The sequence below is a fragment of the Neovison vison genome, chromosome 2, assembly GCF_020171115.1.
Source record: "Neovison vison isolate M4711 chromosome 2, ASM_NN_V1, whole genome shotgun sequence".
NCBI classification, from domain to species: Eukaryota; Metazoa; Chordata; class Mammalia; order Carnivora; family Mustelidae; genus Neogale; species Neogale vison.
In genome coordinates, this window is record NC_058092.1 from 47,937,950 (window position 1) to 48,082,128 (window position 144,179).

The 144,179-nt window shown below is 45.6% G+C and overlaps 1 protein-coding gene, 2 long non-coding RNA genes and 1 other non-coding gene across 4 annotated transcripts; 3 read left to right on the forward strand and 1 right to left on the reverse strand.

The window, feature by feature from the left end:
• Positions 1-12,272: 12,272 nt before the first annotated feature.
• On the reverse strand, positions 12,273-14,962 carry JUN (Jun proto-oncogene, AP-1 transcription factor subunit). Its single transcript, XM_044238339.1, has one exon. It carries the CDS (start codon positions 13,978-13,980, stop codon positions 12,976-12,978), a length of 1,005 nt encoding a protein of 334 aa, XP_044094274.1. The 5' UTR covers positions 13,981-14,962; the 3' UTR covers positions 12,273-12,975.
• An 828-nt stretch (positions 14,963-15,790) lies between these two features.
• LOC122900026 lies at positions 15,791-22,650 on the forward strand. The gene is made up of 3 exons (XR_006383162.1): positions 15,791-15,815; positions 16,409-16,615; positions 22,548-22,650. It is a non-coding gene; the product is annotated as an uncharacterized LOC122900026 (long non-coding RNA).
• A 9,619-nt stretch (positions 22,651-32,269) lies between these two features.
• On the forward strand, positions 32,270-32,376 carry LOC122901537. The gene has a single exon (XR_006383548.1). It is a non-coding gene; the product is annotated as a U6 spliceosomal RNA (small nuclear RNA).
• A 7,258-nt stretch (positions 32,377-39,634) lies between these two features.
• On the forward strand, positions 39,635-85,394 carry LOC122900025. The gene is made up of 3 exons (XR_006383161.1): positions 39,635-39,852; positions 83,797-83,994; positions 85,246-85,394. It is a non-coding gene; the product is annotated as an uncharacterized LOC122900025 (long non-coding RNA).
• Positions 85,395-144,179: the final 58,785 nt, after the last annotated feature.

The window sequence follows — 144,179 nt, forward strand, 5'->3', positions numbered from 1 at the left end:
GGATCGTAACCCAGTTCTGGCCAACTCTAGCTCTGCCTATATTCCCCAGCGTACCCAGCCGGCCCCTCGGTGGAGGCAGATGGGTTTATTTTGACAATGCAAGGCTCCCTCATCTTATCCAGTGAGCTTCCTGAGCCCAGCCCTCCACAGTTCCATCTCAGCGTGGGCTTCTGGAAAATAGGTTCTTCTTCTCAAGGCCTTCCTACCTGCTGAGCCTTACTCTTCATTCTGAAATTAGAGTGGCCCTGTAAACAGTATCCGGCTCTCACTTCCTGGCCTCCGGCTGGTAGAGCAAGAACATTTCCAGCGCATATGTTTCCCTATTCCGTGGGAAAAAAAAAAAATGTTTTTATACTAGGTCCCCTCTGACGAGGGCGACGCCCAAGCTCTCGTCCCAGCCCAAGTTATTGGCTGGGCTTTTCCGAATCCTTCATCCTCCGAGAAGCCCGGAGCGCCGTGTCTGCCCTCTGGCGCCATCTACCGGCACTGCTCCAGCCTCTGACGGAGCCCCCAATTAACTGGGTGAATCTTGCCATATCATTAGCTGATTGTTTTTTGTTTTTCTGGTTTTTTGTCTTCCCGGACGAGAGGGTGACCAAGGAGTAAAGAAAGTAGATAGCAAATATACCCTACTTTAAAGAGACCAGAGCCTCCTTCCTCTCACTTTTCCTACTGCAGCAGTTGTGACATTCCTTCATCTCCAATTCTTTCTTCCTTTTAAAAATATTTATTTTGTTCTTATATAGAGATCCGGGCATGGGGCACAGAGCCACACACCTGGGCAAACAGAGGGGCTGGCTGGTGTGCTGGCATAATGAAAACCATTAGTTTTGAGCTCATTACTGTGATACCACAATGGGCACCAAATCCCACTTAAGACCCACTGAGGAAGTCTTCAAAGGGACACTGTTCCAGGTCTGTGCCTGGCGAGCGAGCTGCCTCTCTGAGTCTTTGCAAAGGAATAACCCATGGTTGGAGACCCAGGCCTGTCAGATCAAAACCAGGCCTGGCCTCCAGACCTTGAAACAAGTCGAAACAGTGAACCTTACTCATCCATTTTCAAAATGTGGCCTGTTCTCTACAAAATGGAGCGAAGCCTCTCTGACTGGCTCTGCCTGCCCTGTTTGATATACCAAGGAGAGTCGTGACTCTTTCCAGGTTTCTGCCAGTCTGTTTTAAATCCAAATGTCTTGGCCGAGAGTAGTTTTTGGTTATTTTTTTTTTTTTTCATTTGAAATGGAATTCAAAATAGCAGGGGCATAAAACCCAGATATGGACGGGAAAGAAAATTAAAAGATCACTGGAGTTCCCTCATTCACCTTTCACGGTAAGGAAAAGGAATTAGCATTTCTTGTAATCCTACTGTCTGCTGAAGTAACCTTCAGGGAGAGTCATGCTGCTGAGCCATTGAAATTTTCAAGATTTCTAAAGATGTGGATTTCTTTGGAGGAAGCTTGATGGGATGGTCAAAAGCTTGACTTTGGAACCAAACCCAGCTCCTGACTCTTACGGTCATGCCAACACAGCCATTTTCTAGGAGCAGTCTGATTCCAGCTTCCTGCCCGGGGAGCAAGCCTGTGAGAGCTCGGAGATAGGGCTGTTGTGAGGTTGAAACAAGGTAGCCCAGAAGGCAATCCCCCCCACCCCCGACCCAGCCCCCTTGTCTGGGCACATCTCAAGACCTTCACAAACAGCTAATGGCATGATCAGTCTCTGGCAACCAGGAATCAGAGCTTCTGCCCCTAACATGAGGTATGTGACTTTTAGAAAATGCTTCCATTCTTTTTTCTGTCATTTAAGTTCTCAGGTTGTTTGAGACTTGAGGGTCAAGGAACCATATTCAGATTTGCTACATTAAACTGAACACCATCTGGATCCACCTGCCCCATGGCCTCCGCCCCTTCCCATCCTCTCCCTTGATTCCTCTGGAGGGAACCTTACATTCTAACCACACTGGTGTTCTGGCTCCTTCTAACACGTGCTTTTGCCCAGGACAGCAATGCTCTCCCTACCCACTCTTGTATGCCTGACTAATTGATCAGATCTCAGTTTAAAGGTCGCTTCCTTGGAGAGGCCTTCCCTAATGACCAGACTGAGTCATGCTCCTCCCCACCCTTCCACTGAAGGCTCTGGGAGTGCACCCTTCACCGTATCTGCAAGAATACTGCTTGCACGTCTTTGCAGCACTTTGCAAAGCACTGGGGTTGATATGTCATTGTGACCATCTTTTTGATAATCTGTTAAATGTCTCTTTTCCTTGCCTAACAGTAAATGGCCAGAGACTTCATCCATTTTGTCCATGAACAGTTGATGCTTGACTGATGGGTCCCGAGTCCTGCTTACCTTAGTCCTTGATGTCCCCTTGCCCTGGAATGCCAGTACCCCATTTTTCTGTCAAGTTCCCACTCATCTCTTTGAAGATACAATTCCAAGTCAGCTTCTCGGTGAAGCCATTGCTCAATTCCCTTAGGTGGGGTATTGTTTCCAAGGTACATTGTATTTACCTCTGTTACAGCAATTAATATATTGGACGCCATCAGCTTTTTTTTTTTTTTTAAGATTTATTTATTTTTTCGAAAGAGAGAGAGAGAGAGAATCCTGAAGCAGACACCTCACTGATTGCAGAGCCCAATGTGGGGCTTAATCCCAGGACCCTGAGATCATGGCCTGAACTGAAATCAAGAGTCAGCTGCTTAACCAACTGAGCCACCCAGGCATCCCACCATCAGCTTTTGAGAGGAGGGTTGATGGCTTACGTAGCTTCTCACTTCTGGTGCTTAGTGGGTACCTAGCACAAAGGAGGTATTTGATAACCATTGGGTGAGTAAACACGGTAACACTACCTTCTGAGACAGTGGTGATCATTCAGTCTCATGTTAGTCTCTTAAGGTGGGAAGATTTTGATTATTAACGCTAAGAACTGGTCAGCATATTACCTCCTAGAAACCGCACAGTAAACTCATCAACCTTTCTTGGTATGTTGTACTTGCAACACTGGATTTATCTTTCATTTCTTATGATAATAACCAGTTCTAGAAATTTTCAGAGATTTTTCTCCTTCCTAGAATTCAATCACGATCACTGTCTTCTTCACTTTTTTCTGACTTTTGCTATGTCAGCAGTTGAACTGTGGAAATACTAGTGTAGCTACTGATACTGATACAGTTTAGGGGGCAAGACAGTAGAGAAAAATACAGACCAGAATAGATTAGTGGGATTCCTGACATTTCATAGCTTTGCCTAGAGTATATTTGACTCTATTTCAACTGGCTTGGATGAATAAATTTTTTACAATAAATTTCACAAAAGCAACTAATATTAGTAATTATTTTTTACAGAGTATTTTTACATGTTATACTGTTTAAGACAATCCTCTTGAACCTTTTCCATCCAGAGAAATATGTTTCGATGATGTATACTTGGAGCCCCCAACTTGTTATAAGAGATTGAAGAATGATTCATGAATCTTGACCCAGCTTTTGAAGGAAGCTAGCTGCCCCTCTACCCTGCCCTGTAAGATTTGATAATAGTAACAACAATAATCACAAAATAGATGGAGCGGCATCTACTCCTTTGTAGGTTCTGACATTGCTTTGACCATCTCCTCTTTCCTCTCTCTCTTCTCCTGCCATGTGGTTTGATGGGACTCACAAGCCCCAGTGTTGAAGGTTGACAATACCTAAGCCAATCAGTATGCCACATGCCACCCCTCAATCAGGGTGATTGGCTCAGAGATGGATATGAGACCCAATCAAATCAAGAGATACCATCCTGGGAGGGGGTGAGTAGCTACTGTTGCCCTCTTACTTATTCCTGTGGACATAGAGTGGGGTCTGCTGGATACTATCATATGGAGCCTGGGCATGAAGCTAACACTTCCGTTGCAAGCTGAGTGACGGAGGGAAATCAAAGCCTGATGATTCTTTTTGAGCCCAACATATAGCCAGGTCTAGGCTACTTCTTCTGATGCTTTTCAATGATTTATTCCAATAAATTGCTTTTGACTTAAATTGATTTAAAATATAAGTTGATTTAAAATTTTCTGTCACTTGCAACCATAGAATTCTAACGGGTGCATTTCTGATTTGCCAGCCCTAAGCTTAGCCCTTGTACATATATCAGCTTATTTCATCCTTAATGTTCTAGTTAGCACTAGGGTTCATGAAGGACTCAGTCACCATACTGTTCCCGGACATGGCTGGAGAATGGTTGTGTGTTCCTTCTCAAGGGCCTGCATACTGTCAGACACCATTCATTTTTCTCTCTCCCCTCTCCAGCACTCCTAACCTATTTGTTTTGCTCTCCTCCCCTTCTCCTTCATTCCCTTTCCAAAACTTGAGTTCAGGTCTCCAGGGAGATAAACATGAGCCCCTCAATCTAGCAAGCTCTGGGAGTCCGGCCGTAGTCATCCCGCTGCCCAGGACACGGGACTGGCTGAGATGAGCCTGGCGTAGCCCTGCTGGGCTGCTTTGCTCTGGGAGTCACAGCCCATCTCTGGGTGCCAGAGATTGCTTCTTCCTTTCGTGGCCCTGAGCCATCCTCAGAGGTTTCTTGGACAGCACCCAGGGTGACCCGGGCTGATAGGCTCCCTGCCTAGGTAAGGCATGTCGCTGCCTGGGCATTCGTGTACAGCTGGCTCTGTTGGAAATCTGGCCTCTCTCTGACTTCACTTCCTGAATGTGCTGACAGGCCTCTGAGCCAAGTCAAACAGGTTCCCGATGCTGTGCCTGCAGAGCATTCCCCTGTGAGTGCAGCTGGGGAAACAAAACTTGTCTCCAGCCCGTGGAGAGGACCTCCCGGCCCTTATATGACCAAGAAGCAGGCCCGGTGAGACCTTGTTGAATCTTACTGGGAAATGTTTGCATTTCAGGGATGGTGGTTTGTGCATGTGTGCGTGCACACACACCAGCTTGGAGCATGGCGTGGGGGAGTCCTGATTGCTTCTTCTTAAATGAACAAGTCTACAGTGAAAAGTGGCTAATTCTTGCTTGTCTGCTCCATACAAGGGCTGTACATACATGATCCTCCTGACTGGCTTCTGAGGGAGCTCTGGCTGGCCTCATTTTTACAAAGGAAGGGATTGAGGCTTAGCGATATTAGGGTACTCGCCCCTTGCTCCCCCAAATACAACTACAGAGCCTGGATTAATCTGTAGGCACTCAGTTCCAAAATCCATGTGCCTCCTCTAACTTGTAATACCTTGATTCTTCATGGAGTCGGAAGGATAGGGAGGAAGAGTGGAAAGGGGAGAGGCTCTGGGTAGAATGACAACGGGGTCTGTGGCAGGGAAATTGTAAAGTTTCGCTGAGATATGTGGCACCAGTACTCAGGAATAAGGATATATGTGTACAGCGCAAGCTCTCTGGCGTCAGAAAGACCTGGACTCAACTTGTGTTTCCACCAGCCACTTACCCCATGAACCTGAACAAGACCTGAACCTCCATTTTCTCACGTATAAAATACAGCCCTGTCATTTACTTGTGAGACCCAGTATAGTGCCTGCTACATAGTAGAAGTTTGGGAAATGAGATCTATCATGAATATTATACACGTGTTTTTATTACACTTGTAGAAGATGCAGTTGGTTTCTCCTGGAGTTGGGAAAGACTAGGTAATGTCATGGAAACAAGTAGCTCTCAAATCTCTGTGTCCTAAAACAACAAAGGTTTTGTTCTTGCTCGTGTTCAATGTCTATTGTAAATTTGCTGGGCCTGGAGAGGGACTTTGATCTACATCATTATTATTTAAAGACCCAGGTTAATGGACACCCCATTTCTATGCTTCCATATTTGCCAAAGCTGAAGCGTGTTGAATCTCTCTCAATTGCTCTTGGGCTTCCACTTGATTGTGAGAGATGTCACCCCTGCTCACATTGTATTGGCTGACACAAGTCACGTGGCTTCTTACCCACCTTCAAGGAGGTAGGAGATGGGAAAGTACTACCCTACCTTGTACCCAAGAGGAGAGCCAGAAATGTTTGGCATAGAGCATTAGTGACCCTCCACCAACCTAAAAGCCATCTTCCTTCTCACTTTCTTCTTGCTATCAGAGCCCTGAGTTTTTACTTATTTTAAAAATAACTTTGTGTGTTCACTTTCCCGTGTGGTTAGAAAAAGGGGATCCCAAAAGGCAAAGCATGACTGTCAGCCAATTATGGAGGCCTCATCCCCTGTTTGGGTATATGTATGTGACCAACTCCTAACCAAAGGGATCTGAGAGGAAGTCGACAGGGATGGAGGTGGGGAACATCTAGGAAAGGCTTCTTTTGCTAATAAAAAAAGAAAAATTAGAGTAAATGTCCTTGCATTGTGTTTACCTATGATGTCAGGAGTTGCCAAAGCTATCTTGAGGCCACGCAAGGATGTTCCTTGGCATACCAAGAATGGTGACACAGAACGATAGAAAGCCATTAAACCCATGATGATGTCCATGAATGAGCCCTGGACTTGGGTCATGCCTGGACCTCTTTAAATTGGGTCTTCTGTTACTGGTCCCTATAAGCATCCTAACTGTTAGTGTGGTCAATTACATAACAGCTCAGGTTCTTGCCCACCTTTTTCCAGGACTTGTGATAAGGCCAGGGAAAATTCCTCCCATTGAACATGAACCTAGATGAATCACCACTCTGGAAGAGATTAGCCAGCAGCAGAAGCTGATGCACTGACAGTCCTGAGGAGATCTGGGAAATACACAAATTCTGCGCAGGTAGCCACTGAGGAGCAGTAACCTGAGAAGGCAGTAACGTGGTGATCTGGGAATCCAGTGTTCTGAAGCAACAAGGAGGCAACCATCAGACACTATTTTTCGGTGGATGTACATGGGAGAAGTCTGTATGGCAAGAAAGTGCCGGAGATTCTTGGCACTAAGTGTTCTGGCCCCTCCAGAGAGGATGAGTTTGCAGCAGGACAAGGGGAGTTCAGCACTCGCTGCTGGGGCACGGATGGCATATCCCAGGAGACTATCTGATTACCTTTGCTCAGATGGTGTGCACATCAAAGAACTTTCTGATGACTAATTCAGTTCCTTGGGGTCCTTGATGTGGAAGCAGGGACGTGCCCTGGATAAGGAACCCAGGATCACCTGGGCAATCTGGTTCCTAGAACAACATAGGAGAAGAATATGGTTCTTGAAGCCTAACGGTGGCCCCATCAGCCAGTGGATGAGGAGAGCCTGAACAAAACTCTTAAGACTCACTGGGAGCAACAGTTGCTGAGTCAGTGAGATCCAGCTAGTACCAATGACATAGCCAGGGTAGAGGTACCAGTGGAAGGAGACAGAAGAGAGAAGAGCCCTGTGGAAATGACAGAGGTGTGAACTGGGGAGCGCACATCGCATTGCTCATCACACTTCCTTTGCTCACTCTACCAGCAAAGCAGGCTGTCTCTCAACCCCTGGGATGCCCAGAACTCTTCCCCAAGCTTTCCCTCCTGGGGCACCTGCAGCTGCTGCCCTTCTCATCTGCTCTTCCCCTGAGGAACTCTAGTCATGGAGGAAGTCTCGGTTTAGGTGTTTTTTTGCAGAAAGGCCTTTCCCCCTGGCCCTGCTCAGAAGATTTTTCTCTTTACTTTCCTTCTTTACTGTCTTTGTCGAGGTGCAGAGTCATACATTAATCGCTGTGTTTTCTATTTACCGGCATCTCTTACCAGAATAAAAACTCCATGAGGGGAGGCATCCTGTGGATTTCACTCCCTGTTGCCTTCCGAGTGCCTGGCACAAAATAGAAATTCAGTGTTGCTTGATAAATCAAACGAGTGTCATACGGATGCTAGGTGTTATGATTCAATTCTCCCAACCTAAGTAAAAACATCGGTCTCTTGGCTGACATCAGAAGGTTTGCATAGTTTGGGTCAATCAGTCCCACTGAGCTTAGTCAGTTCTGGCAGATGACGTAAAATTAGGTTTGGGTCCTGCAGTGGTGAGATCACAAGCCTTTTTTTCTTTTACATCTGTTTATTTGAGCATCTTGACACTGAGCAGGGAGACGCGACCATTTTATAAGATGACTTCCCTTCGGATGTCAAGTTGACACAGGAAAACTGAAGTTCGGGACAAGTTGTCGAGGCAGAGTGCGAACTTGCAGATTTCCCTCCTTAGGCCCAGCTTGCCAGGAAGTTGTGTAGGAAGAAATGTGGGATAATGGGGGCCCAGCCTAAGCCATCTTCTTCCCACTTCTCCCCCAACTCCAGGACAGCTTTGGAGACCTCAGGCATTCCAAATTAAACTAAATCCTGTCTTTGGTATCATCCTTCCTTCCTGGCATCTCCCCCACCAGTCCATCACCCAAACTGTTACCAGCATGAATCTCTCTCAAGTTGAGAGTCCGTTTCTCTGTGTCCTTCTACATTTCCCTATCACCTGCAAGATAACTACCAAACTCTTAGCATGGAACAGATCCTACTTCACAACCTCACCCCTAAACTTTCCTGCTTCCATTTCTCTTCTCATACCTTCATTCCCAGCTTCTCCAAGCAGCTCACAGCTCTCTGAATGCACCGTGCTCTCCTATACCACTGTGCCCTCGCATGCGAGTTCCTCTTCCAACCTTTCCTTCCTGGTGAGTCCCACTGGCTCAGCTTACATGTCACCTCTCCCATGAAGTCTCTCCTGATAATAGTTCCTCCTCCCCAGATCTGGCATCTCTTTGTGCTTTATCTGTATGCTCTTCCCCACCAGACTGTGAGCTCCTTGAGAATAGGGATTGTGTCTCGCTCATCACTGAATCCCCATGCTTAGTTTAGGTCCTCAATGAGACCCAGGCCCAGGGGCATGCCCTTCTCTGGGATGTCAGACGTCCAAAACCAAATAAATGGGGCCCGGTTCCAGAGTTAGGAAGAAAAGATTTCACTTTCTGGGGCCATCCCATATTCTAACATTTTCCAATTTTCCATGACCTTCCACTTGACCCATATAGAAGACCCATGGAGGCAAGAGTACGACAGAGTCTTTTTTGGAATTGTCTTTTTTGGTTAGTTCCACCAATGCACATCTTCTCTAACAATCAAAGGACATGGGGAATAGATACTTCAGCATGATCCTTATCTCTATCCAGAAGATGCTAAGCACTAACTTCTAGACTCCTGAGATATATTAACTTTATAAAAAGAAAGTCCTCTCTGCGATTACCAATGAAGTAGGTTTTTTTTTTTTTTAAGATTTTATTTATTTATTTGACAGAGATCACATGAAGGCAGAGAGGCAGGTGGGGGGGGGGAGCAGGCTCCCTGCCAAGCAGAGAGACCGATGCGGGGCTCGATCCCAGGATGCTGGGATCATGACCTGAGCCAAAGGCTTAAACCACAGAGCCACCCAGGTGCCCCAAAGTAGTTGTTTTTAATAAAGCGACATCTGGAACTATTTTTTATGCTTGCCTAATGGTCATACATTATCCTTGCCCATCCCCATTTCCAAGCCCAATCTTTCAGGCAGACCCATTTTATATAAGGAGGTGCCCACTTGCATTAGTGGAGGGGAGAAGGGACGCTGTATGGCTGGAAGAACGTGCTGGCAGCTTATTTTAAGAACACTCACTGAAAACTGGGCTTTAGAACACTCACTGAAAATTGACTAGGCTTGAATTTTCTTGGGGTCTTCAATCCATCTGGACTTGTATACCCGGAAATGGATGAAGTATACTTCACTGGAAGAAATTAAGACCTGAAGTTATTTTGGAGGAGGGTTTAAGTTCAATTGCTTCTTCAATCATCACACATTTTAATATCTCCTAGTGCCAGGCACTGTACTAGGAGTCTGGGGTCCACAGATGAGTAGGATAGGGTTCTAGCCAAGAGTCACAGAGGTTCACAATGATAATACTTTGATAAGTGCTACCATATTAGTTTTGATAAAATGTTATGCTCAATGGGAATGGTCATTCCTCCTGAAGACAGAGTTAGTAAAGAAGGCTTCATAGTGAAGGCGCTATGTATGCCAAGCCTTGAGGAATGGATGGGATTCATCCACGGGACCAGAAGGAAAGGCATTCCAGGTAAATGGATGAGCACAAATAGAAGCCTAGAAGGGGGGAAAGGCATGAGACTCAGATTCACACAAAAGCAAATTTCTCATAATGAGTGTGTAGCCATTAAGCTTGGGAATTATTAACCATTTTTGAGTCATGGAACTCTGTGAAAACCAAATAAAAGCTAATGATTTCTTTCCCCAGGGGAGCGTGTATGTGCCCGTGTATGCATGCACGTACACATACATAGAATTTTGTAGGCTTTTTCATTGAGTTCATGAACCCTCTGCCCCAATGGACACAAAGGGTTACAAATCTGTTTGAAATATTCATACATAACACAAATTAGAAGAGAATTAATGGTTTTATGTGGTACTAGCTTCATCTTCTCCAAATACTAGTGCTACCCAAGTAACTTATTGAATGGCAAAATAAAATTAACTTGTGTCTACAAAATTAGCTGATTTTCTGTGTCCCAAGGTCATTGGTTAATGTCCTCTACTACAATGACTTTTCTATTCCTTTTGTTAGAATGGTTAGAATTTCAGAGATATACATTTAGAATGTTAGTTGAAATAAACAAAAAGCAAACAAGAGTGGCAATAGGCCTGAGACTCAGGCTCTTTTTTTTTTTTTTTTAAACACTTGGAGTCTAAAGCAGGGGAGTGGTGTGGCTTTTTCTGTGCTGCTCTGTTGTCTGGCTTAGTCTACCTTTGCAGGTAATTAATTCCCCAGCCTGCTTATTTTTTCTAGTTGGCTCTTGTTTAGCTTCCATAGAGCCCCACCCCAAAGTGCTTTATTGTCCCTCTGCTGACTATTCCTACATATGGTCAAAATCAACTCACCTTCCGGGTTGCTGACATCGGCAAATTCACTGTTTGGCAAACTCTGCTCTACTCCCAGTAACCCTTTGTTAAAGAAGTGTTATTACAACGGAGTGGATCTGATAGCTAACAAGTCTGTCCAATCTCTTGCACTCTGAGATACACTCGGAAGGAGCAACTCTGTCTTTGGATTTACAGCCACAGGCAGGATATTAGCACTCTCAGACCTGTTGGGTACTAGAGCACTGCTAATGAGCAAACAGCCCTGCCTCAATTAGTGGTTTGTGAAATATTCCTGGATATCAAATTGCTTTTGCTGCTTGATAATCACACCGGCTCTTGGGATGAAAAGCAACCAAGCAAAAATTGTTCCCTTGTTGCATACTGCCTTGTTGATCTCCCAAGTTGTATCTGTAGACAGAATTTAAGTTTGCCATTTCCCCAGAGCTAAGGTTTGACTTACGTAGGTAATCACTGTGTTGGTGTTCATGGTTTCTCTTACGAATCTTTTTGGGTATATAGATTACCATCTTTTAAGGCTATTTCTGTAATAAGGACTTAAATAAGGCTGAATATTTTAGAAACAAATTAAGAAATCAACTGTAGAAAAATCCCAAATGGTAAACTGCTATTGTAGTAACTTGTCTAAGTATAGGTGTTTGTTTCAGAGAGAGAGAAAGAGAGAGAGAGAGAGAGAGAGAGAGAGAGGCAGTGGAGGAGAAAGAGTATTTATGAAACTGGGAGAATGTCTCATCCCGATTGCAAATCGTGTGGACTCTTCCTAAATTCTTAGCTTCTTAATTGCCCAGTAACTTCAGATGGCAGTAACGTTAACCCCAGCAACTGAAAAGAAAAGCTTCAGTGTAGAGCTTGGGAAGAGAAAAGTAGTAAAGGGAAAGGAATTCAAGATCTGTTATTGGTATTTGAATACGTTTATTGTGACAAGAATGCTGTTATAAATATTCATAAGCAAAGACCATCTTTTTTATTGAGGGATTGTTAAAGATTCCAAATTGGAAGGATACATCTTCTGTGAAAATCTGCCACTGTTCCTGATTTGAGAGTAAGCAACTACTCTTCAGTTTCTGCTAACATCACAAATGGTCACAGCACATGCCACTTCGTATAATCCAGATTTTAAAATGGACTTCCCAGGGGACTGCCTGTCCCTCTTCACCACAACCTCCCTTCCCTCAGTCTTCAGGAGGACCACACTATCCTCTGTAAGCAACCCTACAGATTGCTGGGGGAGGGAAGAGGGTAAGTTGACAAGGGCATCAGCTACAGTTATCTCAAATCCAGCAGAGAAGTTTTCACTGCTTGAGAGTAAGAAGCACTGAGAGTGAGGTTAGTTGACTCCCCACTCTTTCAACTTCACCTAGATAGGTAATCCATAGATGATGCAGAAAAGAGGTTGTGGGAGGGGTACTTTTCCAATATTTTATTGCATTTTCTTAAATATCCTTTCTGGAATTTTCAGGAACAAAACATAAAAAAATTATATACTTTATTACAAATGGTAAACTCAGAGTGCTCCAAATCTCTTATTTACAAACAACACTGGGCAGGATACCCAAACAAACAAACATGAAATAACTTACAAAGGCATGAAGCTGTTTATTGACAGTAATCAGCTTTCATCAAATTAAAAAATATATATATGTACATACACAGTTAAGGAAGGCAGGCCAGAAAGAGTTCATCTGCAGGCTCAGCCTCGCTCTCACAAACCTCCCTCCCGCCTCCCCTCCCCCAACCCCCGCCCCCCTTTGTGTTCTTAAGGAGTACTACAGAAGCAATCTACAGTCTCTATTGCAGTTTGGAACCCCCCCCCTCCCCCCCCTTTAATACTGAATGAGATCGAATGTTAGGTCCATGCAGTTCTTGGTCAATGTTAAAGAAAAGTCTAACGTTCTGTTCCTGCGGGGACAGCCCGTCCGCAAAGCGGGGCAGCCCGCAGGCAGCCGCTCCCTGGCCCCATGCCAAGGGAGGGCGCGCCAAGTCCTTCCCACTCGTGCACACTGGGGGCGCCGTCAGGACGCCGCCCAGTCCAACTTGGATACCCTTGGCTTTAGTCCTTGGACACTTCTTTTCTCTCTCTCTCTCGCTCTCTCAACTTGTCAAGTTCTCAAGTCTGTCTCTCTGTGTAATTTTTTTTTTCTCTGTTGTCCCTCAGCCCCCGACAGTCTCTCTTCAAAACGTTTGCAACTGCTGCGTTAGCATGAGTTGGCACCCACTGTTAACGTGGTTCATGACTTTCTGTTTAAGCTGTGCCACCTGTTCCCTGAGCATGTTGGCCGTGGACGCCAGCTCCGAGTTCTGCGCTTTCAAGGTTTTCACTTTTTCCTCCAGCCGGGCGATCCTCTCCAGCTTCCTTTTCCGGCACTTGGAGGCAGCTATGCGGTTCCTCATGCGCTTCCTCTCTGCCTTGATCCTCTCCTGCGACTCCATGTCGATGGGGGACAGGGGCGGCGTTTCCCCGGGCATCTCGGGCACCGTCTGCGGCTCCTCCTTCAAGGCCTGCAGCCGCGGGTGCTGCACGGGGAGCTGCTGGGGCAGGTGGTGCGGCGGCTGCGGGGGCTGCTGCTGCTGCTGGGGCTGCGCGGGAAAGGCCAGGCCGGCAGCGCCGTAGGAGGGCGCCCCGCCGCCGCTGCTCAGCGCGCCGGGGTTGAAGTTGCTGAGGTTGGCGTAGACCGGCGGCTCGCTGTGCAGGCTGGCACTGAAGCCGCCGCTGCCGCTGCCACCCGCCGCCGAAGCCACTGCCGGAGCCACCATGCCCGCCCCGCTGACCGGCTGCGCCGCCGACGTGACGCTGGGCAGCGTGTTCTGGCTGTGCAGTTCGGCCAGGGCGCGCACGAAACCCTCGGCGAAGCCCTCCTGCTCGTCTGTCACGTTTTTAGGGCACAAGAACTGCGTGGGGGTCGGCGTGGTGGTGATGTGCCCGTTGCTGGACTGGATTATCAGGCGCTCCAGCTCGGGCGAGGCCAGCTTGAGCAGCCCCACGTCGGGTGAGGTGAGGAGGTCCGAGTTCTTGGCCCGGAGGTGCGGCTTCAGGCTGCCCACCGGGTCGGCCAGGTTCAGGGTCATACTCTGTTTCAGGATCTTGGGGTTACTGTAGCCGTAGGCGCCGCTCTCAGACTGGAGGAACGAGGCATTCAGGGCATCGTCGTAGAAGGTCGTTTCCATCTTTGCAGTCATAGAACAGTCCGTCACTTCACGTGGGGTTAGTTTGGGCTGCGCGCAGAAGTTTCGGGGCCGCAACAGCGCGCTGGCGAGCGGGGGGCACCCGCGCCTCCCCGGGCCCTGGGCAAGGAAAGTTTCTCGAGAGGCGCGCGCACCCGCCGGCTGTCCTCCCCCCTGCGCCCTGCTCACCAGCTCGCTCCCCAGGCGCTCAGAGGTCAGGTGCCGCCCGCACTCTTGTCAGCTCGCGCGCGCAGCCCGGCTTTGAAAAGTCGCGGTCACTCACGAAGCGCTCTCGGGCGCAGCGGTTCCTGGGAGCCGGCGGACGAATGCGCTTCCCGGCGACAGCGGCCTTCCCGGCGGCAGCAGTCAGCGCCGATCCCGCTGTGGCCGGCCGGCGGCGGCTCTCCGCCGCCCCAACGCCGACGACTGTCCCCTCCTCCGCTGCGAGGGGGAGGCGGCGCCTGGCAGCCGCGGCTCGCGCTCGCCCAAGTTCAGCAACCGGTGCGAGAGAAGCTGAGCGCACGTCCCTCCTCGGTCTCCTCTCTCCGCCGCCTTCTCGTCTTCACCGCCGCCGCCACAGCTTCACGCGCAGCAAAGCTTTGCAAAAGTTCGCTCCGGGACCCGGGCCACTTGTCCCCTGTCCTCCTGGCCAGGAAAGTTCTTGGCCGCTGCAGCCGCTCTCCGGACTTCCCCGGACGGACTGCCGCCTCGCTCCGCGCTGTCAGCAGCTCCCGGGCAGCGGGGCTCTTCTCCTGGGGGCGGCTGGAGAAGGGGCTCTCCGGACGCTCCCCAAAACACCAGCCCCGGAGCCACAGGCGCTAGCTCTGGGCAGTTGGTGAGAAAGCAGAAAAGAAAACCGGATTTGCAGCTCGGACACCACTGCCGCCTTGCCTGCCTGTGTCTGCCTGTCTCCCTGAGTCCGCGAACCTCCACTCCCGCCTTGGTGGTTCAGCCACACTCCGTGCAACTCTGAGCCCTTATCCAGCCCGAGCTCAACACTTATCTGCTACCAGTCAACCCCTAAAAATAGCCCATGATGTCACCCCAAGGCCTTCCCATTGGCTCGCGTCGCTCTCAAGGGGGCGGGCCCGCCCGTCGCCATGGAGACCCCACCCTAGAAGATTCTTCTCTAGACCCGCGGAGGCTCACGGGATGAGGTAATGCTCCGCTGCCCTCCTACAGTTGGGCCCTTCTTTCTCCTCCTCTCCCCCTCCCCCTCCCGCGCGATTCGCGCCGGGCTCTTTCCCCTCCCCTCCCCGGCGCGTCTTTCCCGGCCCGCCCGGTGCATTGTGGGCTGACGTCTTGGGGTTTGACTGTCTAGTGACGGTGGCTACAGCGAGTCGGGTGGACGCGGGCTCTCGCAGCCTCCGACCGAGGCGGGCTCAAGTTCAGGGCTTGGGCGGGAATGCAGGGGACTCAGGCACCCGGAAGGCTCGGAAACCGAGCCAGGTGTCTGGGGCTGAGAGCGCTGGGTGTGGGGTATTTCCCCGCTTGGGGTGCTCGCTATTATCCACCGGCACTTCGCCGCCTTGCGGGGCAGGAGGCTGTTCGCTCGGGTGTGTGCCCTCCCCGCACTTCCGGGGGGCGGGAGCACCGCCCTTAAGGTGGCTCTGTTAAGTCCCCTGTGGGGGCGAGTGAAAGTGGGCTTAAGTTTAGGGGCGGTCTCGGGAGAGCGGGCCCCCCACGTTGAGAACGCTGCAAAGTTTGTCTCCTGGTCAAGTTCACGAGCGATCGTCCGCGCTGCTGTTTGGCTGAGCCCAGAAGCCAAGTGATTTGCATTGCTCGAAACTCGGTGCTCAGCGAAGTCTGCGTTGCACCCCCACTGCACCCTCCAGACCATGGGAGAAAGGGTGCGCGGGCTCAGTTTTGCCTTGATGGGGAAGTTTTTCTATAGGGGGTAGAATTAGGGGGCAACTCAGCTTCCAGTTGTGAATGCGCGTTTAGGGAATCCGAAACTTGGGGAACCCCGGTGATCGTCTGCTACCCGCCCCCGCACAACATGCAACCATAGTTCACAAACACACGCGCGGGCGCGCGCGCGCGCACACACACACACACACACACACACACCCCACACACACACACACACACACACGCCACACACCTCCCGTCCTGATTTGTTTACAGGAAAACAAGTCCGAGAGCGTCAGATAACTCAGGAAAAAGTCACGCAGCGAGTCAGGGGTAGTGACCAGGATTTAAGATCTCTCCGCTCCGGGCCAGGTGGTGGGCCCATATCCTGGGTAGCCTCTAGGAAGCGCTAGACACATATAAGTGGTTCCTTTTTCTGCGGTTATTTTCTCCTCCTCCTACCCCACAGCCCTTAGGGAGAAAAGTGTATGGCGGAAGGAATATCCAAATTGGGGATCGTGGGTTCTCGCGTGCCCAGCGCTGCCACGGTGTGAAGTGACCTAATTGCCGAACTTCTCTTGAATTCGTTCAGGTCTGCAAGTGGGGCCGGTGAGACCCAACACACTGGGCTGAGCTAGTGGGACATCGTCGCCTCCAGGGCCAGGAGGTGGTCGCCGAACAAACCCCTTTTCTACCCTCCTTCGGAGTTTCCCAGAACCTCGATGAAATGACGGAATATGAGTGTGACTTGGCTGAACCAGGTGTCCTTACCCCTGTGAGGAGCGGTGAGGAGAGGAAGGTGAGGGAGGAAAGGGTCAGAAGTAAGCACTTTCCCGGACCTCCTGTGGAGGACTGGGGTTTGAAGTCAGACTTGCTGCAATTTGTGTTCTCAGATTCTAATTTTGGCTTTTCAGCTTCTGAACTTAGGGGGAATTCAGCCTTGGGTTTATAGCCCAGAGCTTTACGGTATTTGTGGCTTTGAGAGTTCAGATTCAAGGGCCCAATAGCAGCTGGTGTCAGAAATCTTGACAACTTTTCTTCACCCCACGCACTCACCTCTCCTTCCCTCCTGCAGCAGAGGGAAACTGAGCAGCTCCTGTGAGCCAGGCACTGAGCTGCGGTAGGGGGATAGAGTGATGACAAGACCCAGTTATTTTCCTTGAGAAGGGAACATTCTCTATTCTGTTGCCCTGAATCATTTTCTTTTGTAATCACGGAGCTGACGTTCTTAATAATTTTTTATGTTAACGGTAATAAAAATAAATTTCATGTATTAAACACCTACCACCAGCCAGGCATTTACCTGAGCTATTTAAATATGCTGTTTCTCCTCACAACCATCTCTAGGTACGTTTATTTTTATTTGGATCTAGCATATGAGGAACTAGGTTCAGAGAGGTTAAGGCTCTTGCTTAGGTCACACAGCTGGAAATTAACCTCAGGTCTTTGTTCCATTCCCTTGGATCTATACTGCTCTGGAAGACTTTCTTGTTAAGTATTGGGTGTCTGTAGGGGAATGGCACTTGGACGGTGGGATAGAACTAATTACCATGTCTGATCCTCTGGAACTCCTTTCAGAGCTCCTGTATTTGGAAACTTTAAGACTTAGGACTTTGTGTGTGTAAGTATATATATACACACATCGTTTGCCCAAGGGTTCTGTGTGTTTCTCTCTGCCTTATATGGTTTAGTAGGCTTATTTTCTTCTTATGTTGAGAAATAGAATATTTTATCCAAAAAAATAGCAGATCTGTTCATGTTAACACCACTGCTTGGAAACCTTCATGGCTTTCCCTTATGACCAGGAAAGAGTTCAGAGACCTTGGCTCAAGAGAGGGGGCTCCTTTCCTACGCTCACTTCTGCTCTCCTGCCTCCTCTGTCACTTCCAGGATTAGTCAGGACAGGCTGGGCTATGCTGCTCTAATGAACAAGCCAGACATCTCAGTGGCTTACCCCAGGGGAAGTTTATTTCTTGTTCATGCTACATGTCCCCGCTCAAGGTCTGCAGGGGAGTTCTGCTCACCATGGACACTTGAGGACTTGGACTGAAGAAGGCTTCGTCTTGACAAGTACTTCTCATTACTCTCTTGGCTGGAGGAGACAAGGCAGCAGAGCATTCACTAGCTCTCGAAGCATCCACCTGAAAGTGACACACTGAGTTTTTGCTTGGGTATCACTGGTCAAAGCAAGTCATGTGGCTACCGCCTAATTTTAAATCTCTGCAATTCTGCCGAGTATCTTAAAGGGAGAGAGCCAGGACTATTTGGAGAACAACACTAATGACTCTAGCAGTCTCTTTTCTGCTCACCAAATGTTTGGCTTACTGTCTTCCCACAGACAGAATTTTCTCATTCTTTCCTCAGGGGGGACAATCCTAAAGATTTATCAAGTCACAGTGTGTCAAGCTCACTTTCCAGGTTTTGCGTGATTCGTAGTAGACTCTGTATCAGCTCCAGATGTGACCTTTTTTCTAAATGCAAGACGTCTCTCCTGTGTACCCTCAAGATGGACCAGTGGAACAGAGACAGGCTAACTGCCGTGGGCACGCTGTTTGGAAAATGAAGGAATGGGAAACCACGGTAGACACCAGTCCACTAAGCAGACATGTTGAGGATACCGCCCCTTCCACAATCCAACACCCTTATTAGACACTGATTCTATCCCCTTGGGGTAGCTGCCTTATCCACTGCTTTCTGTGACCTCTGGCTTTGCTCTCTGAGAAAGGCTTCCTTTTCTATATCTGAAGAGGGCATAGGGAAATATGTTTTAAAATATGCCTTTAAAAATTGGAGGAGGTACAGAGTGATATTAAGTCTTGAATAAGGTCTCCTTTAATCCAGGCTGATGTGCTTTTGGCAATATAACTCTCACAAAAATGTGGGCTTCTTATCTGTTCGATTCCAGGCGTTCCATGAGCTAATAACCACAGCTGATTCTTTCCCAGACCTACTTCCATGTTTTGCTGTATATCTTTGCTTTCTTGCTTTCTTGCCTGGTGGTATCTCTCTCTCATTCATTGTCCCTCACTTGTCCTCTCTCTCCTGACTTGGTTTTGTGCACTTTGGGTTTTCTGGACTTTGGTGGGAGAATGATACTTTTCCTCCCTTTTCCAAAGCCATTTTGTTCAATTGCAAACATATGCTGGGTAATATCTTCATTTATCCAGAAGTTATAACAATAGGTTTGAGGCCATACCCTTGACTTGAGACATACTTCAAGGCTGATTTTAATTAGCTTTTTTTTTTTTTTTTTTTTTTGCTGAAAGCATGCCATAATTTTATATTTTACTGGTTGAAACTGAGAAACAGTAACCTCTTTGAACCCGACAAATCTTTGAATTTATAGATTGTCCCTACTTGAATGTCTGTTTACAAACTGGACAAATCTTCTTTGAGCTCATCTCTTTTTTGTAATAAGTTTCCAAATGTATCCAACAGCCACCAACACAAGCTATTAACATTGTTTTATGGTCTCTTGGTTTATTCCTTAGGTTAATCATATGTCTTCTGCATTATCACAGGTAATATGCTCACCAAATAGATCACCAACCTTTTAGCTTCGAATAGGTGTTCTTAGTTATTGCCTTCTAAATGAATGTTTACTTTTATTTGTCGTTGTTATTACATGTCTGTGTATCTCGGTTCTAATTTTTAGATCAGTCAGGATGGGCTAGGTTTGCCACCATGTTGAACAATTCTAAAATCTCAGTGGTTTGGAGCACCTGGGTGGCTCAGTCAGTTAAGCCTCCAACTCTTGATTTCAGTTCAAGTCATGATCTCAGGGTTGGGAGATCAGGCCCCTGTGAGGTTGAGCCCTGTGTCAAGCCTGGTGTGAAGCCCCATGTGGAACCTCATGTTGAGTCTCATGTTGGGCTCCATGCTCAATGGGGAGTCTGGTTCTCTCCCTCTTTCTCTTTCTTCTTCTGCCCTTCCCTCTGATGGTGTTCTCTCTCTCTCAAAAAATAAATAAATAAACAAAATCTTTAAAATCTCAGTGGCTTAACAAAAAAACTTTGTTTCTGGCTCATACTCCATGTTTAAGGTCAGAAGCCTTCTGCTAAATGTACTCATTTAGAGGCTGAATCTGAAGAAGGTTTCTTCTTGATAAATGCCTCCACAATCCTCCCAATCACCTTAACAGAGGAAAGAAAGCATGATGATTTCACATTGGCAATGAAGGTCCCTCCCAGAAATGACACACATTATTTGCATGTCCATATTATTGGCCAAAAACAAGTCACGTGACCCTGTTTTACTTGAAGGGTGCAAGAAAATGCAATCCTACCATGTGTCTGGAAGTCAAGAGCTGGAAATGCACAACCACGTGTAGCCTAGGTTACGCTATGGTAGCAATCCAAAAATCTTACGGGATGACAACCAAATAATTATTTTTCATTCATACTGTGTGTGCATTATGAGTTGGCTGTGTCTCTGTTTCACATAATATCACCATTTCTCTAGGAAACTTTCTGAAACATTGCTGATCGTCATGGCAAAGAGAAAAGAGCCAGTACTTAAAGCTTCTGCTGAGAGCAGTTTGCATTGTCAAGCCTGACGTCAGTGGGGCTGGGCAGCAAGTATTTGCAAAGAGTAATTCAGTCTACCATACCCTGAACTACATGGGGTCTCAGCTACCCTAAACTTTTTCAATTCCTCTAATGTTTTTATGTCTTTCCATTTCATTTTATCCTTAATCAAAATGCCACCTAGCAAACTCCTACTTCCCCCTCAAGACCCTGCTCCAGTGATTGTTCCCTCTGAAGCTTTCTGTTACCCCCTCTCCCACCCTGCACTCAAATAGTTATTATTTTCTTTGGCTCTCACCCTACTGGGTACACCCCTGAAGCAGAGAATGTCTATCATGTAGATGTCTTCTTACATTCCTGACTCCAAATCCAGGAACTGTGTCTAATTCATTTAATAAAGTATTAAATTATTATTAATAAAGTATTAAATTAAATTATTGTTTTTTTTTTCTAAATCATTTTTGTATCTCTGATGCTTAATGCAGTGCCTGGCATGTGGGAGGTTAGGAGGTGCTCAATAAATGCGTATCAGTGAATTTTTTAAAAAGTAGCCTTTTCTATAATGGAATTAAGGGTGTATTTTAATAGATAGTAATAATACTTTGTTTTAATACATAAAAATTGAGACATATCAAACTCCCCTGCTGAAACCTCCTTAAATGCATCCTACTGGATTTGGGATGACATCCAAATTCTTAACCTTGCCTTTTAAGATCTCACCTTATCTGGGCTATACCACCTTTCCAACTATTTTGTAGCCATACTGGGTGTGATTTTATCAGTCAAGGTAGCCTGGGTTCTACTACAGTAAAAAAACAAACAAAAATCTTGGTGACTTAAGACAAATATATATATATATATATATATATATATATATATATATATATATATATTTCTTGCTCCTGCTCCATATCCATCAAGGGTTGGCAGGGCTTCTGATCACATTGCCTTTTCTGGGACCCAGCCTAATGTAGCACCTACTTTCAGGAACATTACAGATCTCGTGGTAGACAGAAAGAAGCTTTGAAGGGTCTTGGCCAGGCAGTTAAATTCCTTTGCCAGAGAATGTACCAGGTCGCTTCTCGAGATTCACTGGTTAAAACTAGTCTCGTGCCCACTCCCCCATCCCCCTTAACCCTCCACCCCTAGCCACTGGGAGACCAGGAAGTACAGTCCAATTGGCCTGGAAGGCAGAGAGCTATCCATACTTGGTGACCAGCCCTAATGAAAGCCGCACTGGACTTCTTCAGTTCCTCAAACAAGATAAACTATTTCTTGCCTAAGAACCTTTATATTAGCCCTCCCACTTCTTCCCTGTTGTTTGGTCAATTTCTATTTCCTTTGGATGTTGGCTTTAATGACACTTGAAGAGGCTTTCTTTCATACTGCGCCCTTCCCCCATCTAAATTACATTCCCCTCTTATACTTTCTCGTAAGTCTGTTTTTTCTTTATAGCGGTTGGGAACTCAGGAATGTAATAAATAACACTCTTTCCCTCTTGAGCTCAGAACCAGCTGGAAGTTAGATATAGGAGTCAGATGAATGGAGATCACAGTGTTATTCTGATAGAGGAGAGATCGCAGGGCTTGGCAGGCACAACGAGTTTCCCAGTGCTTTACTCAGAATTAAACTTATCTGCAGGTCCCTGGCGGAGGTGGGCACTTGAAAGCCACTTCCAGATAAACAGTGTGTGTACATTCTGTGGACAAATTCATTCTGAAAAGACAGAGCAGTGGCTGGGGTGGGCATTCTGGGTCTTTCTTCTGACTTCAGCAATCAGATAACCCACACCTTTCTCATGGGAAGGAAATAAGGGATGGAGAAAGTGGGTAAGAAATTACTCTAGCGAATATCCCCTCATGGAAAGCTGAAGCCAGGGAACCGGAGATTTCTTTGTAACAACAGAATTTACCTACATGGGTTATTCCATATTTCTTTATGTGTTATTTTAAGATCTGTTTTGCCTAAAAGAGGCAGGATAGGCATTCCTTGTCTTTACTGAACCCACAGCATTTAGTACAGTGCTTGGCACAGAGGGTGCTCATTAAGTCTTTGTCATATGTCAGAGCCCCTGTGGAAGTCCTTCTCTTGGATCAACTCTCCGCAAAATTCGTTCTTATGTGCTTGAGACTGATTTCCAATTTTGGAATATTTCACTCTCTTCCTCACCCTCCACCTGCTTTTTTTTTTTTTTTTTCTCCCCAGATTGTCAGCTTGCAAATATGCATTCATGTCACAATTGGAGTAAGGAGGCAGAAATGAAGAAAATTGAAATACAAGTAAGTGAACTGAGTCATTGGAGAGCATGCACAGACTAGGTTTTGATCAAGGAGGAATGAGTAATGGCTGTGTACACCGTCGTCCTTCTGGTGACTTAATTTCAGCATTCAGAACTTCCACAAAACTTTTGGGATCATAAAGTGGAAGTCATCCCTTTCCCAGTGCAGGAATCCCTTTGGCAGCATCTTCATTTGCTTACGTACTTCTGGTGATCTTCAGGGCTGGGCAGTGGTAATTCTGCTGAATGCTGGTCGTTGGACCTCATTGGGAGCACTGTGGGCATGAAACTGTGGAAGGCGCTTTTGGCCAAACAGTCAAATGGTGAGAAGCCCCAAGCTATGTCCCATGGAGAAGAGTTGAAGGAACGAAGCATATATATATATTTTTTAACCCGGGGTGGGGGGAGAATAAGTGACCTTGAGAGCATAATAGAGGTCTTCAAGTAGTTGTGCAAATGTCTCATGGGAAGGTTGACTTAGTCTGTAACTTTGTAGGTCAGAATGAGGGCAATGGTTAGAGATTAGAGAGGAAAACTCTCAATATTTAAAGGAGAAATTTCTGAAGTCATAGTTAATTATCAATGGGATAGTTGCCTTAAAAGTGGAATTAAAGGGGTGTCTGGGTGGTTCAGTGGGTTAAAGCCTCTACCTTTGGCTCGGGTCATGATCCCAGGATCCTGGAATCGAGCCCCGCATCAGACTCTCTGCTTAGCTGGGAGCCTGCTTCTTCCTCTCTCTCTGCCTGTCTCACTGCCTACTTGTGATCTCTGTCTGTCAAATAAATAAAATCTTAAAAAAAAAAAAAAGTGGAATCGAGGGCTATCCATTCAATACAAATTTGTTGTCTACTCTGTGCCAGATGCTATGCTGGCTTAGTTTATGATAATTCCTACAGAGCACATAGTAGCTTGTAGTAATCATCACTTTATTTTCAAGTTCATAAAAACTACCTCTAAGTATTCTCTTTAAGAATTTGGCCGGAAGTTGGTCACCAACATTAGTGGCTTTTCAGTTCTGGAATTGACCCTTTATTCGCTAAATCTGAAAGTCTAAGATGATGTTTTCTTAGGTCCGGTGGTAGTTAGATGGATAGTCTTCTGTCAAGACAACAAGAGTTTTCGGTATTCATAAACTAGAGTTATTTGCACTTGGGATCATTTAAAATACTCTCTGTAATCTGATGGGTGACAAACACTTGTGGCAGAAAAACTGCAAAGTATCCACCAAACTCCTTTTCCTCCTCTGCGCACAGCTGAACTACAGTTCCCGGCCTCCTTTGTGATTAGGAGCCGCCACATGGTTGAGTTTTAGCCGGTGCAGAGGGGGTGAAGGGAATGTGTGCTAGGTACAGGCCTGGCTCTGAAAACCATCTCTCCCCATCTCCTGGTTAAGTATAAGGGACTTACACTTAGAGAAGGACAGAGACACAGATGGAAGGAGCCTGGGTCTCTGAATGACCACATGGGAGATGGGACACTGACCAGGAGTATTTGCATTCAATTTGGCCTGAATGGGAAATCAACTGTATTGTGTCGAACCACCGAGATTCGAGAGGATATATGTTAAAGTTGCTAGCATCTTCTTCTGCCAACTGGTGCTGCAGGATCTGCTCGGTGGGAGAATAAACAGGAAACTGAAGTTAGGGACTTTGTTCTGCCCTTTCCTGTTTGAAGAGAATTAGTGAGGGAGGCAGAAGTAAAGGACTTAGCACTTAAATTACATACTGATGCTTCCTGTTGGTAATATTTTCTTCCCATATAATTTATAAACTTCACGAGACATGTGACCGTGTCCTACATCTTCTTCTATATTTAATCTTTTGCAGGATATTTATTGAGAAGTGCCAGGTAGCTTGGGGATTTCAGAAGAAATATAGGTAGCACATTTTGTTAACTGTGTTGTTTATTTATTCAACAATTGTTGAGCATTTACCATGGGCCAGGCAGTGGTAAACATTAACAATCAAAAGCGGCAGTATGTGCTCCCAAGCTGGGGGATAACAAGGGAAATAGATAATATGGGAGCAAGACGAGTCAAGTATGATGATGCTATGAGAAAGGGCACAGGATGTTCTGGACTCACACAGAAGAGACATCGGACAAAGGTAGTGGCCAGAGACTTGTCTTCTAAGGAGGTGATGAATAAATTGAAATGTGAAGGCTGAGGAGGAGTAGCTAGGGGGAGAGGAGTCAGTGGGGAGAGAAAGAGCATTGTAGGATGAAGGAATGCATGAACAAAGGTCTGACTATGGGGCATGACTATGGGACACGTTTGGAGGGACTGAAGGGTAACCTGGAAAGGGAGAATGGAGAGGATAAGCATGAGAGGAGGGACTTGTAATAAATGTATGCACACATGTATTAAATGCATACAGAGCTTGTACTCTAGGTGTATACATTTACCTAGGAGGACATATGGCTGATAACCCATCAAGATATCAACAGTTGTGAAGTTTGGGTAATTTCCATCTTCCTCCTTATGTTTCTCTTTTTGTTTTAAAACTTCCTACTATACACATGTATTATATGTGTAATTTAAAAAAAAGTAAATGTTCTTTCCCATCAGTTGTAACTGCTCCTGCTATCCCTCACTGGATCCTCACGGTGGTTCTCTGAGCAGACAGAGGTCCAGAGCTGATACCCAGGGTTGCTAGAATTAGCTTTCCTAAGTTTCTGTTGACTCTACTTTCTCTCCTTTGCACCTGCCTTCCCTGCAGTTTTCTAGGTAGTTATGATGGCTTTTCTTGGAAACAGGGACACGGGTGCCGTGTTGCGTGTCTGTGTGTTGGTAGCTGGCGACTTGGTGAAGATGGGTCAACGTTCTCATGATCCGGACCTACCTAAGAACCTTCCCACATACAGAGGATGTCCTCAACCTACTGGACAACATCATTAGACTTGTTTTTTTCTGTGATACCATCGGGTTCCTTGTCCAGTGATTTGGCAGTAAGGGAGAAAGCTACTGATAATTTTAAAAAATGAAGTTAGGGAGGAGATTGTTTTCCCATTATTCTGTCAACCCATGTCTTGATTGATGAGCATGTTGTTGCTTGGTCAGACCAGTGGATGATGAATATTTACAATGAATATCCAAACACTTGAAAGTCTTAAAACACTGTATTAACATTCTCTAAATTAGGTTGTGTTAACAAACCACCTCCCAAATCTCAGTCTTCGAACAAAGAAGTTTATTTCTTGTGCATGCTACATTTCAGTCATGATTTTTTTCTTTTCTTTTCTTTCTTTCTTTTTTTTTTTAATAATGTTATGTTAGTCACCATATAGTACATCATTAGTTTTTGGTGTAGCATTTCATGATTCATTGCTTGCATATAATACCCAACGCTCCATGTAATACGTGCCCTCCTTAATGTCCATCACTGGGCTCATCCATCCCCCCAACCCCCTCCCCTCTAAAACCCTCTGTTTGTTTCTTGGAGTCTGCAGTCTCTCATGGTTTTGGCTCTGACTCTGATTCCGGCCCCCCCCTTCATTTTTCCCTTCCTTGTCCCAGTGTCCTCCGTGTTTTCTTTATGCTCCACAAGTGAGTGAAACCATATGATAATTGACTCTCACTGCTTGCCTTCTTTCACTCAGCATAATGTCCTCCAGTCCCGTCCATGTTGATGCAAAAGCTGGGTACTCATGTTTCCCGAGGCCTTAGCTCTTTCTCTGAAACTCAGGCTGAAGTGGTAGCCCCCTGTCTGAAATATTGTTGTCGTGTGTCCCAGAGGGGAGAGAGAGGTAACATCACTAGATAGCTCTAAAGTTTTGCACACTTCCACTCATATCTGATTGGCTAGAGTGAGTCCCATGACTTGACAAGGAAGAGTGGCAAATATTTCCACAAACACCTCAGCTCTCTGTCAGTTTCTTTATCTACAACAATGGAAATAGGTAAAATAGATTATGGTATATTTAAACCATGGAATATCATGAAGCTAATGAAAAAGTGAGAGAAATGCTTTTAAAAAGTTGAGTTGACCTGGGTCCCTGGGTGCCTTAGTTGCTCAGGTGTCTGCTTCAGGCTCCGGTCATGATCTCAGGGTTCTCCCTGCCGAGTAGAGAGTCTGCTTCTCCTGTTCCCTCTGTGCTCTCTCTCTGTCTCACTCTTGCTCTCTTTTTTTTTCTCTAACGAATAAATAAGTAAAATCTTAAAAAAAAAAAAAAAAGAAAAGAAAAGAAAAAGGTTGAGTTGACCTAAAGAAAAACCCATGATACTACATTACATGAAGAAAGCAAGCCAAGAGTAATGTGTAAAGCATTGTCACATTAAACAAACAAACAACCAAACAAACAACCCTACACCTGAGATATTTGTTTGCATGAGAATATAAGAAGAAGAGCTAACATTTAATGAGTGTCTACATCATAGGATCATCACTTTGCTAAGTGCTTTTTACATGCATTTGCTCATTTAATCCTTGGAAAATCCAAAGAAAGGAATAGAAAGTTCCCTATGAAATGATGACCATCAGCTACTTTCATTGGGGGTGGGATAAAGAGAATGCACTTATATTTAAAAGCGTATGATTTCTGTACATTTTTCCTGGTCGCAATAGGTGGATTAATTGGCTTTTGTCATGAAACAAATGACCACAAAATCAGAGTGCTATCTAAGGTTAAGTATTATTTTTCCTGCCTATGGGTCTGCAGGTTAGTTGAGGGGGCTTACACTTCCTAAGGTCCGGGTGGGTGGTCTCCTCTCCCCACTGCACAGGGCTCCCTGGTTGTTTTTGGAGTAGTGATGCCGGCTTCTCCTGGAACTGCTGATCTGAGTACCACACCACGTGTATTTGTGTGCACCCCGAAGAGTTAGGGTGGGGGACCCAAGGCAGGGCCGCTTGATGTGTCTCATTCTGGAACGCATCCTAGAGAGGCAGGTCCTACCAGGGACCTGTTCTTCTCATGGCAGAGGTTGGGGCAAATGGAAACATGGGAAGCTTTTTCAGACCGAGGCTTGAAACCAGTATACTCTCCTTTTTGCCCACTTTCTGTTAGCTGAAGCAAGCCACATGGCTAAGTCCAATATTAGTGAAGCTGGGAGGTCATGGAGGATATGGAAGGAGATAGTGAATGTGTGCTGTATAGTCCTCTATGACAATCCACATTCATTGCTTTGTTAGTTATAAAAACAATAAAGTGAGGAAAAGAGAATACTTAGCCAGGATGGTTTAAATTGTGTTCAATATATTACAAAGTTGCATTAAGCATTTCTTAAGAATACAAACTCCATATTTACAATTATAATGAGCTTAGTGATGGTCACATAGATGTTTAATTAATCAGGGTACTCATTGCCTAGAAGGGCAGGTAGGCGTTTATACCAGCTTGGCTTATACAGCCTGTGGTGTGATGTTCTAAGCATAATTCAGGGACTTTAATGGCCCTCTGTATGCATCTCTGCTAATTGTGTGGCCATCTGCAGTGCAAGGAGCTTAAATCATGAAATCATAGATTCTTAGAGCAGGAAGGGCTCTGGTGCCCATGGTAGGCAGGTGCCTTCTAACTTACATGGACAGCTGCTTTTGCCAATTATAGTTATTCTTGATTGGGTGTGTCTCACATTGCTGGAAAGTGGTTATGGAAATCAAAATTCCTTCATTTAGCCAGTGGGGACGGTGAACCTCCCAGCTGTCACTTACCTGAGTGACACATTAAATTAGTGGCTAAGATGGGATTGAAACCCAGGTGTCTAGAGGGGACCAGGGTCTTTTGCTTTTCTCTCTGTGTAACACAAACATCAAATGTGTGGATCATTTGGATTTTATTTATTTATTTATTTATTTGAGAGAGAGACAGTGAGAGAGAGCATGAGCAAGGAGAAGGTCAGAGAGCGAAGCAGACTCCCCATGGAGCTGGGAGCCTGATGTGGGACTCGATCCCGGGACTCCAGGATCACGCCCTGAGCCGAAGGCAGTCGTCCAACCAACTGCGCCACCCAGGCGTCCCGTGTGGATCATTTGGGAATATTCACTAGGCCCTGAAACTTCCATTACTCTCTTTAAAATATATATTGTCTTCTTTCTCTGTTGCTTCCTCTGTTTTGTGAGAACCCAAGCATTTCTTAGACCAACGACCTGAATCCTGCAAAGAAAACACCAGTTGGCACAGACACTGAAATAAAGAGTGCCACATTAAATTCCTGAAGACACTGGCCAGGGAATCATGCCTATTTTAATTTCCTTTCTAGTCAAGCTAATTTAGACAATATCTGCTGATCTAGCTCATGGGAATCAACCGCATAAAGAAAATATTTTATTAAGGGCTTTGTAAGGGCTAAGAGTTGTATTCCTCAATTTTCAGAGATTTACCCACAGCTTTTTCCATTTTGTTATGTCCACTTACAGGTCTAAAATTAATTTTCTTGATATTTTTCTTTAAAGAGATTTACTTTCTTAAAACCTAAGGATATTTTTGTAGGAGAAGATGTCTTACAATTTTAAGCTGATAACAAATATTACTTGCCAGAAACATTTAGACCGCTGTAAAAATAAATGCATGGTCATTAAAATAGATAGATTTGTCCTTGTACCTCTGAAAGTATTCTCCTACTCTACAGAAGGTAGGTGTTCTCCACTGATATAGTAGAAAAGTATGGGCTTTGGAATCAGGAAAACGTGGGTTCAAATCTCAATGCATTTCCTTTCCAGTATAATGATTTTGGGTAATTTCCTTAAATTGTTGAACATCAGTTTCTTGTCTATAAAATGAAATGACAACAGCTATCTCATAGTATGCGTGTGCGTGCATGTGTGTGTGTGTGTTCATGTTAAAAAAGCATGAAATGTCATTCCTGACTCATAGTAGGAATTCGAAAAAGTTTAGCTACCTTCTTTCCCTCATCCCCCCCCCCCCCCAATGGCATTTATGGACCCTGTTGTTGGATAAAGGAATGATCTGTGGGCAGAATTAAGTGTTCCGTGAATAATTTGCTGATCAGTGGCTTACCATATATCTAGAAAATGTGCTAAATATTGTGGGTATGGTGAAAACTGGGTAAATGGACTTGAAGACTTGGATTCCAGTAGTATTTCATCACCTTTGGATAAGTCACTAAACGTCTCTGAGCCTCAGTTCTCTCGTCTGAAGGTGATAATTGCCATTTCCCCATATTTCTTGGAACTTGGGTAAGGAATGGCATAGTAGCAGGTGGAAAAGCCATTGATGCACTGCTACAGGCATTTCTGCTATAATGTGACATGGAAGTCCCTGCAGAACTTGGTGTTCTGCAGAGTTGCACATTAAAAAAATAACAGAAATGAGATTGAGGCAGACCACTGAAAACCTGTGCAATATCGTAACTGTAACGCTAAGATAAAACTCTAAGCATCCTAATAGAAATAATAGAACTAGAAAGACCCGTTAAATTTTGATGAAATAAATACACACACACACACACACACACACACACGATAGCAAATATAGGACTCGACCTTAAAACTGGTGAAGCTTGCTTGATGGAAGGCATAAGGGAGAAATGAGGCTGCTGAGTTATGGGGGGGAGGGCAGGTGCTTGTAGACTGGTTGGGGGGCCCACCAAGCAATAAGCTCTTTTAAGAAAGGCAGTGTAGGCAGACAGCCCAGCGGGAGGATGGGGGTCAATGGGCACTATGCCCAGTCCCCCAGTTCTGTACGCCTCTGAGGTGATTGCATTTCCCTGAGTAGGACAGTTTCTGTTCCGATGCTGTTCCTCAGTGGAACAAAATGCTAACATCCTGAGAAAAATCAGTGTGAAAGAAGGAGGCTCTCATTCCTCTTGTGATCCATCTTAGCATGTCTTCAAGTCACACGTGTCACAATATTGTGTAATAGAGCAGGGCAGCCACATAGGCTGATGTGGAGAGTGAGGGGTTCAGTTCTCAACCACGAGCTTGCCCCTGTCCCGGGCTTCATGAGCTGAACAAGCAGAGACTCCCGGGGCAGAAGACTACTCAGTGCCTTCCCTCCGTTCCCCGTTTGGCTGGGCCACAACCCCTCCTCTCCTTGGTTCCAGGGTTCCTCTTCCTCACTAGTCTGTGTCTTCTAGAGAGAGAGGGCTCTGTCATAGTTACTGGTGTGCTCTGAGGGCCTCCACAGGGGCCCTGGAGGAGAATGCTTGCATTACAGCTGAACTCCCTTTGCTAGCAGGGAAGGGCCCTGGGCTCTCCTGAGAGCATTGGAAGCAATGGACCACCTTGAGATGAGGATGCAGGCACTCTGCCAGGACAGGGACACTGTCTCATTCAGCTCTATCTCCAGCATCTCTGTCGCTCCCAAGTGAGGCAGGGACTCCTCAGTGGGTCCCAGCCCTGCTTTACCAACAGGAGAGCATGAAGGGGCTAGTGGCATGTCTTCCTCCTCAGCCCTCCTTCTTCCCTCCCTTTCTAACCCCGCCCTCCCTTAATTTCATTCTTCTGACAAATACTGATTGAGGACCTATCCCATATCACACATTATACACGGTCCTGGGAATGAAGTGACGGGCAAGAAAAGACATGGAATCTGCCCTCATGTTGCTTCTATGTCACCTAGAGGTCAAGCCCTTAGCCTCTAGAGCCAGATTGTCTGGCTCTGATATCCGGTTCTGTCCTTGACGCACTATATGCATTTGGTCAAATTCCTGTCTCTGAATCTATCTCCTCATCTATAAAATAAGGATCACAAGGGAATCTGTTTCAGAGGGATGTTATGGATAGTAAATGATTCGATGACTACTGAACCCAGTAAGTGTCCTGTAAATGTCAACTGTAATCACTAGTATTATAGTGGCTATATAGAGTTAATAAATAAATTAATATGAAATCATAATAAGCAGCATGTGTTAGGAGTGGAAAAAAAGCCAGGTGGGAATTGCCTGTGATCTGGAACTATGTTTTCCTTGTGGTGTACCTAGCAGGATATTGGACGTTACCTGATGGGGAGTCGGGAGACAGTTGAGCTACTGACCTAGAAGATTTCCAAACACTTCTGGCTTTAAGGAAGTAAAATGGAAGATCTTCTTAAAGGGGATGATCCAAAAGGGCCTTTCTAAAGAGGGGCTAAAATATAAAGGATATAAATGTCGACCCTGGGAGAGGAGAGTGGTTTGGGAAGGGCATTCTGGGAAAAGGAAAAGGCAGGGAAGAGCCATCACCAGTGATCAGCAAATTGAGGACTTTTTCTATGGGCTCTGCACTAGGTCAATTCTGTTAAAAGATCTTCTCTTCTCCATGGGTCAGTTAAAGAGTCTACTGTGGTGGGGGGGAATCTCTGTTGTGGCTTTTAAGCACTGGACATGGGACATTGGAGAGTGGGGAGATGGGGCAGAGAGAGAGGGAGGGAAAGAGAACCCCAGTCAGATTCCCTGCTGAGTGGGGACCCCCCCCTCACTGAGTGGGGAACCCCCCCCCCACCCAGCATGGGCGGGGCTCAATCCCAGGTCCCTGAGATCACAATCTGAGCCAAAACCAAAGAGTCCGTTGCATAAATGACTAAGCCACCCAGGTGCCCCTGGTATTATCCATATCTTGAAGATTCTGGAACTCCGTGTCTTTTCAGGCTCTTACTATGGCTCCGTCTACACTGCTATGTCTGTTGGATAGTTACTGTATTTTCCAGACTACCCTTGAGCAAAATAAAGAAAGGAAATACAATGAACATGCATTTCCACATTCCAAATTCACGCCCAGGGCTCACCTCAGCAGCACATATACTTAAATTGGAACAGTACAGAGGAGATCAGCTTGGCCCTTGAACAAGGATGACGTGCAAATTTGTGAAGCATTCCATATAATAAGCAAACAAACAAACAACTTCACTCCCAATCCCTAAGTTTCAAACTTTATGTGTTATTAGCCACATACAGCTTGGGTAACCTGGGTCATGTCATCTCATTTGCCTGTTCATTCACGAATCCTCGTTCAGCAAATACCGATTGGGCAAGAAGTATGTGCTAGCATGACAGGTTAGATGGGTCACTTGGGGCTTCGGCTTCTCCACCAATTGCATGAAGGCCTGGGCCAGGTCACTGACTCTCCACTGCAGTGTTGACTCCCAACCTCCATTTTATTAAACAAATTAGAGTGGATTCAAGGTTATCCCTTTAATAGCTTCAGCTTACACCCTGGGATACTGAAAAGCTGTCTCTAGTGGGAGAGAAAACAGTGGAGTGACAGCTAGCAGCTGGAAATGTTTTTTATTATTATTAGCCCATAAATTGTTTTCTCTGCCTAGGCTGTTAAGGCTATGTGAGTCTTACCTATCCAAGACACCATGGGAAGGGTTGAGAACTGCTGGACTTGGTGTTCTCTGAGGCCCTTCCTGGTTTTGACATTCTCTGAGTCCTATGATTATTTCTGTTTTTCCTTTGCTCTTTCATTTTTTTAAAAAAGATTTTATTTATTTATTCGACAGAAAGAGATAACAAGTAGGCAGAGAGACAGGCAGAAAGAGTGGGGGTGGGGGAAGCGGGCTCCCTGTTGAGCAGGGCTCCATCTCAGGACCCTGGGGTCATGACCTGAGCTGAAGGCAGAGGCTTTAACCCACTGAGCCACCCAGGTGCCCCAACTTTGCTCTTTCATTTAACACCAATTCACATGCATGTTTCTAAGAATCCATGTGGCTCTCAGGGATTATGCTTCAGTTTTGCTTGTAGTTTCCCTATAGATTCCTCCCTCTTGATTTACTCTGTTTACAGACCTTTTCAGAACCTTCATTTCAATGAATCCTGAGTGTGTGTGTGTGTGTCCCCACACTCAAAGTCTTTATCTCTGGTAGCAGTAGGCACTTAGTAACTGTTGGACAAATTAGTGAATTCTTTTTCTTTTTTAAAATATTTTATTTATTTATTTGACAGAGAGAGATCACAAGTAGGCCGAGAGGCAGACAAAGAGAAGGGGGGAAGCAGGCTCCCTGCTGAGCAGGAGCCTGGTTGCGGGACTCAATCCCAGGACCCTGAGATCATGACCTGAGCCAAAGGCAGAGCCACCCAGGCATCCCAAATTAGCGAATTCTTTTTTTTTTTTTTTTCAAATTAGCGAATTCTTAATGATGATCAAGAACCTTACCATATGCTTACCTATACATAACCACCTTTGGATTTTTTAACTTCTTTTTTAAGGGTATTAATTCTGAAGATGGAATGGCTAGATACAAAGATATAAGCAGGGTTTGTGCTTTTATTACCAACTGCCAGATTGCCATGGTGCTTTTGTTTTATGTAAGTGGTGGTATTGCTGATAATGCTAGTGGTAATTCTTTATAACATTATCTTAAATGTTCAAATCAAGGGATACCTTCTCTCCCTTTTTATTCTAGGTATCAATATGCTTTGCATTCCAAACTCCAATAGTTTCCCTAAAGCCAGTCAGAGCAGTGCTGCCTGCTCTGACTTTGGCCAGAGAACTATGGGGCTGCTCCAGCACTAGGTATGAGCAATGTTTATGGCCACCCTTTGCCACTTCGGTACCAGCCCAGTTTGGAGATTTCCATGGTGATGATGGTGATGGTAGAAGTAACTGTAAGAACCGTGTGAAGATATTATTAGCCGCATATTATAGATGAGGAGACGAAGACTCAGAGAGGGGACACAGCTTGCCTTCAGACACATGGCTAGGAACTAGCAAAGACAGGATTTACTTCTGGTTCCATGTGACTCCAAGCCTGTCTCTTTCCTCTAAACCGTACTACACCACTCCCCAAGTGGACGCTCAAGGTCAGGAGCCCCATGGGACCAGCAGGTCTGTCAAGTTCTGCAGGACCGAGCTGTTTATCGTTGCAGAGGACACTCATCACTGTGCTAATTACATTAATTGCTGCCCACTCTGGGGCTAGGTGGGTGGCTTAACACTACCTAGCAACATGGTAATGATGCCTGGGCCTGCCTTTCTGTGTGAAAACATCTGCCTGCCTCCCCCCATCCGCCTCATTTAAACTTCTTCCCATGGTGGCCAGAGATAGTAATTGTAGGTTCTATGGGTTGGAAGTTAGTGACTCTCCACCTTGTAGGGGAAAGGTCAGGACTCCGAACTTTGCCCTCTATCAACGTCAGCTGTGTGCTTGACACTTGATCTAAGGGATCTTTATAATTCTCGTGATGGCTCAGAAGTAGGTATTATATTATTGCTGTTTTGTTTATAGGGGAACCCATTCACCTCTTTGGGATCACATAGGCAGGAAGGGCTGGAAACCAGCTTAGAACTCAGGACCGTTGGAGGACAAAGTGAGTTTCCACTCATTTTCCCTAAACCACAGCACCCCTTGACAGGAGTCTTTTGCCTCCTGATGCTCCAAACTGAATTACCAGAGTAGTTGAGTCTGCATTTCCGGAGAAGAAGCAGGACACTGGGAATTGGTGTTTTCAGGAGTCCTCTACTGCCGAGGGATGAATATTTGACATTTCAACCTTTCTGCTACCACCCCTTCCCTGAGCTTCTCAAGGAAATGGTAACAGAGCGTTCCAGTTGACTTTTTAAGAAGTAATCTGAAGACTATATCCGTGTACTTCCTGGGAATGGACAAGATGGCTTTGGCAGCTCATCATAATTGGGCAAATGACTTAACTTCCCCAGAGACCCAGATAACAGAGGTTAATTTAGGAAGTAATTGACTTTGGAATGTTGTGTATGCATGCACTGTATGGGTGTGTCCATATCCGTATATGTACGTATACATGTCAATAAATGTGTGTGCGCATGCGCGCGTGTGCACACCTATGTGCATTCTTCAAGAAGTCTTGCAGTACTGGTCTGCTTAGATAACTTGGTGCTTTTCTTGCCTACTGCCTATCTGTAAATGAAGTTTAAAAATATATTTTACTAAAGTTCAAAACAATGGTGTTATGTAATAACACAGAGCTGTGGGTAAGATATGAAGAGGTAGAGCAGCACTGAATCTTGGCTCTGCCACCTACCAGCTGTTGTGACTTGGGCAAGTCACTGAACCTCTCTGGGCATCCATTTTCTCATTCCTAAAAATAGAGACAGTAACAGTTCTGACCTCATGGGGCTGTTGTAAGTCAGGGACATTTTTGAGGGCAGGGACTATGTTGATAATCTTCTCTGCACCCAGCCAGATTGAGGTTTAGAAAGAATAGGCTTTGGACTTAGACAGTCTCTCGACTCGGATTCCAGAGTCGAGATTGACTGTGTGACGTTGGAGAAATTACTTAACTTCTCTGGGCTTCAGATTCCTCCCGTGAATAGAGGCTCCAACCTCAGACCATTACTGGAACTTTTCAAGCACATTCTACCTTTGGGTCTTTCATACTTGCAGTTCCCTCCCCCTCCAAGGATCTGCAGACTTCACTCTCCCCTCCTCAGGCCTCTGCCCACCGGTCACTTTATCAGGAAGGCCCTCCTTCATGACCTTCATGACATGGCACCCCCAGTCTCTCCCAATCCCCCATTTGACTGTCCTTCTCACTTCTCAGTGAAATAGTATGTATTTATGTATTTAATTTTATTGTCTCTCTCCTCCTGCCCCCAGTAGAATGTTAAGCTTTATAGGAATAGATTTTGTTTTGATCCCCCCCTTTTTTCTTTCTTTTTTTTTTAATTGAATGATGCTGACATACAATGTTATATTAGTGTCAGGTGTAGAACCTAGCAAATCCACAGGTACACATATCATGACATGTTCACCAGGAGACATGTCCTTGTTGTCACCGTAAAATGTTATTACCATATGATCTCTTTCTGCTGTGTCCCCAGAGCCCGACATATAGTCGGCACTCCATAAATAGTTCCTGTGTGCCTGGAAGTGTGTGGCCTCTCTCCGAAATGCCCGGGAAGAGCCCGCTTTGATGCTCCAAGTGACTCCAGGTCTGGATGGCTCACTGACCAGCATGTATGTTACCCAGACCAAGGCAATGAGCAGCAAGGAGGAGGGTCAGGGACCCACTCCCTTCACGCATGCGCCCCTGGGACCAGTGTTGTTGCGTGTGTGGCAGTGATGTGCCCCCGCTCATACTCGTCCTTCCTGCCGTGGTCTCAGGGCTGTCTGGAATTCCCATGGCAGCTTTACAGTATGATTAATTCTGCTCATACAGATGCATACCGATCATAGATAAGGATCACTCAAGGTTTACATCTGACACCACCACAACACATGGAAAGTTAGAAGCAGGATACCTAATTGTTCCCAGCCTGGGAAAGCAAAAACACAAAGTTGGCTAGCTGAACCCCTTTCCTCCACTGGCCTCTCCCTCCCCTTCCTTCTCCCTGTCCTAATTCTGTTCCTGTCACAAAGTGTGGTAGCTTAGTGAGGTGAGGGACAGCCCTGGGAGCCCAGGGCTCGAGACCCAACACCCGCAGTGGGAGCTCTGTGAGACCTCAAGTGGGTTGCCCCACCTCCCGAGCCTCAGTTCCCTCTTCTCGAAGATGGGCCTGGAGAACATACTCAAGAATATGTCTTGGGGGGCACCTGGGTGGCTTAGTTGGTTGGGCAAGTGCCTTCGGCTCAGGTCATGGTCCTGGAGTCCTGGGATTGAGTCCTGCATTGGGCTCCCTGTTCGGCAGAGGGTCTGCTTCTCCCTCTGACCTCTCCCCTTTCATGCTCTCTTTCATTCTCTCTCTCTCTCGCAAATAAATAAGTAATTAAAAAAAAAAAAGATTATGTCTTGAGCAGAAGACTACCAAATGTGACACGTAGAGCATAGAGTGGCTACCTCACAGGCAGCATGCTAGTGCCTTCCATGCTGACTGACTTACCTGGCTATGGGATTGGGATTACCTTGCATTGGCTTCAGTCAACTTTTAGAATAGGCAACCCAGGCCTTCGGGACTCAGTACCTCATAAGGCTTTCATGGAGGCCCGACTGTTTGTATGGCGAGGTTTCTGAAGAGCCTGGGGAAGGGGGGACTGGGACATCACAGCCAGGAGAGACACAGTTGCTGCTAATATGGGTTTCCTAGGGCCGTTGGAACAAATGCCACAAGCTTGGTGGCTTCAAACAATAGAAATTTATGTTTACACAGTTCTAGAGGCCCAGAACCCTGTGCTCCCATGGAAGGCTCCAAGGGAGAAGCCATTCTTTGTCACCCCCAGCTTATGGTAGCATCGCTCCAACCCCTGCCTCCCCCTTCACATGGCTGACTTAGGGCCCACTCTAAACCCAAAATGATCTCATCCTGAGATCCGTAATGATGTCTGCAAAGACTCTATTTCCAAATAGGGTCACATTTCCAAGTACAGAGGGTTAGATATATCTTTTTGGAGGACATAATTCAACCTAACCCACTACAGCATCCCCACTCCCCACCTACCCCTGCCCCAGAATTTCGGATTCGGCAAAGGGACAGAGTGTACAGCTGAAAAAGCAGGGCTTCCAGTCAAGAGGGAGGCAAGCACTACTGGAAGGTGGGCAGGGAGTTGATTCATTCGTCCTTTGATCCGGAAACACTTGCTGGGCCTCTGTTGAGCTTGCTGCTGGGAATTAGGGAGTACAGGCCCTGCCTTCAAGGAGTTCACAGACGGGTAGCGGCAGACAGAGAAACAGGCGTTTCCAGCTCAGAACGGCAGGGCTGTGCAGGTGGTAGGCCCTGGTGCTGGGAGGCTGAGCAGGTCTGGGTCCCAACTCTGGAGGAGGGGTGGTCAGAGAAGACTCCTGGAGGCAGGACCGCCTCACCTGAGGCTGGAGGGATGAGGCCGTAGCAGCCAAGCTGCTGAAGGAGGGAAGAGCGCTGGGAAGAGAGGAAGAGAGGAAGGAGAGCCTGGCCTCTGTGGGTTCTGCACAAAGTGGGGCGTGGTGGGCTGGAGAGGTAGGCAAGGGGTCCAATTGTATAGGGGGCTTTTACAAATAAAAAGTAGAAAAAGCCTTTGGTGAAAAGTGATGTCCCACTGGATTTTAAAATTGTATTTGTCATGTCGTATCTTTTTAAAAGAACCAGATCACATACACAGGAAAGTGCATGAATCCTGATTGTAAGTTGGTGAATCAGTGAGTACTTCACGTGTACCCCACCGAGGTTGCTTGGGTGTATGGATGGTCAGTGGTGGGGGCTGGATAGAGGAGAATCTGAGCTGGACCCAGGACTCATAATTCCTTTTTGGTCCTATAGATAAATGACCCCGATTACAGCGAGAACCTGGGATCTAGAGAAGGCAGACTCAGGTTTGAGCCCCATATCTGGTATTTCCTTGCTGTGTGATCTCGAGCAAATGACTTTGCTTCTTTTATTCTCAGTCTTACCATCCACAGAATGGGCCAAGAGGATCTGCCTCCCCAAGACGTTGTGAAGGCTGAAATGAGACAAAGCTGGGGAAAGCATTATGCAAAATAGTTGCCAATAGGATTCTCAAGTTCTAACCTGTCTCAGGTCTGGACTGCTTCACTTGACCTTCTTCCTTTTCCACCTGACAGTTTTTCCAATTAAAAAAAGAGGAGAGGAGGGAGAAAATTTGTTTTTGCAGTGCTTTTTTTTGTTGTTGTTGTTAGTTTGTTTGGTTCTCATTCCCAGATAATCTGCCCGGGATCTGGATCCAGGTCCATACCCAGAGGGTCACTCTTATGCCCTTCCTTGTCCCTGCCCTCCCACTCACTGCTGGTCCTCCCACCCAACCAGGCCCCGGTGAGGCAGAGGAAGGAGGGAGAGAGTTGGGGAAGAGGTTTGAGGCTGAAGATGAATTTGATTCTTTTCCAGCTTTCTCGGAGGACCCGCCATCCCCAGGCTGCACTGGGCAATGGGGAGCGTCGGTGGTGGGTGGAGGGAGCCGTAGGTGGGAAACACGGCATTCCCACTCAGATGGTGGGCTGGCTCATTTACTGAGGCAAAACAAAAAGAGGTCCAGAGCAGAGCAAAGCCAGCTAGGGTCTAAGTCTTCCCACTCAGAGGCAAAAGCCCCAAAGGAGTTGAGTAACAGAGGAGGCCACTTTATTGGGTAAAACACTATAAAGAAGGTAAGCTCAGCAGGGGACTCCCGTCCCCTGTCAGATTCTTAGCGTTTCTGCAATAACTCTCTTGAATGTTCTAGAGCATTCTTTGACAGACATTGTCTCCTAGGATCCTCACCACAAGACCCATCACTAAGTATCGCAATACTTTTCAGACTGACACTTCCAGTGACTTGCCCCGGATCACACTGTCAAAAGGAAGGAAACAGCTCTGGGCCCACCCGGATCCAGCTGCGAAGTTCCGGCTCTCTCCACGCAGCCCTGCCGTCTGGTTGAAGGTCCGTGGACAGGAGCCACACGTATTATCGGGCTGCCTCACATTGCGTGCATTTTTTGTATGTGTACGCACATGTCAGCCAGCGCGTTGCTGTGCCTGCTGGGTGAGTCGTAATGATTGCATTTTGAGTAGCTAAGTGCGTTTTTGCTGGCAAGGCCCCATGCAAGGAGAACAGGAAGGGAAGCATACAAGCCCTCTGTGTGGGAAGCCAGTCACATGGGTGAGGGCTGGTCCTTGAACAAATGACTGGGAAATGGCTCTGTTTAGTCCTGGTGGAACTTTACTTCACTGGGGGCCCTTGGGTTTTTCCATGACTATTCTATTTCCAAAGCACAATTCAATCCCTATTCTTAAAAAAAAAAAAAAAAAAAAAAAGGAACTAATATTTGTTTAGCACCCACTCTGTGCCGGTCATGGTGCTGGGTGCCTTACAACAATGACCTCGCTTAATGCCCACAAACCCTGCGGAGGAGGCACCATGAGCATCTCTGCTCAGCCCCCAAGACAGATGTAGGAAGGTGGCACCATTTGTTCGAGATCCTTCTGCTGCTGTGGAGCAGAGCCGGGGCTCCTGCCCAGTGCTGGCCGAACGGCAGGCCATTCAAGTCATTGGTAAGATACTTTATTTTTCAATTCATGTTGTGAATTCCCTCTAATTCAGGACCCAGGATGCCGTGAATGGACTCTGCCCCTGCTCTTTTAGAAAAAGAAAGGCTTTATCTCTTCATTCCTGAGTAACTGCAGTGTTTTGTCCCAGAGATAAAAATCTTCACTTCAGGTCCCTTGAGTGTGATGTTAGGAGGGTAGTGCATGGCTGTTCTCACTTATTTGGCTTTTTTTCTCTTGGTGTTTTTCCCAAGGCATCTGGCCTCCTTTGGAGACTTTTCTCTGTTGTAACGATAGTTCTTCACTGCTGGGGTGCCACCAGCCATGACAGTGAAGGCTGGACCAGAGGTGTGGATGAGCCTATCACCAGCAAGGCCTGCTGTGCTCAGAGTCCAGAAGGACCTCTGAGATTGGACATGGACTCTAACTGTCTCCCAAAGACCCCGAGTCCCCACTTACAGTGTCACCGTAGCAAGGAGAAGTCCTCAGCGCCGTTTGAGACCATCTGGCCTCTGAGACAAGCATTTGGGCCACTAGCCCTTTGAAGAGGTGGCAGTTTTGCATACCTGAATGGTCTTAGTTTTTGCACTGGGCAGGCAGATTGACCAAACCTTCCGGAAGTGGAGGGAATAATAAAGATGAAGGTCTTTGCAACTTTAGGGCCTGTTCTTTCCAAATCTCTCTTTCTTTTTTTTTTTTTTTTTTTTTAAAGATTTTATTTATTTATTTGACAGAGAGAAATCACAAGTAGATGGAGAGGCAGGCAGAGAGAGAGAGAGGGAAGCAGGCTCCCCACTGAGCAGAGAGCCCAATGCGGGACTCGATCCCAGGACCCTGAGATCATGACCCGAGCCGAAGGCAGCGGCTTAACCCACTGAGCCACCCAGGCGCCCCCTTTCCAAATCTCTTTTAAGGCTCATGAAAGCAGAGAGCAACGGGCAGAGATACTGGGGGAGAATGAGCTCTTGGCATGGCTGTGGTGGAGGAAGCCCCAGACTATGGCTGTGTGACCTTGGGTATCCTCCACTTCACCTCTGAGCCCCAGTGTTTTCTTGTGGTGTTTGGCAGTGGTACTGCTCTTTCTTCCTTTCTCCTGTCCCCAGATGGTGGCTGTGACGATTAAATGGGACTAGGTTTATGACATTTGAGCAGGGTCCCAACACAGAGAAGGGACTGGGCAAAAGTCAGGAAGCTCGGGTTGTACTTTAGATTCTTCCCAGAACTCTGAATCTCCTTTCTCTGGGTCTCCCCTTCTGTAAAATGAGGGGATTCAAGTAGGTAATTTTTTCCTTTAGGGTCTCTTTTGACTCAACATGCTCTAATCCTATCTCTAAGTGGAGCACTAGAAGAAAATTTTAAGAGATGAATGGATTTTTTGGTATTTAGCTACTTAGCTGTTCAACAAATACTTACTAAGGGCTTACCATGTGTCAGGTGATGGAGGTAGCACTTGCCTCATGGACCTTCTAGTCTAGAACAGATTTTCAGGGCAGCCCCTCCTCTCAGAGAGTTGAAAAAGTGCCAGGGCTCCATGGGGAGCGCTGTTCACTAAAAGAGACACATTGAGCAAATAAATTAATGCAGACACTTTAAGGAAGCTCTTGGAGTGACCCTAGAGTTGGAGAACAGTTCCTAGGAGTCAGGAAAGTTTGTGGGAGCTCTGGCCAAGGGTGTGTATAATTGCAAAAGAGTTTGTTAATTGAGACATCTGAGAATGTGAGGATCTGCCCCTACCTGCCTGGTTCTCAAGGGGGTCATTTACTGGAACAAGGAACAATGACCGCTTCCCATGCCTTGTCTTTTCCCCAGAGGTAGAGCCAGGGAAGATGCTGGAACCCAAAGGGAGAAGAGAAGGGTGACCAGAGAAAAATGCCAGCCTTAGTATGATACTTGGGCCAAGCCCAGAGGACCATGAATAGTTACAGAGTCTCATCTGTATCCCATCAAGAGAGAAAAGGGCCCAGTTGGAGCACAAGGGCCACTTGAGAGTTGGTCTCAGGGTCATGGTCAGGAGGCTGCCTGGGGAGGTGGAAAGAACTTGGACTTTAGAGTTGGAGACTGACTTGGATTTGAAGGCATGGAACCTTGAGCAAAGCACTGAACCTCTCTGAAACAGCTTTTTAACCTGTCAAATACTTCACAATGTTGACTTCTGGAAGATGTTATGAGGTATAACATATCTTAGGCACCTGGGACTACCTATAGATTTGATGATTAGTGTTTATAATTATCACATCACATATTAACAGGACCTGGGTCTTGTTTCTGTGCAATATTGAAAACCAGTGGTAGAAGCAACTTTGATGAGAAATCTTAGAAGCAGTTTGTATTATCTTCTTCTTCTTTTTTTTTTTTTTAAGACTTATCTATTTATTTGGGGAGAGCTCACCAGAGGACACGCAGGAGTGGTGGAGGGAGGAGGTGGGGGAGATGGAAAGGGAAAGAGAATCTCCATCAAACTCTATGCTGAGCCTAGAGCCCAACTCGGGACTCGATCTCAAGACCCTGAGGTCATGACCTGAGCTGAAACTAAGAGATGCTTAATTGACTGAGCCACCCTGGTGCCCCTGTATTATCATTAATATAAGTGAAATGGTGACTGAACACTGAGTGAATTGGCAGGGATTTATCTCTAGCTTAACTCACCCCTTAACCAGCTATCTGACCTTAGATAGTCATTTTTGCCCTCTTTGAGACTTGGCTTTCTCCTCTGTTAAATGGGAATAATTTTCATGCTCAACCTTTTCTCATCCATCCATTCAACATTTACTGAGTGTATTTAATGAGCCACACCATGTTTGGTGCTGAGGACGCCGGAACAAAGCATCGTCCCTGTCCCTAAGTAGCTCACCATCTAGCGGCACAGGCCATTAAGCAAGCACTTACAATACAGTAGAGACAGGCCTAGCCCTGTCTGGATGGACAAGAAGGCTTCTTGGAAGAGGTGCCATCTAAAGCTGAGAGCTGAAGGATGAATCTTTTTTAATCAAGGAAAAAATAGGAAAGGAAAGCGAGGATCTAGGAAGAATATTCCAGGAAGCAGGAATTGCATGTGTGGAGGTTAGAAGATAAATGGGCACAGCAGATGCGATAACGTGGCTGGCTGAGCATGCCTTTCTGCAGTGTGGACTTTGTGTAAAGGCAGTGGGTGACCCCTGAGATATCTGAAGCGGGGGAGTTGGAGTAACATCACCGCATTTGCATTTTTAGAAGGAACACTCAGGGTTATAGGTACATATGTCAAGTTATATTATAGAGAGCAGTGGGGGCAAGTTGATTCTTACCTCCTCCTCTTCCTAATCCCCTTCCTCCCCCTCTCCCTCCCCACAGGAAGTGAAATAACCCGCAGGAGCATGCCCGGTATGGTGTCTGGCACATAGTAGGTGTCCAGTTAGCATTTATCATTCCCCTTTTTAAAGTAGTCCTTGAAAGAGAAATCCCCTGGCAAGGAGTGCCTTTTGGGGTAAAAGTGCTGTGGGTGGGGCTCTTTGTATTTCTGGCTGCTGTTCCAAGATAGCTGACAGGATTTAGGTCAAAGGAAGTTCCCCAGACAGTTCCGTTTCAGCCAGTCATCTGGGGTTTCAGGGCGGGCAGGTGGAGGTCAAAATATCTCCCCGAATTCCATGAGGAGCCCATTCATCCCCCAGGGTCCTGGTCTTGAAAACTTACCAGGCATGGGCAATACTGCTGATTTGTTCAAGCTAGCTTCCTCATCTGTAAAATGGGTATGAACTTACCTGTGCTGTAGGGCGTCATCAGGCGATCAGAAGAAACATGTGAACCACAACGAAGTAATACAATAGATTCCACTCACTGATGCCTACCTTGGGCCAGGCCTTGTTCTTATGAAGCCAGTATTATCACTAACCCTGTTTTACAGATGAAGAAATTGAAATTCAGAGAAATTATGCAAATCACCTAGGACAAAGTAAGTGGCTACAGCCAGAGCTCTAGAGTTTTAACCCCTACACCACGACAACCATGATGTGCTGTCCCTTGAAAACTACCAGCTGCTCCCTGAGCTCTTAGCATGATTCAGGTAATCCAGAAATGCATGCAAAAAGGTGGAAGAAGGAAGGAAAAGGGTAGTGTCTGCAATCTGAGAAAGTCTCTTCTAATGCCTCCCACCTCTCCCTCCCAGCCAGTTTAGGGTTTTCTCCCAGAAGCACTCTGAGAAATGGTTCCCTGCCCCAGATGAAAGTGACCTGTTCCTTGTCTGATGCCTCACTAGTCTGGGACAGGGTGAAGGCAGGAACCGGGTCTGGGTCATGGTGGTATCCCCAGGGCCTAGTACAGTGCCTAGTACTAGAAAAATATCTGTGAGTCAATTCCTTCTGTCACTTGACTGGCTTTTCTGCTCAAGCCTTCCTCTTTGCCAAGAGGTCTAAAGCAAAGGAACTGAAGCTTCAGGGGAAGTTCTTGGAGATATTGGGCATTTGCTGATGGAGGGCCACGAAGAGGAGAGTGAGCCAGCCTTAGGCCAAGCCCCAAAACCAGCCTCTCACACTCCCCCTTGGCTGGATGGACCTAGAGGGCTAGGGCTGCCTTGGACATCCTGCCCACTTTCTCCATCGGATTTGACTCTGGAGGGCCATGCACAAGGCCAAGATGTCACACCAGGAACCCCAAGGGCTTGCTCAGTGGACCTGGGTGTGCAAGCCTCAGTACCTGCTGGGTGGCTTGAGCTGCACCCCGCCCCTCCGCCACCCCTCCCCCCCCCTCCGGCCCCCCGTGGTTGGTCGACAAATCGCATGAGAACCAGAACAATCTTCAGGCACGTTGAGCAACCAGCTTCCATTCTTCGCCCCCGGCAGGAGAGCTGGGCCAGGGAAAGTGAAGAAAGCTGTTCTGAGCCTCCGCAGGGTGGGCGTGGGCGGGGCCCTGTCGGGAAAGGGGCGGCTGGACCAGTTTCAATTGCTCCCGGACCGGATGCAGCGTGGTAACTCGGGCGGTAACTCGGGCGGAGACCGGAGAAATGCGCGCCCTGGGCGCACCTGTGTGTCTTCCAGCCAGGACATTGGCTCTGGCAATGAAACGACTAGGGGCTCTAGGTCAGCGGTCACCGGGAGTGCAACTTCCGGCTGCTAAATCAGGCGATCGGGTGGGGCAGCGGCGAATCAGCTGACAGGTACAACTGGAGGAGGCTTTGGACACCCAGTTTGCCTGGGAAAGAAAACCAGGGAAGGGGCGGCTCCCCGAAACAGCCGGGTGATCGCGCTGCTCTCCTGACGTTGCAGCCCCGCATTTTGTGCTTTACCCTGGGGCCTCCCCCGCAGCACGTTTGGGTGGGAAGAGCCTGGGACAGAGTTGTGCTTGAATCCCAGCTGTTCCCTCTACAGGCTTTTTGTGTTCTTAGGCAAGTGACCGCTTTTCTGAGCCAGTTTCCCCAGATGAAAAATAGGAGGACCTTCCTCAAAGCGTGGTGTGAGAGGTCGACAAAATAACACAGGAACAGTGCCTAGCACGTCGTTGGTGCTCATAAAGCCGGGGGGGGGGGCGGGGATGGTGGCGGCCTCCGCCTCCTTGGCTTAGGGTCTAGATCCTACTGCCTGTTCAACCCGAAGTCGTGCCACACAGGAGACTCGAGGACAGTGCGGTCTGGGAGGCAGGAGGCCTGGCCTGGCAGTAACTCGCGAATCATTCGAGCCTCAGTAGGCCAGACTATCAAATGGGACGGGGCCTGTGGGCTGATTCCGAAGGCCGCCAGTGGGTCCTGTTTCTGTGATCCCTTTCAACGCATTCTTTCATTCCCGTGTTGATTTATTCAGATTCCTATCAGGAGAAGGCCTCCCCCGGCGCTGGTGCCAGCCCGCCAGCGTTTCGTCCATACATGGCCAGCCTCCACCGGCTGCTTTCCGTGTAAATAAAGCCACGGCCTTCCGCCTGCAGGTCGCCGCGGGTCCCGCGGGCAGAGTGGGCGGGCGGGGAGGCGGCACCGGTGCCACCCGCAGCCCTGGAAGCCTGGGAGCCTGGGAGCCGGCGCGCCCAGCACTGGGGCTGGGCGGGTCGCTCGCGGGGCAGCCAGGAGGAGCCCACGAGGGCAGAAGTCCAGGCTTAGATCCTCAGAACCCGGACCCCTTAGCATCCCCATCCCTTGACCACCAGGCAAGCCCTTGACAAATAACCAAACCTGCCAGGAGTATTCTCCCCATTTTAAAGACGCGAGAATGAGGCTCAGGAGGTTTAATTGGCTTGATGAGGGTCCACAGGCAAAAAAAAAAAAGGCAGAACAAGAAATTCTAACGAACATATCTGGTTGCAAAACGCAGTCTTTCCCCACCCCACCTGTCATCAGTGAGCTCATAAAAGGTCTTAACGGTAAAGAAAAACAATAAAAAATAACCACAACGAATCAGATTAACAGCGGGAGTTGAAAGGGCCTTCCAGAGCTTCCTTGAAGATTTCAAACAGGGGGCCGGGAACCACAGGATAAACCAAAGATTATTTTTCCTGGGTGGCAATTTTACTCCTTTTCAAATTAAAAAGTATAGATTCGTAGTAAAACAAGTAATGGTGGAAAAGAATCTAAAACCCTAATATATCATTTTCGCTGAAAAGAAGGGACTTCAAAGAAATTCAGGCTGTTTCCAAACCCTTCACCTTTCGATCTTTGGGGCAGAAGCACTGTTGACACCATTTACACAGATGGGTAAACTGAGGCTGGAACCTAGCCGCAAGGGGAGCAGAAGCAGGAGGGGTGGGGGGTGGGGGCGGGAGAACAGCGATTTCCGGACTCCCTGCCCTGGGGTGCTTTCTGCTGGAGGGAGGGGAGCCCTGTTTGCAAATAGGTTTCATCAGGACAATTACTGCTGCGCTTTGTCACTCAGCCAGCCAGGTGGGGGCTATTCTGCGTAATCCGCAGGCTACCGGAGAGCTGCTGGGGCTAAAAGCGAAAGGGACACACCGGCGACCGGCTGGGAGGGCGGGTGGGCAGCCCAGCCCCGCCGACGGAGGCGGGGCCACCGCCCGGTCCAGCAGTGGGAACGCACGGGATGCTTCGTGCCTTAGCTCCTGTCCACGTCCCTTGGAGGGGAGAGGGGACGTGCGCAGGACTCCAGCGCCAGGACAGTGCCCTGCGAAAGGCGGATTAGAACTATCCCCTGCTCAGGAGCCGCCGCCCCGACCCCTAGTCCCTGCAGGGGTTAGGAAGACATGCCAGCGCTTGCCCCAGGCACCTGGGACCAGAGGCCCTCTCCTTGTGTTGGGACGGACAGTGTGTCAGGCCTGGGCTGATATTTGCCCACCCGGCCTTGAGAAAATGACTTGAGCTCTCACTCTCAGTTTCTGCGTAGGTAAAATGGGGGTAAGCAACCCTTATGTCATGTAATTGCTATGAGAAGAAAATGCCTTCCTATCTGTGAAGGCCTAGAATATTAAAAAAACAAACAAACAAACAAACAAAACCACAATTAAATGGTATGTTTTCCCCTTAATGTTAGGCGGGCCTGGGTAGGAATTTAAGTTGGGTTAATTAGGAACTAGCTGACCTGGCAGGTGTACTTTCTTCAGTTACCCCACCTGGAAAAGGGAGCTTTATTACACTTTACATCACAGGGTGGGGGTGAGGACAGATGAGCTCCCCAGTATCTGGCAAGTCCACAAGTGTTTATGCGTGCAACTTTTATTGTTTGCCAGCAATGTCTTAAGCACTTTGCACTTATTAGCTTATTTAATGCTACAATTACAGTATGAGGGAGGTATCACTGTTCTCCCATTTCACAAGTAGGAAACCAAGGCACAGAGAGGTTGAGTTACTTACTGAAGGTCACACAGCTACTGAGTAGGGTTTGCATCCACAAAATCTGGCTCCACCCTCCATGTTCCTGACTCCTACTGGATGTACCACACATTATGCTAGACCATGGGGGTGCATCCAGGAAGAACAACAGCAGTCACTTCCTTAACAAAGGTCAGGGAGTCCTTTCTGAGATTACTAGCCTTCGTTAGGTATGCTTAAGCCCCAAACGCATTTCATTATATTTTATGTATGTACACATGTATACATATGTACACATGTATACATACATATGTATGTATGTATCATGTGCTCCTGGTACACAGGAAGTACTCAACATTGTTTCCTTCTTCCCCTCTGTTTGGGGTTCTAGCTACAACTACTTCCATGAAATGTGGACATTAGGTATTTTAGGTGATAGTCCTTGGTGTCCGTAGGTGCTTCCCACACCTGAGTTCCTCCTTATCTGCATTTAGTGATCTTCCAATTAAACAGACTGAAACAGCCACCCTTAAGGTTCAGACCTTTTAATAATAATTGCTTCTGCCTCTGAGAATTACTGTCTGCAGTGTGGGGTTCCCAGAACTGAGGGTGAATTTACTATATTTATCACTTAATCATTTCCCAGCTAGCTTATGACTACAACACCTTTGGTCAGAGCTGCAGAATTCTCCCTCTCCTCCCCTCCCTCTGTGGGGTCCCTGTGCTAGCTCTTGCTGTAAATGGCTAAAGCCATTAAATAGAGAATGTAGATCTTCCTACAAGGAGGCGAGTATAAGCTGTCGTTACATTAATCGCTTAAATGTTATGATCACTTCAAGCTTGGCTTTTGCATTTGAAGCCTTGAGTTAAATATGGAAAGTGGGGAGGGGGGGACATGATGGTTAGAAATAAGAGCGTGCAGTGGGTAGGTTTCCAGAGTAATAAAAAACAGCTTTAAATTTTAGAAAGGTTTTAAGCCTGCTTTGATTCCAGGCAGCGTACCCTAAGTTCCCATCATTCATCATGGAAGCATTCTAAAGGGTCAAAAACACCTTTAGACAATTCAGGGAACTCGATTGATGACATAGTATTCAATCTTGAGTTTCTCCTTGTAAGTGAGATGGCCTTTGGGGAGCGTTCAGAGCGTAGTAGGCACTCAAGGGGCCTCTGTTTAAATTGAAGACTGGGCTGCAGTTAAAGACTTTACCCTCAGCTGATGTGGGGCACCTACTATGTGCCAGTTGCTTGGAATTCAGTGGTTTCAAATAAACCTCCCAATAAGCCTGTGGGGAAAAATATGCTGTGGAAGAAGTTGACACTTTACCAAGTTCGTTCACTTGCCTATCTCACCAGAGAATAAGGGGAAGAGTCTCGGTTGGAATTTGGGTCTGACTCCAAGTTCAGTGTCTGAGTCATGGCACCTCTCTGCTTTTTCCTGTGTGCCTAGTTGTCGGTCATCTTAGGACTGGAGGCTAGAGGCAGAGGGGTCTTTAAGATCAGCCCCGCCAGGGTTTCTCTGCCTCTTTTATAACCCAGATCACCCTCAATAAACAACATGCTCACATCCTTTTAATGAGAATTTCAGATTCAAAATAAATTAAGTATAATGATTCAAAACAAATCAAAGCAAAAGGACAAAGTTTTCAGCATTTTGTTTTTAGGCAAAATTAGCTTCCTTGGAGCTTCTGGTTCTAGCTCCTCACCTCTGTCTCCAGTGCAGAGCTGCTGATCTGACCCCCACCCCCAGCTCATTTACTTCCGGGAACCTGAGCCCAGAGAGGAGTGACTCGCTCATGACACAGCCAGCACTTGAACTCAGGTCTGTCTGACTCCAAGTGCCATGTCTTTTGTCTAAACACCCTGCTTACCACCTCTCAGTTGGGTCTGTCACGGTCCACACTTCCAGTCAACTTTGTCCTCTATAGGTCCCAAATGTGTCATCCCTCCTGGATTTTGCTCAGACTGTTCCTCTGCCTGAAAGCCCTCACTCCCCATTCTCTCCCATTTGGTGGGTGAGCTCCCATCATTAGGATTCAGCTGAAAGGCAGCTCCCTCAGGGAAGTCTTTTGGACCCCTCCTATAACCAGACAAATGTAATTGACTCCTTTTCCCTGCCTGCCTATGTAGAAGTATCTCCTGGTATTAGTTAACACTTAAATGTTGTTCGCAAGCCTCTCTCTCTCTGGCTGTGTCACTCTCTCTTACCATTTTTGGCCTCCTTGGGCATCCACCACCACTACTATCAAAATTATGGTGGTTGGGGTTGAACCACATCTTTATATTCTTTCAGCAGACTGCCTGGCATACAGCAAGCATTTAGTAAATGTATATGAACTAAATATACACACACATACACACAGGTCACTGTCAGGTTATTTTACTGTAATAGTCTTAAGACTTCACCCATGGTATAAGCTCTTATGGACAACTGTCCCCTGTTGAAGCAATAGGGAGCCACTGCAGGTTCTTGAGGTAGAGAATAGAGACTTCTTCATGGGATTGAAGCTGTAGATGTCCCAGATTCCAGACCTTTCCTTTTGTAATCTAACCTTTTAGATCTAACAAGATCTAAAAATCTTGTTTTTAAACAAGAGGCTGGGGAGAAAAAAGTGTGTTTGTTTTTCATTAATTCTTTGTTTATTCCAAAAATGTTGGTTCCTATCCCCCAAGTGCTAGTTGGACATCATGGATATAGCAATGAGCAAGGTAGACAAAAGATCTCCTCTCAGGACATTTACATTTTCCTGTGGGAGAAAGACAATAAATAAGTAATCAATAAATATATCAGTTCAACTGGTAATAAATATTATGAAGAAAAACCAAGACCATAACAGTTGGGTGGAGTGGGGGATGGGCAGATGATTTTTTTTTTTAGGTGGTGAGGTCAAGAAAGGCTCTTTGAAGAAGCAGCATTTCATAGAAGCCAGAATGTCATGAGGGAGGGAGCCAGGTAGAGATTTGTGGGAAGTTCATTTCAGGCAGAGCGGGTAGCAAGTGAAAATGCCCTGAGGCAGAAACAACTGGGCACATTGAGGAACAAAACCATGGCTGAAGTGACAGCAGGGACAGTGTCTGGGGGTAGGTCTTGGGTTGTTTTCAGTGGCAGCTGCTGGGGTCAGGTGATAATTTGGTAGGTGGGATACGATGAGCCATGGCAGCTTGTTTTGAGTTCAGCTCCCCTGTGGGTGAGTGAACGAGTGAATGAATGGAACGTGGTTGATCAGCCAGGAAACTAGACTGCATACCTTGGTCATATCTTGATTGACAGCTTTTGGTCGGCAACAAATGGAGGTCTATGGAGCGAAATATAAGAACAATTTGATTTTTAAAATGAGTTTCAGTGATCAAAAAACAACGAAGAATGATTTTCAGTGTCAAATAGGTGACATTTTAGTGTTTATTCTTTATAAAGGAATCTGTCTAATCCATCCCACAGTTGTTTTAACTGAAATCTAAGTTACTTTCACTGGAAGTTTGAGGATGACACTGAGATGCCACCTGCAGGGGGAGGGAGGTTCAGCTAACTCTCCTGGGGAGGGGAGGGTCTCTGGAGTGTGGGTTACATCCCAGAGTCATCCCCACCCAAGGCCAGGGAGCTGTGGCACCTGGTGGTTTCCCCAGGAGTAGCTGCTGGCACTGGCCAATGGAGGCGCACAGAGGTGGGGGCACCCCTCCCCACCCCGGGAAACAATTCAAAAGAATCCCAAGGGAATGTGGTTGGAACAGTGACATTATCTGATACAATAAGGCAGAATAAAAGAGGGTGATCTGGAAGCTCTTTTGTCTCAGGGCTGCCTCACACGTGTAACATTCCGACTATAGGGATTATGGGATCCAGGATAGTTAAGGGAGAACCAGGGGCCCAAGCCGCCCAGGCAGTTTGCGGTCTTGGGCTTTGCTTTTACTCAGTCTGGAGGGGCAGATAAATACACACTTTACTCCAAAAGAGCAGGGAAACAACATCAAGGCAGATTCCATCTTCATTTTCAACCCTGTGGAGCACCAGGTGACCTTCAACATGTTAATTAACCTCTCTGAGCCTTGATTTTTCTCTTTTAGTACACTTAATCAGCTTAGACACTTACCACCACATTGCCTTGTCTTTGTGGGTCCCTGACTGCCTACGATGTCTCTGAAAGCACAAACATGCTAACTTTTGTTTTTCAGGAACCAAATGAATTCTGGCCCAAGATAGTGCATAACTGATATTCTTGCTTTGTAAATTATTCCACCTTTACTTTCCTTGCTTTATTTCTTATAATTATAGGATCTTGGTCAAGATACCTTGAAAAGTGTTTGTAGAGGAGCAATTTTATACCTTTCTTTAGAACCCAAGGAGAACTTTTTAAAAGGGCAGTTCTGAGAGAATTGCTTTTTAAAAATTTAAAAAAATTTTTTTTTTTTAAGAGACAGAGCACAAGTCAGTGCATGGGGGAGTGGGGGGTGAATAGGGGGAGGAGGAAGGAGAGGGAGGGGAGGGAGGAGCAGAGGAAAAAGAAGAGAGAGAATCTTTTAAGTATGCTCCAGGCCCAGCACGGAGCCCTGTGTCGGGCTTTACCTCACAACCCTGAGATCATGACCTGAGCCGAAACCAAGAGTCAGACGCTCAACCAACGGAGCCACTCAGGCTCCCCAAGAATTGCCTTTTACTGTCAAAACTAGGAGGTGGCACCAGTGGGGGATCTAAGAGCTTCTAGAGGGCGGGGTAACCTGGATATCCAATATGCTAGTGGGGCTTCTTAGAGACAGGCTCACTCCCAAGAGACGGGAACCCTGCTTAAGTTTGGTGCACAAGGAGTAAATAAACGGTCTGTTCCACGTGGGCTGATAGGAAAGGTAGGCTTCTCTAAGGACCTGTGCTCTGGTTCCAGTTGCAGCTCTTGGGTATGTCCCTCAGCCTCTCTGAATTCTACTTCTTCTTCTGTTAACTTTTCTACTGAGAGCCTCAGACTTGTCTAATCTACCTCCTTGGGGTGTTTCAAGTATCACATGTAATGCAAAAGCACCTGTTTGTGAATAAATGCACGGAACAAGTGTGATGTCCCTCTGCACTCTTTCAGCAACGAACTAGTATGAGCTCCGGAAAATTCTGGGTGGCTCAGTCTGTTAGGCATCTGCCTTCCGCTCAGGTCATGATCCCAGGGTCCTGGGATATAGTCCCACATCGGTCTCCCCACCTGGTGGGGAGTTTACTTCTCCCTCTGCCCCCCCACTCACGCTCACTCTCATTCTGTCTCTTGCTCTCAAAAACAAATAAATAAAATCTTAAAGAAAAAAAAAGAAAGAAAATCATACAGCTTTATTAAAGTCTCCATTTTTTTCAATTGTGAAATGGAGGTAATACCCATCTTGCCAAATCCATGGGGATTCAATGAGACACTGCGTGGGAAAGCATCTTATAAACGGTAGAGTCCCCAAAGAAAGCTAACGAACTGTTATTTCCTCTTCCTTAATCCTTTCTGTCGTTACTACATTGCCTCCTCCCTGAGAAGACCTTGACTGTGGCTCCTCCTCACTCTTTCCCCATCAGGGTGCTGCTGTGCCCAGAGCACAGGCTTCTCAGTCAGAGAGCCTTCTGCTTCAGTCTGGGCCCTGCTGGCTACTAGCTGGTGTGTGACCCTGAGTTAGTCACTTAACCCCTCTGAGAATCCTCAAAGAACTCAGGACAATGAGACCCACCTCACAGGTATTTGCGCTAAGACTCCAGCAGGAGAACAAGGGTGTGCTTCCAGGAGAGTGTCTGGTAGAAGTCCAGTCAGTGGCTAATTACTTCTCTGGCCAGTCCTCTTCCTGCTCTTGGATTTTGAGATTTAAATCAACAAAGAGGTGGCCGCAGTGAGGGGTTGGTCTGGCTTATTCCTAAAGCTATTTGTCACATGCTAAGCTGAATCATGAGTTGCACAAGTTCCTTTCTCCGTTAAGCTATGAAGTCCCCAAGAAGAGGTTGTGTGGCCGGGAGTTCTAGCCCCTGGCGTGGGGTGCGTATGCTCTTCTAGGCACTGGCGAGAGAGTAGGAATATCGGGCCACACAGATCTGGTCCAGATTTCTCTCTCCTACTTCTCTGTGGTAGAATCCTGGACAAATCACTTAACTGCTTTGAGCCTCAGTTTCTTCATCTACAAACAACCAAAGATAGGTGCATATATTTTGGGATCAGTGGGAAGATTGGGTAAAATAGGTGTAAAGTGATACCTGGCCCACGGCATAACGTACTGGGTAACTGGTGACTGACGAGAGGCTCTGCCCCACATCGCTTTCCATCACTGACAGCAGGCTCTCTCCCTGGACAGCAGGAACTGGAAAGTTTTCCCATGAGTGATAGACCAAGGGGGGTATGCCCTTTGCCGCATACTTTTTGTCCCAGAGAGGAAGAACATTTTGTCTTTGACATAGTTCAGAATTGCCTGCACATGATGACAGTTAAAACAGTGGGCTTGTTGGGGCGCCTGGGTGGCTCATTGCATTAAGCCTCTGCCTTCGGTTCAGGTTATGATCTCAGGGTTCTGGGATCGAGCCCCACATTGGGCTCTCTGCTCGGCAGGGAGCCTGCTTCTCTCTCTCTCTCTCTCTCTATCTCTCTGCCTACTGATGATCTCTCTGTCAAATAAATAATTTAAAAAATCTTAAAAAAAAACAAACAAACCAGTGGACTTCTTAAAAGTAATTTTAAAATTATTTACTTGTTAAAGTTTGCCACAAATATTGTACCCCTTATCATCTGCACCCAGGGTGGACTGCTCCTGCCTTCTGTGTCTGGTCCATCACTGGCTCACAAAATTAACGAAAGATGGGGTAGGAGTGGTTAGCGGGGAAGATGTGCTATTCTTTCAGGGCAGTGGCATGACTGCTGGCAGAGGTGGATCCATGGGTCTGTATCAGCACTTAAGTCAAGGCCATCCACTCACCCACCCACTGACCCTGGTGTAGGGACAAGAATCTGGGGGATGTTGCCAGGGAAGGCTGATGGAGGAGGAATCTTTAGGCTGGCCTCATCTAAAGGGAAGAGGAGGAAGGACTGTCAGTGTAAGTGACGGTGACTGCCAAAGCATAGACTTTTCACACTGCATGCAGTATTCTGGGAACTTCAAGTAGGAGGGTTTGGTTGGGGCAGAACCAACAGGACATATTACTTATATTTAAAAATCTCCCGGGGAATGACTTCGAAGTCCCATTTTTTTGTAGGCGCTGAAGAAGATTCCAGCCTCTTGCTCTATTGTTCTCTGAGTGCAATGCTTGGTGGAACCCTTTCTTGGCCTGCAGCCATTAGGATATTTCTCAGGGAAAGCCCTTGGACCAAGAAGTCTGTTTTTTCTTTTCTTTGGAAACTATGGTGCTCTTTGTGAAAACAAAGGAATTTGGATTCTGTTCAGGAAAAATGTAACCTACAAACAAATAGCCTTGGAAAATCTGGGCCTCACCCTCAGTGCCTGGGTCAGGCACAGGGAGAGCCCCACCCTCTGCTGCTTTCTAGCTGGAAACCACCTCCTTTTCCTCTTCTGTATGTTGTCTCTGGCTGCCCAAAGGGCAATGCCTCATCTCCTTGCCTCTCCCTTCCCTCTGCTCCGGGCCCAGGTCTTTGCAAGTGCTCCTGCCCTGTCAGGAATGTTCCTCCCTTCCCTGTCTGCAAGTCCTCAATTGTTCTTGAAGACTCCACTCCAACATCTCCCCCTCAGTTCCCAGTTCCCCAGATGGCTAGTTGCTCCTCTACTCTACTGTGTTGCTCTGGATAATATAAAATTTAAATATTCTGCCCCCCTGATTTTTCTTTTTTTTTTTCAGATAACAACCCCTGACCTTATTTTTAAAAATCATAGTAAAAATAATGGTTGCCGACTTAAACTCTTGTTACACACTGGGCAATATGGTACATAATGTTACTCACCCCAGATGCAATGTGCTTAGAACAGAAACAGAAACAGAGACATGAATTCTCAATAAATGTGACTTATTATCAACTTTATTATTTATCTTCATTTTCTTGGCACTTGTGGCAAATATAATTTGTCATGCACATTATAATAATCAGGTTACTTTTCTGTGAGCTCTTTAGGGGTAGGGACTCCGTCTTCTTCATGTGTATTTCCAAGCATGTGGGTACACAAAGGATGTGTGGTGAGTGAATATCTAGCATTTGAAACTGATGAATGAGTGCAGAGATTTCTATCATGAGTACCCAAATCAGTTTAGAGTAACTGTAGCCTAAAAAAAATTAGGATGGGGAGTCAGAAACTTTGGGATTAATTCTGTTCTGACTATCTACTAGATTTTTTTTTGACCTTGGGTAAATTAGCAATGTCTTTTGAACCCTAAGCACCTATTTTGCAAAATGGGGATAATAGTCCCTAATTTGCTTTCTTCACAGATCTGCCTTGAGCATCAAGAGAGCTCACACACAGGAGAGTTTTGTGAATTGTAAAGTATTTTACAAATGTGGCACATTATTGTTAGAATAATTTTGGACTCCATTGCCTTCACCGCCATACTTAGAAGAAAAACAAGACAATTAAAAAAAGACAAGGATAATAAGTAAACTCAAAAATCAACAAAATAGTAGAATTCATAAATATATTCATGAGCTTTTTTGTTTGTTTGTTTGTTTTGTTTTGTTTTGTTTTTTTGGTGGGGAAAGTAAAATAGGCAGACCTATAGAGAAACCTACTTAAGAAAAAATAAAGGGGGAGGGGCGCCTGGGTGACTCAGTGGGTTAAAGCCTCTGCCTTAGGCTCAGGTCATGGTCCCAGGGGTCTGGGATTGAGCCCCGCATCGGGCTCTCTGCTCAGCAGGGAGCCTGCTTTCCCCTCTCTCTCTGCCTGCCTCTCTGCCTACTTGTGATCTCTGTCAAATAAATAAATAAAATCTTAAAAAAAAAAAAAGAATATCATGCTCTACCCGCATAACAGATCTGTGCATGCATGCATCTGATCAGCCAGTGAGAGTTTACTGAAAGCCTAAAATGTGCCAGGTACCTAAGTAGAGGACCCATAATACACAAGCACAAAAAACCACTTGAGATCTTGTACCATATTATTAAGAGTTTACTAAGGTAGGGACAGGTGGGAATGATCATCCTATTCTGGTCAGACCCATTAGAGAACTGTTCAGAATTAGGCACTTCATGAAGAAGGAAAAGTAGAACAAATTCAGATGACTCCGACCTGGATCCTAAAGTCTCAGCAGTCTGGCTATAGTTGTAGGAACTATAAGAATGTCTAAGAAGATCTCAGGTGTATTTGCCAGTGGAGGATGGGGAGGGGGGGAGGAAGGAAAAAGCATGAAATGCATTGCTTCTACATGAAGGTCTACCAGCTATAGGAGTCTGGGATTATTTTATGTCTTGGACTAGAAGGACCACAAACAGTGGGTGGAAGGTACAGAGATTTCTATTGCAAGTCAGTTTACAGAAAACTAGGATCCTCTAAAGATGTATCTGGGACTGGATGATATTGATACTTATATAGGAGGGGCTGGATGGAGACAAGGAGTAGAGGGGCTGCTTAATGGATCCTATCACTTGCTGAACATTCCAAGCAAGCTAGTACATAGAGATCTATGTTTAAAATTCGTCCAGCGTTTGAAAAATGCCTTTGGTATTTGGATCTGGATGGCATTGAAAGTATAGATTGCTCTGGGCAGCATAGACATTTTAACAATGTTTATTCTTCCTATCCAGGAGCATGGAAAATTTTTTTGTCTTTTTGTGTCTTCAATTTCTTTCATGAGTGTTTTGTAGTTCCTAGAGTATAGATCCTTTACTTCTTTGGTTAGGTTTATTCCAAGGTATCTTATGGGTTTTGGTGCTATAGTAAATGGAATCGATCCTCTAATTTCTCTTTCTATAGTTACATTGTTAGTGCATAAGAAAGTAACTGATTACTGTGCATTATTTTGTATCCTGCCATATTACTGAATTGCTGTAAGACTTCTGGTAATTTGGGGATGGAGTCTTTTGGGAACATCACGTTGCCTGATTTCAAGCTATATTACAAAGCTGTGATCACCAAGACAGTGTGGTATTGGCACAAAAACAGACACATAGATCAATGGAACAGAATAGAGTCCCAGATATGGACTCTCAACTCTATGGCCAACTAATTTTCGACAAAGCAGGAAAAAATATGTGATGGAAACAAAGACAGTCTCTTCAGTAAATGGTGCTGGGAAAATTGGACAGCTATATACAGAAAAATGAAACTCGACCATTCTCTTACACCGTACACAAAGGTAAACTCTAAATGGATGAAAGACCTCAGTGTGAGACAGGAATCCATCAAAATTTTAGAGGAGAATATAGGTAGTAACCTATTTTCTTCCCCAATCCCGCAGACCCTCCTCTGCCTTTCTTTGCCGCTTCCTTCCCTTTTCTCTGTTGGATGAGGGGCTACCCTGCAGAAGGGAGACTACTAGAAGCTTTTCCAGGGCAAGACTCATTGGCAAATAAATCAGCCAGGAAAACATTCTCTCTCATACCTCTCTCTGCCTGAGGTACAGGCAGAGTAGAGAGGATAAGATTTGGCCCATGGACAATATGTCTGGAGGGTTGGAATGGCATATGAAAGAAGAAAGAGCAGAAGGGGCATCATGGCCATGGAAGGTGGTGGGGGCCACATGGGGAAAGGTCCGGTTGCGGAATCAGAGTGCAACATGTACTATCCTGCCTTGGGTCACGCATGTGTATCCTCCTGGCTTGTTGCTTACTGATGATAAAGTATGAACATTACTCCTATAAGGGAATGAGAAACTGTTTGAGCATCCACTATGTGCCAGATACTGGTGGGTGTGTTTTATATGCATGGTCCATACATGTGCACTTTGAAAGAAAGAATTATTATCTCCATTTTACAAATGAAGAGCCAGAGACTGAAAGAGCTTCATTGACTTGCATAAGGTATTAACTAGGAATTGGTAGAAGACAGATTGGTACTCGGGTCTCCGGCTTTACAGCAGTGTTTTCAACTTCTCATGTTCTTACATCTCAGCGAATGAAAGCAGAGCTTTCCCAGCCTCCTCCCTCTCACCTCCTGCCTCTTCTCAACACCATTTGGATCCTTCCTCACTAAATGTATCCACTATCTCCTTCCAATGGGGTCTGTTCTCCTAAGAAGCAAGTCAGGATCTTGGTATCTCTTTTCATCCTGGACAGGCCGCCTAGGACCCTGTGATTGTCTTCAACTTTCATGACTTTGCAGGAATAATTTGAGCAAGTGTTTTTGTACCATGAAAATATGCTTCTTAAAGGGGGATAATTACCCATAGTAAGAAGTTTCCTACTATTACACATAGTGGGAATTTTTTGGATCCAAGCAGTCAAATTTTCTCTCTCTCTTAGCACTCATAGCCACAAATTATTAACAAAAAGGAGAGAAAAATAACAAAACCTAAAATGAATGAATTATACTTGCTTTGCTTATCCTGCAAAGTTATACTGAGCGATTACCTTGAGTAAAGTAATCATAGATCAGAAAATGTGAGATGAAGGAATGTTATCTTTAAATTCTTTGTGGAACAATGCGGGCATAAATAAAATATGAAGTATTATTTTAATTTCTTGGTGGTTAGTCAGTTCAGGGAAAAGAAATCTGAACTCAATCTAGCTTAAGCCAAAAAGGGGACTTCATTTTCTCAGATAAATCAGGTGCAAGTGTGGATCCATCCTCAGGAATGGCTAGATCTGGGTGTTCCATGCTGCCAGAACATCCCTCTGTCTTCTACCTCTCTGACCTATTGCCTACTTGTCTTATTCTCTCCTGCTGTTCATGAGGTTCCAGTATGATCACCAAAGCTTCAGGCTTGTCTTCCAACTTTTGTAAAGTCTTTTTAAACTTGTGAAATATGATATCTACAGAAAAATATGTAATGATCTATGTATATGTTAGCCTTCCAGTTTTTTCAGCTTGTTATCAGAGATGGAAGACAGTTTTTTCCTAGAGTGTTAAATGGAAAAATCCACAGAAGCCCTGTGATTGGCCTGATGTAGGTCATGTATATGCCATGGACCTATCACTGGTCAAGTGTGAGCAGGTCTCGGGTAAGCCCGCGTGGCCAAGGAGTGGAGAAAGCACAGATATGGTCATGCCCTTTGTTGCTCAAACAATTGGAATTTAAATAATAAAAGATATGGAAAGGGGATACTTTGCAGGCTTCTGGCTCCTCCAGGATGCTTCAGATCTGGGAGTGTAAGCCTGCTGGAGGTGTAAGGTAGATATTTTGCGCTGATGACACTCGGATATCTTACCACTCCTTGCTTAATATAAGTCGGCCAGCTGTCACTACAGAAAAGGCACCTACTTACGTTGTCAAACTTAGTGTAGAGAATGGAGTGAAATGAACTGGCTCATGGGTGAGCTCTGACCTGTGCTTGTATGCATGCAAATATAGCAGGGAAGGCAGACATTAAGTATCTGTGCCACAAAAGAGAAATACGGAGCACCCAGCAGCACAGAAGAGAGACTAAAGGATGCACTGATATCAGCTCAGTGAAGTGTTGTGAGGGAGAGGAAGGCCTTCTGGGTAGAGGAACGAGCATGTGTCATAGTCCTGGGGTTGGACAGAGCACATGAGAGGAAGTAAGATGGCCAGAGTACTGTGGTGTAGAGAATGGCTCAAGGTGAGGGAGATAGGGGCCAGATTAGGGATCTCAAGAGATACTAAATTCTAGGCCCATACTGAGTGCTTACGAGTGCTCTCTCCATCTTTGGTCAGGGTTGGCTTCTGATTCTTACAGGATGCCCGTGGCCCAACTACCAAGCTCACCGATCCTGTCATGGCATCTTCTTTAAGAGCAAAACAAGCAATGCAGGGAGCATCAGCAACTGGGAATTAGTTGCAGGGCCATTTCCTCCTTTCAAGAGAGCTAAGCTCTGCTGGTAATAATACTTACCGTTAATGCTAATCATCATATTTGACACCTCTGCTGCCACACAGCATGCTGACCGTCAAAGCTTGCAGGAGCGATAATTACACTTCCCAGGACCCCTGTGAAAGAGGTAAATCAGGGTCTGAGGACAGGATGAGGAGCCATAAGTTCCCCCAAATCAGGCCCCTTCTCTACAGCCTGGAGCAGGGAAAGGAATAGACCCCAGAAAGCCCCCGTTGGCTCCTGACTGTAAAAAGGGAAGACAGACAGGAGCAGGGAAGTAATCGTGGCCTCCCAGGTATGCTGAGACATTTAATTAGAAGGATGTGAGGTGTGCTTTTATGAGGGAAAGGGCTGCTGAGCACAGTTTTTCCAGGCTTCAAATTCCCTTTTAGACAGATAGAACATTGGGGTCCGGCACCGAGGGCTGGTCTGAAGGAAGGGAATGGGGAGAGCCAACGCTTGCCCTGAGATGGCACTCATCTGGCCTGAAGAAGGCCAAACAAGGCCAAACCACTTGGCTGTTTCGAAGCAGGGAGGACCGAACCCTGATTTCATTCAGGTCCTTTCTCCTCCTGAGCTGAAATGCTCCAGGGGGCCAGGATCTTTCAGGTTCCTTGTGGTTCAGAAGTATCTCTCCAGTGTTTGGCTTGGGCTTAAACATGACTTTGAGTTTGGTCCTATGCCCATCCCCGCCTAACCCTTCCAGCCCTCCCTCAAATGCATCTCTCCAGCTTTCACTGTGTCATGGGTCCTGCACGAGGCTGTAGGGGCATGATGGTAGGGAAGCACACTCCTGGCCTCTCGGTTTGGGTGGGGAAATGGAAACACAAATGGACAATTTGAATTTAGGGTAAGGAGCTATGAGAGGGAAGTGCAGGGAATTTGGGATCCTGGAGGAAGGGCACGGAAAAGGAGCCTTTCCCAGCAGCCCTAGCCCATGGGTTGCCATGGTGCCTGCTCCAATCCTGTGACACTTCTGACCAACTCCTGTTTTTGAACACCGCTTTTGGTGAAGTTTTATGTTCTGAATGATGGAATGAAGACCTAGAGCTACAATGTCTTGGGTTTGGATAGAACTTGGCAGTTCCCTGAGCACTTACACAGCCATCTCCTTGCTGCCTTCCTCCAGACAGTCCTGTTTCATGAGAGGGAAGCCGGGCTCAGAGATCGGTTGCCTCTGTCTTATACCCTCTCAGGTGCCTGCTGCAAGCGAACAAGGGGAGTGAATTAACATCCAGGGTGTGCCTGCTAATTAGCTTCTAAATGCTTAGTGTGTGTGGTTCCATTTCACCTTTGCACCAGTTCAGCGAAGGTGTTGTCAGAGGAACCACTTATAGAGGAGGAAACTACAGCCTCAGGAGCTCAGGTCACTGGCCAGTGTCCCACAGCTCACAGGGCATGGAGTTGGGATTTCTCCTGGACATGGACTTCCCACCCAGCCTCTTCACTTGGCTACACCGTGCTCCTTGCTATTTATTTTGGTATTCATCTCTCACTGCTGGGCACATAGTAGGAGCTTTGTGAAGGTTTGGAGGTCTGATTCATTCATCTGTGTCCTTTTTCTGCCACGCCTTCTTGTTCTGAGCAAGGAGAGGCAAGGGGAGGGAATTTTGTCCTTGGCGCACCAGCCCCACGGGCTCAAAAGCAAACCCTGACCATGGGGCACCTGTTCCTTTTCACTGTCTGGATTGGGTCCTGTGAGGACAGGATGTGAAGGTGTTTGAACACTGACTGCCCAATGAGGATGGTTCTTTCCTGTTCCTCCTCTATCCAGGCCTGAGTGTTGCTGGGGTCCGTTGCCCAACATGAGCGAGTCATTCCGTGAACCAGAATATCCTCTCCCCCTGCCAGCGCTAGTTATTCATGTCCAGGCCTTTCTCTTGGGCCTCTTTCCCCAGACTCTGCAAATCGGCACTTTTGGATCCATTTCATGGCCTCCATGTCTCTTAGGAATCATGCCTTTCATTTTTTATTTTCCAGGGCATCTTTGGGTTATCTGCAGTCAGCACCTGTCTTTTGGGACAGGCCTCTGGGAGCGTAGAGTTGAGCACAGCCTCTAGGCATTCCCAGGCTGGGGGTTCTTGAACACTCCACCCAGGGTTAAAAGGTGGTTGGAAGCAAGACTGGGGCCTTGCAGGTTCATGGAGCAGGCCACAGAGTCATTGGGGTGATTGGTGCTCAGGCTTGGTCTAAAAAGACGCACACCAATTTTCCATGCAGAGCACTAGAAGAAAGGGATTGGACAAGGGGGGATTTTATCTATTCGTGAGTCTCGGTGACCCTGAGGAACCACAGATATGTACACAGATTCTGTGGGGATTGCCCCTAGATATGGGAACAGCTCGCAGGCCCTGCTTTGTGTATGGCTTGGCTCCCCATTCATGGGCATCTATCCTCCTTGACTAGTGTCATAGTTCCTAGTTCCCTTGACATCTCTGAGCGCTTGTCATGGACCTGTTCCATTTTGACACTGTCCTTCTGAAAGTGGCAGCTGGTATGGGGCTGAAGAGTACAGTCTTCATGGTGACATGAGGCCTAAGCATGAACCATGGCATTGCCACTTATTAGCTGGGAGAGCCTGGGCAATTTTCACTGAGCCTTAGTGTCCCTCTATGTGAAACAAGAGGGTTGTAATGCCCTGTCAGTCTGCTGGGGGGCTTTATGTGGGATCATGAAAGCAAAGAGCTGCCACAGAGCTGGACACAAGACAAGGGCTTGATAAACATCCAGCTCTGGCCATATTCAAAGTGTGCAGCCCAGAACTGAAGACGAGTAGACCTGGGGAAGCTGAGCCAGAGCTGGATTGTTGCCTCCTGCCTGACACTGGCCTATTCATGCCGAAAGGATCACGGTGGCCCTTTTGGCAGGCACAGCCCCTGCTGACTCACCCCAGGTCGTCTGGTCCCTGGAAGGCTTAGGCCTCATTTTCAAGGGCTGTGCTGCTAAGTCACGTCTCCCCAGCCATTTGCTGGAGCCCTTGGTGTTCCAGGAGTCTTGTCCAGGGTCTGACATTTTGGCTTGTGAAACTCTAGTGTGGGTACATTTAGCCCATCTGTCAAGCCTGTCTGGAGCCTGGATCCTGTCTCCTAACATTTGCCTGCCTGTCTCCTTGTAGGATTTCCTCCCTGCCCAATTCCTCCAACAGACCATGACTAGAGGGGCTTCAGGAAAATGGTTTCCCGCCATTCCTCTCCTGGTCAAAATCCTTTAAGCTCCTTAGCCCGGCACGCAAGACTCTTCGTGATCTCACACCAACCTACCTTGGGGACTATTTTATTCTACTTTTCTTTTCTGAATAGGGATGGCAATCATTTCTGTATCATGGGATTTTTGTGAGGATTAAACGAGTTCATGCTGGGAAAGCACTTAGAACAGAATTGGGAGGTGGGTGGGATCTCATTCTACCTGCAAACTAATAGATCAGCCTGGCACGATTCATTGCTGCTAAATCAGAGACAAGGGTTGTAGAACTCATAGCAATAGCAGTAGCCAGAGTATCAGTGTTTTCTTATGCCCATTCCCTAGCCCCTGTCCTGGGGGGTGACATGAGGAAGGCCAGTGGATACCTGACATCTGTGGGTTGCCCTAAGGAAGGGAGTCCCGAGCTCAAAGAATCTGAATCTTTTATAATGGACAACAAGGGAACCTGCTCTCTGTGTAGAGAGAAACAATGTATCTTCCAAGTCTGTTTCTATAAAAGTGTCCTGGAAAGATGGTCTGGAACAAAGGCAGTCAATACCTCTGCTTGCAAAATGTGCAGAATACAAGAGACCCACAGAGCATCACCTGCCAACAAGGGCCCCATGTGTTGTAAGTTCTCAGTAAGTGTTAGCTGTGGTGGCGATGAGGGTGGTGCTGGTGTGCCTGCTTTGCTTCGGTGTCGTGGCTCTTCTCATTGACCCTTCAATGCGACTTCTGTCCTTGGTGCTTTTACATACACAGTTCCTCACACCTCCCCAGCATCCACCCTGCCTCAACACTCTGCCTCTTGCTCTAGCTTCTCCTGGCCCTCTTTCCTCTCCCAATTCAAATGGAGCTCCCCCTCTCAACCCTGGTGGTGTCTTTGGTCTCCTTCTCTCAGCACTTAGCAAGACTGTTTCCTTCCAGGACTTTTGCAAAGCTTTTCCCTTCACACGGAAATTCCTGCTTATCTCTCTTCAACTCCACTTCATCCTTTGTTTATCAGCTTAGAGGACACTTCCTCCGGAAAGCTTTCCTGGTTGCACCTGGATCCAGCCTGGGTTAGGAGCTTCCATTTGTTCCTGTGGCATCAGTGGTGACCTCTGCATGGTATTTCTTGTACAGTTGCCCCTGGAGACTTAGAAATTCTGGAAGACCCTTGGGTACCTAACATCTACCATAGTGCCCGGTACAGAGAAGCACTTAATTAACATTTACAAGTAAATGAATGGTTGCATGAATGTATGAATACCCGTATCACCTACTTATGCAAGTTTAACAAATAAATCTAAACATGTCAGAAGCTCCTGGAAAGTGTCCAGTGGTCACAGACACTCCAGTCTGCATTTAATACCTGTGGGTTGACTGATGAGATAGGCAATAGTCACTATGCTCCCTTTCAGATGGGTGAATATCACCTTGCTGTAAAGGATATCCATGAGGCCAAGGGAACCCTTATTTGAGAACATATACATTGTAAAAGATAGTATTCATCCTGACTTTATTTAAGGGAAAATTCTAGTAAGCCTCCTCGAAGCAATTTAAAAACCATAAACTTCATGTTCCTTTAACTTAGTAAATATCAAACTTGTTTCAACCTTAATAGTCCACAAAATCAACACTATTCTAAACTAATGGTCTGTTTATAGCATTCGTGACAAGTTTCAATTTGCAAATGCGCTTTTACCGCGGCTTTTGAAGGTTGACATCGGAAAGAATGACAGAATAGTCACCGTGAAACCTGGGGCTGAACTTGAGGCCAGCTCCCCGTTTTTCCATAGTGTGATAACAATATAGCAAAGAATGGAAAACTTAGAAACTCAGCCCAGGGGATGGGAGCCCTCAGGCTACTTTCAGAGGCAGGGATCACAGTGATTCAGACAGATCCCTCTGGGAGCACAAGCGCTTGCATTCGAATCCTGATTCTCTTAATCACCAAACCTCGGTTTCTTCACTTGTCAAGGCAGGAAAATATAACACACAGGAGAAGATCAGCATGAGACCTAACAAGGTGATACCTGTTTGGGGAGGAAAAAAAAAAACACAGCACAGTATGTGGCACATGGTAAGCTTATTACAAGTGGTAGCTGTTGGCATTCTTACTAATTTTATAGTGAGAAAAACCTGGGTTTGTATCCCAGCTCGAGCCACTGTGTGCTGGACATCTCAAGCCGGGGTCGTGAGAAGTCACCCCACTTCCCTGAGTCTCGGTTCCTTCATCTGTAAAGTGGAGACAATAATAACACCAGGATCATCGAGTTGATGTGATAAATTGGCAGATGACATGGAATGTGCTTAAGGAAGGTAGAGTGGGCACTCGTAACAGTGAGGTAGAAAGAGTATGATAATGATTATTCAAGGAATTTTTCTTTCTGTCATTTGACAATCTGGGAATGCTGCTGTTGCTGCATGGTTTCGAGAACCGGAAATACTATTCACAAAGCACCTATGCAATGGCAGGCACAGAGTTAAGTGGGAACTCCAGATTCGAGGCCATTGTTTCTAGACCTTCTACCTGCCTCTGCTTGGTTTCCAGCTCCGGATCGATGAATACAGCAATTTGGTTTTCGGGGGGGCCTCTCTGACAGCACAGGGTGGGGGCGACGGGCAAGTGAGGGCTTCATCAACTGGAAACCGCAACCTGGAAGTGAACTTTCCTAATCAGTGCTGCAGGATTCCAACAGCTGGTTCTACTTTGGAATCAATTGGAACTCCCTGGGCCCCTTGCTCTTTCTCTGCAAGGAGCAAAATGCCATCCCAGAGCTAGGATTTAGAAATTTGCCACACCATATCAGAAACAGATCCGCCTCTGGCAAGGTCAGGGTTGCTCAGGCCCAGGCCCCGGCCCTGGAGCTCCCGCAACATGCCAGGTGGCCTCGGAGGCTGAGGCTCTGGCCCGGGGTCAAGGCCACCCGCCACCGGGTGGGTACTGCCAGCAAGCACCATCCTGTCGCTTGCCCTTAGGAACAGCCACCCAAACCGCCCAGATTTCCATTTCAAAGAGTGAGTCAGGCTCGGATGTGGAGAGCATGTTCAATAACAATTTTTAGGATATGAGTGTTAGAGAGCCCCAGCAAGAATGCATCTGATTTGGAAAGGAACTGCTTCCTAAATGCCAGCCTTGTAATTCCTTCCAGCTGGCCCCATTCTGATTGGCGGCCTCTGAGGGTCCTTTAGGACCCCCCAGCGTGGCCAGTGTCCCACCTCCTCCAGGGCCCCCGCCCCGGGGTGCTGCAGATACCAGAGGATGTTGGCTGGGTGGCCGTTATCACCACTGCCTGAGGCTGGATGTGTCATTGGGTGAAGGAGCCACAGGCTGCGTGGGGTCCTCACTCTGAGTTTACTAGCTGCGTGACCTCAGGAAAATCCCTTGCCTTCTCTGAGCTTCCCTTTCCAAATCTGAAGAGTGAAGGCTAGGGGATCCGCTCTTGATGCTCCCTTGCAGCGCTTTCATTTTCTGATCACAAGTGATCGCAGATGCTGTAATTGCTCAGTGAGTGAAAAATAGCAGCTGCCCTTAATTAAGCAGTCATGTTAAGTACTTGAATACATCAGCGAGTGAATCGAATGAATGAACGTAAAGGTCTACTATCTCTTGGAGAAGAGAGTAAGAAGGGAGGTAAAGTGACGATTGGAGCACCACTAGTGTATTCCACACTATCCTGGATGCCTTTAATATCTCTTGTCCTCTTCAAATTGGTTGATATTATTACCATAATGTATAGATCCTTAAAGGGGTAAAGTACCTTGCCACGTAAGCAGTATATCCCGATTTCAACCCAGATTTTCTACTTGGGTGGAGTATATGGATTGGTTTTCCTCGCAGATTTTGAGACCCCTTCCTAAGTGTTGCTGACAGGCAGGAAGGGCTCAGTCCTGAGGGGGTCCCGGGTCAAGTCTGGTTATGGCGATCAGGAGGGTCCTAGAGACCTGTTTGGAGAAAGGCAAGGCCTGGGCATGCAGTGGGTGGGGGAGGGGTGGGACAGGGGAGAGCCAGAGCTTGTGCATGCCCAGCCTCGGGACAACTGTGTTGACCTGGCACCTCTCACGGGCCACCACAGGAACATGTCTGGTTGGGTGCGCTCTGATGCCTTTCTTCAGCAGAGGTTTTGGTGAGCTGGATGGTAGAAAGACCCCATGGTGCAACTTCTAGAGAAGTGGGAAGGAGTGGCAGGAAGGCTGGTAGAGCAGAGGAGGAGAATTTCTTTCCTCCAGAATGCAGAAGACTGGGACCAGGAATCCTGGAGAGAGTAGTTTCTCCTCAGGCAGGGCTCCCCACCTGCTCTTGTTTTATATACCCATGTTGGTGGATAAACTGGGTGCTGGCCTCCAAAGGCTGTGGAGGAGGAGGCCTGTGCCCATTTTATAAACTGGGAAATGGACACACACCTGCCCTCACTTCCCGTGCCCCCCCCCCAGCCTTTCCTTCCCATGTGGCAAGACCTCCAGAAGTACCATGAGCTCTACAGAACATTCTGATGCTAGTCCCAGGGAATAAGTATATCCTGGTGAGAGCAGAACAGAGAACAAGGATTCCTTGCTTCCACTTAAGAGGTTTGTCTAGTTCCAAGCCTCTGAAATTTGGTTAGTCATGCTTTCCTTTATTCAACAAATATTAGCCATGCTCCTGCATTGATCCTAGGCACTAGAAGATATAAATGGTGAACAAAATAGAGTCTTAGAGTCTCATTGGAGGGTAGAGTGGAGGTAGGGAGGACATTTGTTTCCCATGGATACCATAACAAAATGCCAGAAACTGAGTGTCTTCAAATAATAGAAATTTGTCCTTTCATAATTCTGGAGGCAGAAGCCTGAAATCAAGGTGTTGATGGAGCCAGTTCCTTCTGGAGGAAAGAGGGAGAGTCTGGCCCAGACCTCTCTCCCAGCTTTTGTGGCTCTTGCAGTCTCTGGTGTTGCTTGGCTTACATTTGCATCACTCCAGTCTCTTCCTATCTTCATATGATCTGCTCTGTTTGTCTTCTCTCCTCTTATTAGGACTCTTGCCACTGGATTTAAGGCCCAAAGGATAACCTCATTTCAAGATCCTTGTCTCTATCTACAAAGATCTTTTTCCAAATAAGGTCACATTTATCAGGTGCCAGGTGGGGATATCTTTAGGGGACTCCCCTCTGCCATTGCAGGAGGCAAGAATAAAATTAAATAAACTAACAATGACATAATCGCACATTGCGTTAAGTGGTGAGACAGGAAGAGAGACCTAGAAAGTTGTGGAATGGAGATAGTATACCGGTTGAATACTTTATGGCTCTGAACCTCTGAACCAAATGACAGAATTTGATAAGATAATTATAATGGCTAACTCATGGAGTTGATGTAAGGATTCAATAGCTTGCGAGTTAAACATACAATTGTTGATTGGAAAAATGATGGAAATGTAGTTGGCAAATTGTTATGTATAGAATTTCTTCTCCCACTGGCCTCGAATTTTCTTCCTTCGCCTCCTCATTCATTCAATCAATAGGTTGTGAGCCTTTATTGTGTGCTATATTCTTTTCCAGGCTCTCCTCTGAAGGTATTGCAGGGACCAAAATCAACAAAGATTTGGGTCCCTCATTGAGCTTACGTTTTCATCATTGTAATGGTTAATTTTGTCAACTTGACAGGGTCACAGGATGCCCAGACATACAGTCAGATATTAGTTGGGGTTTATCTGTGAGAGTGTTCCTGGATAAAATTAACATTTAAATCAGTAGGCTGGTGAAGCAGATTGCTCTCCCTAATGTGGGTGGGCCTCATCCAATCAGGTGAAGGCCTGATTAGAACAAAAAGACTGCCTGTCCGCTGAGTAAAAGAAAATTCTACTTGGTAGACTTTGAACTGAGACATGGGAAGATTTCCTGTCATATGACTCATACTGAAACATCAGCTTTTCCTGAGTCTCCAGCCTGCTAGCTTCCAGGCTCGAAGTCTCACCATTGGCCCTCCTGGGTCTCCAGCTTGCTGGCTATAGATCTTGGGGCTTGTCAGGCTTTATAGTCATGTGAACCAATTCCTTGTAATCTCTTTCTCTCTCTCTCTTTCTCTGATTCTGTTTCTCTAGAGAACCCTGACAAATACAGTCCTAATCATCACAACCTTTTTTGTATTTGTCTGGCACCCACTTTGTAATCTCTTTTTATCCACCAAGCAACACTGTGATGTAGGCAGAGCAAGCATCATGAAAATCTCCATTTTATGTGGGAGGAAACTGAGCCCTGGGGAGGATTCCCTTTAACAGCTAAGCCACAGAGCTGATCCCCACCCCCAGCCCCAACCAAAGACAGGGACACCTGATATCCCTGATGCCAGAGGACATGCAGGAAGCTGGACAGAAAGGTTGGACTCAAATGAGGTTTTCTAAACCTCTTTCACAAGGGAGCAGTATTTTAATTATTATCATTTTTCTTCTTGCAACCAAGGTGGAAAAACAATTACTCTCCTCTTTGATTTTCAATATAACATTGGTCATCAATGAGAAACCTCTTAAGACTCCCTCAGGGAGAAATATGAGACTGCTAAAATGTGGGCTAGGAAGGTCTGGTGAAATCATATACATAAAAGATCTTTCAGAAAAGCTCCAACTGGACTTTAAAAAGAAGTCTGGATGAGTCATGGGAACTCAGGCTTAAAATGAGTTTGGAATTTGTCAGTTTCAGTCCTTTCCTTACACAGCAAGAACCCTGAAACTGGGAAAGGTCAGCCGGCTTCCCAAATCCACAGATTGAAAGAAACGTATTGCCATCGTTGCTTGGATCCTTTGACTTCCGGTCTGGGGTGCTCTTTATTACCCAGTGCTTATGCAGTGAATGCAAAGACTGTTCTCCCGTCCACCCAGCTCACAGGGTCATCTCATGCCAACCTTGTGGCATGAGAATGGAAAGGTACTGGAAGGGGTGTTCACGCTTGCTTTCTCCATATTCTTTGCTCACATGCAGTCCCTTGATACACAAGTTACCTACCACTTGTGGCCTTCCCCCCCACTCCCATTTGCAGGCAAAGTATTTTGGAGTCACACAGATCTGGGTTTCAATCACAGGTCTGTTGCTTGCCAGCAGTGGAAAACTGACCAAATTACATAGCATCTCAGACCTCAGTTCTTTTTATCCGCTAAGTAGACCTAGTCACAGTATTTGCCACTGTAGTTTTTGTGTGAAGACTAGGTGAGATCATGCATGCAAAATGCTTGGCACTGTGCCTGACATAGTAAGTGCTCAGTAAATGTTACCAATTGCTGTTAAGGTGAGATCCAGTGTCTTGGGAGGTCAGGAGAACACGCTAGGTCTTGAAGGCTCTGTTCAAGGTTTCCTCCCCTGGCCACCCCAGCTAGCAGCAAGTGCATTCTCCTCTGAATACCAAAGTCATTCCGTTGGGCCTTCCCTGGCATATGCCACCTGTGTTGTCTTGCATTGTCCCTGTATCATCACAAGAATCTTTTTCTTCTTGAGCGCAGGGTGTTTTGTTTTGTTTTGACCTATCTGTAAAACAGGAGGTGGGGGAGGGGCATATGCCTACCTCACAGGGGTTTTGAGAGATTTAAGTATAAACGTGTCTGACAAACTGAGCTAAATGAGAAACACTCTCATTCATGCATTCATTCGCAAGTTTATTGAGAAAATGCTCTTCGTGCCTGGCACTGTGCTGGGGGCTGAGAAAGAATTGGCAGGTAAGACCTTGTTTCTGTCTTCTGGGTCTGCACAGATAAGAAAAGAAGAAATTTCCATGTATGAAATCATGATTATTATTTTAATAATTCTTGTCATCAAATTTCCTGGGATGGATGGAAGCTTTTGCTGGGCTGGGACCTTCAGGAATATTACTGACAAAACCTATCTGGGGTCATGGCTCACATGAAGCTTCAGAAAATCATCATGTCATTTTTCTGTTTAGGATTCTATAGTGGCTTCTCCCATAAAATCCTAGCTTCTGAGCAGGGCATTTTTCCAAGTCTTTCTGTAACTAACTGATGCCTTCTTGCTCGGCCCTCCATAAATCTCACTTCCTGCTCCAGCCATACAACACCTCACTCAGATCTCTCAGACCATCGTTCCTTTCCTCATGCTGTTCCCTCTGTTGAGGATGCAGTTCCTCTTGTCTACTTCACAAACCCTTACCTGTCCTGTAAGACACCACCTTTTCTCAGGGGTTCCTTGGAGGGGGTCAGGACCCTGAGTGCTCAGAGGCCTCCTACCACTAAAATGGTAAATGTTACCATCTGTATTTTCATCTGTACCACCCCCCCCACCAATGGAGCCCTCTTTATGCCAGCAGCCCTGTGTTCCCCACACGCAGCTGAAAACCTGGGGGCAGAGACAGAGCGTGTTGGTGAAGGGAGCAAACGAGTAAGTGTCAGTCATTCTGAGCCACCTGTTCAAGACCTGGGTTCAATATATTAGTCAAGTAGCCAGTCAAAGTGGTTGGGCAACAAAAATTTCTTTTCTGCCACTTCCAAAATGGAAAGTTTGGCCTTCACACAGGGTCTCTCAAGGTTATCTAAAGCTATTGCCACATAAATAGAGGTGTGGATTCCGAGGATGCCCAGGGAAGCCAGAGCCTGCCAGCAGGAGATTTTAAGGCCCCTTTTCTTCCAAAAGGGCCCAGAAGTGATTCTCACTGTAGCTGAAATCAGGAGAGGAGAGGAATGCCCCCATTTCACCCAATGTTTGCGACCTTAAATGAAGGGCTTTCATCCAGTGGTCCAAGAAGTGCCTCCTTTCACTTAATTTTCTCCAAGGATCCCCATGGTATAATCCAAAGGATTCATGCTGTGGGGGTCAGAAGGACGGGACTGCAATTCTGGTTCTACTTGCTAGTTGTGTGACGTGGGGAGCCCTCCTAGCTTTGGTTCCTCCTTGGCTGGTTACCCACCTCACACTGTGGTGGACCAGACCCAAAAGGATGGCATCTGTACCACGTATTTCACTTTTCAATGTCTCATACACGTCCAAGAGGTGTGAGTTCTCTTCCTTTCCTATTACAGAAACTCACTCTGAACACGCTCCCAGTTGTCACCATTGACGAGCCACGCTTGAACGTGGGAAGATGTTTCCTGAAGTCTGGTAGCGAGAACAGGGACACTAGAGTTCACAGCATGGGGTCATTACTGTGGACCAAGCTGTTTCTACATGTTTGCCTTCTTTTCAGTAGCCCTGTGGGGGATACAATCATCATCCAGTATTGTCATTCTCAATTCTCAGATGAAGAGACTGAGGGTCAGAGAGAAGCCACACAAGTGAAAAGCAGGGAGCCAGAATTCTGGCTCCAGAGCCCCGTGGTACTGACTGAGCTAGTCTATCACTCACACCTTGGCCTATTGGAAATCTTGGTGAACAGCAGTTAACTAGTGGGCCCAACCAAGCCACTACAGTCTCAGCCGACAGCAAAGGAACTTGGTCTTCTTGGAAGTTTGTGGAGGCCGCTTCCTACAAGTATGTTTTGGGATATTGAAAACACTTCTGGATACTGCACTCTCATTGCCGTTGAGGCCAGGGATCTGAGGTCGGAAACCCCAATATAACCTAAACTTATAAAAAGAACACAGAGAGATTTTTAAGAAGTGGCAGTTTAATCAATATATAATTGCTACATTCAACTCCGTTCTTGAGTTTTAATAAGTAATATATTTTATCAAAAACAACATCTTAAAATTTACCAATAACTTTCCATGTAGTGAATCATTTGATGCTAATAATAGTAATAATAGTAGTAGTAGTAGTAACCATGACTCACCAAGAGGCCCTTTATTAGTCCATTTAAAGATATTATTTACGCTTCACAACAATGAAAGATACACAGTGTTTTCTCTGGCTTACAGATGAGGAAGCAGGTTCATGCATTACCTCATTTGATCTTTGTCTTAATCCTTCGAGATCGGTTCTTTTATGATCACAGATGAAGAGACTGAAGCCCAGGGGGCTATGAAACTTGCCTGAGCTCACACAGCAAATTAGAAGTGGAGGTGGGTCTCCAACCCATATTTTTCTGACTCAGAAGTCTGGATTTTGAATCTTTGGGCTGCAGTTCTCAAAATAACCCTTCACGTAGGCAGAGATCATCTTTGTTTTGTAGTGGGGAAATAGGTAATGGGACAGGAAATGGTTTACCTAATATTCTCTCAGCATCACTGTGCTCTCGGAGATACCAATTCTTCGTAGTTGTCCGTAAGGGCTGTGGAGTGCGGCTAGCGATCAGCCCGGTGCCAGAACCTAGGGAGCCATCAGTAAATGAGAGCTGTGGTCATTTCTAGAGTGGGAGCTCGGCAGCCCTCAGCCTTGGGCACCAACATGCTACCTGTGTCCTGCACTGTCTGCATTCTATTTTGTGCCTGCTTGTGCTTAGATCACAGGACTTTTCTATCATTTCCATTCAATGCCCACCGATGACACACCACCCCGATAAAGGCCATCTGAATCTCCACAAGGAAAAGCTCCCTTTGTGGGAGGTCCTTCTGAATGGATGTGGCCTGTAGGAGACCCTTGGAGCGCAGACCGGGTCTGTGACTCATGCTGAGCTGTCCCTCATCCGGCTGAGGCTGGCGCAGGATCCACCCACCTCTCTCAAACCCAGTGCTGTCTTCTTGGCACAGACCCCCGGTTGCAGGCTTTGGACTCTCGGCTGCAGAGTTACTCACTCACTGATTCCTCCTTTGGCATCTGCCAGAATCCAGGAGGAGGCTTTGTAGCCTCTCTTTCTCACTCAGCTCTTTCCCTGCCTCCTTTATTGGTGGAATTGCTGGAGCCAAGGCTGATTTCTCTCCCATTTCCCCCAAGGACCAGGATCTGGCAAGAATCATCTCTGCACTTGAGAGGCTGGGGAGAAGTCAAACACCAGTTTTGGCTCTTTGCCTCTGGAGGCAGAGTTAGTCACTTGGTTACTCTGGCTGGAATTGATCAGAGATGTCACGGGGAGGAAATGCGCTTCTTATGAGTTAGCACAGCACGGTCTTCAAAAAAGGGGGGGGGCACTTTTTATTATACAGAGAAAGTGGCAAACTGATTTCCTGTTCTGAGAGGTCTGCCATGATGGTGGTGGGGGGGGGGTCGTGCTGAGACAAGGATGTGGCACTGGGGAGAAGGACAAAGAGGTGTTCTACACACAATGCTTCATTTTATCTCCACCACAACCTATTGTCACCATGCCCATTTTCAAGGGTAAAAATGTCAAATTTGGAGTGCTGTTGCAATCTGCCCTTGCCTGTCCAAGTTCACAGTTAATATCTGGCGGAGCAGACCCATGGACTTAAGTCTGTCCAATGCCAAAGCTATAGTAGGGAAGTGGTTCTTCTCTCTCCCCCACTTTTCCTCTTTTTCCCACTTGTCACCTCCCCCACCCTTCAAGGAGTCAGATATTTTCCAAAGAATTAAAGAACACAATACACTACCTTACGTACAGTAGGTGCTCAATAAATACACATTAAATCTCAATTGTGATGCCATGCCTTTTAAGAGTATTTGCATTTTTCAAAAAGGACTCCTGGAAAAGTTAATACCTAACACCAACTACTAAATGGTGAATTTCTGACACAGGGTATCTTCAGTGAGACATTTCTTTCCTTTCTCCCTCCCCACCTTGTTCCTCCCTTCTTTCTCTCCTTTCCTTCCTCTCATGTCATCTCTGCCTTTCAAAACAAACTCTGGCACTCACTTACGTGTCTTATAGGTATTTACTGATTTAATCCTCATTACCACTGTATGTACGTTAAGTACTACTATTCCTAGCAGCATCCCATCTGGCTAGTAAGTAAATGGGGCACAAAAGAGAGCAAGTGGTTTAGTCGTCTGCTTAGGAACACACAGCTTCCGATCAGCAGAGCAGGGGTTTGAAGGTGGGCGGTCAGGCTGTCTAACCTCTACCGGTATACCAGTCTGCCTGTTGAGGCAGGACTAGCTTCCTGGAGGCACTTCTAGCCTTTATACCCACCTGACATGGTACAGTTCCCCAGGTATGTCCACACGTCCCATACCGTTTATCCTCCCCACCGTGTAAAGTAGGAACCTTCGTTCCTATTTATAACTTGAGCTCTGAGAATGGAAGGGACTTGCTCAGGGTCACACAGCTGGTAAAGTGAAGAGCTTGAAAGCTGGACCGAACTGTGGTCCTTTTTTTTTTTTTTTTTTTTTTTTCCTATGAGGGAGGCTGGTGCTGAGAAATTAGAGCTGAGTAGAGCAAAGACAAACCTTGAGCAGGAAAAAAAGATGCTCAGCGTGTTCATTTTTTTCTTGAGTGGGGAAGTGTGTGTGTGTGTGTGTGTGTGTGTGTATGATAGTCATAAAAGTATTCCTCAGACCTTGAGGTTTTAATAAAATGTGAAAAACATTTTACCAGCACCCTCCCTTTCCTCCTGGATTTTAGGCTCTGCATAATTTAAGGAAATGTAATCCATATGTTTGATTATTCATACTTCCATCATCAAAAAATATTGTTGATTCTTTGAGGAGCTTTTGATGTTCTGGAAGTCAATTTTTTTTTTTTTTTTTTTGGAAGGCAGTGAAGAAGAGAGAATTTTTTAAAAAAAACTCTCTTCCTTTTCCTACTATTTCATTTCCCTTGAAAAAACATTTGATGGCATTTGACTGGGAGATGAACGAGTAGTCACTAGAATATTTCACTTCTTCTTACAGATTTTTAATAGAGTGATGAGTCCAGGACTGCGGTTCTTGGTCTCGGGGCTCTGCTGTGTGGGGAAAGGAGTTGATCTTTATGGGATTCCTATCAGTGAGGCCACTTTACCTTCAAGGTCTTAGCAGTGTTCACAAACCCCTGAAAGGAGATGCCATTGGCACGGTTTCCTGGAAGAGGGGAGGGAGGCTCTGAGGCCAGAGTGGTCGGGCTGGGATGCAAATTCAGCTCTGGCCGTCCCTAAAGCTGGGGTGCTCACACTTTTCAACTCCTTCAAGAGAATACAGGGGTTTTTGCCATCCAATCAACACGTTATTTGGTTTCATTCCTGTCATTGTCTGCACATCCCTAACTAACCACCAAACAACTTCCCAGGAACCTGGGAGTGAGAGAGTTTAAATTCAGGGTCCCCGTTCACTATCCACTGTGTGCTAACCGCAGAACCAGGTGCAGGTAACAACAGAAATGAACCAGACAGGTCCTCTCTCCTCGGAGCCCTGAATCGACATGTGCCCTCCCACTATAGCCTAAATGCCCCCTCCCCGAAGAGGCCTTCCCTGGCTTCCCCTCTAAAGAGACCCTCAGTGACGTTCCATCACTTTGATCTATTGTCATTTGCCACATGGTGCTTTTCATAGGATGATATTTTTCTTGTTTCTCTATTTTTCTCCTATTTTGTTATCTCTATCCACTCCTTTCCTCTTCCCACCAGGAGCAGAGCAATCCCAGGCATACAGAAAGCATGTAAGAAATATTTGTTGAAGGAAAGCATGTCTTATTCATTCCCGTGTCCCCAGGCCCTGAAACAGACTAGATATTAAATAATAATACTATCTAATATTTATTCAGCACGTATGTTCCAAATGTTCTTTGAAGGATTTTACATGCACTACCTCCTTTAGCCTTATGAGGAACCTCTGAAATAGGTCCAGGTATTAGTTCCATTTTATAGGTGAGGAAATCAAGGCACAGAAAGGTCAAGATGCCACAGCCAGCAAGAAGTGAGGCTGACTTTCAAACCCAGACAGTCATGGCCCCAGAGCCAGAATGCTTAACCCGTTTCTAATTTGTTTAAGGGATACATGAGTGTTTGGGAGAGCCACTGCTAAGAGAATGTGCATTCTGACGGCATGGCGATAATCAATGAGCTAAATGTAGCGAGAGGAATCAAAGCCTTAGAGCTGACCCAATCAAACTTTCTGGAGCAGTTGACAATTGAGTTTAGTCTTCGAATGGGGCAGGTGTGAACAGGTGCATTTCAGAATCGAGAGTCCAGAGTTGGAAGCATGGCTAGCATAAAGGAAAGAATGGATGATGCAGACAAGGCGGGGTGGGCTGGGGGGTGAGGAGGAGAGGGAAACAAGGCTGGAAAGGGAGGGGGGCTGGGAAGTGGGGGGCTTGAAATGTGGCGCCAGCAGATGTGGTCTCGATGGTGTGGGAACTGTTTGCCCTGATGGCCATGGTGCCATCAGAACGCCTTGTTTCAAGGCTTCATTTAGCCTGTGTTTGAGCTGCACTGACTTCACTGGACATTGCCCATCACATTGCATTCGTCTTCCTGGTATACCTGGCAGGTCCAGATTACTATTCCCATTTTGCAGATGGCACTGTGGATGTGCAGAGAGTTGAATTTTGCCAAGTTCATCAGCTATGAAACAGCAGGGTGAGGGCTCCAATTCCTGCCTTCCCAGGCGGTATCCAGTGCCAGGAAAACATTCCAATAACTGGACGGAGAAAGGAACGGTGCCAAGGTACCCACCTCAACTTCCCAAGGGTAGGGAAGAGAACTCCCCGGTACCTTCCCCCTTCTCAACGCTTGTAGCATTAGTGAGCAAGAGCCTTGTGGGGGAGGGGAGGATGGCAAGAGAGACAGCAAATTGTTTCTGGATGGAATTTTCCAGACAGGGCCCCAGTCAGAGAACAAATGGGCCTTCTGAATTTTCACTGTAATTGTTATTGACCTTTAATGAGATGAGCAAAATTACTCTCCCGAACCCCTCCACCCCCACCCCTTTTTACAAAATTGTTTTCCCCGACTTTTCAGAAATGAAGTTGGGCCAGCCCGGGCCCTGACTGCCGACTGTGGGAAAACAATACATCTCCTTATGGCCCCAAACGGAGCGTTTGCAATTAATCCATTGATCTCAGTAGAAAACCCTATTGTATCAGGGCCCGCCAGGAGAAAGCTGCGTCCTGCCCTTCTCCCTCCCCACACAGAATGTTCATTGAAGTCAGCCCCCAAATTGATGGCAGGATGTGGCCCTAAAAGCCTCCAAATTAAAGGGGTCCAGAAAATAATGTTGGCTGGGCAGCGGAAGCTGGGGCGGAGGAGGTGAGGAGAAGGGGGGAAGGGGAGGGGTTTCCTCTGGAATTTGCATGTCCACAGCTTTGCAAGCTACAAAGCCTTTCTAGCTGTCCTTGACTCTCAGGTCTCCTCCTTCATCTGTTCCGCAGATTCGGACCCTTAGCTCTCTAGTTTGCTCAGGTTTGGCTCTTTGGCGGTGCTGCTGCTCCTGATGAGCAGACAGTAATGACCCTGACTAGGATCTATGGGGCATTGGACAAGAAGTCTCTCCACCCGCTCTGTTTCACCTCATTCACTTCTCAGACAGTCCTGGGTGAGGCTGATGGAGATTATGAAGACTATCTCTTGTTGAGTGGGCCCCACCTGCCAGGGGGTTTCTGCATTCTTTTTCATTTAACCCTCAAGCCCTAGAGGCAAGCCCAGCGAGCCAGTGGACCAGTAACTGGGTATTGGTATACGCCCATAACGAATACCGTGGGACATGGTAACCCAGTCTATCAGTCTTCAAGGGGCATTAAGCATTAAGCATTCCTGGAAATGCAAGATGAATGCTTTCCAGAGCTTCTCTGAGGTAGAATATGTGGATGAAGGAGTTGGAAAGCTGCCTGGCCTGAGTAGTGAGCCTCAAAGTACCTAACCATCTTCCATGGAGGGTGAGTGACATGATGGCAGAGCCTTATTTTGCTCAGTGGAGTATGGGGTGGGATGCTGTCCTGGGGACACGACGTCACGCATTCATGTGAGGCTGTGCTCTGCTTCCATACGCCACGTGCGTGCGTACGTAGAGGGGCCTGTGCGGTACACGGCCGCGTAGACAACCATCCGCGGTAGACCTGCCATAGTCTCCCCGTTCAGCTCTTCCCTCTTCCGATTCGTTCCTTCTCTTCTAAGTAAATGTTAAACAAATATTCAAAGAATGTAAGCCTTCCAAGTGCCAGTCTGGTCCTGCTGGTGAGTGTTACTCTCATTGAACGGATGAAGAAATGGAGACACCATGAAATGGAATGACACGTTTGGAGATGCGCAACTATTAAGTGGTTGATTCTGAACTATCAAGAATGTAAGCTCTAGGAAAACTGGAGCGTTTTTGTTTGTTTGTTTGCTTGCTTGTTTTTGTTATGGTCTCATTCAGAGGTATACCTCCAACAACTGTAGATCTATCTACCACCCGTGTCTGGTGTGGTGTCCTGCCTGCAGATGGTGCTCAATAAAGCTTGCTACATAAATGCATAAGCTGCTTTTTGTCCTTTTGTAGGATATGTGGGGGCCCTGATTCCTTTCTGTCAGCCTGGTTGCCATAGTGCGTTTGTCTGGTCCTTCTGTCTTTTAATAATCCTTCCCCAAGGATCTTCCGATAAATCCCCTGTAAAGTCCAGTTATAGGACGAAAGTGGGTTTCTTCTGACAAGTAAAAAAGGTATGCTTCCTTTTGTCAGAAAACAAGAACTATAAAATTCCTCAAGTTTCCCATTGGCTTCCAAGGCTTTGAATTAAATTCGGTGCTCGATTTCATATTATTCTTGGGTTAAATTCAGAGTACCATGGTTTTTGTTTTTAATGCATTCTGTGATTTCAGTACTTTTCTCTCTGTACGTGGTTCAATTTTACAGGTGTCTTTTTGGATGTAGAGGAAACATAGTCTAATAATAATAGTGCTCATGATGTTACCGGGGCCGTCTCTTATCCAGAGTCCTATATGTCCAAGACTGCAGCTATGAAACCACACCGAAGCCCAGAGTTTTGCTGTAAGCTTCATAGTCTAGCTGCACCAGTAGTTCTTCATTGGGGTGGAAGTGAGGGGCAGTGATTCTTCCCCTCAAGGAATATTTGACAATGTCTGGAGGCATTTTTGGTAGCCACTGGCTTTTAGCAGGCAGAAGCTAGGGATGTTTTTTCACATCCTACAGTGCACAGAACAGTCCCCACAACACAGAATTATCCAGACCCATAGGTCAATAGGGTCAAAAATTGAGAAATCTTGATCTGTCCTTGTCAACGGTCACAAAGCATCTCACAGAAAGAACTTGCATTCACACCTTGTTCCCCTCCCTTGACTGGATGCATTCAAGGAAAGCGTTCAGCCAGACTCCACATACACTCTCTCCTGAGCAGGCTGTCGGGCCCTCTCCACTTAGCATCCATCTTCCTCATGTAGGAGAAGAGTTGAGACGAAAGAGGACCCCATCTTATTCATCTTTTGATCTTGGATTGTCACACGGGTCTTACCCTGGAGCTGTTTCCATTTAAGCCACCAGGTGACTTCACATCTTTGGCATTGGGAGAGAGAGAATTTCAGAATGAAGTGATTTGCTTTTTATGGTCGCCTTTAATTATATAGTCCCATAGAGGAAAACATAACTCCCCAGAGATCTGGGCTGATAACTTTTGGACAGAGCTGGGGTATTTTTGCTATGTTAGTGTCATTTTGATGAAGACATTCCCCACATCTGCTTCTGCTATCCTGTGTTCTCTTAGTTGGCTCTTAGTACTATCAGCTCTTGGGGCCAAGAGACATCATGATTGCCTGCTCTAAATTTCTGGACATCTGCCTCTATTTCCCTGCTTGACACCTCAGGTTCTTCCTAGGACTAAGCTCAGACTTGAATTCAAATCTGATGGGTTGGAACCCCTGCTGAATCTACTTTTCCTTGGCAGGGGCAGGGGAAAGGGAGGGGCCAGGTTGTGTTTTTCCTCATCCTGGGAAAAACATGCTTCCTGGTAGAAGCATGCGTGTGGTGATTTCCATGGCCCCATGTAGTCACCACCCACCCAGTTTTGAACATTTCTGGTGGCTGTGTCCTAGTGAGGGCTAGAACACCCTTGGTGCTGCCTTTGGGACAGGTGAGCTCAGGTGCACTCAGGCAGTTAGGCACCTGTTTTTCCAATAACATTTACCACTTTGGGCAAAATACTGTGTGTCAAGCACTGTGCCAGTTGGGTTTGTAAGATTAATAAGATCTCATCACCAGCTCACAAAGAAACCAAATGGAAACTTAGAGTGCTCTGTATGCAAATGCAATCATGGAAGCATGGAAGGTTTGTGGAACCCCCTGAAGGATACCTTTCTTTTTTTTCTCATCCTGAAGGAAACCTAACTCAGCCTGAGAGAATGCAGTCAGGGAAGACTTCCTGGAAGAGGGGATGCCTGAGCCAGGCTTTAAAGGGCTTCTGCGGGTTCAACCAGCTTCTCTAGCTAGTCTGGTCTCCCTGGCAACTGTCTCCCACCAGTTCTCCCCCTCCTCACTCCTCTCAGCTTCCACTGCCCAGAACATCTGTGTTGCTGTGTACTTGTTCCAGTGCTCTTTCCCTAAACTTAAAAAAAAAAAAAAAATGGAAACGAGAGTGGTGGACCCAGTGAACTGGGACAATTTCTGTAGTCTGAGAAGTTCTATCTCAGCCTCTCAGTAACTGAAACTCAAAAGTTTCGCCATGGGGTTACTTCTGGTCAACAGCCAGCTGTGTGTCAAGGAGCTCATGGTTTCCTGTTAGACATGGCCGTGGGGGTGTCAATGAGGTTGCTACCACCTGTCAGCCAGCTCCAGACCTACCCCAAAAGAGACCAGCCTGGAGTCTCCAAAGCACAGAACAGAGATTTTTCCAATCCTCACAGGGGCTCTGAGGGGTGGATGTCATTGTCCCCATTGCATTGCTAAAGAAACTGAGAATCAGGTGGGTTGAGTCACTTGCTCATAATGCAGCAGCCAGGATGCAAAAGCAGGGCTTTTTAGTCCAAATCCACTTTCTTCACAATGCCTCATTTTCTTAGCACAGCTGAGCCTCCTGGACCAGTGCAGAGCAAATCAGAGCCCCGTCCTATTTTCCCTCAGGCTCACTCTCACCGAGCTGCTTTGGAGATGAAACAGAACCAGAACAGGGCTTGTGTGTTTTGTTATGTCACACCTCTTTTTCCCAAGATTTCAAAGGCTTGGGTCCATTTATCTAGATACTCAAATTCTCACCAGGGGCGTTAGAGAGGGGCCGGAGAGTGAAATGCTGTTTTGGAAAGGATGAAGCAATCCTTGCAGTGTTTAGATTCAATTCCGGAGACCTGGTTAGAAAAATATTTTTAAAAAACGGAAGGAAGAGTAACTATGCACTCACAAAATGTGGGCTGCTCGTTGTGGGGAACCTTTGCTCTTGGAGTCTGTTCCCAGGGGTGGATGTGTGCAGACCCAAACTGCCGTTAGGAGATGAAAGGGAATCTTTCAACATTTCCTCCCATTGTCTGAGCTTTCTCCCTGCTTTGTCACCATAACATTCTTTTTTGGAATTCCATTAATGTGGAGTTTTCCCCTCCCCCAGAAACAATTAAAAGAGAAGAGTTGGCAGAGCCAGCCAGGAAAGACCTGTGGCTCACTCCTAAGTGAGTAACTGTCACGTGTCTTGGAACGATTTGCAGCTTCCAGCCAAAGAAGTTTGAGCTTAAAGAGAAAAACACATAAACATTCTGTCTGGCTGGAGAGGTGGCTTGAACTCCGTAGTGAGGCTCTAGGAGGCTCTAGGAAGGCTGAGTGCGATTTGGGGACCAGGAGAGCTGGGCTCAAATCCTGATTTCACTCTTTCCTAGTTGCATGGCTTTGAGCAAAGTCCCTAACTTCTCTGAACTTCACCAAGTTCACCAGTGAAAATAGGAATTCTGCTCATGTTATGTATGCTCCTGTAAAAATTTAATGAGATAGGAGACATGAAAATACAGAGCACGTGGCAGCTTTCAAACATGTCCTTTTTCTTCTTTCTCCCTCTGGTCATATCCCTTCCACCTGCACAGTCTCCCACATGGAAGTTTTGAGTCGACCCAGGAAAGGAAACAGGAAGAGTCTAAACGAGAAGCTTCAAGCACTGACAACTTCATTTAACTCATGAGGAATTGTATGTACAGCTGTCTGTCTGTATGTCTGGGGCAGTAATTCGTAAGAGAAGAAAAGAATACTCAGTTGAGGCTGTCTGTCCATGTGGGTTTTCAACAGTGAGTACTAATCACAATATATACAAACATTTTTTTTTTTTTTTTTCTGTATAATAGAAGCTAATCATGTATAGAGCACATGTTCTATCCTGGGTGCTTTGTGAATATTATCTTGTTTAATCCTTACAATCGCATTATGTAGTAGGAATTGTTATCCCAAGGTCCACACGAGGAACTGAGCCCAGAGAGCTAGTCCGTTATGGACCCAGAAGAGAGCAACAGTCTAGAAATGACCATTTTTCAGGATCCGTGGCCTTTGGTAGAGGAATATAGCTAACCCACAGCTACCGGACCCAGAGGGAGGCAGGGAGCCCAAGTGCCATCCTTACTCTCTTCTTACTTTGTGATTTCCTTCTGGCGACTTCTATTGGCCCGAATTGACTGAGAGCCAGAGGGCAAGGGAAGCTTTATAAGGTCTTTATAAAGTCAGCATTCTGGGTCAGAGAGTTAGATGGGGAAACAGAGACCGTGGGTCTATATGGGCATATGGAGATTATCCAGGCGAGTATTCCATCCATATCGAATTCCAGTTCCCATTCTGAAATTGCTTATGGTCAAAAAGGAACATGAGACTTTGACCCAATACCCACAGCCCAGGTTAGAGTGCGGTGAGCCTATTACAACCGGCTGTCCTGGATGTGATGCCACTCTGTACTTTTCTCAGTGTGCAGTATTCCCCAGGGTCTAACAAAGCCCAGACTTTAAGTAAGCATTAAGGATCCTCTGTAATAAGACTCAGATCATGTGGAATCCTGCTCTCACCTGATGTTGTGACCAAACCAGATGGCTCACCGCTGACGGTCACTTCAGTCGTGACTCCATGCTTTGGTTGAAGGGCTTCCCACAGCCCAGCAGACCCTGCCCTCCTGCCCTTCTCCATCCAGCACTCAGTGCACATACCACTGCTCCCCAAGTCCTGCCTGGCTCCCTCTCACTCGGAATTTTAGCATGGCACCCCCACCCCCACGTTTCGGCAGCATGGCACTCGTTTGTCTTGTTCAGTGTTTCATTGAACAAACATTTACCCGATAGACACTGAATGCCTGCGGAGATCCCAGCACTGTGAAAGAGGGGCTGCACAGAGATTAGGACTGGTTCTTGCCTTCAAGGAGCTCACAGTCTTCCTGAGATAGGAGCTCTTTTTTGCATGTGGCCCTCTCCCAGATGGCAGGTATGCTGAGGACAGGGAGTCTCGTTACTTACCTTTATATGTTAATTAACTTTATATACCTTTATATGTTCCCTGCTTAGCAACTGTGCAGTATGAAAGTCTCAGAGAATGTGAAGCTACAGAAGAAACAAACATGGAGAGAAAGATGAAGGAAAGAAAGGAGGAATGAATTTATTTATCTCTGGGATTTGCTAAGCGCCTAAAATGTTCCAGGCCCTTATATGCAATGAATAGCATAGGCTACACACATGCAGGAATGTGTGTGTGTGTGTGTGTGTGTGTGTGTGTGTGTGTGTGCGTGCGCACGCGCATGCACATGTATGCGTGAAGACTGAGGAAGTGGTAATGAATGTTGGCAGAGGCCAAAGGACCAATCAGAAGATAACTTCTTGACTCTACCTTTTGGATGGAAGCATTCAGAATCCAGAGGAGACATGGAAGGATCTGTTTAGATGCCTACCTTAGCTGCTGGGTGATGGTTTAAGAGGACTCATCAAGTTCTGGAAGCAGGTGATTTTTGCAAATGAGGGCTTGTTGGCATATGGTATTTGGATGATACAACTTCTTTAATTGAAAGTGTTATCTTAACCAGAGAGTTTTGCAAAACCCCAAAACAAAGACATCTGTTGCTGTTTTTGTTCTTTTCCCCAGCAAACAATCTGGTGGTGAAAAATAGGACTGACTAAATGGAATGCCAGGGAAAATTGTGGATTTGAAAAACAAACCCCTACATCTTCAAGAGGAGGGTTATCAATCAAGGTGGAAGGCAGGCGGTCTCTGAACAGAATTTTTGTGAGATCTTAGGTCATTATAACTCTCCTTCTTTATATATCAATAATTAAATTTTTAAAAGATTTTATTTATTTATTTGAGAGAGTGTGACAGTGAGAGAGAGATCACTAGTAGGGGGCAGAGATAGAGAGAAAAGCAGACCCCCACTGAGCAGGGAGCCCAATGCAGGACTCGATCCCAGCACTCCAGGATTATGATCTAAGCTAAAGGCAGATGTTTAACCAACTGAGCCACCCAGGTGCCCTATACCAATAATTATTAAGACAACCAATGAGATGAGCCTGTGGCAAATTTAATGCATTTTTCAGTTGTCCATGGACCTTAACTGTTAGCTCTGTGCTGCTGGTGTCTTGGCTGAATCTCTAGGCCAGACCTTCTGGTGCACCGGTCTCCTGGACATCTCTTCCTGGTGTCCCACAGGCACTTCATACTCAACTGATCTCATCAACCCACTGATACCTGGTTCTCCTCCTGTATTTTCCATTATGGGGAGTGCCCCACCACCCACTCAGCCTTGCAAGAATTCTCCTTCTGGGAGACCCTTCACAAGCTTCCCCCTTGGAAAGAATCCCACTTGGCTCCCTTTCTTCACCTCTGCACACCTTTCAGATTTCTGCAATGACTCTGCCTCTCTGCAGACCCCTGTCTAACCTCAGTTCCAGGTATCCTCCAGGGTCTTGGCTGGAAACAGAACTCATCTCACAGGGTTCAAATGAAGGACCATTAATAAAGGGACTATCAGAGAGGTGAGGGCTGGGTTACTGGAGGCATCTAGAGACTAGCAACTGCTGGAAGCTGTTACCATTTGTAGGACTGAAGGCGTGGGGGGAAGGAATGAAGATATTGAAACCCAGTGAGAACCAGAACCATGGATGAAGGGCTACGCAGTGGGAAATACCAGAGAGCCTATGCAGAGCAGAGAGGAAACAAGGAAGAAATCACACAATGCTCCTTCTACCCATCTCCCTTCTTCTTGCTGGTGCTTCCCATTGTTTGAACCCAGAAGTCTAGTTCAAGGGAGTGCAGAAGGTGTGGTCAGCAGTGGTTGGCCTCCTGGGACACAGCACTAGTCAGAGAGGGGCTGAAAATTGATTTGGGAACATGGAAGAGGGGACAGAGAATGGTCAGCTTCCTCCCCCTTATCCATTCCATATTCTGATACTCATGTGCTAGAGCAAGTTCTAAAACCCTGACATGTCTCTTCTTTAACTGAACCACAGTAGGAACTCCCCATTGCACTTAGGATAAAAACAAAGCTCCTTATGCTGGCATTGAATCTTCCTGTTGACCTTTCCAACCTCTCTTGTCCCATCTCTCACTACTCCTGGTTCTTATTCAACACTCTAGCTCTTTACATTATTTCCAGGCCTCTGAATATATCATGCTGTTTCAAATCTTTATGCCATAGTAAATGTTCCTTTATTCCTCTGGAATATCTTCTTCTCCCTGTCCAAACACCTTCCCAACACCATCTTCCTGGTGAAATGCAAGTCCTTCTTCCAAACCTAGTTTAGATGTTACCTCCTCCAGGAAGACTTCTCTAATGGTCCCACTCCCCCATCTGAATTAATCACTTCTACCCCTGAGCAATCTCCATTTTTTGAATTTTAATTTTTGCACTAGTGATATGCTTTGTGATTTTTTTTCTTGAGCAATGTCTGTATCCCCCATCCAGCCTGGTAGCTCCTTAAAGGCAAAGACTGTATATTATGCATCTTGGCATCCCAACTGATTGTCATAGTGCCTGGAACATTAAATCTGTTCAGTAAACATTTAAGGAAGGAAGGAAAGAAGAAACCAGGAGAGGGAGGGAGGAAGGAAGGAAGGAAATCATTCCAACTGTTCAAAGTATTTTCAAATGCCTTTTCACAAACAGTCTGAGTGCTGGGGTAGGAATGGTCATCTAGTGTAAGGACACTGAGTCTTGGGAAGGATGGGAGGAGGCTGGACATTGAGAAGAGTTAGGGATTGCGAACCAGTACATTGGGTGTGAGCCCCAGATCTCTAACTTAAGGGATCTGTGTTCTTTCCTGAACTGGGAACTTGTCTGAGCTATTGTTTCATCTCTAGTTTGGGGATAGCAATTATACATCCCTCTCAGAGTTGTAGGCAAGACAACATGTGAAGATGTTTCATATGCTATACAGAGCTAGGCAAATAGAAGAGCCATGTATATGCTATACAGGGCTAGACTAATCATAGACTATTAGGACCACTTTTTAGCACACACTGCTATTTTAGTAGTTCTAACAAATTGATTGACATCTTCCCAGCTGTCCTACCTTAAATGCCCAAACTCACAGAATCTGAGGAGGCTCTCTGCACCATGATAAAGTTGATTCCTGAATTTTCAGAGTTATAAAGTCAAGTCCAGAGAATACTGGAGATGACCTAGACCCATCTTTGACCTGACACTAGGCTTTTCTTTATGGACAGAAGCTTTATATATCAATGATGGTTCACTCTTGGCAAGTCACCTTCCATCTTAGGAGGACTGCCTGCCAGAAATTTCTTACTTCAAACTTCTTCCTTTTTCCTTTGAACTCCTTCCTTTGAAATCTATTTCTTTCCAAATTCTTATACTGGTTGTGTTTCCAGGCTTTGGGGCCACCCAAAAGAGGCCTATGCTCACTTCCATGTAATGGCTCTTCTGAAATGAAGTCAGCTCTGTTGTCCTCTGAATCATCTTTCCTTCAAGCCAGGATATCTCACATCCTTCAGATGCTTTCTACCATGGAACCTCAAGGCCTTTCACTACACTGAGGTGTAGTAATCAGGTGTCATTAGAACTTTTCTCTGTCTGATACTCCTCATCTGAGTCTGTGACAAATAACTCAGTTGCCACTTTCTACGACACCATGACAAGCCATCATACATATGAAACAATAATCATATGTTATGGAAGGCCTCTTATATCTGGATAGGGAAACTGAGGCTCTGAAAGGTGGAGGTCACTTGCTCTCGGTCAGGTAGATGGTAAACAAATAGTTCAGGGATTATACTCAGAGTTATAACTTCCAGAGCCCCTGTGTTTCTACTCCCAGTGATACCTTCTCTTGCTCTATTCAAGCTATGGTCAAAAAGAACTGAGGTGTGCACTTGTCAGTCTCCTTCACTAAACAGTATTCTCCTCCATGAAAAGATAGAATTAGGCTTGTTCCTAATCATTGACAGTACCTTCAACATAGGAAACACTTGGAAAATGATACTCTCATCAACATTATTAAATGTTTCACAAAACTTGACGATTTTCTCAATCATTCTGGGATTTCCAGATAATGAGGGTTTGGGGATCATATAAGCTAGTGATTCTCAAAGTACAGTCTGTGTACTAGTATCAGCCTGGTATCATTCTGCCAACTGTTATGGGCCCTGGCTGAGATAAGTTCAGAAATTAAGAGTGAATGCAGAGAGATTTTACAGCCATTTGGCATTGCCATGGCATTCAGTCATTAGATGCTGTGTTTTACAAAAAGTGGCCACAGATTGATAATAAAAACCTGGTTTTCACCATAAACGCTCTGAGAAGCAGTGGTGCAGACCATTTGCCCAATGATTGGTTCTATTTCATTTGTATGAGAATTTGAACTTCACTTGGACAATACAATCAGTTCGGCTCAGTTTGGCAAAAGACCAGCCACACTTACCATGTGGCGTGTGTTACACCAGGAACTGTGGAGGAGACCCAGGGTAGACAAGGTGTTCTGCCCCATGGCACACGGCCCAGCAGTGTGCACAGAGTAGATGCTTAGGAGAGATTGAAGTTGAATTCCTTTATTTGAATGTACATTTGGAAAGCCACACAGGTTCTAATATCTATTAGTGGATAATCCAGAACAGGTTCTAGATATGTTCTGTGTGATTGCTGTCTATGAACACACAGAGAGGATCCTGCCCCGCTGACCTGGCTGGGTGTGACTATGAGTTTCAGTAGGGATGCATTACATTTGCCCAATGCTTGGAAAGCACTTCTCTAGTGTGGACTATCACTAAGCTCCTAGCTGTTCCAACCCAGGAATCCTTCCTAACCCAGGAACACTTGCAGGGGAAATTGGTCCTACAAACGGCTCCCTGCAGTATGACTTCCCATTGGTGGGACTAAAACAACCAGGTGAGAAGCTTTTCAGCCAGCGAAATTGTTTTGAGAACACAGTGGAGTTTGTGCCTCTCTTTGTGTCTGTTCAATTCAACCATGCAATAGGAAACACTCAGTTTCATCCTTCAAAACCTGCTGGATGACTGCTATCTCTGTGAAGCTTCCCTTGGTCCCTTTAGGCAGAGTTCAGCATTCTGTTATATGTACTCACTTCCATTATTTTGCTCATCTCATGCTATGGTGGAACTTGTTTTCTTTGCTATCTTCCCCACTAAACCATGAGCTCCCAAGGTCAGGAGCTGTGAGGTCACCAGGGCCTAGTAGGCGGCCTTGTACAGAGCAGGTGTTGGGACCGATGGAAGGACAGATGAATAAATAACTGAATGACTTAACATCAAAAGGACCTGGATAGCGGTTTGTCAGCTGTGTGATGCGGGCACATCAGAACAGACTTGCATTTGAATTCCCTTTCAAGCGAATGGACAAAACAATATTTTTCTATTATGATCATAAGAAGTAATGTGAGTGGAAATGCTGTGAAAACAATAAAGTCATGAAATGCAAAATAATGTTTTAGATTTCAGCAATATTGAACGAGCATTATAAAACTGGCATGCTTCCAGGCAATTCAATGGGGAAGGAGGTAAGTCTCGAAATATCAGCCTGCGGGTGTGTCTATGTCCTACTTTTTAACTTTAATGAAAATGTAAGAATGAGGGGAATGGTTATCATTGCTGAACTTAAATGAAACATTTAATTTGTCTATCAGTCATACTTGAAGCCACTTGGCAGGGCCCACACCAAGGTTTCTTCCAGTCCCTGTTTCCCTGTTATAGGAAACTTGCACCCAGGGCAGATGTATCCCCTACGGTCCCCAATCATGTTTTGTTTCATGCTCTGCTGCCTCCATCTTGAAAGTCCTAAAATTTGGAACAAGGAAGGCCACATTATCATTTTGCACTAGCTCCCACAAACTGAGTACCAAATCCTGCCCGTACTTTCTAGGGATAGCTGCACCTCTCTTTGGAAGAGGCTTACGGCTATGATGCTTTTTTATTGAGAAATCTCCCTTCCTTGGTGTCCATTTGATCAAATTCAGCTTTTGAGGCCTAAACTGGGAAAAGGAGTCCTCTTCAGCTAACAATCCTGGGATAATGATAGACAGTAACAAAGCTGGGAGCATCACATTGCCTGATTTCAAGCTCTATTACAAAGCTGTGATCACCAAGACAGCATGGTACTGGCACAAAAACAGACACATAGACCAATGGAACAGAAGAGAGCGCCCAGATATGGACTCTCAACTCTATGGTCAACTAATCTTGGACAAAGCAGGAAAAAATATGCGATGGAAAAAAAGACAGTCTCTTCAACAAATGGTGTTAGGAAAACTGGACAGCTATATACAGAAGAATGAAACTCAACCATTCTCTTACACCATACACAAAGATCAATTCAAAATGGATGAAAGACAATGTGAGACAGGAATCCACCAAAATCCTAGAGGAAAACACAGACAGTAACCTTTTCAACATTGGCCACAACAATTTCTCTCAAAACACGTCTCCAAAGACGTGTTTTTGGAAACAAAACACAAGGGCAACAAAAGCAAAAATGAACTTCTGAGATTTCACTAAGATAAAAAGCTTCTGCATAGCAGAGGAAAACAGTCAATGAAACAAAGAGACAACCCACGGAATGGGAGAAGATATTTGCAAATGACACTACAGATAAAGGGCTGTTATCCAAGATCTACAAAGAACTTCTCAAACTTGACACCCAAAAGAACAAATAATCGAGTCAAAAAATGGGCTGAAGACTTGAACAGACACTTATCCAAAGAAGACATACAAATGGCTAACAGACAAATGAAAAAATGTTCATCATCATTAGCCATCAGGGAAATTCAAATCAAAACCACAGTGAGATACCACCTTACACCAGTTAGAATGGCAAAAATTGACAGGACAAGAAACAAGTGTTGGAGAAGTTGTGGAAAAGGGGAACCCTCTTTCACTGTTGGTAGGAATCCAAGTTTATATAGCCATTTTGGAAAAACAGTGTGGAGGTTCCTCCAAGAGTTAAAAATAGAGTACCCTATGACCTAGCAGTTGCACTACTGGGTATTTACCTCAAAGATACAGATGTAGTGAAAAGAAGAGCCATATATACCCTGATGTTCATAGCAGAAATGGCCACACTAGCTAAATTGTGGAAGGAGCCAAGATGCCCTTCAATGGATGAATGGATAAAGAAGATGTGGTCCATATATACAGTGAAATATTACTCACCCATCAGAAAGGATGAATACCCAATATTTGCATCAACTGGAGGAGATTATGCTAAGTGAAATAAGTTGAACAGAGAAAGGCAGTTATCATATGGTTTCACTTATCTGTGGAACATAAGGAATAGCATAGGACATTAGGAGAAGGAAGGGGAAAATGAAGGAGGGGAAATCAGAGGGGGAGAGGAACCATGAGAGCCTAGAGACTCCTGGAATCAAACAGAGGATTTTAGGGGGGTGGGTAATGTGTGAGCCCGCTGATGGGTATTAGGGAGGGCACATATTGCATGGAGCACTGGGTATTATATGCAAACAATGAATCATGAAACAATACATCAAAAACTAATGAGGTACTGTATGGTGATTAACATAATAAAAAAAATAATAAAGACAGTTATCATTCTCCTCTCCTTCTGATCCTGGGCTCTCTTCTGTTTTCCCTTTCCATTGATTGTGATGTCATTATTATTATACATTTGATTCAAATATCAAATGGAGCCTAATTCTCATATTCATTGTGTTCCATTTGTCTGCCCATGTCTTTTTATACTGGTATTACACTATTTTATTAATTATAGTCTTGTGATATGCTTTCATATTTGTCAAGGGTATTTCTTCACTATAGTTATTGTCCAAATCATCTTTTTATTTCTCTACTCTTTACTAATCAAGGGGAATTTTAGAATCATTGCATTCCTGAGATAAACCCAACTTAGTTATGGTGAGTTATTATTTTTAGCATACTATTGAATTCAACTTACTAACATTGTGTTTAGAATTTTTACAAAAATATATATGGGAGGTTGAGCTAACGTTACCTATTTTTGGTATTATCTGCCAGATTTAAAATATTATTTATCTTTCTAGCTTTACTAAGGTATAATTGACAAATAAAAATTATACATAATTAAGGTGTACAGTGTGAAGTTTTGATAAAATTATACAATGTGAATTGATTACCATAATCAAGCTAATTAACATATCCATCAGCTCCCTTTTGTGTGTGTGTGGTAAATGCACTTAAGATCTATTATTTCAGGGTATGTGCTTTGGTGAGTGCTGTGAAGTGTGTAAACCTGGCGATTCACAGACCTGTACCCCTGGGGATAAAAATATATGTTTATAAAAAAATAAAAAAATTAATGGAGCGCCTGGGTGGCTCAGTGGGTTAAGCCACTGCCTTCGGCTCAGGTCATGATCTCAAGGTCCTGGGATCGAGTCCCGCATCGGGCTCTCTGCTCAGCAGGGAGCCTGCTTCCCTCTCTCTCTCTGCCTGCCTCTCCATCTACTTGTGATTTCTCTCTGTCAAATAAATAAATAAAATCTTTAAAAAAAAATAAAAAATAAAAAAATAAAAAAATTATTTTAAAAAAATCTATTATTTCTTTTTTTAATTGAGGTATAATTGACATATAACACTATATTAATTTCAAGGCTACAGTATAATAATTCTATATTTGTATATATTGCAAAATGATCACCAGAAAAAGTCTAATTAACATCTGTCATTTTACATAGTTATAAAATTTTTTCTTGTAATGAGGATTTTTTTTAAATGAGAATTTTTAAGATCTACTCTCTACGACTCTCAATATGCAGTACAGTATTATTGACTATATCCACTGTGCTGTTCATACATCCCCAGGAGTTAATTTACTTTTGTAACTGGAAGTTTGTGCCTTTTGAGCCTCCTTACCCACATGAAAGGATTTATGATAGTTTTATAAAATAAACTAGACAATTTTTCATATTTGTCTATGCTCTAGACATTTCAGATAACATAAAAATATCTTTCCTTAAATTATAAATGAATTCACCATATAAAGCCTGGGGCAGTTTGCAAGGTTGAGAGAGTGATCCTGAAGATAATTTTCTTGATTTGCTCCTGGATTATTGCCATATATATATATATATATATATATATATATATGTATTTTTTCCTGCTTCTTATTGAACCCACTTATTATATTAATTTCTCTATTTAAAAATAGTAAATTAAGAAGAGCTTTGGTGAACATCTGAAACCTTCAACTTACATTTTTTGCTATTTTTCAAAAGAGCCATTTTTAAATTTTAATGCACTTGTCACTACTATGTCCTCATTGGGGAGTATGAATTTTAGCAATATAACATGGTTATTGTTACCTGTCCCCCTTTTGAAATTTCTTTGTCTACTATTTAACTTATTATGCTTTCTCTCTGTGTTTCTCTGACTTGCAAAGTTGCATCCATATTCTTTTTAAACTTTCTGTAACAGTTTGTGTGCCATTCTTTTATATAAAAAATATCATTGGTTTTATTTTAAAATTTAACTCAAGAGTGTGTGCTAGTCTTTTATACAGGTAAATCACTGGGTTTTGTTTTAAAATTTAACCCAAATGTTTCTATTCTACAAGCTCATTTCTGCTTCTCCACATATGTTTCACAGGTCCCTCGATAGCGTGGTTAATGGTGGGCTTACAAGAGTTTCGTGTCTTTTTAAACTTTAAGTTTTGTGGGCTCTCACTTTATTACCTTCAACTCCCCATCCTCTCTTCTCTCCATTTCCAAATTTCTGCCTGTTTCCCCAAGGAAACCAGCAAGTTGGAACAGTAGCAATTCAACGATCAGATTTATGTAACTAAGACACTTAAAAACAGTATATTAATGGGATATGAAAAGACTTACAACAAGAAGATATGTTTTGATTAAATTAGGAATAAGACATTTTTATTGTTTTCATGAAAATAGTTGTTGTAAGAAGTCATTACATTTTGATTCATATGTTGAATGTATAACATCTAATAATATCAGAAATATATGGTGCTCTTATAAAAGGTAGAGGTACCAACAATCATCCAAAAAGTCATAGACATGAGTTGGTTAGAGGCGTGTATGCATCACACTATTGTGGAATGTTCCAGGTTCGTGCATCAGGAATTTCTTACAAGACCACCAGGCATCCTAATGCAGGGTGTACCATTTCTCCATTTCTTCTGACCGGAGCATCACACATCATATGCTGTAATAACAAGGAGGACACACACACACACATTTCTTATGTATATGTGTTAAATGGTATTTCAGGAAAAAAAAAATTCCCAAGAATGATTTTTATTTTTACTTTTAAAAAATTAATTAATTTCAGGACAACAGTTATCTCATGAATTGCTAGCATTTCACACACAGAATAGAATTTAGGAAAATTTGCCTTGGGAGCAACTGGATTAAAACAGTTCTGAGAAAGATAAAAACTGAAGATGCTAGTCATCCATTCAGTCATTCCTTCTTACAACAAATATTCATGAAACACTTACTCTGTGTCAAGACATTGTACTCTAGGGCCGTGATGTTGAATAAGAAGTACTTCCAGGGGCACCTGGGTGGCTCAGATGGTTGGGTGTCTGCCTTCCGCTCAGGTCATGATCTCTGGGTTCTGGGATCGAGCCCCACATCGCCACACAGCTTCTGTCTGTCTCAGCGGGGCACCTGCTTCTCTCTCTCAAATGAATAAATAAAGAAAGAAAAAAAAAGAAGAAGTACTTCTAGCCCATGAGAAGCTCTGCCTCTAGTGGGTGGTCCTAAGAAGGTGTTAAAGGTACCATGACTGAGGGACTCATAGGGCTTAAGGGAGCATAGAGATGATGCCTCACCCAGCCAGGGTACAAGAGGATGGTCTCAGAGAAAGCCTGAATAAGTTAAGGAAACATTTGTCCTAGAAGAGGATACCAGACCCACTGCTTGCAGAGAAGTCCTCTAGCTGTGCATGGTCTGTGAAGGGATATGGGTTCATTGTTAGAGAGAGCTCCCTCCACTCTCTGGTGACCATCAATGTCCCGGACTCATGAAGGAGTTTTAAGAACGTAGGGTGGGGTAGGTCTCGGAGGCCTTAATAAGGTATCCGTGATTTCTGTTCATTAAATTTCAAATACAGTTGAAGAAGGCTGTCCAGTGGGTGGTACAGTTCTATTCAATGGGGATATAGTTCCTTGGATGCTGGATGGTGCTGGAATCTCTGCTGCCCAAGACGCTCTGTGCCAAGGCTGGGTGTCTTTTCTAAGCCATACAAATGATGAGCTCATATTGGTATGAGTGTCTCTAGGTCAAACAAATGCCCTAATAATTATAGCTCCATAATTCTGAGCCCTTTGAAAAAAATTCACTCTGTGGCCTTAGACAAGTCAGTTTATCTCTCTGGACCTCAGTTTCATCATCTGTATAGATTGAGACTTTCAAACAGAATCAGGGATGGCAAATATATGCAAATATATGCTGGTGTGTTGTTAGCATACCCAGGACGTGCATCCCCCATTCACCACTGAATTAAAATATGGCCTCAGAATCCTTCTCAGCCCTGCTCCACACAGTCACTGCTGGGTCAAAGCCTAGTGTTTTCCCTGCTTTCTGATGTTACTTCTGGGTCTAACATTTCGATTTAAAAAAAGGCAGAAAGATATTCAGTGCATGTAGTTTGTACTTGAACCAAGAAAGGTCACATTGTCATGGCACGTTGAAGCCTTAAAGGAAAGAATGATTAAAATTTCTGTAGACTTGACAAGGAATGGTTGATATTTGTTTATTTGTTTGCTTGAAATCGTATCACACAATTTACATTATTCTATAAATAAAAGTGGGACATTTTAGACACCCCTAACCCCCAGTGTGTGCCTGGTGTTTCTTGAGTGGATTACATCTTTGAAATTGAAATGTTTCAAAGCTGTAGGGTTGCTTGCTATCTAAAGGAGGTTTGTCATGATGCCAGCTGCAAATAGGGAGCTCTTCTGAATTTCACATGCATACTCTGTGATGTTTCAGTGGTGTTTCTGAGGTCTGTCTTTCTTATGTGGAACATATTGAATATTAGCTGCATTGAGTGAATTCCCCACTGTGAAAAGGAAATCTTTTCCTGTTTCTCTTTTGCTTTTATAGAATAATGTAAAAAAAAAAAAAAAAGTCGTGTAATCTAGAAATATCAAACTTTGGTCATGCTGTTGGGGGCATGGCAAACTGGCGTTTGTATCTGAGTGTTCAAAGCTGCTCTTCTCCAAGGAGGCTGAGTTGCTTCCCATACTCCACAGTTAATTCAAGCCCAGAACATCCTCCCAGCCATGGCACCTCCACCAGGCCAGGAAGAGTCGATTGGGCCAGCCCCTCACAGGAAACACCTGGCCTGCCTGAGCCCTCCTGAAACCACACACTGAGCTTTGCTTCAAGAATTACTTCCAGGTTTTAGGAAGAATCCCAAAGGTGAGGGAAATCTGCAAAAAAAAAAAAAAAAAAAAAGGCTCTCTTTCCTTCACCCTTTGGCACCATTCTGTTCTTCTGATGTCAACATTCTTTACCTAGAGCCCTGGATTACTCCAGCTCTGCACAGCCAACATGGTCATATCCACAGGGAACTTAGCATCCATTTGGGGAAGTTCAGCCCTAGTAGAGGAGACTGTACTCATTCATTCATACACTCAGCATGTGTCCATGGAAGACCTGCTATATTCTAGTAGATGACTGAATTTTCTCTGCTACAAGAAAATAGACAAGTGGGTGCTGTGGTAGTGGAAGCTTGGGGTACAATGGGAGCGGCCAGCCCTGGGGATCAGGGAAGATTTCCTGGGGAGATGCAGATCATCCTACTTTGATGGACAAATAGGGGTCAGCTGCTATGGGGGTAGAGAAAAGAAAATGTAGATACACAGATTAAAATGAGTAAGACGTGCCCCTAATCTTCACAACCTTATAGTCTTACGGTTGTAGGACTGGACTTCATCATTCAGATGGGTCGACAACATTTATGGAGCTCCTGTTATGCCCAATCTTCAAGTGAAACTATTAAATGGCGACACTAGATCACGTCTTGTAAGGTGCCCATCTAGAGATGACAGTAAGTACTTCATGGAGGGAAAAGACCATATGTATGTTCTGTTTGGCTGAACCTTTTTCACCCTGGAGATGCAGGCCACACAGCTGCTCAGAGGATCTAGCTAGGTGCTTATGGTCTACTGAGGGACCATCCCCTCTATCATGAATTCCATGATATAATTCAAACCCAGCTCAGATCACCACCCTCAGGATGATGGTGGTAGAGGCAGTAGGGTGGCAGGCACTGACTGCCCACTCCTGCACTGAGTTTTCTCTCCCACCTGTACCTATTTCCATTATTTGAGAAGTCTCAATGTATGGAAGGTATTTATTCCAATGTCTGCTTCTCCGTGCACAGTGAGCAATTTGTTCTACCTGGAACCTGGTGAGAGACCAGAGCAAGTTTATGGAATAAGAAAAAATGGAGGACCTGCAAAGGGTTTTATGAACACATGCCAATCCTGATTTTTGATACATTATAGACCTGAGAATTCTTCCTCGGTTAATGCAACAATAATAAGCAAATAAGCCTATAGTACCCATTAAAAAAAAAAAAAAAATCAACAGCAACAAAGAAAAACAAAAGTAGTTCCTTCCTAATACCGAATTAGGTGAAGTTGAGCTCTTTGAATCCACTGAGTGCCTCCTTGGGGAACTGAGTCGCCTTGGTCCCCACATCCCTGAATCAAGCTCCTGGTGTCTGGAGAGTCACAAAGTTGGTGCTGGATGTCAACCGAGATAAGGGGACTCAATGAAAGAAGCTTCCCAAGTGCTTAACATACTGATTAGACAGACATTTACTGAGCACTCATTCGAGGATGTGATGTTTTATATATATATATATATATATATATATATATATATATATATAATATATTGCAGGATGCGTTTTGGTCTGCAAAGTGCTCATGTTCTGTCAGGGGAGCTAACATTTATCGAGGGCCCACCCTATGTCCGGACGCTCTGCAGGATGCATTTTTCTGTCTGTTTGCTCTCTTAAGGAGCCTAACGACTTATGTAAGAGAGGATGGTGATGAAAGGGGAGCCCCTGGAGTACATGTTAAGGGCAAGACCTCTGCTTTTGGCTGTCCTTTCCCTTCGTGTTGCTAAGGAAGCCCCGGGTGGCACCAACAGCAGGGGTTGGGAGTGACGGCAGTTGGAGCCTGAGAGAGGTGAAGAGCAACATCTCTTTGGGCTTTTGTTTTATTTTCTTTTTAAAGATTTATTTATTTATGTGTGTGTGTGTGAGTGAGAGAGTGTGTATGAGCGGGAGGGGCAGAGGGAGACGGAGAATCTCAAGCAGACTCCATACTAAGCATGGAGCCCGATGAAGGGGATGGATCTTGGGGCTCGATCCCAGGACCCTGACTTCATGAGCTTAGCTGAAATCAAGAGTCACTTACATGACTGCGTCACCTAGGCGCCTGGTTCTTTGGACTTTTAGAGACACCATTTCACTTAATGATCACAGACACCCATTTCAGAGACGAAACTGAGCCTCCGTGAATTTGAGGACTCACTCAGAATCAAGCTGCTTCAAAAACAATATAATGCTTATCAGAGATGAGTCTTTTAGTGCTCTGGTTCCATCAAGGTAGAGATATGGCCTTGCACCCCTCCCCCGGGGAAAGCCAGGCCCTTTGTCTTTACTGTCCCATCTGTTCAAGGGTACAGCAGTGACGACCCACTGACAGCTCAGCCTCTCCGGGTTTCTGCTCCACAGCCAGATGACTTTGAGAAAGGCGTTTGACCTTCTGGTTCTGAGTCGCTTCATTGCAAAATGGGAATGGTGGTACCTGGCCCCAAATCTTGATTCTGTCACCTGCTAGCTTTATTTCCTTGGACTTCAATTTCCACGTCTGTAAAATGGGATGAAATCACATTGGATGAATGAAATTAGCCAAGGTATATGAATGTGTCCGGCCCAAATCCTAGCACATGGTTGACACACATTAACAGTGCATTTCTCCCCTGTTTGAGGCAACCAAGCTTTCAGAGAGATCACCAGAACTTTCAGGAAATGTTTGGGCTGAGGGTATCCCTCTCAGTCTGTCCTTCCTCTCATCACTACTCTCTGGACGGCTTTGTTTCTTATCTTCACTGTGGGCCTCAGCATTGATCGGGTAGGGCAGAAAGTGAAGCCATAAAGAGAAGTCTTCGAGCTCGCTGGGCCCCCGGGGAGGAAGGGGGTGGGCAGGTCCTCATTCTATTTGTACAGGTGCATTGTAATGCTGCCTGTGGTGTGAACATTTTCCACTTCATTACTCCTGGCCCTGGCCCAGGCCCCGGCTGCTCCTCTGGTCCCTGCCTTGGTTGAATTTCAGCGGTTCCTGGCCTTTGGAAGGCAGCAGTAACAGAAAGGAAAACAAACGAGGTCGCCATAAACATTTTTGCACATTGCCCAACCAGGGCAGATGGACACATCGGTGGAGCAGAAAAGGGGCAGGCTTGGTGGGGGCCACCAGTGCCCCCATGAAAATACCTCAGTCCCCGAGGGTTTTTGTCTGCTGAGCCCAATCTTTCTAACTAGAGTTGGTTTAATGTATGAGCATGGGTCATAATGGATACCCACAGGTTCCAGGACCCCATCGGCACAGCCTATAAAAGATGGCTGAACTGAATAAATAAATAAAAGTGAACATATATTGAGTACTTGCTATATGCTACAAGCTGTTCTAAGCACTGGGGATGGATTTTAGAATGGGGTATATGCTTTGACTATTCTTATTTTGAAAGTGAGGAAACTGAGGCACACAGTGTGGTTTGTAAGCAGGGGAGACAGATTTTGTTCCCGACAGTCTGACTTTAGAAACTGCGTGTTTAGGTATCATGCTCTTATGCCTCCTGACACAACATGTTCTATGTGCTTCTATTTTGATGATGAGAAACCTTGAGTTACATGTTACACGATTATAAAATAATATGACTTAGACTCATGGACCCCCAGGATTGGGTGGATCGTAGGTGAAGAAGCCCAATGACCATTATATGCTGGGATTCCTCACAGACATCATCCAGACTGTGCTTCTGTGCTTACATACCTACACTGATGGGTAGCCCACCTCCTGGTAAAGGTACTCTATGTAATTGAAAGGAATGCTTGCATTCGGAAGATGTTTAAAATGATCCCCAAATGTATAATTTTATCAACTGGGGGCCATGTGATCAGAGTAGAAAATAGAGCAGGATTGAAATTCATCCCATCCCTCTCATCTACTTAAGGGCATTGCCCCCAGAACCAGCCCTTCCTTTTAGCTCCTGCCTCATCAATGTATCCCTGTCATGGGCCCCTCCCATCAGCATACAAACATGCCATGAAGTCAAGCATCATTAAAAGGAAACACTCCATTTGACCCATCTCCCCCTCCCTTCTCTGTTCCTGTTTCCAGAAAAGCTCTTCCCGTGAATTGAACATACTTGTCGTCCTCACTTTCTCTGCTCCTATTCTCTCTTGAACCCACTCAGCTGGGCTTTTGCCCAATTGCCCAATATCTGAAACAGATATTGTCAAGGTCACGCTTCACCATTTCTAGAGATGGGAAATTCCGCCAAATCCCAAGGTCAGTTCCTGATCTCTACCCTAAACTACCACTGATCTTTTCTTGAAACACTTCATTCTGTTGCCAGGACTAGAGCCTCTGGGGTTTTTCCTTCCTTAAGAGGTCCCTCCTGCATAGCTTTCTCGCGGGGTCCTTTTCCTCTTTACTAGCTTGATCTATTGGAATGCTCCAAGGATTGGTCCTCTCTTGTACCCCACTCACTCTCTTTGGGATTTCAATCCAAGACAATGTCTCCCCCAAATAGCATGTGTTCTGCTGAATGGCAGTTGAATATCTCCAGAATGCCATGCTCCACCTTTTCTGCTTCTCCTCTGAGATTGCATCTCAGAGGTGCCCTATCTAGAACAAAACTCATCCATCCCAACCTCCTCCTACCCCAGGATTTCCCCTTTCTGGAAATCGCAACTTCACACTGTCAATTACTCGTCCAAGAGCTGTGGAGTCATCATCGACTCTTCTTGGTCACACCCCACCTCCAACCATTAGCAAATCCTGTCACCTCTTCTTGAAAAACAGTTCTAGAATCTGTCACCTCTCCACCTCATGGTCACCACTCTCTGAGCCCCCATCCTTTTCTGCCTGGTTTGTTTCAGTAGCCTCCTAACCGGTCCTCCTAACGTCCTTGCTGCTCTTCAGAATGGTGCTCGTGAGGGCCAGAGGGGTGCCAGGTCACATCATATCACTCCTTAGCCCAAACCCCTTCAATGCCTCCAATCTCTCTCAGGGTAAAATCCAAAGCTCATTCCATCCCCCACCAGGCTGGATGAACTGGACCCCTCACTCCTGATCTGGCTTCATCTCCTGCTGGTCTCCTCATCTTTCTCTTTGCTCTAGTCGCTCTGGTCTACTGGCTGTTCACAAGCATCCTGATGTGTTTCTGCCTCAAGGTCTCCAGGCTCCTCCTCCTTCTCCCTGGAGGCTCTACCACCGTGGTACCCACATGGCTAGCAACTCCCTCCTCTCAGGTCTCCTTGGAAAGGACTGTCCAGATGGCTATAAGAAACAGTATTCCACATCACTATCTACTTCCCTCAGCTTACTTTTTCTCCCTAGTGCTTATCACTACCTGAGATAGGATTTATTTATGTGATGGCTAGTAGCTTGCTTCCTTCCTCTAGAACTTAAGTTCCTTAACAGAAATTTGTTTTGTTCACTGCTTTAGCCTCCATGTCTAGAACAATGCTGGCACCTTGTAGCTGCTCAAAAATATTTTCTGAAAGAAGAAGCTGGAAAATGTGCGTTTGAATCCTGGCTTTGCCTCTAATTTCCCCATGTGACCTGAGCAGATCACTCTACCTTTGTTCCTCAGCACCTTCAGTCTGGAGCAGAAACAATGCCTGACCCTTCAGGCAGGCAGATCAGAAAATCCAGTGATACGAGAGTCATGAAGGCATGTTGTAATGAAGCCAACATATGTAAAATCAATGAAAAGGTCGGTTCCTCCCCAGTTATATCCAGATTGGTTAATCTGTTTTGGAGGTGAGACAAGCATTATCAAAGCACATGGGCCCCTGTTTATCTTTCGGGGTTTTCTTTTGGAGCAGCTCAGAATGCAGAAGGGAGAGAAATACACAGTTAGAATGGGACTCCTCCACACTGGGGGCCAGGACGTGGGCCTGATCCAACCTATATCTTGTATGGCTCTGCAGATACTCTGCGAGTATCCTGAGGGCACTGCCTATGTGTTTTTAGCTTTACAATTCCAGTGCCTAGCTCAGGATAGGCAGTAATAAGAATTTACTGAATTGAGAATTGACTGCAACTGATTTGTTTTATTTATTTATTTATTTATTTATTTATTTATTTATTTGCTAGGCAAAGGGCTGAGTGACTCTAAGAGACTTACCCAAGGTCACACAGGTAGTCAGAACCAGAGACTGTACTCCAGGCTGCAAAGGCTCTGCAGACAACGCCGGGTTGCTCAACTTGGTCTAAGTCTCTCCGAACCTGCTTTGGGCAATTGGTACAGCCTTTGCACACACAATTGTCTTTAGGGCAAGCAATGGGCTATACGCAGCCAGCATAATGGCTTCTCTTTAATGCCCTTTGAAAGGAGACTGGAAAACTTCAGTAGAGAAGGGGGGAGAGGTCCAGGAGAAAGCCTTCTCCCAATCACGCGTGCCTTTGCAGCCCCTCCCAAGTTTCGATGTGCAGTTTCAAGGTTTCTCTATGGCCACTGAGGTTGCTATGGAGATACAGCAACAAATATTTGGAGGAGGCCGGTAACACCTCCCTGCCTCTGCCTCCACCGCCCCCCCCCCAGCCTAGTAAAGAATGTTTGGGACAAGGCTCCTGCCCATCAGGCTGCTGTTCGCAGCTGAATGCAGCCTTTGTGACCAGCCTCCTGGCCTGCCACCAGGCTCCAAAGAGATGACTCGGCCCAGATCTTTCTAAATAGTGTTTGTGTTTTAGTTGTCCACAGGAGGGGGGAAAGAGCTCTACATAACTCTAAGAAAATCATCCAGCTTAGGGTTGATTGTCAAGACAAAAATGATGTCATTCAGGAGAGCTGGGCAAGGCTGCAGCAGGAACAATGCAAGTGACCCTCTTCCTGAACACCGGTAGTGGCTTAGTGCAGGGAGCTCTGCCCTCCTACCGGCTGCAGCTGCATAGCTGGAGAAGCCTGTGCCATTCCTCCCAGCTCCCAGATGAGGAACTGAATGGCCCGGGGAAGGAACACCAGTTGCTTCATGTCATTGCGCTCACACGTGCTGCCGATGATGGTCGGCATAAAGTCCCAGCGTTATGATTGTTACTGGTCTTACTGTAAAGTTCCCTAGATTTTTGTCGCAGGATGACCGGTGACTTCGTGGAGCCTCTCACCTCGCTTGCACTATGCAGAATGAAGCCTGAGAGGAAAGGAAAGTGCAACAGAGAACTTCAGCCTTAGCTGGGAGTTAACCGTTTATTCCTGGGAACTCGATAGCCTCGCTTATCACTGCAGGCCCGGCGTTGTGTGATCTTACCAGAATGTGCAGGCCCGTGGCTTCCCATCTGGCTTCAGTTTCTGTTTGGGGAGGCAGGAGGTAGTGGAGGAAACTTGACTTAGCAGGTGTTACTTTGAGGACTAGAAAGGTACCATTGTCTTCTCAGCAATAAACTGCCCGGTTTTCACATGCTGACAAATCACAAATTCACTTACCATTAAAATTCTGGGTCATTACTTCATTAGTTTAATAGGTTTTCATTAAATGTGTACTGAGGGTCAAGCGTTGGGCTGGGTATTGGGGGGAGAGAAACGAATAATATTTGTTTAACAAGTATTTATGGAGTGTCTGCTCTGTGCTAGGTACTATGCAAGGCCCTGGGGATACCACGCATTCCCTCTCCTTGAGGGAATTGCTTGCGGATGAGTCAAGCAAACACTTGTAGGGGGAGGGTGACTTCTGCCCTTGTAGTAAAGGCATGAGGGGCACTTAAAATTAGTTTCAACCAGTCTTAGCCCCCTCAGTACCCACCAGCCCCCTGTGGCTATTGAACGTTTAAAATGTGCCTGCCGAACTGAGAGGTCTTGTAACTATAAAGCACACACTGGATTTCCAAGCCTTAGTGTGACAAATAGAATGTAAAGTATCTCATTAGCAACGTAAACTGATTACATGTTGAGATGACAACATTTTGGATGTATTGCGTTAAATACAATGCACTATAAAAATTAATTTCTCATGTTTCTTGCCATGTCATTTAAGTGGCCCACAACCCTATGAGGTAAGAGATTTTATTCTCAACTCCATTTAACTGATAGAGAATGGGCTTACAGTGGTAAAGTGACTTGGCCAAGATCATAGGGTTTAGAGTCATTGATTTGCCCAAGATCATACAACTGGACTTTGTCTCAGAGAAAGCCCACTGATCACTTGGTTTAGAAATTAGGTGTTTAAGTTGTATTCTCTCGGTGTGTATTGCTCTCTACACAGGACCTGAAAGTATGTCAGAAGCAAGAGGAATTTCCGATCATTAATCAGTTTTAGAGAGCAGAAAAGATACATTCTGAAAGCAAAACACTCCTACCTGTGTCAGAGAATGGCTCGTGGTACACACATCCCTGTTATCCCTTTCCTCCTTCAGAGTCCCAGGGTTTCAGTTAGGCATGTGGTTGCTGGAAATGATGTCAGTATTGTCTGGCTTCCACTACAGCTAGGTGTTGCCATGTGACTGAGTTCTGGTCCATCGGATGTGAGCCGAAGAGGTGTGCAAGACTTCTGGGACGTGTGCTTAATTGCAAGACACATGACCTGTGTCCAGCTGTGCCTCCTTTTTGCTGGAGGGAGCAGTCATCTGGGTAAGGAAGTAGAAAACATGCAAGGAGGATGGCAGAGCAACAAGATAGAAGGGGCCTGGGCCTCTGCCATCATGGAGTACAATCACTTTCCTCTGGGTTTCTGTTATATGGGAGAGACTAAACCTCATGGTTATCGTGAGTTTTCTGTCATACATAGCTGATTGTAATTCTAAGAACATGTATTCACATTTCCTCCAGGTATGCCAGAAATGACATTGTTAAAGTAGAATGGTCCCTGTAGTCCGAAAAGCCCAAGCCTGGATTCTTCTCGGGGTGTGATTTAAAAAATAATTTTAGAATGAGTGAGTGAGTGAGTCCATACTTCAAATAAACTGATTTTTATTTTTGAAAAAGAAACCCATGCAAATGATTAAAGCTAATTCAAACACATAGTTTTTAATGATGAAAGACAGTTAACCTCTTGTACCTCTGTTTCTTCCTCTACTTGGGACTAGTGATATGTCAATGGCTGTGCATGCATGTGTAAGGTAGCAATGAGCACAGGGCTGGCCCACAGCGAGTGCTCCATAAATCTGGCTTTCTATCCCATGGCCCAGTATGTGTCAGGTACCACACAGAGAGTGAAAGGCACACAAGCAATAGTCCCTTGTCTTCCGGAAGATCATAGTAGAACTCATGGGCCCTGTAGGAAAACAAAACACCCAGCAAGATGAATGTCTCCAAAAAGTACAGAGGACATGCTGAGTGGGAGCCAAAGTTGTGGAGTGACTTCCGAGTCAGGCAGACTGATACTTGAAGCTCATGAGGTGTATAAGTATGGACAAGTTAGGTCTCCTTCCTGAATCTCAGTTTCCATGTTGATAAAAAGAGAATAATAACAGTCATTATCACGTAAGGTTGTTGGAAGTATCAAATTAAAGGAAGCATGCTGAAGTACTAATCATGATGACTTAGACAAGAGAAATGATCAATGCTAGTATTACATCATTTTGGGCTGAGGAGATCAGGGAATGCTTCCAGATTTTAAGCTCAGATTTGAACAATCAGTAAAACAAGGGAAAGGCCTACAAGGTGAAAGACAGTATATCAGCAAGGGCAAAGAGAAGGAAGAGTGAATGGCAACTCCAAGCAATAGTAACAGTTTGACCATGCTAAAGGGAAGGATTTGAGGGCGTACAGAGAAGAGGACTGAACACAGGTGGAAGAGAGATCGAGAGGGCCTCAGATGCCGAGCTGGAGGCTTTGACTTTATTCTCTACAAACTAGGGAGCCATTAAGGATCATAAGCACAACAGAGTCATAATGTATGACTGTGGTGGTTAATTAATTTCTTAGAAGGAGAGATAGTGGAGTGGATGCTGGGAACCCAGTCAAGACCAAAAGTAATGAGGGCATAAATTAGGGTGTTGGCACTAGGAATGGAGGAGAAGAAATGCCTGTGAGTTACAGCCCCCTGAGCAGCATGACTGGCTAGGTGTTGTCTTCAGACACTCTTGTGAAAGAGGGAAATAGAGGTGTGACATCCCTATTCCCACCCCATCTTCACCCCCTCATTCCTGTAAGGGATTTCCCAGGTTTTGTGCTTAGCTGGCCTGAGGGATCCCTGGGTGTACCTGTCCAACAGGGCAGCTCTGCTTTCTCCTCAGGTCCCAGGTTCACCTCAGCCTGTGACTCAGTGTGAGAGGCTAATGGATTTGCTCTGACCCATGGAGAAGCGTGAGTCATGACTAGGACAGTAGTGTTACCCCATCCAAGCCAGGGTGGTCCCTGTTGTGGAATCTAGTAGAAAGGTCATCAGAACAGGTCAGAAGACTTCTGTTCAGTCACTGATTGCTGGGAAACTCCTTGAACCCTGTGTATTGGTTTTCCTCCATCTGTAAAATGAGTGTATTCTTTGGGGTCAACAGGGTTAAAATTAGATAATAATTTCTTCTGTCAGTTTCACTCAACCAATGTTGACTAGGACCTGCTCTGTGCTAAGGTGCTGGAGAGCAAGCAATAAATAAGACACAGGCCCTCCCTCAGATTTTAACAGGGAAACAGGTAAGTACAGAGAAGCATTAGCATGCAATTCAACTTTCAAAATATACTTTCATGTTTACTAATTCATTTGAATCATCTCTTGTAAAGTAGAAACCTATTACACCCATTCGACAGATAAAGAAAATGAAGCCAAACCAGGCCAAGTGATTTGCCCTTCCTGGTGTTCCCACATGACTTTGAACATGATTCCATCACAGTTTTTAAGCATGCTGTGCTAAGGTTGAGGTCCCCCCTCACAAACTTTAAGCTCCCTAAAGGCAGGGCTAACTTCTCATTAGTCTGTTGACCACCAGCATCTAGCTCCAGATTGGCACATGGGCACAGAGGACTGATGAGCAGAGGGTGCCATGGGGAGAATACAGCTAAAAGTTCTAAAGTGTTGGCCAAGTGCAGACTTGGCTATTCACTTTACATTTGTTATTGGTTAATCTACTATAAAAACTCAGCACCTTGGGTATTAATATCTCTGTTTTATAGGAAATGTGCCAGAGGCTGACTTACAGGATTTGCCCAAGGTCACATTGAGAGTAATTTGAAGAGCTTCACACTCAGATTTGGGCAGGGAGATGGTGCTTGGTGGTGGTGGTGGGTGAATTGGTTGGGCACCTAGAATTACAAACCCAGAACCAGAGGAGTTCCTGCAGAGCATTTAGCTGTTTCCCAGAAGCATATTTATGCACCAGGGCCCGATCCCGCTCTCCAGCTTCCAGAAGCATCTGTGTTCTTTCCAGAAAAGCAGCCACTTGCCCTGCCAACTCTTGGTGATTGCTCTAATAAATGCTCGAATGGGAGAACATAGGCATGAAGAACTCATCGTCAATGCTGAGCTCCCACTGCATGCCCAGGCACTGAGCAAAGCCATTTACTTATGCTTCCTTTTCATTCTCACATCATGAGGAAGGAAGTACTATGGCGGCCCCTGGTTTACAGAGAGAAATCGAGGCTTAAAGTTGGTGGGACTTGGGGTGAAGTCACAAAGTTAGTAAGTGAATCCAGGCCTGTTGCGTTCCAAAGCCTGAACTACCAGTCACTACTTTGAAGTGAATATATGTGCAAATGGACTGTGGTCCATCAAGCCCTTGGGCAAATCCCAGACTTCTAAAAGTGACAAACCCACAACAGTGTTTGCTCCTCAGGAAAGGGTGTTTTCCAGTCACTTACTGATCTGACATTTTATGAAATAGCCCTCTGTCTGCTGGCTCCCCTAGCATGGTCAGAGAGCAGGCCCCAGTCTCCCACTGGGATCCAGTTATCTTTGGGAGCTCGAGGGCCAAATTTGAGGCTATGGATTAGCCTCAATCCTAAGGTCTCCTCTACAGTAACTGCTGAAACATATTCTTCAAGAATCTGAGCAGAATGTGACCCAGAGAGGTCTTAAGAAATCAGGCCAAGCAGAGGAAAGAACAATGGATAGGAAATCAGGACATGACAGTGTCGTGACTCAGCAGTATGGAAGTGGCTGCCAAAAGAGAATGTAAAGTTCGGTTGTATCACAAGGAGCATAGTGTCAAATAAGTAAGGTTATCGATATTGCACTTCCTCTGTGGTTAGACTGAAGCTGGAATGTGGGGTTAAGGTCTGGTTCCACATTTTCAGATGGTCATAGTCAAACTGGAACTTGTCCAAAGGCTCAGAACCAGAACACAGAAGGGAATGCGTTGTCATCCGTGTTTAGGCTTAAGGACCTGCATTTCCTCTTCCCAAAAAGAAGGGAAGTGGTGAAGAAGTGGAGAGAACGGACTTTGGGGTTTCCTTAAGTAAGGCCCTAGATTTCTTCTGCCTGACCCATGCGGAGAAATGGGACTCAAGCGAGGCACTAACAGTAAGCTAGAGTTTGAGTCAAACGGAATGATGCCTTTCTACCAATTAAAAAGACAGCCCAATAAGGAAATAATTTTGAAAGGAAAAAAATAAAAGCAAAAAACTCAAGGAACCTCCTCTCTCTCCTCTGTGTGACCCTGCCCAAATCACTTCATCTTCCTGAGCCTCAGTCTCCCTGTCCGGAAGGTGCAGGTGGCAGTCACATGAGAACCCAAGGACGTGCAGACGACGTGAGCAAGGCAGATGAAGCTTGTGCACAGGGCCCCGACTCCGACCGCCGGGACTTAAACTGTAGCTCAGGGCAAACTTCTGCCCTATTTTAACTGCTCTGTGCCTTGGCTGTGTTGGGTGCAAAATGGGGGTAATACATGCAAAACAATCAAAGCGGAACCTGTGGATACAGTTAGCCATCATCCTCGTCATCATCATCATCACTCTTCCTATATGAAAGTGAGCATCACGGTATCTAGAACATAATAGATGTTCAAAGAACGGCTTCCCTTTCCTCCTCCTGCCCTTCCTCCAGGGAACTCCTCTAGAGTGTGTCTGTGATGCTAGGTTCTTCTACTTCCCTGACTTCTGGAGAATGTTTCCGAGTAATACAACATCCATTTACATCAGATTCAAAGGCCTCCGTCCCCGTAGCTTTTTAGTGAAAAAAGAAGCAGAGCAAGGAGAAAGCTAACCCCTTACTTTTAGAAGTTTCCCGTTGTTAACAGAGTACAAAGTGTTTCTACATCTGCTGCCTCAGTCTCTCACCGGTACGTCACTTGGCAGGCAGGGAGCCCTTGTGGGGAAACCGAGGCTCAGAAAGTTTCCGTGGCTCCAGCAGGGCAACTAGCACCCGAGCAAGAGGGCCAGGACTTAAATCCAAGGCTTTCTGACTCTAAACACAGGCATTTACATCAGGCATTGCCCATCCCCTGCCCGCCGACTCCCACGTCCTCCCACTCTTGGAGTAAGCTCCAGGAAGCACGAGAGGGACACTCAGACGGGCTGCCATCTTGAAGCCAAATCCTTGTCTTGTTAGTGAGGACCAAGGAGGAAGAGAAATGAACCTTGATGTCTGCCAGGAGCCTGAGCTTCTATAGCTCGTCACCTCGCTTGGGTAAGACCCAGAAGCAAGCAAAGAACACCAACTGACTGGTAATTCTGTGCTAACACAGTGGCCACTGGGGACATGTGGTTCTTAAACACTTGGGTGAAATTATCTGTTTTATAGCCCCACCCGGGAGCTTGCCTTTGTGGCACGGATGACAAGTCAGATCACCGGGAAATAGAACCCGTCTTGTCTGTGCCGAAGCCAGCCCTTCACCGCCACACTAGCCTCTTGTCCTGCTCTCCAAGGAGCGTCTGTGCACCTTCTGAACCCAGACAGGTGATTGGGTCATGTCTGCCTGTGCACAAGGACCTCCCTTCCTGCCTGCTCCACCTGGGCCCAGCTTTGGAAGCCACCTGTGTTGTTCTACTGATAACAGTGTTTGCCCTTCCAAAGCCAGTGCCATAAAAGGCAGCTTTCAAAGTCACTGCCGCAGAAATGTCAACATGAAGGGGAGGCCAGTCATGCTTTCTGAGGTGGAATGTCACCTCTGGGCTGCCTCAAAGGCTTTGCCAGAAAGACCTTCAGAGTCCAGGAGCCTGGGGTCTAGACTTGTCTCTACCGCAAACAGACTGTGCTACCTTGGGCATGTTTCCTGATTTCTTGGAGCCTTGTTTTTCATCGTTAGAGTAAGGAGAGGGCTGGACTTGAAGACCTTAAAGGCCTACTCTATCCCTAAAATGTTTAGCATCCTTCACTCTCCATCTTGGGGGGCAACGCCCAGACACTGCATGTGATGTCTGTGAAATACTCTATGTGGCAATCTTCAAAACAAAACCATCCCCAAAACCTGGATCTGGATTAAAAAAAAAAAAAAAAAAAAAATCTCCAACAATGTCGCCATTGAAACAGTACAGCTACTCATTAATATATTGTAAAAAAGTGATCTTGTGATTTTTTTCTGTGTATGAAAAAAACACTCCCCACCCCTGATACTGGGCCCAGAGCCCCAGAATATAAAACCACAGTCGGACCACTAGGAATCTACAAAGTTCAGGTGTTTGGACAAATTGCCCACACTTGAGAACACAGGGCAATTTTCTCAACTTTTAAAATTTTTCTCCCTCCCCCCGTTCCTCTTTTCTGGGGTTTTTCGCCCTTGCTTGTAACTTAAACCACAAATAAAGCTTTAAGCCTCTGGCTGTGAGGAGTGGTGTAGTGGTTGCCAAGAACAGCATGGCTCACGTGGGCCCTTTTTCTGCTGCTCTGGAGAACAGCTCTAAGAGAATACCAGAACACTCGTTTTTCTTTCTTCTCTAATCACAGAAAATGCTGCCTTTTGTATGGGCTGGGGAAGGGGCAGATTGGTGCTGATTTTTGGTGGGCAGAGAGCGAGAGAATCTGTTTTAGGCAAATCAGAACCCAGCCATGGTAACCCCAAAGATTCAAGTGTCTCTCTCAGGGGAGCCCCCAATACTGACTTCCATTAAAGTCCTATGGTCTAGAACCTGGTCCATCTAGGTGTTTGCTACATGTCTGTGGACAAATGAATGCACACCTACATTCTTTCTCACTGGCAGCACTGGAATGAGTGTTCCTATCCTCATTTCAGAGCTGAGGACACCAAGACTCCAAGAGACAAGCCAACTCATTCAGGGTAATTCACTCGGTTACCCGATAGGGCTGGTGTGTTAACCCAAGCTGGCACCAGATGGGACTCCTAAGCCCATGCTCCTTCTGTGGCTGCCTCTACGACATGGGCCAAAGAAACACTGTGTTCTCAGCTCACAAATGAAGCCAAGGCATGATGGACAAGGCATGTGGAGCTAGACTTCTCTTCTCTAAGCACTGTCTCCCACGTCTTCCAAAATTATCCCCATGGGGATGACGCGTACCACAGAAATGCCAACTCAACCCTCTTTCCAGCTGCCTGCTGGACATCACTGCCTAGATTTATGCTCAGTTCTATGACAGTGCCTAGTCCACAGGTGGTGCTTACTGTTAGTTGAAGAAATAAATCAATGATGGCCCACAGGTACTATCCAAATCAAAGTCACTGTATGAACTGTTGAATCCCTGGTGCTTTGAGAGGGCTTGGAAAATAGTTGTCCAATAAAAGAATGAATGAATGCATGCATGCATGCATGCATGCATTTACCCTTCCTCACTCCAATAGTTTACCTTCTGGATTGCCTACATCTGGTAAAGACACCACCATCCTTCTCCAACCATTCAAGCCAAAGCCCAGGGACCTCCCCCTGGACACCCCCTCTCCTTCATGGCTCCTCAAATGGGTTACCACATTCTTTGGATTCAGCCTCTGACCTTTCATGCCTATTCCTTTTCCCTCCAAATTTGAACTCATGAATTTCTTGCTTTTATTGTTCAAAACTGTATTGAACTGAATTGGATAAAAGAAACAAAATCCCAACTTAAACTTAGTTGAGCAAAAAGAGGAGATTTAAATGAAGACTATAGGAAGAATCACAGAACTGAAGGCAAAACCAAACTACCAAAACCCAAGGAGGGTAGGGTTGGCTGGAACAGGGGACTCTGATTCTGACAGCGCTCTCTCTTTCTTTCCTCCACTTCCTTTTTCTGAGTGCCTTGATGTACTGGCTTCATTGTGTCTCATCGGCTCCCTCTATATCAGAGGGACATAGGTATCTGTGGGCTCCTATCTATACAGCTCTAGGATCAGAGAGGAAAAAGTCTCTTTTCTATATACTCCAATAGGATAATTCATAGAGGAGTCCAATTTGCCTAGCATGGCATATTTCCCACCCCCTTGGCCCACCCCACCACAGAGCAGTAAATGGGACTGGCAGCACTAAGAGTGCCTCTATGGGAATTAGAAGAAGGCATCTCATCCTCTGGGTGCTGTATATCCATAAGTACAGCACAGCATAGGCTGGATTCTAGCCTCCACTTACCCTGCCTTCCAGACAACCTTATGAAGGCATAACCTGCACAGGTATACATAGTAGACCTGGCTGGCAGTGGAGGTGGGGCTGACCACTCTCTTTAGCCAAGTTTGGATTAGAAGTCCACACCTGACCAGTCACTACTGCTAGAAAATCAGTGTCATGCAAGGGATCTCACTTTCCATTTGGATCACATGGTCAAAGTGGAGGGAATGTTAGTGAAGGGACATCTTTTCCAAGAAAGGAAGGTAGCACATTCATAAATTCCAGGGGAATGATATGATCTGGAATGTGTTCACAACTTCTAAACCCCATCTTCCTATTGGTTGCCTTCACTGATACAGGGGACCATCTGCCCAGATGCTCTGGCCAAAAAACTGAGGTGGGGGTGGGGGGGTTCTTTATTCTTTCCTCTCCCCTGCAAATAATCTGAATATGTTTCAAATATGCTCTGGTCATCTCTCCATTTCTTCTGCCATTTCCCAGGTTAAACAACTATTACTATTACATTAATTTACCCATTACAATGCCTCCTAACAAAAATATTTCCAAATTCACCCCATCCCTGTATTCACAGCACTTTGTTAGGTGATCTTGTTGTTCTTGCCACAGGAAAGTGGTGCCATTGTTCCACCCCTTGAAATCTATGTTGGTCAATGAGACATTAAGAAACCTGACATAAGGGCGCCTGGGCGGCTCAGTGGGTTAAGCCGCTGCCTTCAGCTCAGGTCATGATCTCAGGGTCCTGGGATCAAGTCCTGCATCGGGCTCTCTGCTCAGCGGGGAGCCTGCTTCCTCCTCTCTCTCTCTCTCTGCCTGCCTCTCTGTCTACTTGTGATCGCTCTCTGTCAAATAAATAAATAAAATCTTTAAAAAAAAAAAAAAAGAAACCTGACATAAGCAGAGGCTTGAAAAATACTTGTGCATTGGGACTTGCTTTTTCTTCCTGTTCTTGGTCACCTTGTAACACTGCCTTGTAAAGAAGACCAGGATAATGACAAACATGTGGTCCAGTCACCCCCATTGCTCCACCCATTCTCCAGTGACCACCAGATACGTGAGCAGCCCATGAGCTGACTGCAGAACTGCCCACTTGGCTCATGGACTTGAAAGAAATAATGAAATGGTGGTTAGTTTAGGCCACTACATTATGGGACAGTTGATTATACGTGAGACCTAAATGATCTACCTTCAGGCCTTCTTCTTCTGGAGTGTATCTTTGTACTCATCCTGTTAGCTCCTTGAAATACAGGTCAGATTATATTACTTCCTTCCTCATAAAACTTTCATAGCTCATCTACTAAACAGTGAACAATTTCATTTAATGTAATAGCTCAAATGCCCCAGGATCCACAATTCTCCTTTGAATTCCTCTGCCTTCAACCTATACCTCTGTCCTCTAGACTACTAAGGGATTCGATGTTCATCTAACATCTAACATCTAACACTAGGTCTACATCTGTGCCTGAGGAGATGACACATACTCTTTTTATAGAGTATCATTCACCTTTTCACCTTTTCTACCTTCACAAAACCCAGCTGAAATGCCCTGGCCTTTGGAAACTTTCACTGTATCTCCTTTATTAATTGCATTGACTTCTTACCCATCCACTGTTCTAGATTGGTCACCTCTTGAAGGCAGAAACTTTTTAATTCTTCTTAATTTTAACTTAACTTTCCCCACAACACCTAGCATAGTGTCTAGAACATAAAAATGCTGATAAAAATGCAAGAAGCCTCTCCAAGTCTCCTATACCTGGAGGAAGTGGGCATGACCTGTTGAGGCAAAAGAAGAAATGGTTGAGTGTAGACTCTGAGGCCAATCTGCATGAGTTTGAATCTTGAATTTGTCCCTTGCTATCAGTGTAACCTAACAAACTTATTTCACAGTGCCTCAGTTTTCTCATCTATAAATTGAGGACAACAATGGAACCTACATCATAAGGTGGTTATGAAGAATGAGTTAATAAATGTAGAGTCCTAGAAAGGTGCCTGGCATAGAGTGAACACTCATTAAAATTTAGCTGCTATAAAAATGATGATGATGTAGTAGGTGGTGATGTGGTGGTGGATGTTGATGTTGGGATGATGATCTGTCCTCTGGAATTAGTTCCCTCTCGCATGGTCTTCTAGGCCAGTGAAGAGAAGCCATATGTGGGTTCCTGACTTGGGAGATCCAAGCTCAAGTCTTTGCTCTGCAAGCTGAGTGAGCTTTACCCAGCTGATTTCCCTTTACTGAGAGTTGTTTCTTCACAAATGAGTGTGACCCCACTGAGTTGGGAGGAAGTCATGGAATGGGGAATGTTGGAAGAAGCATGGTTGAAACACAATGCTTCCTTCTGGAGGTCTTCTGTGGCCATCATCCCTGAACTGGGTTAGGCACCCTCTGTGCTTTCTCAAGCCATGCATTCATTCCCAGAGACTTCCTAGGTGAGCACCTACTATGTGCTGGGAGGAGAGTCATGAACATGACAGAATCCTTGCCTTCTTGGAACTTATGTTCTTGTGGGAAGACAGAGTAGAAGTAATTAAATAATAGCCTAACTTTAAGTTGGTAAGTATGGGAGGATTCAGGGGATACCTTCCTAGGCATAGCCCCTCCATTCTTGACATACTGTATTATCACTGCCCATTCATGTATGTGTCTTCACCTCTGCTGTGAGCTCTTACAATGTAGCTCCCGTACCCAGTATAGTACCCATTATACTGTAGGGGCTCAAAGCTCATGATTGAACTCTTCCTGTAATTAAACCTAAGGATCACTATAGCATTTTCACTTTTCTAATTATGATTTTTTCCTCTAATAAATAGTCACTAAAAACCTATTATGTATCAGGCTCTGGCCTCTTGAAGCCAAAGAGAAGCCTTTGATATAGTTCTGGAACATTCTAGCCTAGCTGGGTAAGCCCTGTGGCAGAGGCTTGCATAAGAGCAGTGGGGAATCCATGAGGATCCACTTGTTGTAGCTCCTGACTCCTTCAGGGGTCCTTTGAGAAGTCAGACCTCACAGGGTGAACAGAGTAGCAGGATTTTTATAAATCCAAACTGTGGATCCAACAGCAATGGCTTAAAGGTAAGACATGTCCCTGATGAGACTCTGTCTTCTCCGCAGGCCTGTTCAGGGGTCATACCAGTTCTGCTGGGGCTCTGTCATTTCTCCACCAAAAACATGCATGGGGCCTTAGGACTCAGTTTCCTAACCTGGGGTTTCAAGTGCAATCCAAACAAACCATGCTTCGTCCCACAACTTTCGTATCCATTCAGCTCTGTGATCCATTCTGTACATGGTCACGGACCTCAAAGTCTCCTACCTCCAGCTCCCTCATCCACAGAATGGAGACTGATTTAATTGACTGGCCTTCACCATGTGCTTGCTTCCATCACCCATTCAACAAATATTGACTTAATGTTTATTATCTGTTAGATGCTCTTTCAGGTGCCAGAGATACAGAAATAAGTCTGAAATGAAGGTCCTTGCTTTCACACACCTTATATTCAGATAGGCAGTAAATTAAAAAAATGAACAAAAGATAGTATATCAGATGGTGGTTAAATGTGAAGAAGACAAAGCAGGGAAGAAGGACAGAGCATGCCTGGGGCAGTGGTTCTAGAATCAGAATTTTAAATATGGCACCATGGAGGCCCTCACTGAGACGATGGCATGAGAGCGGAGATATAAAGGAGGTGGGCAGCAGGTCTTGGAGAGATCCAGGACAATCTCCCAGAAGGAGGGAAAAACAGATGCTCTTTGAAGATCAAATTTACCCCCTTCCTTCCCTCTTCCTTTCCTTCTTTTCTTTTTGTCTTCATTTATTTCTTCATCCCAAATATTTTTAGGATTATGCTAGGTACCATGTGCTGGATCATACCTTGCAGATAGGACGAAGGTCGCATACTTCAGGGTCTCAAGACCTGTTCATAGAGACAGACAAGATAAACTGAGTTTTAGTGAAGGGTGTTAACAGGTTTCTGTCAGAGGAAGAATAACGGATTCATGACGAGAAGACTCTGGGAAGTCAGGTGAAGCCCATGGACCTCTTTTCAGAGTCACATTTTAAAATACATAAAGTAAAACATATAAAACAGCAAATGAAGCTAATTATTTTTAGAAAGAATTAACAAAATATACAGAAACATCAAATTGGTAATATTTATGAGTTTTTATTTACATATGAAATGATCAGATCTATAGGTATATTAATGATGGAAGTTTCAAAATATTGGTGAGGATAGACAGTTTGTGAGATCTGCAGTAACTCCAAAGGGCTATGAAAACTTGTGTGATTCTACTGCTGATAAATCACACGTGTAGTAACTATCAGTGTGATTTGAGCCTACGTCCATAACCAAAGGAACTGTCACATTTTAGGCAGAGGTTAGTGAACATAAAAATGCATTTTCTCACCCCTGAAAGTTCTCAAAGCTCCCGAATTCCACCTGAGGTTAAGAACCTGGGTGCTAGAGGTATATGTATGGTGGGCTCCAGGGGTCAGAACCTTTCTAGAGGTGGTAACTTCATAGCTGCGGTCCGAGGGAGGAGGAGTCAGAGTTAGTGAGGGAAATAGGGGTGCAGGGGAATCCAGGTAAAGGGAAGAACACCAGGCAGCTTGAAACAGTCTGTCTCCTTGGGGGAAATGAAGTTTCGTGTGGCAGGAACTCAGGACTTGTGTATGACTGGGTGAGAAATGAGGCAGGAGAGGCAGACGATGGGATCAGATCATGGAAGGTCCTGGGTTCTAAGCTACAGAATTAATCTGGAAGGTGAAGAGTGGGGGAGCCCTTGATGGATTTAAGCAAAAGAGGGACATGTCACAATCAGAGCTACATATGTCAGAAAGATCTTTTTGGCAGCTGTGACTGATGGATTGGAGGGGAGGGGCAGGGAACTGGAGGAAAGCAGAGGTAGGAAGCTGTTTCAATTAGTCTGGCCCAGTGGGACTCCTATGTTCCAGGCAGTGTCCATAGGGCTAGAGAAGAGAGATTGGTACTTGGGACGTGTATAAGCCATGAGAACCTGCAGAACTTGTGACAGGACGGGGTGGGGCGGCAAGGGAGCGATCAAAGCAAGGTGTTAACAGGTGAGCCTCGACAGGCTTAGGAAGAGATGCCACGGACTGCAAACCTTACCTGCTCACTGGTACCTCTGGGCCTTTGCAGAAGCTTCTTCCTCTTCTGGGGACCCCCTCTCCTCCCATGCCACCCCCTTTCCTGGCTCAGATCACCTCCCAAGTTGCACCTCTTCGTTTTACTAGAAGCCCTTTGTAGAGGTTATCTGTGAGCTGCTGCCTGAAGGTCAGGAGCCTTGCCTCAACCACCCGACAAGGCCCCATCCGGGGCAGAGGCCCGTGGGCCCCTCTGGTCCTTGATGTCAGTCACAGAGCTTGTGCCCATGGGACATAAGCCTGGTGACGAGACACGTCTCAGGGAGCCGCCCGTCCATCCACAAGCCAATAGCAGTTGCGCTGGAAGTCAACCGGGAAGTGGAAAAGGAGAGATCTGGTGTCTGTTGGAGCCCCACCCCGCCCCCCCCAGCCCCCATGCCAGTGTGCATAGCACTTTCCGGAGGAGGATTTCCCCTTGGGGAATGGGAATAGCGGCCCAGGCCAAGGGGAGATAGAGAACGGCCTGTGCTTTCCAAAGGACTTCCTTCCATGGTTTTATTTATTTAAGCTTCATAACAACCCTTGGTGGGTGTATGTGCGCGTGCGTACGTGCGTCTGTGTGTGTGCGCTGAGACACGCACACACACTCACACACACTTTCTCTGATTTAAAGATGAGAAGAATCCAGCCACGGAAGCTAAGGGACTTGTCAAAGGCCACCCAGTGAGTAAGAAACAGGATGGGTGGGGAAGAGAGTTGGGAATGAGCACCTCTCCACAGGTCTCTGAGGTCAGGGATTAGGGATTAAGGGGGTTCAGTGGAGCAAGAAAGGTGGTCACAGTTTCCCAGGAAGTCTCCCTGCTGCTGTTCTTTCTGTCCCTTTTCCAGCCCAGCCTTCACACCCTGGCTGCAGTCAGGCCCTGACGCACAATGGCGGGGAACAATGGCTCCCAGCGGTGGCCACCGGCATGATTTGTCCCGTATCCATCTGCAACCTCCTCTCCTGCAATCCACTCTTGCCCAAACCAAGTCCTACACTCAGGCTTTTTTTCGGTGAAACATGCTCTTTCTTTTGTCTAGGGAGCCGGGCATGGGGAGAGAAGGAAGGACGCCTCTTTCCGTAATGACGTTCTCTTTTCCGTAATGACGTTCTCTTTCCATAATGACGTTCTCCAAGAGTGTCAGCTTCTCCTTAAGGTTAAGGTAATGCATTGTAGGACAGTAAAACCACACTGGAAGAAGTGTGAAAGCAGGATCTTGAGACAGTAGAGGAGGTACATTTTAATATGCAACTTGCCCCAAACCAGGGGTGCTACCTGGCCCCCGGGGTTAGCACCGGCACCTTGTTGGCACACCAGATGGCTCAGGGCATCTTTGTGGAAGGACTCGGAGAAGGAGAGGTATGAGGCTTCAGAGACAAGTCTGTCCCCCACCTCGTCACTGGTCCTTCCCCTTGGGAATACAGTAGGCTGTCACCTGGGTCAAAAGCACAACTGTGAGGGAAAGCAAGGAGGAGAAGGCTGGGTATGAGGAAGAGGAGGAGAGGAAGGGAAAGGTCTGGAGAGGGGAAGTGGGACACATGAGGGGGAGCGGAGGAGGCAGGAGGAGGATTCATGGTAGGAACTTAATTGCCTCCAATCCCTGGATCTCTTCACTTGCTGGAGAAGCCCAGCATGCCCTCAGGAGGAGAGCCTAGAGGCCTGGTGATCTCCACACCCACCTCTGGGGAAGCCTGGGCAGGGACTAGGCTTCCGGGGTCGGCTCCCCCTCCCAGCTGTGCTACCTTAGGGGCAGACCGTGAGAAGACACACTTCCTGGGCCAGGCCCAGGGTCTGAAGAGCCAGTGGGCTGAGGGGACAGGTGGGCAGCCTGCCCTGAAAGCTCCAGGACGGTGACTCAGAGAAGGGACTTCTGCTGGAAGACTCTTTAGCCACAGCAGGAAGAGGGGTGCCAGGTTGGGCGAGAGGACTGAAAACTTTAAAAAGGGCATGGTTGGAGGAGCTGTTCTGTACAGGCTTAGACGTGAGAGAACGCAGAGCTGAGGGAATAGAAGGAAGCCTCCCTCGGTGGAGAACCGCCTTGTTGCCAGACACTGCGTGAAGTGCTGGAGAGATGGAGATTATTACGGAGGCCGCCGTGGCTTGCATGCCCACTGTGAGTGCGGGCTTTTCCACCATTCCCCTGTTTAACACCTGCCGCCACCTCCACAGGGCAGGCGCCAGGATTGGCGCCTAACAGCGGAGGAGGCTCAGCAGGCAGAGCCCCCCCCCCCGCCCCCTCCTCAAGCCCTCCTTGCTCTCCAGCTGCACCGAGGGAGGCCAAGGAGGGTCAGAACACCTGGCACACCGTAGTGCTGGCAGCAGGGCTGAACCCATTTATAGGATTTCCAGTCAGGCGCCAGCTGCCCAGGCCTTTTCTCAACCGGTGGCAGCTTCTTGTCTTTCTGCAGTGCCAGGTCACAGCTGGCCCTTCCAGAAGGCTGTCGGTGCCCAGGGCCGTGGATTTGCTCAGTCATCTCCCGGGGCGGTCGTGACAGGGCACCCGTGTGCTGATGGAGCCCACACGCTGACAGAGATGGTGGGGAAGGAGCCTCCAGGAGGGAGGAAGGAAGGTCCCGGAGGAGCCCGTGGCGGGTGGGGCCTGGAGGGAGAGGGCAGGCTCAGGGGACTGGCTTCCTTGTAAACAGTGCAGCCTGAGCTAAAAATACCCCTGCCCTAGACAGGGCATGCTGAGCTCCTCAGGTCTCCTCCAGAGCCTTTCCAGGGGCTGCGGGCCCTTTCCTGAAAGGTCAAGGGGATGGGAAGAAAGTTGACTTGTGAAGAGTAGGATTTCCTTAGCAAGGGAAGTATAAAACAGTATTTCCTTCCTCGGCCAAACAGGAGGAGGACACTCGGTGGGTTTTCGCAGCAGCAACAACAATAAAAGCAAAAAACTTTTTTTGTTGTTTTTGTTGTTACCCTGGGCCCTTGTTCCCTCTGTCGCAGTCTGAGACCTGGGCCTCACTCAGGTCCATGGTCTGGGCCTGCATTCCCAGCCTGGGTTCGGGAACCGGGAGAAGGCCCCTGGGCTGGAATTTCCAGCTGTTCCCTTTATTGGGTGTGGGACCTATGACTCAGCCGCTTGATGCCTCAGTTTCTGCAATTATAAAAGGGGATCATTCTAGTGTTGAGTTCAGTCAGGTGTGAAGAGGATTAAATGAGATGCTATTTATAAGGCTCTTAGCACAGTGCCTGACACATGAGAAATGTTCAAAAAATGCTTATTATGATGGTATCTGGGAGGATATGACTGTTTCCTGAACTCTACATTAAGACCTAGTTTCAAGAAAAATTTAGTACGGAGGCAAAGAGGGGTGTGGATAAGAAGAGGCAGAATGGGTCAGAATCATAGAAATCTGAACTTTGACAGACAGGGAAACCGAGGCCCAGGGAACAGAAAGGAGTAGCTCTGGGCCAGACACAGTATTAGCAGCTGCCTGTGGGTTCAATTTAACATAGCCATGTAATGAGACCACTAAAACTCCTGGGTGACTCTAAGGCTGCCCTCCTAGGAGTTAGGAGAACAAGGCCTTTTATTTATAGAGCAGTTTGACGTTTGGAAAGCCTTCTGAAAGGGGGAGACAGACCTGAGCAGACCACTGCCAGGGGATTGAGCTCCATGATGGGGATCCTTGAAACGCATGTACAAATAAGTCGCCAAAACAGACCTCATCTTGGTGGGGAGGGGGGTGGTGAAGTTCTGTATCCTTAGGCCAAGCCCTTGAATCTGAGGCCCAAGCAGGAAGAGTTTTGCTTGGCCTAAAAGAAGAATCTTTTAACCCTGTGCCATCCAACACGCTAGTCACTAGCCAGACATGGCCTTCGAACCCCTGAAATGGGGCTAGTCTGGATTTCAAAGACTTCTTTTAACAAAGAAAAACATATCCCATTAACCACTTTCTTACTGACACCCTGTTGAAATACTATTTTTAGATCCACTGGGTTAATCAATTAGATGTTATTAAAATGAATTTTGCCTGTTCTTTTTTCACTTTTTTTTTCCCCTGTAGGTTCTGGGAAATCTTGAATTATGTACATAGCTTGCAATCTCCTTCTGTCCGGCAGTGCTGTTCAAACCACTGCATGGGTGCAAGAACGGAGCAAGCTGCCTTTGCAGGTAGTAAGTCTCTCAAAGCTGAAGATGTTAATAAAAGGTGTTGTTCACGCACTCATTCGAGTAAGGTGGATAATCCCTGTAATCTCTTCCGGTTCTGACTCAGCTGTGATTCTCACACAAGGCTCTGAGGAGCACTTGTTCTGAGGAACTTGAAGAGATGTTTTATAGGAAAAAAGATTGGTGATCAATTTAATATGGGAAATTTTTGGTGGGGAAAAAAAAAAAACCTTAAGTTCCTTTGCCCTAAGATTTCTCAGAACCTTCTAGACACCAGCCTTCACTGTAGGTCTTTATAACAGGGACACTTTCACAGAGCATGATCAGGAAATAATTTATTTAGGTTCATTCCTTGGGAATCGTCGTCCTCAAATTCTCAAAAGAACATGGATTCCGTCGTCAGACATCACTGAGTTCAAATCCTGGCTCATGTCCTAGGTGGCCTTGGACCCATGATTTCACCTTCATCAGCTGTAAAATGAGAGGAAGCACCAACCCCCCTCCCCACCCCCCCGTATGGCTTTGAAGGTTACCCTTTAAAGCATAGAGAAAATTTAGTGCCTGACACAGAGAAGATATTCTTCAGAAGGTAGCTCTACTTGATGACAGCCCTGTGGCTTCCCTAAGCCAGGCTAGCTGAGTTGAGTCTCCATCCTGGCAGCCCTAGCAGCTGCCCTCGCCTCTCTTCCCTTAGCAGCAGGAATAAGAAATTCAGTTCATGATGGCGGTGTTGCAGGGGGAGGGGTGACATAGGAAGTGTCCTCAAATCTGGTGTGATTTTATAGGTCAAGTCAGTTTCCAACCTGAGACAACCATTTCCTTCTCTCCCTCCCCACCTCACCCCTCTCTGTCAGTCCTGGCCAAAGGAAGCTGCGGCCAGGCCTGGCAGGCTGCCCTCTGCTCCCCTCCTCTGCTCAGTTCCCGTTCCTTCAGGCCTCGGAACCCCCAGCAGATGGGTTGTCCTTATCTTCAGGCTCCAGGCCAGAGGAGGGGACCCTCCGGTCACGGTCACGTGCAGCTCTCTGGAGGGAGGGCGACCTTGTCAATAAACACAGCCTTTGCAGAGGAAGCCAGGAGGTTGAGGGAAAAGAATCCTTGAGATTTTGGTGACTGGGCCAGGCTCAAAGGCCACTAGCCATAACCCTTACTGGCCATTTCTGTGAGGAATTGCCAGTCTGTGCAGCTTCCCCAGAAAGAAATCCACACAGGGCTTTAAATAGCCCTGGGAGCTGGGGCGTTCCCAGTGTGCTGCTGGCTTGATTCAGGCCTAATCCTGGCGCAGGACTGACCTTTCACAGTTTACAGAGCACTTTATCTCTGGGCTCAGTGGAGTCTCACAGAGCTCTCCCCGGAGTGGAGAGGTTTAGCATCAGCCTGATTTACAAATAAGGAAACTGAGGCTTGGATTATAAGTGAGTCGCTCCCGGCTACCCAGCTGGTCGAGTATGGGCACGACTCTAGGCATGAGATCTGTGCGTACTCTGATACCACGTCCAGAGAGATCTGTCCATCACACCACAGTGTCTCCCACCATGGGTCTTCCTGTGTGCCCAGCATTGAGCTCTAGGCTCTGGCCTGTTTCTCCTCAGAGAAGCCCACATTTCAGAGAGGAGTGGAGGCCACATAAATGCACATAAATGCATCTCAACATAATGATGCTCATGGAGTGAAACCACTCCAAAAAGTGTACATACTCTGTCCTTCCATTTGTATAAAACTATGGGACATGCAAACCAATCTCCAGAGACAGAAAGCAGCTGGGTGTTGGTTTGGAGAAGGGAGCTGTGAGGAAACCTTTGGGGTGACGGACATGTTCACTATCTTGGTGGTGCTAATGGTTCTCAGGTCCCTACCTGTGGAATGGTGCACCTCGAATATGTGCAGGTTATTGCAAGCCAATGGCACCACTTAAAGCTATTTAAAAAGAGGAAGATAAGAGGAAAAAAGAATGAAGGAGGGTGGCGGACATGTCATAAAGAACTGGAAGAAGTGTTAAAATGGAGACCCAAATTTCCTCAGGTGTATGGGGAAGAAGAGAGAGATTCTTTCTCTAATTGGAGAGATCAGGAGAGAGTTTTTGGAGCAGGTGCCTGACCTGGCTCAAGGTCTGGAGACGTAGGCTTAGGTTAAGAGAGATCAGGGTAGAATATGCAGGTGGAGTGTGCTCAGGGAACAGGGAGTGGAGTCGTCTCCTCTGTGACCCCTGTCCCCACTTTCTTCCCAATCCTTAGAGGCTGGAGGTTAAAACAGTTGTAATTCTCTCTTTTCTGCAGAATCGGACCCACACCCTACTTGGCAGGCAGCTGGCTTTGCTAGTAAGATTCCTGCCCTCCCCCACCCCACCGTGCAGCTCATCCCACAAGTCTGCTGAGACCCCACATTTCACGTGGGACCCCCGTCCTCTCCTCTTTCCTCTCTAAACTCAATGGCCAAGTCCTGGCTGACTGGGCCACCGACAACCCCAGTTTCTCATGGGTGCCCTCATGTCAGCCTCTTCTAAGTCCCACCAACCGAAGCAGCTTTGGGGCCATTGGTGTGGCCATTGGTGTGGCCACACGATGGGATTCTCTTCCACACCCTTTGGCTTAGTAGCTGGCATGTGACCACTAGAGAATTTTGAATAACGAGTTTATTCAAAAATGCTATGATAAAGCAATAGGCAATTTGAGAATTGTTACAGTGTGGTACACTGCTTGCTCCCCAAACAGAATGCCGGTCGTTGGTGTTACAGTTTGTCAAACATTAGCTTGGGTTTGGATGATCCCATTATTCCTGTCTTGACATAAGAGACCGTTCCCATGACATTTGAAACCCACATATGAAATTGTGGGCTAGCTCTTGCTTTTTAATTTCCTTGGCATGCTTGTTGATTTTAAATTGCTCCTTTCCCCCCAAGTTTCCTTATTAATTAAATAAATGGGACAGCCGCATTCCCTGCATCTCATTCAGTGCTTGAATGTGAGCTTAGTTTTGGAGTCGGCTTTCCAATCTCGGCTTAAGGGACATTAGTCACTCAGAGCAAAATGTGGCATTTGAACAGCTGTCTTGGGCTTTCAGAGTCCAGGGCCTACAGGGTTGGAGAAAGTGGGGGGGATGGAACCAGTATGTATGTACTGAAAACCTACTCCATGCCAGGCACCAGTGACTTTGTAAAGAGTGTCTCCTTTAGTTCTCTGAATGGCCCATAATGACGATGCGTTCTTTTTGGTTTGAGATCTGTCTTCTCTGGGTACAGCACAGTTAAAAACGTGTCACACATCATGCAGCTTATGAGTCGTGGAGCTGGGACTTAAACAATCTGATTCTAGAGCTCATACTCAAATGTTGCCCTGTATGCACCTCGTTTAATCCCCCCAAACCCAAGACACAGGCACTGTTATTATCAGATCTGCTTTCCAGATGAGCAGCCAGAAGCGCAAGAAAGCACTTTTCCCAACAGAACCCAAGTGCAGATTAGAATTCTGTGATCCTGGGCACGTCCGTCCAGCCCTTGTCCACCCTTCGTTAGTTCAACAGATAGTGGCAAGTGTTTATTCTATCCCAGGGACCGTCTTGTCCCTAGAGATGAAAAGATGTGGCCTCAGTCAGTTAAGTGTCTGCCTTCTGGTCCGGTCATGATCCCAGGGTCCTGGGATTGGCTCCCTGCTCAGTGGGGAGCCTGCTTCTCTCTCTCCTCTGCCCCTCCCTGCTTGTGTTCTCTCTCTCTCTCTCTCTTTCTCTCTCATTCTTGCTCTCTCTCAAATAAATAAATACAATCCTTAAAAAAAAAAAAAAAAAGATACATTTGGAGCCCCTGTTTTTCAAAACCCAGAATCCAGAGAGGAAGGGAAAAGACCTCAATGACAATGAGGAATGCAGTCACAGTGTGAGAGGGGCCCTGGGAGGTTCCTATAAAGAATTATAGGAACCCAAATGAAAAAGCATCACGCTGCCTGCTGAAGGAAGAAAGGAAGGCTCTAGAGAGGAGGGCCATGGCACCAACAACTATGTGCTCCCCAGACGGAAAAAGGGAGGGGGGTACTTGAGGCAGAGAGACAGACCATCAAAGGCAAAAAGTAGCATAGGATAATAGCCGCTCATTAATCGATGCCCACCTACCACGGCTTTCAGTACCATCTCTGTAATCCCCACGACAGCTCTGTGAGCAGGTGTTATTCACAGGCACACAGAGGTCTCATCTCTGTGCGTGTGCTCTCACAGTACCTTGCCCACGATCGCATAGCTGCTAAGGAATCAAGCTGGGATTCAACCCTAGGCAGCCTGGCTTCAGAGCCCACGCTCTCAGCGACTCGGCTCAGAGTTTGGGGCCACTGGCCAGGAGTTCCTCATGCGTGTGCCAGGCCATGAGACAAGCCACATAAGCAGGAATTAGGTCCAAAGGGTCTTCCTTTCCTCAGAAGACCTTAGCCGTTCTCGAGTCAAGGACCCTGGACCTTTTGGGATTCATAAAAATAATCATGCCACCCCGTGCGCAGGCGCATATGTGTGCGCACAGCTGAGGACCGCCATCCACCTTTCTCTATAATGACATGTCAACATTATTTGCTATTGATGGAACCACATCTTTTTACTGTCGGAATATTGGGTGTCTTCTACCCAGTGGGATTTTCCTGGCTTCAATGTCTGTATTAGAATCCTTGTCCATTTTCTGCTTTCCCTTGCCAGACTGGGAAGCACTGGGGATTGGGGGGTGGGGTGGGCGTTGGAGGGTGCAGGAGGATGGACGGAGCTCTTGTCCACCCTCTCCTTCGCCATCCCCCCAGGACACAGCAGTGGGCCTGGGACATGGTAGTTACACACTAAATATTTGTTGAGTGAATGACTATTTGTGGAATGAACTCTGGGCCTTTGGTCCATAACTTACGTAGTGAGTAAATGAATTAATTATGACTTAACAAATCTGATTTACACTCTTTAATTGATAGGACGGGAGGGAATAACATTAGGGTTTTTTTTGTTTTGTTTTGTTTTTTAACATTAGGGTCTTTTGAAGGTGAGAAATGTAGACATGATTGGTCCAGATGAGTGGTTTATAAAATAAAACTGTACTTTTGGAAAATCTTGCCTTTGGGGGTTTTGATTCAGTGGGTTGGAGGTGGTGCTTGAGTTTCCCAGGTGATTCTGAAATGACCAGGTCAGTATGTGGGTATGGCACACGTGAATCCCTTCCTGTCCTGTTTTTGTCTTTTTCCTCATCTCCTTCCACTTGCGCTTGACTTCCTTGAGCGATGGGAGCTTACTACCTCACAAAGCAGGCTGCCCGACCTACTGGCACAACAACGGCAATAATAGTAACAAGGACAGCAACCGGGGGACATAAACCAAGCGTTTCTTATGTGTTAGTTTACTGCACATAGGTTACTGAATCCAAAGGCCAGGCATTATTTACCCCCATTTCACAGCTAAAGAAACTGAAACTGAAGTTCAGTGATTGAACTTCAGAGGTGGTGAGGGGCAGGCCCGGAATTCCAGCCACCCTGGCTTGTCTGCCCGTGTGCTTCTCTGAGGCCTTGGAGCAGGTCCCGGCTGGTGGTGGAGGCGTGGACGGGGGTTTTAGGGCCTCCTCAGGCCGAAGGCAGCCAGGCCTGCCACATCCGCAGGCGGCCCAGGCTCCAGACTCTGCTCCGCCCAGCCCTCTGATCCTTCCCCATAGAAGGTAAACCCAGGCAGGATCCCATGAGGGCTGGCTGGGCCTGGTGTCCTGCTGGTTTCAGTTTCTGAAGAGCCCAGCCTTGAGCAAACACAGGCGGGGAGGTTTCTGGAAGCCTTCCCAACAGATAGCAGATTAACTCCCTGCTGCCTGGGAGCCACCCACGGGGGGGGGGGGGGGGGGGGGGTAAGGGCTGGCTTACCAGCAGGCAGCCTCCTTGGCAGTCCTGGCGTCTCCACTGGTGGGCAGGACACCCCTGGCTTCCCAGAACCACCTGAAGCCTGAGAAGGCACACAGTGACCTGCCAAGATGCCAGGACTTCTGGGCAGCTCAAGGTTCCAGCTCAAGCTAGGCTCTCTTCAGGACCTCTGGGCTTGGGGAGAAGGGGCTGAGGCACCCCCACAACCCCACCCTCCAAATATGATGCATCTCCCTGCCTCAGCGGGCCCCTTCTCTCTCTCACTAGGGCATTCTTGTTCCAACACGTTAGCAAACCTCTTTGAATGTTTGTTTTCTTTCTGAGAAAGAGGCTGAGGGACATTGCCAAGACCAACATGAACTCAAAACACAGGGCATTCTCTGTTTGTTGGGTATTTTTCTGGACAGACAGACCTGGGTCTGAAAACCAGTCCTGCTACTTCCTAGCCGGTGACCTTTGTGTAAATTTCTTAACCTCGCTGAAAAAATGGGGATAATGATACTTATCTTTAAGATAGGTTCGGAGGAGTAGATTAGATAAATATAGATTATACGTATTAAGTACTTAATGCCCTCCATCAATGGCAATTAACATTATCATTAATTATATTATTATTATGAATGACTAATAACCCACTCAGGATTATTACTAATGCCACTGTGAGCATAAGTGCAAAAAAATAAGCTCAATTAAAAATTTTTACGGAGGCAAATAGTTTTATAATAGGTAAATAAAGAAAGAGGAACAACACTGGGTTGAGAAGTATATACACATGATCTCATTTAATATTCAAACAGCTTCACAAGGCAGGCATTATTATCCCCATTCTACAGAAGAGGAAGTTGAGGTTTCTGTAGGTTAAGTAACTTGTCCTTCTCACACACTGAGTTAATGTCTGGTGTCCTGGCCTCCTGCCTCCCTGGTGCCCCTGAAAACCTGCCGCTTCCCACCTGTCTATCTCAGCAAAGATGCTTCTATCTGTAGGGAATACTTCTATCTGTAGGGAATACCCCTACGCTCAGCAGCTTAGAGGAAAACAAGCCAGTTTTGGAAACTGGCTAAAGGCCGCCTCCTCCAGGAAGCTGTCCTAGTTTTCTCACTCCTCACCTTGCAGAATTAAACCCTCCCTCTCTCGCTCTCCTGGGGCCTGAAGCATGTGACTACACACTCTTGGGGGTTTTGTTTCTCCTCTAGAAAGTAGGTTCCTCTGAAGGAGACACCACACACTTTTTTTTTCACTTTAGGAAGGTCGGTATGTGTGTGTGGTTAAGGACCCAGGCTTTCAAGCCCAGGCTCACATCTAGGCTTTACTGCTAGCTGGAAGTGAGGCTTGAGTAAGTAACTTAACTTCTCTCTCACTTCCTTTATCCATAAAATGGAGATTAACAATAAGATCAGCCTTCTACTCTGAAAAACAGTCTGAGGGGTTTGAAGTGGCGGGGGGGTGGGAGGTTGGGGTACCAGGTGGTGGGTATTATAGAGGGCACGGCTTGCATGGAGCACTGGGTGTGGTGAAAAAATAATGAATACTGTTTTTCTGAAAATAAATAAATTGAAAAAAAAAAAAAAAGATCAGCCTTCTGAGGTTGTTGTAAGGATTCAATGAGTTAGTACATGTAAGGAAGATAGGATCATTGAAGGTCCTGAATGTTGCTTCTTAACAGAAAACAGAGACATTAAAAGAACACTACTGAGCATGGGAGGAAGCACCAGGAGACCTAAGGTCTCATCAGGAATCTCTCTATAGCTTCCTGGACTTAGTGGATTTGGGCCTGTGATTCCTCTCTCTGAATTTACTTTTCCTTGTGCAAAATGGGAAGTTTGGCTCCTGCAGCTAGATGGTCTTTATTGGGTAATATTCATTGGTATTGATGACCAATTCTTTGCCTATAGGACTTTTCCTGTGTCGTGTTCCTGGGGGGAGGTCTTATGCAGAAATAGATGACTGGTTCACCATTGGCAGCACAAAGCTCACCCATTGGCGGATGCCCGTGCTAACCGGGATGATTGCCAGCTTTTCCTGATCACATACTACTACCTGGCATTGGGCCACATGACTTCATGACTTCGTTTTTTTTGTTTTGGTTTGGTTTTTTGTTTTTTTCCTAAAGAACCCTCTAAAGAAGGAATTATTATAATCGTTATTTTACACCTGAGATAACAGAGGCTCAGAGGTTGGAAATAGTTAGACGAGGAAGAGAATCCACATCTGTCAGACTCCAATTCCCTACAGCCTGAAATAAACCGTTCCAGAGCATGGCTGTCCAAATACCTCTGGGGACAAGGAGACTTTTATCTTTCAAGTCGGTCCATTTATTAAGCATCCCAAGTAGCTGAAAAGTATACAGCTGCCATTTTCATGTGAGCTTCATGACTTTGGACTTGGTCTTCAGGCAGACATGATGGGGTGGAGAATGGAGGGAATTAAGAGTATAAATTCCCCCAAAGAAAATCACTGGGAGCAGTTTCCAAGAGGGTGGTCAGAAGACAGAAGCCCCCCGATCTCGCCTCTCTGGGTCTGGCCCAGAGCCTCATCCATAGAGTCCCATTTGGGAGTAGATCTGGGAGATGCTAAAATACTCTAGTCCAGCCTACGTTGGGACTGGGCTGAACTCAAAGCATCAGAAATTTGTGCCCATAATCACTAGTTGATTGAGATGCCTTCCTTTGGGGGTGGTGTTTGAGATACAGGGAGCCAGGGAATACATTAACAAAAAGTTTAAAGCAAATTAGGACTGCAAACCTGAAGAGAGAAATTGGATCCAGGATGGGTGACTTTCCCTGGATTTGTTTGGTTTGCTCTCTTTCCAGAAACAAATAGCCTGCTAGAATAGCTCCAGAGACTCATCAGTTATAGCACGATGAAGTCTAAACTCCTTGGGGCGGCATTCAAGGCCCTTTAGCTATCTAGTCTCAGCCCACACTTAGTCGCTTCTCCCACCATATTCCCAGGCTCATTCCTAGCCAGAGAATTCTGCCCAGTTCTCTGGATACTCCATGCTTTGTTCCTGCCCCTGTGCCTTTGCATATGCTGTTCCTTTTGCCTCAGGGTACACCAGCAGCTATCACATCTAGAAGACACGGGTCTTGTTTTAAAAGATTTTGACTTTCCTCTTCCACTCGCAAGACTTTTCCCAATAGTCCCTGCACAGAGAAAATCTTCATTGGCTCTTTGGAATTATAACTAAATGCACAAATAAACAAATCAAGGAACACCAACTGGAAACTTTGAGAGTTAGGGCTCTGAGTGGCTCCCCGAAGCACTGTGGAAAACCCAAACTCCCAAGGCTGAGTATCAATGTGGTTTGGAAAGTCTTACATTGCTACGGCACTAGTTTAAGGATGATACAAGAATGCGCTTTTTCAGTTTGAACAATTTGTTTGCTGTGTTGATGTTATGCTAGATTCTCACAGCAGGACTGAAAGGCATTGTTAGGGGAAGCTCTGCAAGTTGTTCAGGAAGTTGGCCAGGGTGGGGAAGCCTTCCCTGGGGCATTCTGAACATGCCATTTTCATCGCAGTTTCAATGTGTAAAGAATGAGATTCAGAGCCCCATTTTTCTTCTATTCTTTTTTTTTTTAATTTAAATTCAATTTAATTAACATGCAGTGTATTATTAGTTTCTAAGGTAGAATTTAGTGATTCCTCAGTTGCCTATCACACCCATTTCAGAGCCCCATTTTTCACAATAAAATGTTAGCGTGAAGTTGACCATCTGATCTCATTTGCCCAGGAAATTCTGGTTTTTACCCAGTATCCTGACATAACTGTCAGTACTGCCCTTCCATCATCAAGTACCCCAGTGTAGATAAGAAATCCTATGTCATTCTACCGCTGGCTAACCAAGCTGGAGCTTGCCTATGTGGTTGCTTCTCTAAGGCTTGGCCATCTGTTGGATCTTTCCTTCTTTCAGACTCAGCCTCTCTTCCCTCCTCTGTGACAGAATTAATAGCTCACACGTGCACACTCAGGCCATTGTGTACTTACCTTCCTTCACTTCTCCCTCTAGCCACTGGACCTGCTCACCCACGATCACGTGGCATTCTGGGTATCTCGCTGCACAAGTCCTAGACATGGTAAGTTCTAAACAAGAGGTTGTGGAGTGCATTATTTTGGAAAAAAAATACCCTCTACAAGGTTTTTGTTTTGCTTTATTTTAGCTAATCATCAAAAGAATTAAAAAGCCTTTATAAGTACTCTTTAAATCTTTAGACGAGAGCACTGAACCGTAGATATGAATATAGAAGTCTTCAAAAGGAAAGTCAAGAAGTATTTGGAAGTAACAAAAAGTGTCCAAACGTGACTTTTTATTGCTATTGTTAAATATTAAAGCTAGAGGAAGCCTCTCTGATAGTCCTTTAAATTCAGAATTTGTATAGTGATCCCATTTGTGCTCAAAAGAATTGGAATTACTTTCACTCTTCTGCATCCTTCTGAAACAATTACGTATTACTTTTTTTTTTTTTTTTGAGGAGTATGTTTTTTCCTTAGTAAGCATGTATTATTATGTTTTTTAGAGAGGGGGAGAGAGAGTGGGGTGGGGAGGGGCAGAGGGAGGGAGAGAAAGAGAATACCAAGCTGGCTCCTGGCCAAGCATGGAACCCAACCAGGGCCTGATCTCACGACCCTGAGATCACTACCTGAGCCAAAATCAAGAGTCCGATGCTTAACTGACTGAGCCACCCAGGCGAATTACTTTTTGATGTAATAAAGTTTATATTAGGAATGATACAAATATTGAAACAAACAAAAAATATCAGTTTCTCAAACCCTTCGAGAATTCATTTAGACAAATCCTTTTATTTTATATTCCAAAGTCAGGGGAAAGGGTGGGTTGGGTAAGAACTAAGAAACTAGCAGAGGCCCAAAGAATTTACGGAATGCAGAAGAAGCCTCACAGTAAGTAAGTGGTAACGTCAGTATCTGGACCCAGTTCTCTGAACCCGTGTCTCTAGATCCTTGCACTGATTCTTCGGGACTGATGAAGGGCCTCTGAGTGGGGACACTCTTGTTTTGTCATACCTGCATTGGGAACGTAGGCTTCGTGCTTGATGCTTCAATGAGACTCGCTTGGACGAAGCTAAACTCTGCACAGCTCCACTGCAAAGGAATCATGGAGAAAAACCGTGTGTGGTTAGGGTTGGGCTTTGGAGTCAGACAAGCTGGGCTTCAGATCCTGTGACCTCACTCGCACCTGACCTTGGTAAGGTTCTTTTACCTTCTCTGAGGCTGGGTGTCCCCATTTTTCAAATGGGGGTAGCGGCATGTTTCTTGCAGGAACTGATGAAATGAAATAAATGAAAATAAATGAAATAGTGTTTGTAAAACACTTACCAGTTTCTGGAAGTAGTAAACATTCGATAAACTATAGGCATTCTTAGTATAATTACGATTACTACTCTATGACGCAACTTGTAGTGAGGGAGAGCGTACCCATTCCAAGTAGGAACTCTTGCAGATGGTTCTTTCTGCTCTGCTGCTCAGCTGCGGGTCCCTCCAGTGGCTTCACTTAAGCTTGTGTCAAAGGGGTGGTGATTGAACTTGGAGTCATCCGTGGAGGAGCCTGTGTAACCGCCCCCACTCGTCACCAGGCATTTTCCTATGCTCCTAGATTCCTTGATGTTGCTTTTTTTTTTTTGGCTTGGGCTTTGCAAAACTTCCTGGTGGGTAGTTTTAGTCATCCTTCCTAGCAGTTTGCAAGAGTATGTTGTGAAGCTAGAGAGAATAAAAAATGTCCTGATGTGTCAGAGAAAGGGAAAAAGAAGGAAGATGGCTCCCATTTCATTCACTTACAATATTGGTTACTAGGTTTTAATTTTAAATCTTACGGCAACTTTTGTTTCTTTCTTCCATTTTTTATTTTAACCTCCACACAGACATCTACTTATCATTGAAAAGAAAAGCAACCGTGCTCCCCTGGCATTCACAAAAGGCGTCCACTCATTCAAGCATTCGCCAGCTCATTCGATCTGCATTATGGGGTCCCTTCGATCTGCGTTATGGGGTCCCTGCGGCATCAGGTACTGTGCTCTGCATAGACATGCAGGTTATAGAAACTGTTCATGGAATATGAACTCAGTAGACCTGAGTTCAAACCTCAGCTTCTTTCTGTCCTATAGCTTTGGTCTTGCACATGTTGGCCCTCTAACCCTCTGATTCAGCTCCTTCTTTCAAATTCCCTGTCTCAGCCGTGAAAACACCATCATCTTCCTGCCCTGTTCAGAACCTTAGTAATTATTCATTTTCTTCACTTAACCCTCTCCCTAATGTCTGATCAGTTCCCTGCAGTCATGCATGATTTAACTCCTAAATATCTCTTTGTCATTAGTATCACCTTTAATCCATTTAATCCATTCAGCAGATATTGACTAGGAGTCTGCTGTGTCCCAGGCTCTCTGCTGGGCTGAGGGTACCTGTCCCCAGGGGGCTCTCAGACTGGCCAGGTGCAACCAGGAACATACACTTTCCCCTCCAGTGAATGGGTACAATGATTCTAAAACCCGACGCTTAACTGCCCATTTCCCCACTGCCAGACACTGCTTTATGTGGTTTACATGCATTAAATGATTTAAGCACAACAACCCTAAGAGCTAGGTACTCTTATTATCATCACTTTATAGATAAAGAAACTAAGGCAACAGTGAATAAGCAGCTTGTCCAAGGTCACACAGCTAGTTAGCAGTGGAGGTATGGTGCAGTGTCCTAAAAGCTGGCTTCATAGCCATTGCTATTAACCACCACCAAACTCTGCCTCTGCTCTAGGGGATGGGAGAAAATTTTCCGGGTGCCATAAGAAGAGCTTCTAGCCAGACTGAAGGTCCTTCTCTGAGCTGTTGTCTATGCTGACCCTTCCATGTGAGTAGGGGTGAGCCAGAGCAATTCACCCCATTCCCACTGCCACACCCCTAACCTCAGCCAGCCTCTTCACTGCTCCCTCCCCCGTTCGTCCATTCTTCCCACCTGTACCACAGTGAGCTTTCCAGCCAAAGCTGGTCCTATTACTACTCTTCTTACATTTCAGACTGTCTTTCCACCCTCTGTAGGAGATGTCTAAACTCCTCTGCAGGAGCACCGAGTAGCTTTCAGCTTTGCTCCCAGCCTTCCCTGGACTTGACCGCATGGAATCACTTGTGGTCCTCTGAAAGAAACATGCTCACTTGTGCCTTCTTTGGTGGCAAATCCCGCTTCTACAGCTCCTATGGATCCTTCCACACTCACCTCCTTTGCCGATGCCTTCTTAGATCCCATTCCCCATTGATAGTGAAGTGCTTTTGGTGATAAGCCCATCACCCAAATACTCTTTTTTTTTAATTAAATTAATTTATTTATGTTCAGAAAAACAGTATTCATTATTTTTTCACCACACCCAGTGCTCCATGCAAGCCGTGCCCTCTATAATACCCACCACTTGGTACCCCAACCTCCCACCCCCCCGCCACTTCAAACCCCTCAGTTGTTTTTCAGAGTCCATAGTCTCTCGTGGTTCACCTCCCCTTCTAATTTACCCCAACCCCCTTCTCCTCTCTAAGACCACCCAAATACTCTTAATTTAACTTCTCCCACTGAACTGGAACAGTTGCATTTTGAATCTGTTTCTTTCATCATTCAGTAAGCCCCTTGAAGAGTATTCCCCAACTCCTAAAAGAGCTTGGCACCCAGTGAACTTTTAGAATGAATGAATGAATAAATACATGAGTACTGAGAACAAAGACCATTTTTATGTCTCTTTATCTGTCGCCACTCATAATACAGTGCTAAAGACTAGACAGGTCCAGTTAAACTCTGATTCTCCCCTTACACATCTATGGGGCCTAGTCATACCCCCAGCAGCACCGTGAAAGGGTAAATGCTACCCATGAAGTCAAATGCCTGTCATGAGAAAAGCACGGGACAAGCGTGAGGAGAGCTGGGATTGTCCTCTAGGACCTGTCATCGATTTAAATATGTGGCCTCGAGCAAAACGTTAACCTCTCTCAGCCTCCATTTCCTTGGCAATAAAACTTCTATGGAAAGTCCAAGAGGGCTTGGATGCTGAAGAACTTGGTCAAGTGCTAGACAAGCCGGCAGTTGTCAATAGCGTGATTCCTCCAACTACTCTCCCAACCTCAGTCTAGGTTGGATTTACTCAGTGCTACTACAGGCCATGGGGCAAGCCTTTCCCACCCTTTCTTCTCTCCTTGGTCTGAGTCCAGGAAGATTTCCATCTGTACCTTGTCTGCAAGCCAGACTCTGAACCTAGAGTTTGGAAAAACAGGCAAATTATATTCGCCCAGGTGTATCCTGTCTATATACTGAGCTGGGAGGCCAAGTTTGTTCTCAGAATAAAGTGAGTGCACACATGTTCGTGTGAATGTGTGTGCACACACTTTCATTAGCAGGGCAGAGCTCAGGATCGTAAAGGCAGCGGGAGAGCAGTGGGGAGAGAAAGAGAGCTCTGGACACGGCATCAGAATTCTGAGCCTTAATTCTGCCACAGTCACTTATGCTCTGAGTGACTTTGGTTTATTCTTAACCTCTTACAGTCTCCCCCTCATCTCTAATGAGGGCAATGTATCGACCACAGGTTCACTGTCAAGATTAAATGAAATACAGAATGTGAGATAGCTGGTGCAGTACCTGGTGTGTGGTTTGTACTCCATGGATGTTTTCTTATTGATTTTTCTTACCAAGGCTACTATTACTAACCAATATTTTATAGGTGTTTAATATGCCTTGGGCTTTATGCAAAGCATCTCACATGTATTCTCTCGTTCCAGTCTCATCACAACCTCAAAAGATAGATATTAGTGTCCCATCTTAACGAGGGGATGGTGGTCTGACAGCTTAAGCAGCTATCTTAAGGTCACCATAGAGCTGGTGATTAGGGAGCCTGGGCACAGATACAAGTCTCTGTATCCTAATCTGATGCTTTTGGGACTTCTGATGCAAATATGTCTGTTCAAGCTAACATTTCCTCCCTTATCCTACCAGGAAATTATACTGAAGATGTAAGAATGGGGGGAGGGGGCGAGGAGTTGAAGACTGAAGTAGTAGAAATATAAGCTTAATTGCATAAGTACTCGTGCAAACATACACACCAAGAAAGATAATGTTGTTCACGGACACTGGTTTGTTAAGAAGAGGAGTAAGAGGAAGATAAGCACACTGATTGCATCGTGGCTTAGAGTAATGAACTAATTAATAGATACTGTCCAAAAAGTATAGAGAACAAAAGTTATTATATAAAGACATAATTAAACTAGTAACCACTAGAACTGAAATACAAACCATCCTAAATAACAGAAAAGCTACACATAAAAATAATAAATCAAAATAGTTTATAGTAAATGGCGTAAATAAATTAATAAAAATAAGCAAGTAAAAGCTCACTAGCCTTACTTCTGAATCCAACCACAGTGGGTAAGAGAGAATGGATTTCTTTTCCCACCTGAAACAACGAAAAGACCAGACAAAATATATGAAATAATGGTTTTCAAAACACTAGACCTCAAGAAGTGAAGGGCAACGACCCTTGAAAGGCAGAAACAAATAAGGGGAGCCCTACAATTGCCCTAGCTCACTGCCTTGAGGGAGTTTCCAGGCTGTGGCAGGAGGGAGGAACTCAGGCAGAGTCTAGAAGACTCCATGTTAAAGAGATGAAGCTGAGTTAAGAGCAACAAAGGCAGATCGAATGCATAGGACCAGCACTGGACAGGAAAGAGACACATGGAAACAGGACGCTGATGATCTGCACAGGATTTTGGTCAGTGCACACATGTGAGGAATCCATTGGAGACTGGGGAAAGAATCATCCGGAAGAGCTAGAGGGAACAATACCCAACACATGCATTTGTAAGTAATTCATGCGTCAAAGAAGAAACCAAAGGGAAGTTATATAGTATTTTGAACTGAATGAAAATGAAAACGCTATATATTATAACTTATAGAATGTTGCTAAAGAAGTACTTACAGGAAAATGTATGCTTACATTAGTAAAGAAGGATTTCAAATAAATTACTTCTGCTTCTATCTTAAGAAACTAGAGACAGGTTGCCTGGGTGGCTCAGTCAGTTGAGTGACTGCCTTTGGCTTAGGTCATGATCTGGAGTCCCAGGACTGAGTCCCTACATTGGGTTCCCTGTTCAATGGGGAGTCTGCTTCTCCCTTTGACCTTTACCCTCTCATGCTCGCTCTCTCTCTCTCACTCTTTCTCAATAAATATTATCTTAAAAAAAAAAAAAGAAACTAGAAACAGAAGAGCAAATCAAACCCAAAATGAGAAGAAGAAAGGTATGATAAGGATCAGAGCAGTAATCAGTGGCATAGAAAATGGAAAAACAATGAACAAAATTAAAAAAAAAAAAGCTGGTTCTTTGAGAAAAAAAGAAATCAGTAAACCTTCAGTTGGACAGGGGAAAAGAGGAGAGAAATGTTCAATGTCAGAAACAAGAAAGGTGATCACTACAGTATTAAAAGGAATATTGAGGAATATCATTAAGTAACTCTATGCCCATAAGGTTGACAAGTAAGATGAAATAGATAAATTCCTTGAAAGATGCAAACTACTAAAGCTCACTTGAGAAGACACAGATAACCTGAATTGCCCTATATCAAGGAAATTGAATATGTAATTGAAAACCTATCCACAAATATAATTTTAGGCCCAATTTGTTTCACTGGATGCCTTCCACCAAACACATAGATGAAATATCAATTCTACACAAACTATTCCAGAAAATTGAGGAGGAGTGAATACTTTCCAACTCATTTTTGATGCCAGAATTAACCTGATACCAAAACAAACATAGATGGGAAAAAAAAACAAATAAACAAACAAAAACTACAGACCAATATTGCTCATGAATATAGGTGCAAAAATTCTAATTGGATCCATTCATATATAAAATTAATGATACCTATGATGAAATGGAGTTTAATCCCAGGAATGAAAAGTTGATTTATCAATGACATTTATCATGTTACCAAAATATGGAAAAAAACCCTCTCTTTGGCCTTGGGAGATGTGGGCTTCTCTAGGGACAGTGTGGCCTCTGTGACCTGGCAGCTCCCTCCTACGGAGTGAGGGTAGATGCACTGATTTCTGGTTTCTAAGGTTTTTTTTTCATCTCAGTAGTTGAAATATCCATTCCTGATAAAAACTTCCAGCAAAATAGGAATAGAAGAAAACTTTCTCAACCTAAGAGAGGGTATTTACGAAAAACCTTTAGCTAGCATTATACTTGGTGGTGAAAAACATAAACACTTTCCCCCTAATATTGGGAACAATGGTATGGTCTCTCATCATATTTTATCAACATTACAATGGAGTTTCTCCCAGTGCAGTAAGGCCAGAAAAAGAAATAAAGGGAATCCAGATTGGAGAGGAAGAAATAAAACTCTCTTTATTCTTTGATACTATAATTGTCTATATAGAAAATCTGATGGAATGCAAGAAAAAAAAAGCTACTAGAACTAATAAGTGATTTTTGCATGGCTGCAAGTTTCAAGATCAGCATTAAAAATCCATTGTTTTTCTATGTAGCTGCAATGCACAACTGGAAATTCTAGTTGTAAGAGAAAGCATTTACAATACCATCAAATGATGTGAAATACTCAGGGACAAATCTGGCAAAACATGTGCAAAACCTATACACTGCAAACTACAAAACATGGCTGAGAGAAATTAAAGAAGACTTAAGTCTAGCTATTTAAATTTAAATTAAGTAAAACTAATACAATTCCTCAGTCTCAATAGCCACATGTCAAGAGTCCAAAAATTCCACATGGCTAGATGTAATCTTAAAAGGTAGTCTCACTAAAGAAGTCTATCACCACTACGCTATACTGAAGGTGTTAGTTAATGCAAAAAAGATCAACTAATAATTTGAGGAATAAATAATAGAAGATAAAGCTATATTGGTTTGCAGACAATATGGTTGTCTGCCTGATAGAACCAAGAGAGCCAACTAAAAGCTACAATAAACAAATAGATTATTCAGAAGGAAAGTGATATACAAAATTAACAAATAGAAATCAATAGTTTTCATATATACAAAGTTGCAATTATTTAGAATAGCAGGTATAACACACACACAAAATTCCACTTAAAACACTGACTAAAATCTAAAATACCTAAGTGTTGACTTTATAAGAAATACACAACTGGATATGAAAAAAACTTTAAAACACTCCTGAACATCATGCAAGAAAACCTAAATGAGAATATATACTATATTTCTGAATAAAAACCTGCAATATAAATACATCAATTTTTCCGATGTTATTTTATAAATTTATCACAAGCACATAAAAAAGCATTTTTAAATAAAAAAATATTCTTTTTTTTAAATGCTAGACAAGCTGATTCTAAAAGGGCACCTGGGTGGCTCAGTGGGTTAAGCCTCTGCTTTTGGCTTGGGTCATGATCTCAGGGTCCTGGGATCGAGCCCCACATCAGGCTCTCTGCTCAGCGGGAAGCCTGCCTCCCCCTCTCTGCCTGCCTCTCTGCCTACTTGTGATAGCTCTGTCAGATAAATAAATAAAATCTTTAAAAAAATTAAAAAAAATAAAATTCTCATGATAAAAGGAGCCATAATATCCAGGCAAACTAGGGAAAAGCAGACCAGTGTTAGAGGGTGGCTACCTTTAACAGCTAGTAACACAGATGATAAAACATCAGTGACTTAAACTATCTGGTATTAGTGCTTGAATTTCTCTGGTCCAATGGAACAGAATGAGTCCAATAGGCCCACATGATACAACGATTTCACTTATAATAAAAGTGACATCTTGTATCTGGAGGGAAAAGATAACTATTCAGTAAGTGGTGTTGGGAGAAAAATGAGTAGTGTTCCTGTTATTATGGCTGCATAACAAACCACCCTAAAACTTAGTGCCTTCAAACTATGACATTTATTAAAAACAGTAACAACAACAAGAACAAAACAAAAACCATGACATTTATAGTACTCACAGATTCTGAGTGTCAGGATTTCTGGAAAAGCTCAGATGGACAGGTCTTTTAGGTGAGGTGTCTCATGACATTGTAATCTGATGTTAGCTGGGGATGCAGTTATCTGAAGGCTTGGTTGGGGCTATAGAATCCACTTCCGAGGTGGCTCATTCACATGATTAGCAAAATGCCGTTGGCTGTTTGCTGAGGTCACTCCTCTCCATGTCAGGGTCCTTTCTTTTTCTTTTCTTTTTTTTTTTTTTTTTAAGATTTTATTTATTTATTTCTCAGAGTGAGCATAGACAGAGAAGCAGGCAGAGGCAGAGGGAGAAGCAGGCTCCCTGCTGAGCAAGAAGTCAGATGTGGGACTCCATCCCAGGAGGCTGGGATCATGACCTGAGCTGAAGGCAGCCGCTTAACCAACTGAGCCACTCAGTCATCCCCATGTCAGGGTCCTTACAGCGTGGTGGCTTGTGACTTTAGGAGTGAGTAATCCTGAGCCTAGGGTGAAAGATACAGTACCTTCTATGACCTAACCTCAGAAGACACATGCTACCTCTACCATCATCTTTTCTTTGTCAGATACAAAGTTCCACCCAGTTCTATCTCTATGACACTGTCAGTGTCACATTGTAAGAGAATATGGGATGGAATATATATTTCACTGTGGCCGTCTTTGGAAAATACAAAGTGTCAGGGGGACACATTTGGATACACAACTTTCATCTAATCAGTACCTCATATTACAATTATGCCACAGGTATTCTTTTTGTTGTTGTTGTTGTTTTTAAAGATTTTATTTATTTATTTGGCAGACAGAAATCACAAGTAGGCAGAAAGGCAGGCAGAGAGAGAGGGGGAAGCAGGCTCCCTGCTGAGAAGAGAGCCCAATGGAAGCGATGGATGTGGGGCTTGATCCCAGGACCTGGGATTATGACCTGAGTTGAAGGCAGAGGCTTTAACCCACTGAGCCACCCAGGCGCCCCAGCCACGGGTATTCTAATATAGAAAGTGAATCCATAAAGTACGGAAGAAAATGTGGAAAAGAAAATTCCTTTGCAACGTGAGACGCTAAAGTTATTTTAAACTAATTAAAATGCATAAAATTAAAATTATAATTCTTCAGTTTCAATAGCCACATTTTAAGGATGCAATAGCCACAAGTAGCAGAGATGCAGATGGTGAGAACTAAGTGGGGGGGATGGGCAGGCAGGGGGAAGAGCCTGTGCAAAGCCACAAGGAATCAAAAGAAAGCTAATGTTGCTGAAACTCCGGGAACAAGCAGAAGAGCAGTGCAAAGTGGGGTGCAGAGGTTAGAGCATGCAGGACCAGAGGCAGGGGAGGCATAGGGAATTTGGAGTGACATGCTCAGACTTTGTAATTAGCAGGATTGCTACGGCTGCAGGGCAGGGAAATGGAGGGCAGGGAGTGAAGGAGGCAGAAGACCAGGCAAAAACTATGGAAAAGGAAGTTGGTGGCTGGCCTAGAGCCATTAGCAGAAACCCTTCCCCAATGTGCACATGTCAAACCACCCTTTAGTTCCAGAAGGCACTTCCAGAAAACCAACAACAAACTTGAGACTCTCGATGAACAAGATAGTGTAACAGTTCAAGACCAAGTGAAACGATGACCCAAAACACATGTGCTATTTAGCTTAGAGCCTTAGAAACCAGAAATCAGTGCATCTACCCTCACTCCGTGGGAGGGAGCTGCCAGGTCACAGAGGCCACACTGTCCCTAGAGAAGCCCACATCTCCCAAGGCCAAAGAGCGGAGGCTGAAGTTTTCCGGGCTTTCCCAAGGAGTTAGCAAGACTTACTTCTTTTGAAGAAGCACAGACTTCCACCATGGCCCCCTCCCCCATTCTTTTTATAAAGGCATCAATCGTTTGAGTCACTTGGGAATAAAACTGTTTTGGTCGAGAAAATTTCTGTGGGCGCCCGAGGAGGAGTTGGTGCGGCTGCTGTCAGGGAACGGGAGAACATATGGTGGTCTGTTGTGAATGCGATCTGTTTTTTGTGTTGTTGTTAAACTTCCCCTCGTTAGCATTGGGCCTGTTATGTAAGAGCTCCAGGGTCCATATGGTTTGTTGCGTAAGATGCCAAGGAGGAACATGGCTCTCTGCTGCTCGGCTCCTCGTCCAGTTGTAGGTTTGGGGAAACGTGATCCGCAGCGTCACGTTTGCCTGATGGAGACAGTGGTTCTGGATTTGAATATCCGTTCTACCCCTGGTTAGCTGGGCGATCTTGGGCAAGTGACGTAGCCTCTCTGAGATCTGGAAGTCTCTGAGGCTTGATTCCCTTCCATGTAAAATGGAGAAAATAGTTACCAACTTCATGGA

Coding starts and splice junctions, on each gene's coding strand:
- JUN (XM_044238339.1), bottom strand. CDS start 13,980: ATGACTGCAAAGATGGAAACGACCTTCTACGACGATGCCCTGAATGCC.